The sequence below is a fragment of the Plecotus auritus genome (assembly GCF_963455305.1).
Source record: "Plecotus auritus genome assembly, chromosome: X".
Classification (NCBI taxonomy): Eukaryota; Metazoa; Chordata; class Mammalia; order Chiroptera; family Vespertilionidae; genus Plecotus; species Plecotus auritus.
In genome coordinates, this window is record NC_137784.1 from 123,142,786 (window position 1) to 123,286,964 (window position 144,179).

A 144,179-nucleotide genomic window follows, 5' to 3' on the forward strand; every position below is an offset into this window, starting at 1 on the left:
TCAAGGTTCAAAATTTAATGAAATTGCTAAATTTTACTGCTTCGTTAAAGATGTTATTAGGTAAGACTTTTAGTTTTTCTTGTATTTTTTTTATCTCCCTGTAAGCATGTGACCATGAAGAATACAATGTCTTCTAGTACATTTAGTATCACTGTCTTCATTAATGCTAATATGTCACCATTGATTTTACAGTGAAAGGACAAATACTATCTTAGTAATTTTACAAGAATAACATTGTCCTTGCTGACCATCTACAAAAAATCTCAGGGAACTTCCCCTCCCCACAGCAGTGTCTGGATCACACTTTGAGAAACACGGTTCTAAGTTTGTATCTTAGAGTAAAATTGCTGGTTCAAAGAGCATGCACATATTCAACTTTACTACATATTGTGAAATTGCTACAAATGGGGTTACATCAATTTATGTTCTCACTGGCAGTGTGTTAAATTTCCCATTTCTAGCCCTTGGTATTGTCTGATGTTTTAATTTTTGTACAATTCTGTTCTTAAGGTGCAAACAATTTTTTTCTTTTCTGTTGAATCTTTATTAAAGTAGCCTATGGATGTATAAAATGGGCTACCCTAATAAAGATTCCATATCTATTCAATTACATTAATGTGTATACATATTCAAATACATATGTATATCCAAAGGTAGCATACTATACACTGTGTCCTGAGACTTGCTTATTTCTGCTATTAATATTTCTTAGATATATTCCCTTATGAGAACATATGGAACATGTTTATTATTTAGCAGCTGCAGAGGCTTTCATTTTATGGATGTACCATAATCCAAACATTACTTTTCCTTTTTTTATTGGTAGCTCTTTACAAATTCTATATACTAATTCTTTCTCAGCAATAAATATTGCAAGTAAAATTTCCCAAGCTGTAGTTTATCTTTTCTCTTTGTTTATGAGACCTATAACAAAGATTTTTATTATAATATAAGCCAGATTTAGAATTGCTTCTTATATATTTTTCTGTCCTTTATAATGTATGCTTTCCTATCCTGTAATCATTGGGCCAGTTTTCTTTATTGTATTCTAAAGCTTTGAAGTTTTTTAGTTTCCCATTCAGTTTTTAAATCCACCTGAATTTATTTTTGTGCCTGGTGTGATGCATAATCTAATTTTATTTTGTCTATATGGATGACCAATTTTCCAGCACAATTTATTCTAACCCCCACATTTTTCAATTGCCATCTCTTTCATATATTACATTTCCATTTGTAAGTGGGTATGTTTCTAGACTCTCTCTTCTGTTCCACTTGTCTACCTATAATATTTCCAACAATACCATTATCTTAATTATCATGTTTTTAAAATAATTGTTGATAGGTGATAGGACATACTACCATACATTACTGTCCTTTGAAAGTGTCTTAATGATTTTTGTAGATCAATGGCAGAAAAATGACATTTTAGGTGTTGATCAGTAACTTTTTTTCTTTAAACATACTAATTTCACAGTCCTTTATTGCTTCATAAAATTGATTTCATGTATAAAAAATACATGTTCTGAATATTGATTTTTGTCTGCATACTTAAGCATATTTCTTACTGTGTTTCAGAATTTTGGTTTACAGACTTATTTTTTTATTATTATTGATTGGTTGATTTTGGAGAAAGAGGAAGGGAGAGAGAGAAAGAGAAACATGGACTTGTTGTTCCACTTATTTATGGATTCATTGGTTGATTCCTGTATGTGCCCTGACTGGGGATCGAACACACAACCTTGCCTTATTCGGATGATGCTCTAACCGAGTTACCCAGCCATGGCCTTTAGGCTTATTTTCAATGGAAGGGTTTTCCTTTCTCATCCTCTCTCTCCCCTCAACCTTTTCTTCTCCCCTATGTTTCTGTTATCTCCCACTTGCCCCTCCTCTCTCTCGCTGTGACACAAATACACGGGCACACACAATTTCTCTTTGATAACCTCCCAGTCTCATATGTGTATTGTTGCATCCACGCTCTAATCCCCCCAGGTTCCACCCAGATCATAGTTTTACTTATGATGCTAATCATTAGCCATAAACTCAGAGAGAGTCAGGTTCTGTTCATAGGATTCTATCTTGATAGTTTTGATTAGATAAGTACTGAGCTCCCTTTAAATTTCAAAATCCCAAACAGTTTCCGAATTTAAAAAATTGGGGAGCCCTGTCTGGTGTGGCTCAGCTGGTTGAGCATCGTCCCATGCACCAAAAAGCAAAAAGTCGTTCAGTGCCTGGTCTGGGCACATACCTGAATTGGTGGGTTCAATCTCTGGTTGGGGCATACAATGGGAGGCTACCAATCAGTATCTTTCTTGGGTCGATGTTCCCCTCTCTCTCTCTCTCTCTCTCTTTCTCTCTTCCCATTTCCCTTCCTCTCCCTCTAAAAGTCAATAAAACCATTACAAATTAAAAACGAAAACAATTTTTTTAAATGGGGAGTGCCAACTCTGCCTCTAGTTTCTAGCAATGAACTTTTCTCTGGTACCCTATCTTTAAAGAAGGACTTTCAGTTCCTAATACCACACAGGAGCACTCCTGGTTACATTTTCTGCTTACAAACAGAAAACCTAGCAGAGCTGCAGCTTCAGCCAATCTTTTTTTTTTAATTGAAAATATATTTTAATGTTCTTTATAAATATTTTTGGTTAAAGATGATAATTATAAATGTGCTCTCATTTTATTTTATTTTTATTTTTTTAATCTGTATTAAGTTTTTTTTTATTTTTTTATTTTTTATTGATTAAGGTGTTACATATGTGTCCTTATTCCCCCATTACCCCCCCATCCCCCCCACTCATGCCCTCACCCCCCTGTTGTCTGTGTCCATTGGTTAGGCTTATATGCATGCATACAAGTCCTTTGGTTGATCTCTCCCCTTTACCCTCACCCTCCCCTACCTTCCCTCTGAGGTTTGATGGTCTGATTGATGTTTCTCTGTCTCTGGATCTGTTTTTGTTCATCAGTTTATGTTGTTCATTATATTCCACAAATGAATGAGATCATGTGATATTTATCTTTCTCTGCCTGGCTTATTTCACTTAGCATAATGCTCTCCAGTTCCATCCATGCTGTTGCAACTGGTAAGAACTCCTTTTTTAACTGCAGTGTAGTATTCCATTGTGTAGATGTACCACAGTTTTTTAATCCACTCATCTGCTGATCTTAACACGCTGTTTTTCTGCTGTTCTTTTGGTTCAAACAGATATTATATTGCTTTTGAATTTGCTTTTTGTTGATTTAGATTTCCTTTCTTGTATTTTATCTGTCATTGCAATATGCTTGGAGTATAGAAGGTGGGTTAAAGTGGATACTTGTGCCATCTTGACTAGATTTGGTATGCCTTTGTAATGGTTTTAGATAATACCTTTCATACTGACTTGAGCCGATTTTCTTTGTTTTGTTATATTTTCTTTGTTGAAATGTGAAAATGGTTATGATTTTAAAGAATATATAGAAGTAAATGGATTTTTCAATACTCTAAGTCATTTTGTTTATCTTTTTGGATTTGGTAATATTTACATTTAAAATTTCTGAACCCTCAGTTAAATGACTAACTCAAACAGCACCATCAAGAAAAAAGCTTTTCCTTTATGAACACCCACCCCCTTTCTCTCAGCACAGAAGTCCAGAAAATCCTTGGCTGTCTCCATCTCCATGGAGAGATGGACTTTCACATTAAATCACTGATCTGGTCAGTCTCAGGGTCACTCAACATAGATGACTATCTTGGACTTCAGAGAAATGTGTGGGTAATTCACAATGCAAGCTAACAATTTCATGTAGAGCACAGCATTTGCTTTCAACCCCAGGTCTCCAGTAGTTTTAAAGAACTCTCTACGACCAGGTAGTGCTAGAGACAGTATGGGATCCTGATATTATTCACACTGACACTTTAAGTTAAATGAAAGGCTATCAGACATGAAGACACTTCAGAGCAGCTCACTACTTTAAATGTTAATACTGGGGATTTTCATTTCAAATTATTTCTAAAAAAAAAAAAAGCTGAAAATCTTTGAGAATACAGTGAAAAGTAATATCTGGGTGCCATGTCATTTTTACATTTTTTGCAATTCACATTGAAAAAATCTTTCTTAGCTCTTAGTGGAGTTATAAATTAAGCTAACTTGCATCATTAATAGCAGTAAATTGGAGCCATTCAAGATTTCAAGATTTTTTAATAAAGGAGACAGAATTTTCAATCAGTCACACAGGCTCCATTTTTGCCCACACACTCACCACTAATTGACATAACATTAAATAGTTTACATGGCTTCATTGGAAATCATTCTAAATACATTCATCTTTGAATACAAGATTGAAAAATTAAACTAGATGTAAAATTGTTTCAGTTTAGAAAGGTCCTGAAACATGTATTCATCTTCATCTAAACACATGTATACTCGTGTGCACACACACTTTGAAAAGCTTAAATGTTCATGTGCAATATTAAGGCATTTAAAGACTTGGAGCATTCATTTTGGGTAGGGTTGAAGATGCATTTTAAAAATAGAGATGATATATTAAATAAGTGGCAGGTCGAAACCGGTTTGGCTCAGTGGATAGAGCGTCAGCCTGTGGACTGAAGGGTCCCAGTTTCGATTCCGGTCAGGGGCATGTACCTTGGTTGGGGGCACATCTCCAGTGGGGGGTGTGCAGGAGGCAGCTGATCTATGTTTCTCTCTCATAGATGTTTCTAACTCTCTATCCTTCTCCCTTCCTCTCTGTAAAAAATCAATAAAATATAAAAAAAATATTAAATAAGTGGAAGAATGTATAATTGTTAAAAGAACATGATTTTCTTGTCTCTTAGAGACATATATAGCATATATAACTCATTGACTATGTAAGAATACTTCTTTCTAACTATAAAAATAAGACATGCTTTTTATTGTTAGAAACAGTTTTATAAGAAACAATTAAAATAACCACTAATCTCACTATCCAAGACAGCTCTTTAATAGTTTGTTATGCCTTCCCAGTCCTTTTCCTGTGTATGTATTTTATAACAAAATAGAAATCATAGTTCTTATGCTTTCTATGTTGCACTGCACTTTATGTTTTTAAGATTAATTTTTCACCAACTTCACTTTTATCATTAATGTTACTGTTAAACATTATTTTAAAATACTTCATAATAATATACCCAAATCCTATTATGCAAACTTCCCACTATTTATTTTGGGACATTTTGGGATATTTAGGCTCATTTCTTTTTGAGCTATTACAATTAAAGCCAAATTTAATATCTATATTCATAAATCTAAATTTTTCCAATGAAAATCTTTAACTAATTGCCACATCATTTAATAATATTTTATATGCACACTATGTATATCATATTTAGTCTCATTCTAATGTACTCAAGATTGGCATCTTAAAATAATTATATCCTGGGATTCTACTTCTCCATTCAGTCATTGTTTTACTGACCTTCAAAGCCAATTTTTTTCATTGTTGACTCTCTCCAATTCTTTGCTATCTGATTTTGTTCTCACCACTATAGTGAAACTCATCCAACTAAGGCTGATAATAAACTCTGTATCAGTAATTTAACTTTCAGAAATTGAATTTCTAACCTCTCAGTGATGATCAATCTACCTGACATATACCTACTTGAAACACTCTTTTCCTTTAGCTTTCATAACACCATCTCTTTGTCCTTTCTTTCACCTTTCCTTTGCCAATTTTCTCAATCTACCTTATCCTTAAATGTTGGAATTATTCCAAGATCTGGTCCCAAACTACCTTCTCTTCTCAGTCTATACATTCTCTCCATTTCATTTTGCTTGTATCCACTAGCAATTCTTTCAGATTCAACTAACACATTGACTCCTTGCCAGCTGAGGTTATAATACTCAGCACCTACTTCTAGTTTGGCACTCACTACATTGTATTTTAATTATATTTTGTTTATTTTCTCCACTATTTATCTTTCTCCTAGTTGGACTCACATTTTGCTTATGTTTGTATTTTCTACAGTATGTAGTGTGTGTGTGTGTGTGTGTGTGTGTGTGTGTGTGTGTGTTAATTCTCAGCAAACACACATGTTTGGTCAGGAATACTCTGGAAGTAAAGCCTCCACCCATGAATCTATGTGATTCTTAAACTTGATAACCACTAATGATTGACTCAGTCACTGAATCTCAGTTCCAGCTTCCAATAGGGAGAACTCAAGTGGCCTGATGAGAATCTGATGGTCAGGTGTCCAGCCCTATTCCATTAATCTGTGGCCCAGGCTTGAAATCCTTATGTAGCACATGTGTAAACACAGCCTGTGAACTGGGAATAGTTTCTAAGATTGTAGTATCAGTTAAATGGTCACATGGTCATCACTAAGACAAACAATGACAAAAAAATATTTACACATTTCTCCCATTCCCAAACCCCATCTCTGGCAACCACAAATCTGTACTCTGGCATATTACTCAGTATAAGAAAGAATGCATAATAATCTGGCCACTCAATATATATATATTAGAGGCCCAGTGCATGAATTCGTGCATGGGTGGGGTCCAGCCATCCTGGCCAGGGGGAGGGGACATGGGCGGTTGGCCGGCCTGCCTGCTGATCGAACTCTTGGTTGAGGGGACAACTTGCATATTAGCCTTTTATTATACAGGCTATACACTGAGTTGCCAGATTATTATGCATTCAGAGGTCATAATAATCTGGCCACTCAGTGTATATTTGTATGCCATAAGCAACTGTAGACACAAGCTGCGGACCTTCCCCACAAGCCACATGCATCTATAAAAAAAAGTTTTCCCTAAGTAGTAGCCCTGACCAACTTTAAAATAACTTTTCGTGAGAATTTTCAGCTGAAAATATTCAAGAATACCAGAATTGTGAGTAATATATTTATTTTTATAATATTCATTGCTAATTGATTTTTTAAATTAGATTCAAAATATCGTGGCATGTGGGGATGGTTTCCGTTTCGGACGCGTGGCAGTTAACTGGTTAAATCCACATAAAAGCAAGATCATACTGTATTTCTCTTCCTCTGTATGACTTATCTCACTTAGCATAATGCACTTGAGATACATCCATTTTGTAGCAAAGGGCAAGATTTAATTCTTTCTTATACTGAGTAATATGCCATTGCGTATTATATACCACAGTTTCTTTCTCCATTCATACATTGATGGACACTTAGGATATTTCCATTTCTAGGCTATTATAATATTACTAAAGGCCCGGGGCATAAATTTGTGTATGGGTGGGGTCCCTCTGGGTAGCTTGCAGGGATCAGGCCAAAACCCTCTCTCCAAAGCCACCTGCAGCTCCTACCTGCCGCTCCTGCTCATCCCAGCCCCACTGTACAGATCAGGAGAGGCTGGCACTGCTGCAGTAGCACTTGCCAGCCATGAGCCCTGCATCTGGTGCCCTCTCAAGGGGAGTGGCCTGTGGGATGGAGTTAAAACCCGCTCTCTGATATCCCCTGAGGGGTCCTGGATTGCAAGAGGGTGCAGGCCAGGGTGAGGGACCCCACTGGGGCAGGATTGGGTCAGGGAGGGACTGAAGGAGGGCTCCAGGGCATATCTGGCCCATCTCACTCAGTTTTTATTGGCCAGACCCCAGCAGCAAGCTAACCTACTTGTCGGAGCATAAGCCCCCTGATGATCAGTCCAAGTCATAGCAACTGGTCCACCAGTTGATTGTCTGCCCCCTGGTGGTCAGTGCATGTTATAGCAAGCGCTTGAGCAGCCTTAACATATCATTAGCATATTACGCTTTGATTGGTTGGTTGATTGTTCGGCCGTTCAGTCTATTTGCATATCACCCTTTTATTATATAGATTATTATATAGAATAATAAACATGGGGGTACATATATTTTTGAATTAGTGTTTTCCTTTTCTTTGAATAAATAACCAGAGATAGAATTGCCATATCATATGATAGCTCTATGTATTTTTAAATTTTTGAGGAACATCCATACTATTTTCCATAGTGGCTGTGCTAATCTGCATTCCCACCAATGGTGCACGAAGGTTCACTCTCCTCCACATTCTTTTTATTTTTTCTTTTTTTTAAATATATATTTTATTGATTTTTTACAAAGAGGAAGGGAGAGAGATAGAGAGTTAGAAACATCGATGAGAGAGAAACATCGATCAGCTGCCTCCTGCACACCTACTGCTGGGGATGTGCCCCCAACCAAGGTACATGCCCTTGACCAGAATCGAACCTGGGACTTTTCAGTCCGCAGGCCAACGCTCTATCCACTGAGTCAAACAGCTTAGGGAACCTCCACATTTTTGCCAACACTTGTTCTTGTTGCATTATTCATGATAGCCATTCTGACAGTTGTGAGGTGATATCTAATTGTGATTTTAATTTGCATTTCTCTGATGACTGGTGACATTGAGCATCTTTTCATATATCTATTGACCATCAGTATGTCCTCTATGGAGAACTGTTTATTCAGGTCCTTTGCCCATTTTTTAATTGGGTTTTTTGTCTTCTTGGTGTTGAGTTCTTGATATATTTTGGAAATTAAACGCTTATCAAATGTATTCCTGGTGAATATGTTATCCCACTATGTGAAATGTCTTTTCATTTTGTTGTATAAAAGTTTTAGTTTGATGTGCACTTGTAGTTTTCTTTGCTGTGAAAAAAAAATTTGTGTTGTAGTCCCGTTTATCTTTCTTTTGTTTCTTTTGCCCAAGGAGATGTATCAGAAAAAAAATAATTGTATAAGAAATGTTGGTAATTCTACTACCTATGCTTTCTTCTAGGATTTTTATGGTTTTGAGTCTAATGTTTAAGTTTTTAATCTATTTTGACTATACTCTAGGAAATGATGTAAGAAGGTAGTCTAATTTAATTTTTTGGCATGTATAGGTTCAATTTTCCCAACACCGTTTATTGTATTTTTTGCCTTCATTTTCAAATATCAATTTACCATTACAGCATGGTTTTATCTCTGGGTTCTCTATTCTGTTCCATTGATCTATATTTCAGTATTTATGCCAGAACAATGTTGTTTTGATTACTATGGCCTTGCAGTATAGTTTGATATCTGATAACGTGATTCCTCCAAATTTGTTCTTCTTTCTCAAGATTGCTGTGGCTTATTGGGGCCTTTTGTGGTTCCATATAATTTTTGGAATATTTCTTATAGTTCTGTGAAATACACAATTGGCATGCTTTTAAAAAATTATGTCATGTGGACATTTTAATGATGTTTATTCTTCCTGCCCATGAACACGGTATATGCTTTCACTTATTTGTATCTTCTTCAATTTCTTTCTTCAGTCTCATAGTTTCCTGAGTACATGTCTTTTACATACTTGGTTACATTTATTCTCCCTTTGTCTCTCTGAAAAATGAAAAAGACTTATTGCTGGGCCGTGGTTGTTCAGTGGTTGAGCATTGACCTGTGAACCAGGAGGTCACGGTTCAAATCCCAGTCAGGGTACATGCCCCAGTTGTGGGCTTGATCCCCAGTGGGATCCGTGCAGGAGGCAGCTGATCAATGATTCCACGAAGTATAATTTTCAACTGCATAGTGCCATGAGAAACTATCAAAATATGCTATATCCGTTCCTACTTTGTGTGGCCATTTCACTTTAAAAAAGAAAAACTGGTATTCTTAGAAAATCAAACTGAAAACTTTATCTAATCTTACACTTGGGATATGTGTGCTAACTTCTCTGGCATTAAGTACATTTTGAATAAAATGTAAGCTTCTAAGTATCAGGTTTGTAACAGGCAGATGTTAAGATGTGAAAATAGCTTAATATTTATAGTGAATCTTTTACAAATATATATCAATATGATAAATTGCATAGTCTTTGGTTTAATAATTTCAAGCCTAGAAATGTATCATAATGAAATAATATGACAATTTGGTAATGGTATACACACACATACTCACACAAATAATTTAGTTGAACAATTGTTTAAATAATGAGAGATTGGAAACAGCTGGATAATAAACTATTAGAGTAAGTCCATTAAATATTGTACTGTGAAGTCATTGATGATAATAAAGAATATTTATATAAATTGATACAAAAAGGCACCACAACATATTGTCATTGTGGAGTAAGAAAGGAAGAATGCATAGAGTATATAGAGCAAGAAACACACATGTACACACATACTTAGTCGTAGTGAATGTATGACTAAGTATACATGTAAAAATGCAATTTCAACATAATCTAAGTTTTTAATTATATTATTTTGGGGTCTTTTTACTTTCTTCATTATGCTTTCTTATATTGTTTAAATTTCAAAATGATTATGTATTAATTTTCAAAATCTGATGAAAGCCATTAAATTTTTCTATTGATTTTAGAGAGAGGGAGAGAGAAACATTGATTTTTGTTCCACTTATTTTTCTTAATTGTCACCCAAGAATATGTTTATTGATTTTGAGAGATAGGAAGGGAGGGAGGGAGAGAGAGAGAGAGGAAGAGAGAGAGAGAGAGAGAGAGAGAGAGAAGTATCAATGTGAGAAACATCAATCGGTTGCGTCCCGTAGGCACTCCCACTGGGGATCAAACCCACAAGATTTTGGTGTACAGATGAAGCTCCAATCAACTAAGACACCCAACCAGGGCTGTAGTTTCACTTATTTATGCATTCATCGGTTGACTCTTGTTTGTATGTGCCCTGACCGGGGATCTCATCCCTAACCTTGGCCTATCAAGATGACTCTCTAACCCACTGAGCTACCCAGCCAGAGCCAAAGCTATTAAACTTTTAATTTAAATATTAAACTACTAGAGTATGAGAACATATTAGTTAATGTTTTTATAATCTTTGTAAGGATGTAAAAAGTCCTTGGAAGCCTAATACCTAAGCCAAATTGAATAATGAAAAAGATACATCATTTTGACTACTTAATAATTAATCATTTTAGCAAGGAAAATCATAAACAAATGAACCTAGGTGTCCATTGATAGAGAATGCATAAAGAAGATGTGGTGTGTACATATACAATGGGATATCACTCAGCCACAAAAAAGGAATGAAATGTTTGCATTTGCAACAACATGGATGGACCAAGTGAGTATTATGCTAAATGAAATAAGTCAGAAGTGAAAGACAAATACCATATGGTTTCACTTATATATGGAATCTGAAAAAGCAAACAAACAAAACCATGCAGAAACAAACTCAGATAGAGAACAAAATGATGATTACCAGAGGGAATGGGGTGGGAGCATGGGTAAAAAAGGGAAAAGGGATTAAGTACAATATTTTAATTATAAAATAAGTGACAGGGATGTAATGTACAACATAGGGAATATCTATAATAATAAAAGCATAATATGCTAAGTAGATCGGACAGCCGAACGACTTTCTAGGCGATGTTCTGGACGAAGCTGGGGCTGCGAGGGCCAAGCCCCTTACATGAATTTTGTGCATCAGGCCTCTAGTAGTCAATATCATAATAACTATGTACAGTGACAGGGGTACTAGACTTATCGTGGTGATTACTTCATAAGGTATATAAATGTTGAATCACTATACTGAATACCAAAAAACAATATAATAAGGTATGGCAACTATAATTAAAACTAAAACAAAACAAATGAACAAACATTAACAATTATAAGCAGAAATTATAGCTACATGTTTAAAAGACAGTGGATGTATATTCCTAAAATATAAGGAGCACGTACAAATAAATACTAGTAAGAATACATTTGAGCCGAAACCGGTTTGGCTCAATGGATAGAGCGTCGGCCTGCGGACTGAGGGGTCCCGGGTTCGATTCCGGTCAAGGGCATGTACCTTGGTTGTGGGCACATCCCCAGTGGGAGGTGTGCAGGAGGCAGCTGCTCGATGTTTCTCTCTCATCGATGTTTCTAGCTCTCTATCCCTCTCCCTTCCTCTCTGTAAAAAAAATCAATAAAAAAAATATATTAAAAAAAAAAAAAGAATACATTTGACCCTTGAACAAAGTTTGAACTGTATTAGTCAACTTACATGTTATTTTTTTTCCAATAAATACCTGTACTGTTTTCTAACCACATTTTGGAAGTTTGTGGAGGGCCAACAGTATGTACTAAACTACATTATTTTATACTAGAGGCCCAGTGTGTGAAATCGCGCCAGACCCCAGACCCGCTGCACCATGGGACCCCAGACCCCACTGTGCTGCTGCAGGAGTGGCACCCCAGACTCCACCGCACCTCGTTTGGTTGTTACGGCATTACAGCATTATTTATAACTAGAGGCCTGGTGTACGAAATTTGTGCACCGGGTGGGGTGTCCTTCAGACCAGCCTGCACCCTCTCCAATATGGGACCCCTCCAGGGATGTCCGACTGCCCATTTAGTAGGATTGGGCCTAAACAGGCAGTCGGACATCCCTCTCACAATCCAGGACTGCTGGTTCCCAACTGCTTGCCTGCCTGCCTTCCTGATTGTCCCTAACTGCTTCTGCCTGCCAGCCTGATCACCCCCTAACCACTCCCCTGCCAGCCTGATGGATGTCTAACTGCTCCCCTGCAAGCCTGTTTGCCCAGAACTTCCCTTTTCTGCCATCCTGGTCACCCTTAACTGCCCTCCCCTGCAGGCTTAATAGCCCCCAACTGCCCTCCCGTGCAGGCCTGGTCCCTCCCAACTGCCCTTCCCTGCTGGCCATCTTGTGGTGACCATCTTGTGTCCACATGGGGGCAGGATCTTTGACCACATGGGGGCAGCAATCTTCTGTGTTGGAGTGATGGTCAAGCTGCATATTACTGTTTTATTAGATAGGATAGAGGCCTGGTGCATGGGAGAGGGCCAGCTGGTTTGCCCTGAAGGGTGTCCCGGATCAGGGTGGGAGTTCCCTTGGGGCATGGGGTGGCCTGGGCGAGGGGCTGTGGTGGTTTGCAGGCTGGCCACACCCCCTGGCAACCCAAGCAGAGGCCCTGGAATCTGGGATTTATTTATCTTCTACAATTGAAACTTTGTAGCCTGGAGCGGAGCCAAGCCTTCTGCTTGCTCCGTGGCGGCAGCCATTTCTGTTGGGATTTATGTATCTTCTATAATTGAAACTTTGTAGCCTTAAGCGGAGGACAGGGTGTGCAGAAAGCTTGGCTTCCTCCATCGCCGGGGAAATCTAAGCCTCCCTCCTGCTCTCTCTGTGGCTGCAGCCATCTTAGTTGGGTTCATTTGCATACTCGCTCCTGATTGGCTGGTGGGCGTGGCTGGTGGGCATGGCTTGTGGGTGTAGCAGAGTGATGGTTAATTGGTTAATTTGCATATTATTCTTTTATTAGATAGGATATAGATAGGGGACTTGAGTGTCTTCAGCTTTTAGTATCCATGAAGGGTTCTAAAACCAATTCCCCATAGATACCAAGGGGCAACTAAAGTTTTGAGGAGTCAAACACTATACATTTGATATTTGACTGCGTGTATGTGTGTGTGTGTGTGTGTGTGTGTGTGTGTGTAGTCGTTGCCCCTAATCTTCGTGTTTTTCAAGGTCAATTGTATATGACTCAACTAGTTAGTTCACATTAAATGACATTACTCACTTATTTAAAATTTTAATATAATGTGAACTTAATAATCATTTATCTATAGCTAATAAAAAATGTCACAATATTACATGATCCATTAGGATAGACAAGCCTTTCCTGAAAAGTCGTACGCAAAATCAGTGAACATATTCAGGGCCTAACTATATGTGTTCTTATGGGAGTGAACTTCTTAAACAATAGGCAATTCTCCATTTTTTTTCCAGAGACAAAATCGTTGTTTTTTCTTTTAGAAATCTCATACTTTAAACTAGATCTCCCGACACTAAAAAGAGTACAAAACAAGCAAAGAATATCTGCATCTGTTTACTAATTCCCACTGATAGGATTGAGTATAAAAATGTAAGCATACTTCTGAACTTTTGTATGTGTCTTTTCCTTTAACCTATGAAGCTGGGTGTAACAAGTACATCTCCTAGCACTTTATCTCTTTATCTCAATGGAACAGCTACAATCTGGTGACAATCACATGGACTTTAAGAGTCAGAAGGATGTATTTTGACTATCACTGCTGACATTTAGTAGGTGGTTAATTATTTCTGAATGACAAATGCTGTAATTTTCAGAATTTAGAATTACTGAGACAACAAATATGAGGTTAATGATATCTCCTCACATGGCCCCTGGTAGAATATAAATAAAATGCCTAGCATAATGCCTGGTACATAGCATGGATTCAATTAAAATAACCTAAATAATAGTAGGGTGTTAGGGGGTGGGAGTTATATTTTCTTTCCCTAAGGAGGAATTATAAATACCTTATCATTTTGTCTCTTTTGATGGGATTCAGTTTCAATACAATCACATAGTTTTGTTTCTCAGTACACAGTGTAAGGAGCTTTGAACCTTGAAACCTTGCCCTTCTGAAATGGCACTTACATATTTCTCTGTGAACAGGTCATTCAGATCATGCATGAAGGACTAATTTTGTGAATCCTGCTCTGAGCTAATTATATTTTTAATTGCCCTCATTTTAAATTCATAAATGTCAATAAAATTATTTAAACACAATGAAAAACAAAATGAAACACCGAAGTTATGAGATATATATCTGTTAGACTACTGGACTAGGAATTGCTAACCACTATTTTAATTATAGTTCTTTCTTACTATGGAGACATGGGTAAGATTTGTGGGTGTTTTTGAAGAATTTAGTTTGTGCATTGGTAAGTTTGAATTATATCTTTTTCAAAAGGATATAAGAAACATGAATTTCTCTGTGCCTGACATTAACTTAAAAAAATGGATATACTAAGCAAAACACTACATTTCAGCTTTACATAGTGATCAAAATACAAAAGCAGAAAAGAGAGGGCAACAGGACAGGTCATTGAGGAACTCAGTGTTGTGGTCAATTGGGGGCATTGGAGTCTGACCTGAGTATGAATCTATACTCTGCAGCCTAGCATAGGTTGCTGAAACTCTCTGCTTTCTTTGATAAATAAGGATATTGATGCTTAATTTTTAGGACAATTTTAAGAATTAAATAAATATAATTAAGACAGTCCCTGATCTATATAAGGTGTTACCAATGAATAGCACTCCTTTAGTGCCTTACTTATGACACTATTTTGATGAAACTTATAAGGGTTTAGACCAAATTTATATACTTAAACCTAGATATGTTATCAGGTGACTACAAGAGAGTAGGTCAGTTATTGAAAGTATTACACAGTAATATGACTTAAGGCAGACACTATAGTTAATGGCAATACTGGACTTCTTAGCTACCAAGACATGTATTACTGGCATTTAATAGCTTTTTATGAGGAATATGTCCTTGAAAAAAAACACAGCTAACTTAAAATGAATGTCAAAAGTAATTTTTCTCATAATAAAGAAATGATAAAGGAAACATCAAAATAATTTCTGGGTAGCCAGCTGCAACAGCCAATTTTCCAGGGCTGACAGAAAGAAAAGCTGAAATTCCTAAATGCCTGTACCATACTCTGAAACATGGATAAGAGGGATGAGCCCACAAGGTGAGGAAGAGACCCAAATTTGCAAATGAGAACATCCATGGAAAGAAATTGATTTCAAGTCCATCTGACCCCATTTCTAAATGCCCAGTTCAAAAGAACCTTCAGGGGAAACCTTTCTGGACTTTTTTTTTTTTTACTGATATTGATGAATCTGATTGAACTAAATTATATTTTACTGAAATGATATAAGGCCAAAACGTAAGTATTTAACAGAAAAGGAAAAGAAAATTTGACAGCACATATAAATGGCAAATATATCACAGCACCAGCCTTGAATTCTTAGAGATTGTGTGCTGAAGTTGGGTCAGAGCTGGCATTCAGGAATGAGCTCTCTATCTGTATTGCCTATAAATATCCTGATTGATTGCTGAGGACAAAGTTATTCTGAACAGAAACTCAGGTGTAACAGTAAAAGTCTAAATAGAGAGTTTTCTCTCTTCTATTTCAAACATCTATAGTTTAATTTTGTAAGCCACGAAGAGTCTAGAACAATCCTATGTGTTGAGTAACTAATCCATGCCATACTCTGCAAGGTGGATGCTTTGAAAGAATCATCTATCTCAGCCATGATCATAGCAACCTTCTTCTAGAGAGAATATCAAGGATCACACTAGAGATGCTGGCTCATGTAGGCAATTTTGAGAATCTAAGTGGCTAATAACACTTTCCCCCTTACCTTATAACCTATATTCTTCATAAAATACTTTTAATAGATTTCACTCTACCTTTAAAAGAAGCAAGTAAGGAAACTATGGATTTAGTAAATTCCCCAAATTGGCATAACTACCAAGTGGCAGATTAATTCTAACCCAAGATGTTCTGACTCCAAAATCTGTTTTTAACAATGTACCACACAGTGAGCATTTGTTCCCTGAAAAATGGCTTGAGAATACTGCATTAAAAAACACACACACATATTTCAAGATATATAACTATTATAGTATAAAATATGATAGGAGTTTTCTCCACAAGCATTTCTTTTATATTTTTATACTCTGGCTTTCAAATGATTTTTAAATGAAGGGTTCAAAAATTATACATGCATTCAATTGTACTGGAAATGCTGCTATGAATGAAGTCTCAATGCCTTTGATTGCTCTAAAAGAGTTATCAGGGTCCCTAATTTCTTGTTCTCCTCATAAATGCTCTGAATTTTCATAGAAATTTTAACTTTAAGAAAACACAATTTTTCTCATTCCTCTCACCTCCCCCCTCCACCAACCCCAAAACCAGCCACCCATGAATAACTTTCTTAAGCTTTTAGACAAAAGAATTAACAGTAAGACTGTGAACAATAGGACTGTAACTGAATCTTGTAAGAAGGAAACAGAATAGCTTTGTCATGTTTAACTGTGATGACACATTATTTCAATGAGTGCAACTCTCCACGTTTTTTACCGAAGTTTTAGGTTTCCTTCTCTACCAGTAGGAAGCAGAGGACTTGCAATCATATGTTGTCAAAATTTATTTTAAGTCTCAACAACTTTCTACATCTTTAGTTTGAAATCTAAAACTCTAGCAAAATCTTATTATAATTCTTGGGACAAAGTTTGAATTAATAGGCATATCATACAAGAACAGAATAGAGATAAAAAGATATTTGGGGGGAAGGAAAGAGAAAGAAAAGTATAGGCATATGCTCTCTGTTCATTCTATTCCTGATTCCCAAAGATGTACTAGTATCAGTCCCAATTCCACATAACCCCTCACACATGTAACCTGCTATTTTATTTGTATTTCCACCTCCACCTTTCACACTCACTGACTCTTACATGTGAAGGGCCCTTTAAGACCATCTATTACTAGGACCAGTCTGGAGAAAACATATTTGCTAGGTCACAGACTTGGTTCATGGCAAAGTTAGTATTACAAGCAGAGTCTTGCAATTACCAGGCCCTAAATATTCAAGCATTTCAAAATTAATAAAAATAATACAATCCATTGTAGATGAGAGCTTAAACAAGAAGCAACTATCACAGAAGGATTTGAACCAGAACTAAAAATGGAAAAATATTTCTCCAATGCATGAAATAGTTGCCTACAACTGCAAGATTAAGGTTTTTCACAAATTATGAGCTTGAATGTGATCTTATTAAATACTTTACCTTAATATCTGTATTATACTTATCAGGTAGGTATATTTAGTCATAAGAGCAACTTTCTGCTAATTAACTTTATAATATCTTAGTAACTATACATATCAATGTACTATTTCCTTGGTTGCAAAGGAATTGGAGCAGGAAGCTAATAGTCTACTTATATTGGCTTGACTCTCAAGTGGTTCCTGTCTCATTTTGCCATAACTAGGAACATGGGATCACAATAAGAGTACCAAGGGAATATCCAAAGATGCCTCCAGACTTTCCCTTCTTGTATCTTGCACTGACTTCCCAGCAGTTCCTGATTCTTTGGACTTTAATTTACATCTAGATTCTCCTTGTCATTTTGTTCCATTTTTATGTGGCAGCCTGGCTCATGTAAGTTTATACTAATAACAACCTGGCAATGTAACACTGTGCAATGTTGGCTCTGGTAAAAGGCCCACATCATGTCCATGAGAACATAAACCTGAGTTTAGTATGGATGGGCAGAATACCACCTGAAATGGCCCTGGCTTACAGAAAGTACCACTAATTCTAATAGTTCTTTTTGCCACATGGTATAGAAAGAAAAAAAAATTAAGTATCAGGACAACATTTTTCAATTTCCTGCTTTGTGACCTCAATCTTCAGCTCTCCAACACAGGTTTCTTGTCAGTAGAAAGAGAGATTTAAGTGGTTCAAGATTTATCAGTCATAACTGGTTGTTAATATTCCAGGGATAGTTCTAAACATACAGACTCTTAGCATCCATACTTCATATATTAAATCATAATACCCACATTCTGGGCTCAGAAAGTTGTAATTTTTAAGGCTACCCTAGGGGCTTGAATGATCATTCAGTGTAGGGCTTTATTGCACTAGGCATCCTCTATGGTCCTTTCCAAATTTATAATTTTCTCACATATTTTAGGTGAATTAACAGAAACTGATGAATAGCAATAGAATATAATGAAACTTTATTATGTTAATCACTTCAAAATCAAATGACAGCTTTTTTAACATTTTGAGATTCCACATTTTAAGTTCCCATGTACAAATGATATCATTCAGGCTTTTACTTTTTGCATCTTGCTTATTTCACTTAGCAAAATAAACCAGTCAGAGGAAGACAAGCATTACATGATCTCACTCTTATGTGAAATCCAATGAACAAAATAAACTAACTATTGAATCTCAGAAGGAAGGCTGTGTGGGTCGGTGGGAGGAAAGAGGTCAACCATAGAATTTGTATGCATATATGCATAGCCCATGGACATAGCCAATAAGTTGATGAAGACCTGGGGTAGGAGGCGGGGCTGGGCTAGAAGGGATCAATGGGGGGAAAAAGGGGGACATATGTAATACTTTCAACAATAAAGATTTAAAAGTTCAAATAAAGAAATTTTTTTAAGGATTGGGTACCCTATTATCAGATTCTAGAAAGTTATAGCCCTGCAGGACCTTTCAAATTCACCTTATCTAGTGTATTCACAGAGATAGAGAAACTGAAGCACAAGGAAGAAGCTTCACTGTTTGGATCATACAGATAACTGCTAATAGAGATGGGGCCAGAATGCAGGTTTTCTGAATCACTTCAAAGTTCTTTCTTTCTTCCTTTTCCCCCTGCAATACGAGGTGTTGTAATAGCAATTTTTAAAGAGAATAGTCAATGGAATAATTCCAAATCACTCTGCAGACAAAAGACATTTATCAAAAGAGAAAGAGAGGTTTTAAAGTAGGTTTCCTCCCCAAGAGAGTTCCTTTAAGAGAAAAATCCATCCAAAATGTTCTCCAAAACCCTTTCTAAGTTCAAAAAAGATAAACAACATTATTGCTCATCACATATATAATTCATATCTATTAGACAGCACATTTTATGGTCTTGGTACCTTTGCTCTTATGAGATGCTGTTGATCATATATATATATATATATATATATATATATATATATATATATATAATGTATTCAATGTCAAATTATTGGTTAAGAGTACAACCTCCAATAATAGCATTGTTCCTTTGGGAAAATATAATTCACTTTACAATGATTTCCTTTGCCTTGCAGTTTGCAGAAATGCATTGTGGCACAAAGTAAAGATTACATGTTTGTTCAGTACGTGCCTGATTCACCATGACAATATAGAAGTTAGATGGCCATTTGAAGTTGTGTATTTGGGGACAAGGTACTTAGATTGTTTGATCTTCAATTTCATAACTTTCAAAAATTGTAGTGTAAATTATGTGACATTATATATGCAATATTTCTATTGTAGTACCTAGAATATAATAGATATTTGGTAATTATTAGATATAACTATTATTGCAATGTTTATGTTATGTCAACATATGGCCATTCCCAAGTTGCTGTATCATTATATGCAACACAAATACAATAGATACTAAATATTGTATATCTTTTAATTTTTCCTTTAGAAAATTATTTTTCTTTTATTTGTTTTCTTATTTTCACAGACTTAACCTCCTTCTGCTGAAGTTGTCTAACACAAAGGATATTACAAGTTCTATGTTGCGACTTTGCTACATTATTACTGTTATATTCCCAATTTACCGGTAAGAGCAGCCAACCATGGTCCACCTCAGACTTAATCAAATAAACAGATATATCAGAAATAGATTACATGTAAAAGGAGGCACACACATTATCTCAAATTATCCCAACTATATTCCTATGAGCTAGGTGTATTATCAATATCCCCATTTTGTAGAAGAAGAAACTGAGAGTCAGAGAGATTAAGTAATTTATCCAAGGTCACAAAAAAAATAAGCGATGCGTCTTGAATTTCAGAGCTTGAAATATGAGCCATTGCACTGCTTGTTCATTCTGGCATCTCTGTTTAGTAACTGAGTAAGTATGTGTTATTGATACCTGTGAGCAATGGAGATAGTTTCCACCAGCTGTGCCAGCACAGATTTCACACTGGGACCTGGGATAGACCAACTATTTCTTGTTATCCTTTCCCTTTTCTTCACTATTTGGGTTAATTGTTGGTGGCAACCTTCCCAATTTAGTTAATTGAGATATATTTTGATAGAATTACAGGAGGAATGGAAATCACCTGGAGATCCCAGTGCAAACATAAGAATTGATGAGTATTTGGATTAGCCTCTTGGAGAGACAATGAATCAGGCTTTGCTTTTCCATTTGCTTGCTTATCCAGGGCTAGTTTTATTATGTTAGTATCTATCACTTGTGTTGTTGCTATTTGAAGATTTAAATATATAAAAAAGTAATATGCTGGTATTGGAGTACCTCAGAGGTGTACTGTTCTAAAAGTTTGTTAATATTTTTGGTTGCCCAGAACTTTTGATATACTTCCTCTATTTGATGAATATTTACCATCAACGGGTCTCATTGGAAAGCAGATCCAAACATGTCAGAGGCCCAGTGCTAAGAAAATTGGTGAGCAATGTGCATTACCTGAGATTATCAGGTGCAATGGTAATGTTTCCACCAGACCAAATATGTGCTGTAATTTTAGGTACTTTCCTGTCTGTACCACAGATTGGTTCTCCAACGTTTTGGGGAAATCTTAAAGCTAATACAGTTTAATAAATTTTTTTTTAATGTTTGAACAAGCTAGTTTGTTTTTGTTTTTGTTTCAAGTAAGAACGGTGACTGGTGAAGGGTTGTTATGTGACTTAAACAAGTCAATCCATATAAAGCATTTAGTACAGTTCCTAGTATATAATAACTGCACAATAAGGGAGTATGAGTTGTGAATGAGATATGGAGTGATCAGAATATACACAAGAAAACAATGGTTACCTCTGCATAGTGGCATTACTTAGGGTTATTATTGTTCTTTATATATATTTATGGGGATTCCTAAGATAATTTATGAAAATAATATTGCAAAGGTAAATATAGTAAAGAATATCACAAACATTAATGAAATTTGAATGTTTCATACCATTTCAAAATTAAGAGTGCCTATTATTACTGCCAATGTGAAAAGAAATGCATTTTGAAGAGCCATGTGAAAAGCAGAAAAACAAAAGTAATAAGAAATTTGGTCCAAAAATAATTCAGAGTAAATATTTAACATTATAATAAAGGATTTATGATTTGAGGCTTTGTAAGGTTAATAGAAAGCTAATGGCCCTAGCCAGTTTGGCTCAGTGAATAGAATGTCAGCCTGCGGACTAAAGGTCCCAGGTTTGATTCAGGTCAAGGGCACATACCTCGGTTGCAGGCTCCTGGCCCTGGTTAGGGGCATTTGGGAGACAACCAACTGATGTGTCTCTCTATCATTGATGTTTCTCTCTGTCTCTCCCTCTCCCTTCCACTCTCTCTAAAAGTCAATGAAAAAAATAACCTCTGGTGAGGATTAGAAAAACAAACAAACAAAGAATGCAATGTTCAATATCACAGGACTTGAATCAAGGATAATAGAGACTACACTTACAACATTTTAGACATCTGAACCTTAATATGAGTACTGCCAATTTCTAATTTGCATCCTCACCTTACCCCAACATGCCAGAAAATTGGTCCTCTTAAAATCTTACATATCTCAGTAAATGACAACTACATTTTCCATTTCCTTAGGGCAAAAACATCTGAGTAATATTTGATACAATTTTTATTACCTCTGCGGTTATCATACTGGTCCAAGTCCCCATCATCTATTGCTAGGGCCTCTAGTCTCCCTGCATCAATCCTTGCCTCCCTTTAGTCTGTCCTGAGTGAAGCACCCAAAATTATCACATTAAAAAGTCAGATCCTGTCAGATCCTATTATTATTCCTTTGTTCCAAATCTGATGGCTTCTTGTTTCGTTCAGGAAAAGACAAAGTCCTTATAATAACCTATAGTTTTGGTTCCCAGCTACCTCCCCAACTTTACCTCCTATCTTTTCCTCCTTGCCCATTGAGCTTCAGCCTTGCAGCCTTAATTCTTGCTGTTCTCTCCACCTAGAACATTCTTACCTCAGACACTTCCATATGTCAAATATAATACCAAAGAAGCCAATGACCACCCTATTTGAAATAGAATCACCCCGATGACACTGCCTGCCTATATCCCTTACTTTGTTTATTTTAATTGTTTATTTGTTTGGTCTATCTCTTTCTACTAGTAAATAACTTCCATGAGTACAGGGATTTTTCTTTTTCTATTTTATTCCTATCCTATATGCTTAACAACAGATATTTAGTAGTTAAAAATGTGTTGACTGAATGAAAGGGTCTCACTAAAATTTCCCTCCTTCAATTCAAACTAAAGATAGCAAATGATTCAGTGCCAATTAAGTAAATTTTCAGCAGGACTATATAAGAATTAAATTGATTAAATAAACAAGAAAAGAAGGCAGAAAGCTATACATAATTTATAAACAGAAAAGGCTGTCTTGATTATGGGTTATAAATTATTAACCCACTCTCTTCTTGGCAGGTTTTAGTAATCAGCAGAGACTGTCTTTTAGGTATGAAGTTCTCTGAATTGACACTAATATCACCTAGGGCTGGCAATGATCTCTGTTTCAACCTCTAATGCCAGCCCTAGGTTTTTGGGTACAGTGGTTTCCTTAAGTTGAAACTGACCTTATTTTCTGTTAAAACTATTCATACATGTGTAAATATAAAAATCAAATTCCCAAGACACCCAGGAAAAGTTCATGTGTGAATGTTCTATGCATAGGAAAAGAATGAAGCACATTTCCTAATAGGCCACAGAAGGACCTTTTAATATTTTTATAATTATTTTGCACATACCACTTTTATTTAAATACTTTTGACAGCTAAGCGACCTATTAATGTCTCAAAAATATTTTCCAAACAAACAGATTACATGGCATGCTTTCAAATTAAATTTGACTCTAAGCCAAATAATTTGATATAGATTCTGGAACATGACATGTTTTCAGATTAAGTTTGACTCAGACAAATAATTTGATATCGATTCTATCTCTTTCTTGGAAATGAAGAAGCCTCAGATCAGTGTTTTGCTTCCATTTTTTCTCTCACTATATAACTCTGGAATTCTGATTTTGTCATAACCTTTTAGTCTTTCTCATCTGTAAAATGGGGCTAATCACTAGGAGTGGATTTATATTTTGTAGGACCTAAAACTTACACATTTGAAGAATCCTTCTTAAAAAAATGTACTATATAGGGCTTTGGCAGGGACCTGTGAGACTGAATGGCTCTTAATTAGCTTCACAGTACATCCACTTTTGCAAATAGCAATAGCAGCTAATGGTAAGGTAAAGTGCCAGCTATGCAAAAGTTGCATTCACAAACCACATATCTTTACTAGTACTCTTTTACTCTCCTCTTACTTGTGGGATAATTGATAGTTATAGCATGTCCCCTGCAGTGCAATCCTATATTTCTATTTATCCTGCAACTTAGCAGGATCTTTATAAAAAAAAAAGGTTGGTCTCCTACCATGAGTTTAAGAGTAAGAAAATACTTTCTCAGTCCCCCTATTTGCATCTTTCACCTCAAAAAGTAGAGAAACATAATACTGATTATAATAGATGCTGCATTGAATTAGCTATGGGAATGCCATTCATTGAGAGTTCAAAAATGTGCAAAGGCACATAGGTACATAAGTGAATAAGATATAATATCTAAACAAAGGTTGCGGTACCAAAGACAGATGGGTATCTACAAGTTAGAAAGTATTACATTCTATAGGAAATGGGAAAACTACAACCTGAGAATTCTTAGGAAGTGCACAAGTGGAAACAATTCAGAGCTTTAAATGAAATAAAAAGCAACCTAATATCTTCAAAATGGGAAGTATAGGAAACTTAGTTTGGAAACATGGACAAGGAAAAAGGGGAATGATCTAGTTTGAGATTTGAGCTGAGAAGCAGGTATGTTGGCATGTAGGATATAGATCTGTGTGTCTTTGTAAACCTGGCCTAATTATATCATGTTCCATCAGGTAAAAATGTTTTAAATATATTTTTATTGATTTCAGAGTGGGAGAGAGATCAGTGATGAGATGAAATAATTGATTGGCTGCCTCCTGCATGCCCCACACTGGGGATCAAGCCCACAACCCAGGCATGTGCCCTGATCAGGAATAGAACTGTGACCTCCTGGTTCATAGGTAGATGTTCAACCACTGAGCCATGCCGGCTGGGCATCATCAGATAACATTTTAATACCCAAGGGGCACTGACGAAATCCCAACAAATCTTTAACCTGAAGTTGCTTTCAACTCATAAATTCAAAATGTTCAGAGGCCAATGAGAATTCATTCAGAGTCATAATTTTCTTTATAAAACACAAATATTAAAACACTGAAATAAAGCATTTAACATAAATCCACATAGCTTTTGCATTTCAACACACTAATTCAACTTGCTGCTGTCAAGCACTCTTGTTAGAGCTAAAATTAAAGAGCATTCTTCAGAATGATTCATTAGGTTACTTCCTCATCAATGGTAAATAATCCTGACAAAATTGCATTGACTTCAAAAGTTCAATAACAAACAATTTCATTGTTTGCAAAGAAATTGTGCACTGTCTTGATTTAATTTACTTGGGGTCACAACATTTTCTTACTAATAACAAGAAATATTAAGTGTTAACAAAGATTAAATTGATCCATCCATTTTTGACACCGGAAAGCAAATAAATATTCACCACAGTAAATCTCCCACTGAGTAAATTCCCTCTATTATTTTGATTTCTGCCAATGGACGCAAATTGAGAAAACTTACTTTTACTAAAACTCTTCATTAGTTGAAAGTAAACATAGGCTCTGATAAGAAAGAAAACAAGTACACATTTGACTTCAACTTATCTACAAGTCAGACTTGTCCGTTTGGAGACGGATCACATGCATCTCCCTTCAATCAGTGCCGCTGACATTGGTACTCCAAAATCTCAGTATAGCGACTACCCAAGGTTCCAAATCTGATTGGAACTTAGGCAGGATAATGTGAAAACTTCTACTGAAGTGGTGTTGACTTTTTCTTCTTAGTATATTTGTTGGAGTGGGGAACACAGCCTCACCATGTCACCCCTTGGCAATGTCACTGTCTCTCAGTTTTCCACTCCTGAACTGTCTCCTCTCCTGCCAAAAGCTGAGCATAAAATTTTCACGATTGAAAAATGCTGTCTGCAAATGTTAGCCATCATTTCTCTTCACTGTCCAAGACACATGTGGGCTTCATCGGCTTAGCTTCCTACAGCATATCAGGGCTACTCTTTCATCCATTATCCATTGTTCAATGAGCCAGTCATAAAATGTGCCACTTTGGATTTTTTCAGAAATACTTCTAAGAAAATCATCCATTTTGTTTCCCAGCTGCCCTTATACTAGTATAATAATAATCACTAACACATGACAGGTATTCTAAAAGGACTTTCCCTGAACAATGTTTTAATCCTTACAACAACACGTCTTTGTTTATCCTTATGCTACACATGATTAAACTGTGGTTTAGAGAGGCTAACATAAATAACATCACAGAAATGAGTAAAGGTGGCAATAAGAATATTAGGGACCCATCAAACCATCCTTACGTTTCCTTCTTGGAGGTGAAATACATTTCCCAACCTCTCCTGTAGTTAGATGGGGCCATGTGACTATGTTCTGGCTAGGAGAATATGGTTAGAAGTGATGTGTTCCACTTCCTATGGCCTTTAAAGCCTCCCATACAGCTCCCCAAGCTTTCTTTTGGCCTTTAGCTCCTGGCCAAGAGTAGCAGTGTCTTTGTGGAATCATCTGTGTCTTTAAATGTCTACCTAAATAAATCTTCACCCCCTACTCATGCTGCTAACGTTCCTGGACTCGAAAATGAATGAGAAAGAAAGCTATATTAAAAAAGCTATTCCACTCTGTAAAGTATATGATTGTCTAACAACTATGTTGTGCACCTGAAACTAATACAGAATAATATTGAATGTGAACTATAATGGAAAAAAAGATGGAAAATTCTATGTTACATGTTTTTTATCATCTTCATGATGAAATAAAAAAAGAAAGCTATTGGGAGTTGGGGGCTCTATGTTAAAGCAGGTAGTTGACCCCTCCTAATACAGTAAAACTGGCCCTATCATCCTTTCCCACCTTATCCACCACATTCACTCTCTTGCTATTTACATTTTAACAACTTACTGGAACATCATTCTCTGGTTCATCTATCACCAAACTCTCATGAATCCTCCAAGTCTATTTTAAATGCTATCTCTAGGGGAATGCTATCTTTTCCTCCGCTTTCACTACATTGTGTTTATACCTCAAATCTAGTAAGTTGCTTGAGTGCTTCCAAGCACGTGAACATGAGAAAGCCACTTTCCCTCTCTGGGCATCCACTTATAATAATGCCTGTTTAGTACTTAGCATGTGTCAAGCCATGTGCTAAGCATTGCCTGTGCTCCATCAATTTAATCCGCATAACAAACACTTGAAACAGGTATTATTAGTATCCTCAGTTTATGATGGAGAAATGGAGGACTAGAAACATACCCAAGATCACACAGCTATTAAGTAGCAGAAGCTCAACTTTTACACTTAAATAACTACATTACAAGTTTTTGTGCATATGGCTGTCTACTCCAAGGAGACACATATAAATAATTTCAATATCTCTGTACCTAGTTTATTTCTGATCCAGAGTAGGCTACAACAATCATTTTTAGAATGACTAAGTGGAGGGATAAATGAATCAGAACCAGAATCAAATTCCTCTGTTCCCAAACCTTTCCTCTACTATGTTATATTGTCTTGTATTACAGGTGCAAATTTATCCCAGAAACAAGTGCTTACTTGAAACTTGCTACATAGTAAGCATTAAATAAATATTTAAATAAATAAAAGGGTTCACAACAAATAGTTGATGCAAGTGTAACTACAGAAGAAAAACAATTCTTTATAACTACAAATTCCCCTCCCACGAAGAAATAGTCTGTCAAGTAGAAATATATTTTACACTTCTGAGTATTTCTGTGTTTTTGGATCTGAAGGCTTGAAAATCAATGCTGAAGAGAGCCAAATCAATCTACATAACAGAAGGTGAAGGATTTGCAGTTCTCAGTGCAGTTCTGGATGGAGGGATGGAGGGTATGAGAAATAGGAGGAGGGAGAGGAAAAGCAGCCAGCATGTCTTGGGATAAAAGTCTATAGGAATGCTCCAGAGATGGGTGGCTGGTGCACATTTTAGAGTAGGATATCTAATGTTGAAATTGAAATCTCAGCCATGTTGAAAATGCATATTCCTCCTCCATATTTTTGTGAATCCCAAGTCTGAATAAACTTTCCTATGTCTTCATAGGGTGTGTGGCATGTTTAATGGAAACCAAGAAAGAAGCTGTGCATTGACAGTGTCAGGGAACAGAGACAGTATTCATAGAAACAGAATTCCAATGTCAATAATGACCATGAGAAAGTAAGTTTTCCATGAACTAGCAAAAATCTTGGAAATGGTGTTAGTCATATGATTAGAGTTCAAGTCAATTTATCATGGCCCCAATATCTTGGTAAGTCCCACTGACTTCTGGGTTATTTGAGGTACTACAAAATGCGAATTTTTATTACATAAATGCATCAGAGGTCTAAAAGCAGCTTTGCCCTCAATGAAATGCAAGAAAAATTTTCTCATAGTCTGCATGGGCAATGAATTTTAAAGAGCTAAATATACATTTACAGATGGATGCCGAGGGAAAGGAGTTAGATATTTTAAAACACTTTCTAAGAGGAGATGAAATTTTTAAAAGGCTTGTGTATCTCACATTTAAGTGAGCAAGGAACAGTGAAATGGCAATTTCTCCCTTCACCTGGTATGAGGAGTCATGCTGTCTAGGATGCAAACAACCAAAGAGTAATGAATTTTGGAGTAGTGGACAGAGAGACTTTAAGGCCACTATCAGAATAGAATTTGTCCTTCCAGGGAATTATATAAAACTGCCTCTACCACAGCTGCATTGAGCTTTAATTTGAATGTATAGGCAGCTGCAAAGACATATGCAGAACTGAGAGTCACATCTCTAGCATTTACACAGATTGTATAATTAGCAATTAAGAGCAGAAACAATTAGGGCACTAGTAATATCTGTACTTTAAAGGCTGAGTTTTCAGCATTTGCCAACACAGAAACTGAAAACTCTTTGAGATGCCTACGTTGCCTCTGATCAAAGCAGCCAACACTCTGAAGTGGACACAGCTACATTTGCACACAGAGTCTTGAGACCCAGAGCAACTCAGCAACACTCATGTGACAAGACCTGATCAGGCCCCATTCTTGACTGTCAGGACCTTCGGGATAGCTGTGTTTTATACACTGAGTGGCCAGATTATTATGATCTCTGAACGCATAATAATCTGGCCACTCAGTGCATATATATATATATATATATATATATATATATATATATACACACACACACACACATATATGGGCCCGGTGCATGAATTTGTGCATGGGTGCATGGGTAGGATGAATTTGTGCATGGGTGCATGGGTAGGGTCCGGCCAGCCTGGCCAGGGGGAGGGGACATGGGCGGTTGGCTGGCCTGCCTGCTGGTCGAACTCCTGGTTGAGGGGACAAGGGGACAATTTGCATATTAGCCTTTTATTATATAGGCCATACACTGAGTGGCCAGATTATTATGCGTTCAGAGATCATAATAATCTGGCCACTCAGTGTACATTCCACTGCACCATTATACTCGGCTTGTTCCTGTGTTGTTGTTTTTTGTTTGTTAGTTTGTTTGTTTTGGTTTGTGTTTTTTTTTGTTTTTTTCTCTATTTAAAACAAAACAAACAACAGGAGCAAACAACCTCATCTTTACCTTCTGTTAGTAGTCTGGGAAGTCATGGTGTGGAGCAGACCTTGAAGGGCTGAGCAAGCCAGAGACTGAGAATCATCTCTTAGATGAGACAGTTCAGATCTCTTCTGCTTTGTAATCAGAAAAAACAGTGAGGTCTCCTGTTTCAGACAGACTCTGTGTAACTTTAAAATGGGTCTAAACACTCAGGGAGGTGCTCCCTCTATCCTTCTGCTATTCTAGTTAAGAATCAAGGCATTTAAAGGAGGCGATAGAAAATGAGACTAAAATAGATGTTCAGCGATTCTACACCCATAAGCAAAAACAGTTCTGATGATTTAGTCATGGAATAGTCCTACTCAAAAACCAGACTGATGAGGGGTAACCACTAAATGTTTGTGGGGGGAGTGCAGCCACCTTATAGTGTGAGGGCAAAAGTCCAGTCTCTACCATGAGAGCCAACACAATATTACCTCTGAATTTCAGTTGAAAATTGACCCTAAAGGCCCCTGGGCTAATCACAGATGTAGAGAAGTGAAGTGTTTTGAAATTTTTGTCAAAGTTCAATTCATCATTTAATAGTACCAGTTCTCTGAAGCCTTCACAGTTACTGCAGGGCACAGTAATCCGCTCTTCCCTAGAAATGAGAGACCTTTTTCTATGCAGGGACTATGTTGGCAGGCGTGTGCTCAATGGATTATATGCATCCTCATTTAAGTTTTATCACACTTCTACCCAATATTTGTAGGGTAAAAATTTCCCTATTTCTTCTTGAACACCTGACAGCCTGCTGTAAGTAGAAATAATTGCTCATCCTCTACCTCTAGCAAGTTTCTCCTCATGTGAGGAGGAGTGATGCATCTGCTTAGTTAGACTGTAAAAATCTGACACCCATTGATGCAAGCTTCCCTAGGGAGAAGGAAGAATGACTGAAAGGTTAATGTTCACTTGTGCTCTCCACCTGCAGCTCTCACGATGCTGTGAGGAAGTAGCTGGGTGGCAGTCCCAACTATCCGCACATAGGGGCCAAAGTTTTGACTGGTCAGCAAAGAAGAGGAAGTCTGTTTTATCTCAACCAGCTAGTTCAGCAATTAGAGCTGATACTTTATTCCCTGACCCCCAGGCCTTTTTCTCAGTTCAGACCATTAAAAAGAAAAAAATATAGTAAACTATTTCCCCACATCTGGCAACAGGCAGCTTTAACCCATATTATAAGAAGTTGAAATCTAAGTCGCTTATGTGACTTGCCTACTTGTTTTCTACTTCATATGTATTAGTTTCTTCCATCTAATTTATTAAATGTAAGGTATATGAAGACAGGAACCATATTTTTCTTTAATCAAGGCAAGGTATCGTTCTGAGATTTTGGTAATATATGCAGGTGATTTAAGTGCTATAAAATAATTGAAAGAAGCTTCCTATGAGGCAGGTACTACAAACAGCATGTTTCATAACACATTTCACTTTCAACACTGTTAGATAGGTATTACCATTCCAATTATAAAGGCAAGAAAATAGAGAGACCAAACAAATTGCTGAACTTCACAAAACTAGAATGGGGCCAAGCTGGAATCTAAACACAGCTTTAGTCTCATTCTAAGTCACTTCTTTGCATTCACCCACATTTGCTTACAACAGGTTGGACAATTCCCAACAATATATCTAATCAGGAGGAAGGTAAAATGTTCCCATTGTTACACTGTAACACCAATTAATTAAGAATGGTAATGGTAATGGATCTAATCCTGAAGGCCCTATGATGCCTAAATTTGGCCGAGAGTGGGTATTTAATAAATTCTTATAGGTTGAACAATAATGACAAATTCTACCAACAAAAAGCATTCTACCATATAACTTGTAAAATACTAAGTTACAATTTAGTGGATAGGATCTACTGTCCTTAAGATTAAAAAAAAGTATTTTTAAAGATCAAAAGAATTATACCTAAAATTATCTAATTTCTGGTTTTCCTTCCACTTTGCTTGCTACTATAACTGCTATGGCCTATAGAGTTTTCATCTATACAATGAGAATATTAATAAAGCCTGCCTCATCTTACAGGGCTGTAGGGAGAAAGAGATAAAATTGTTCTAGGGCATATATCTATCACACCAATTATGTTGGTATATTGTCATTATTTGGTTTTGTGACTGCCTCCCACACTACACTAAAATCCTTAAAGAAAAAGACAATTTATTCTGCATTGTGATCATGTTCTCAATATCTTTCAATCTAAAAATCATTAAAGGAATGAATGATTTTATTCATAAAATAATGAATAAATGAAACTTCTTATAGAGGAGCATCATGACATTTAATGTATGCATATATGTGTAACTATATATAAAATTACATAAGTACATAACTATATGCATTCAAATGTATATGCATACATAACTATATATAATGACATATATAGATAAAATGAAGGGATTGAAACTTTCCAATACTGAGTTACTTTTAATTTAAAGTTTTACCTTTAATCAATTTATAATTGTCATCTTCTCTGCCACAATGCCCCCTTCTTCATCAATGAAATTAGTTATGGTTGCACAGCCCTATAAACTTACTAAAAATAATTGAATTGTATACTTAAAATGAATAAATTTGGTGGTATGTAAATCAGATCTCAATGAACCTTTCTTTCTTAACATATCTCTGTTGTATTCAAGTTGCAAGTTTTTGCTTTGTTTTGGTTTGTGTTTGTCTAGTAGTTGGTTTCAATAGACCTGACACTTTGCACTTAACCCAACATCGAATTCCCTATCAGGATGCTTTTCCCTAATCTCAGCAGGCTTACTATATTCTCTTTATTTCAAAGTTAGCATCCTACTTTACATATACTAGTCTCCAGTTCAGTGTGGCATCCCTGATCCAATCCTGTGATGGTGCATGATGAAATGTGCATACACCTTCCTGCAATATTTGTCCTCTGCACAGTTACCTGAAGTGTATGTCCCTGCCATAGCCTATGACCACAAAATCTTGTATGCAATGGCTTTTTAAAAATTGATTTAAGAGAGGAAATGAGAAGGGAGAGAGGCAGGAACATCAATGATGAGAGAGAATCACTGATCGGCTGCCTCCTGCATGCCCCACACTGGGGATGGAGCCCACAACCTGGGCATGTGCCCTGACAGGGAATCCAACCATGACCTCCTGGTTCATAGGTTGACACTCAACCACTGAGCCATGCTAGCCGGGCATTGTTGACTTTTTTTTTCCACCAATCCCAAACTAACTTTGGTTCACCCCTTAGCTCAACCATTAAGAGCCTGACAGATCTTGGCTACTTTGTGTATATCATGCCGGAAGGCATGAGGCTAAATGTGCCCTTAAATCCAGATACATCTTCAATAGGCACATTTAGCCCTACACCTAGGGGCACTTTGTTACTCTACTCTCATGCTAATTTGGGGGCATTTTTAAATATTCGTTAATTCCCTAGGCTATTCTCTGACCTACCTTGTGCTGGGAGTTCAGCCAAACTCTTTCTCTCTTCTGTAATTCTGTCCATACCAAGGAAGAAACTAAGAGATCCACATATGACCAATGTGCCCTATTTTGGGAATCAAAATCTGAAAACTGACTCTCTTTGCCTTCTTGCTATAATAATTTTAAGCCACCACCACCTCTTCTTCCTCTTGTCAGGCAATGGGTGACTCTAGAGCAGTCTCAGGCTGAATGCAAAGAAGGACAAAAAAAAAAAAAAAAAGTAGATAGAAACAATTGAAAGATATTGCCTGCACTACATGAGATTATTATTTTTAATATCTATGTTCTCTTCTGAATCATAAATTACATTAAATGTTGAGGAAATATTCAATTACAATAGAATGCAAATGACACTGTGGTATGAACCAATTTGAATATCAGATTCAAATAACTGATTTAGAAGAAAAACATTTTTTAAAGGGTATTAGAGTCAACACATCAGAGTTAATAAACCACATAGTATACATATCACCTGAAGGCAACAAGTGAAAGGGACACTTTCCCCATGCCAAAGGAGATATTGCTATAAGCCCATATCATTTATGTATGATTGCCAGGTTTAAGATAATGGATCTAATTAGCTAATTTCAATTTACACTCTCACATATATCTAAATAATGGGATTGTTAGCACTAGACAAGAATATATGTTAATAAAAAATCTGCGGGTGTCTCAAAGACAAACCCATTGTTCGAAAAAGAATGCTTTGCCATATCTTTATCAGATTAATTGACTCTGAAGATCTCCTTTTATCTAATCCATGGATTGAGCAAAAAAGTCTTTTTGGGGATGCTGTGAACTTTGTTCTAGCTATTCAAGACAGCTTGACAGCTAATAAAACTCAAAGCAAGTAGAGAATAAAGAAAACCTTACTAGATGTCAGATCCAGCCCCTGTCATTGTTGTCCCTATCTTTTGATAGACTGCAAAAACTTTGATCCAAGCTTCCCAAACAGGTACTGAGTTATTTCATCCCATGTGCTTTCTGGGTGGCCTCCAACTTGTGCACGCATTATCTCTAGCCATCAGAGGTCTTTTCTATTAATGGCCTGGTGCTGTACATACTAGGTGTACCAGTTAATAATGCAGATTTTTTTCAATAGATGGAGTTACACATATGTTGATATATATGCAATTTGATATGTATGCTATTTTGTTGTATTGACAGCAAGCTTCAAAACTTCATATGTCAAATTTGCTAAAGGTGTTAACATAATAGATATTTTTATGCTTAAAAATGTCAAATTTTGTGCCAAAAAAAGAGCACTTGTGGGAAGTTTTAATTCATTACTTTATTTTGAAGAAAAGCGCTGCTAAATACTTTGGGAAGCTTATGGTGAACATGCTCCATCTCAAGATATTTGTGAATGCTGTTTTAAACGCTTTAAAAGTGATGATTTCAATGTGAAAGACAAAGAACGTCCAGGTCAACTGAAAGTTTGAAGAACAACAATTACAAGCATTATTGAATGAAGATGCATGTCAAACTCAAAAACAACCTGCAGAAAGATTAAATGTTGCTCATCAAACAATTTCCAATTGTTTACAAGCAATGGGAAAGATTATAAAGGGAGGAAAATGGGTGCCATATCAACTGAACGAAAGACAAATGGAAAACCAAAAAGTCATTAGTAAAATGTTGCTTCAACAGCATGAAAGAAAGTCTTTTTTGCATCGAATTATGACTGGCGATGAAAAGTGGATTTATTTTGAGAATCACAAATGCACAAAATCATGGGTTGATCCAGGTCAACCATCAACATCGACTGCTTTGGAGAGAAGACAATGCTCTGCATTTGGTGGGATCAGGAAGGTGTGGTGTATTATGAGCTTCTAAAACCAGGTAAAACCGTTAATACTGATCATTACCAAGAACAAATAATCAATTTGAACCACGCTTTGATCATCAAATGACCAGAATGTGCCAGGAGACAAGGCAAAGTAATTTTGCTTCATGATGACGCACCATCACACACTTCAAAACCAGTTAAAGACACATTAAAAGATCTTGCCTAGGAAGTGTTAACCTACCTGCTGTAGTCACCAGACCTTGCTCCTCAGATTACCACTTTTTCCTATCGATAGCATATGCACTTTCTGAGCAGCACTTAAAAACATACAAAGAAGTGGAAAATTGGGTCTCTGAATGGTTTGCCTCAAAACAAGAAAAGTTCGGAGAAACCAAGATGGCGGCATAGGTAAACACCTAAACTGCTGCCTTGCACAACAATTTCAAAACTACAACTAAAAGACAGAACGGACACCATCCAGAACCACAGGAAAGCTGGCTGAGTGAAAATTCTACAACTAGAAGGAAAGAGAAAACCTCACAGAGAATTGGAGGTACGGCAAAGGGGCTTTGTGCGTGCAGAGAGGAAGGGTGGCTGAGAGCCTGGCTGACTTTCTCTGGCGGAAGGGGGAAGGAAGCCTCCGACCGCACTGAACCCCAGTTCTGACTACACTGAACCCCAGTTCCAGGCGAACCCCTGGGGACCCACGCTCTTACGGGGGGAGTCTGGACTCTCAGGCGGAGACTCGAGCTGGGAAAGGCAGAAGTCTGAAGGCACACGCGGGCCAGTGCGCACAAAGGCTGCAGAGGTTGCCACAGGCTTTCCCTAGTGGAAGGGAGTCAGAGGATCCTGACTGCACTGAGCCCCAGTTCTGACTGCAGTGAACCCCAGTTCCAGGCGAGCCCCTGGGGACCCACGCTCTTGTGGGGGGAGTCTGGACTCTCAGGTGGAGACTCGAGCTGGGGAAGGCGGAGGACTGAAAGCTCACATGCGCGCAAGGGCAAGGCTGACTGGAAGCCAAGACTGAGACTCCACCCCATCCAAGCTGAGCACAGAGGCTATTGCAATTTGGCAAGTCTAATCCTATAAGGCTGTCTCCAGCACCGAACTTCTCCCAGCATAGACACAGCTGATCCTTACAGCCAACTGGCCCGGAGGTCAATTCTTCCCAGTGATACCAACAACAATAAAGACTTAATTACAACAAGGCTGTACACACAGTCCACAAAGGGGTGCACCAAGAGTGTCCACCTCAGGTTAACTGGGGAAGCAGACCCACTGGGCCATATTGGAAACCTAGCACAAATATCTACCTTACCAACTCAGGGAATCAGTGAAAATGCGGGGTCAAAGAATCAGATCACAAACGAAAGAAATGGAGGAAAACAAACGACTGGATATAGAATTCAAAACCACGGTTATAAGACTTTTTAAGAATATCCTAGAAAAGGCCGATAAATATAACGAGACCCTCGAAGATATGAAAAAGGACCAACTAGAAATTAAACATACACTGACTGAAATAAAAAATATTATACAGAGACCCAGAAACAGAATAGAGGAACACAAGAATCAAGTCAAAGAATTGAAACACAAAGAAGCAAAAAATACTCAACCGAAAAAGCAAAAAGCAAAAAAAAAAAAAAAAATCCAAAAAGTTGAAGATAATGTAAGAAGACTCTGGGACAACTTCAAGAGTCCCAACATCATAATTATGGGGGTGCCAGAAGAAGAGAGAGAGCAAGATACTGAAAACCTATTTGAAGAAATAATGACCGAAAACTTCCCCCACCTGGTGAAAGAAATAGACTTACAAGTCCAGGAAGCCCACAGAACCCCAAACAAAAGGAATCCAAAGAGGACCACACCAAGACACATCATAATTAAAATGCCAAGAGCAAAAGACAAAGAGAGAATATTAAAAGCAGCAAGAGAAAAACAGTTAATTACCTACAAGGGAGCACCCATACGACTGTCAGCTGACTTCTCAACAGAAACTATGCAGGCCAGACGGGAGTGGCAAGAAATTTTCAATGTGATGAATAGCAAGAACCTACAACCAAGATTACTCTACCCAGCAAAGTTATCATTCAGAATTGAAGGGCAGATAAAGAGCTTCACAGATAAGAAAAAGCTGAAGGAGTTCATCACCACCAAACCAGTATTATATGAAATGCTGAAAGGTATTCTTAAAGAAGAGGAAGAAGAAAAAAGTAAAGAGAAAAATTATGAACAACAAATACATATCTATCAACAAGCGAACCTAAAAATCAAGTGAATTAAAAACCTGAGGAACAGAATAATCTGGTGAATATAATAGAATCAGGGGCATAGAAAGGGAATGGACTGATAATTCTCAGGGGGAAAGGGGTATGGGGGGTTCATGAAGAGAATGGACAAAAATCATACACCTATGGATGAGGACAGTGGTGGGGAGGTAAGGGCAGAAGGTGGGGTGGGAAATGGGTGGAGGGGAGCTATGGGAGGAAAAAGGAGAAATAATTGTAATAATCTGAATAAAGATTTATTAAAAAAAAAAGAAAATAAAGGTAGACATTTCTCCTCAAAAAAAAAACAAAAAAAAAAACAACAACAAAAAAAACACAAGAAAAGTTCTATTGGGATGGAAGATGGGGGAAATTACCTTAAAGATGGGGGAAATGTGTAGCTAGCAATGGACATTACTTTGACTAAAGCACTTTTGATGTTTCTCTTGAAATTATCGTGTTTTCTTTGATTACAAAAGCTGCATTATTAACCGATACACCTAGTATGTTTCATTAGCTATGTGTGCTATAAAAAGAAACAGGTGCCCTAGCTGGTTTGGCTCAGTGGATAGAGCATTGGCCTGCAGACTGAAGGATCTCAGGTTCGATTCCAGCCAAGGGCACATGCCCCGGTTGTGGGCTCGATCCCCAGTGGGGGGCGTGTAGGAGGCAGCCGATCAATGATTCTCTCATCATTGATGTTTCTATCTCTCTCTCCCTCTCCCTTCCTCTCTGAAATCAATAAGGAAATATATTTTAAAAAAAAAGAGAGAGAGAGAGAAAGAGGTTAGGAAGTACTAATATAGATCCATAATAGAAAAGTGGTTTCAGTTCATGAAGTAAGCTGCAGGCATTGGCAGTAGCTGCCTTACGCACTATAAAAAGAGAGATTCTGGTACAATGGTCAGTTTCAGTGAGAGTGAATACTATGCTTAATTATTAATACATACCATGTGTCTGGGAGGGATGAGAAGCTACAGCAAACTATATTTCTTAATTGTGGCACATGTATTATAATTCTTAGTGTGCAAAAATAAACTCGTTGTCTTTGCTAAGGAGGCAAGGTATTGTATATAAGAGAAAGTGGGGGCATGGAGAGGAGTAAGAAACTCTTAATCAAATTTAGTGTGAAAAGGCACTTAATTACAAATTTTTCCCATGGGCCTGCAATGTGTTTGTAATACATGTTACAAAGCAACTCTTGAGGAAAAGCATTGTCCCCATAGAGACCTGTTAAAAGTAAATGATTATGATTATGCTTGTTCGCAGCTCCGTTTAGGCAAATGTAGCCAGGGCTTATTATTCTCGCTACCTGGCAATGTGTTCAGGGCCTTTTGTTTTACTCTAGCTATCCAAAGCATGCCAGGTCAGCACCTCCTCTTGTCATATTTGGCATCCAGAAAGAATCTGCTAAATTATACCATTCTAGCTAGAAAAAAGGGAAAATTATTCTTCAAAGATTCAAAGTTTGAGTAGAATTATTCCTTAATAGATTCTAAACTTTAGTGATCTCTCTTTTGAAACTAATATTGTTAATTTAGGGGAGGTCTCCTGTCTTCCCATAATCAGATATCTTATAATTGGATGTTCATTTCTGTTGCTAGTCATGTCTCAAAACTGATACTAGGTAATAATAATTCTCAAAGATATTCTCCTCTAATATTGTCTACTTAGATATTTGTACAAATAAGAGTTAGAAAAGGAAACACTGCTTAAAGGACTATAAATCATCTAAGATTCAGTTTCAAAGATAGGGAATATTTTTATCATGTTATAGCTTTAAATATCATCTAATTGCTGTACTTATTTCAGTGTAAAGGAATAAATGAAAAATAAAAATATTTCAAATGATAAAAGTAATTATTTCCACTTCAATATTCAAACCATGCTTTACAAAGGTGCAGTATTAAGTATGATGTTTTGATAAGAGTAATTTTCAAAATTACACCTCAACTTAATATCCCCATTTTAATTAGAATCTTCCACAAGATTTCTACAGTCAATTGGAAATGTGTTACCAACTTCTTTATCAATATAACCAACCTTTAGAACAACTCACAGTCTTCAAAAAGTCCCAGAATACTTGAAAGTTTTAAGTCACTTTCTCTCTTAATTGAGAATTATTGCTACTACCTCAAGAAGAACCATAATAGAATTAAATTAATATCAGTATGTATATTTGCATTCAATTCTAAGATTGTCAATTCTTCACAATTCCCACTTAGTGATATGATAGGACCATTTCTCTTAGTTAATGATGACAGATTAAAGCAGATTACTGCAAAAGAATGTAAAGCCACCAGTAAAGAAATGAATTTTATAAAGATCCTATTATTCAAAAGGATCCCCTTCACATTCTCTTAATATAGCCTATGTAATCTATTGTATTTTGTTTTGTTTTTTGTCTTCACAATTCATTTCTACCTTGACTAGCCTCAAGAGGAGCACCCAGTGATTCAGGGGTCTGGATTTAGTCAATTTCATTATTAATTATTAATTCCCTTTGTGGCTTTCTAAGGAGATTGCTTTAACCTCCAACACAGCATATTTTAATCCCCATACATTTAAATTTTCTGTAGAAAATGGCAATTCCTCTTCAAGGAGCATTAGAGTTCCACTGTCTTAGTACTTCAGCCAGGCTATGTGTATATTCACAAAACACTTTCAGTTTCCAAAATTGTCATTTCAAAAATTACATTTTAAGACAGAAGCAAATAGTTCTTTTCTTGCTCACTGATGACTGGGACCAATAACTTGAACAGAAAACTGCTGCAAAGTACTCAATAGTTTAAACATTCCATATGGCTATTAAAGGACAAAATTATACTGCCAGCCTCAATAAAGGAGCCATGTCTCCATGCAGTTAACAAAAGGTGGAATGTGCTTTTGGGTTTCTCTACCTTCAAGTTGCCTAGCACCTATCAGATTGTCCTGGAATTATACAATGTCCCTTCTCCTTCTCCTTCTCCTTCTCCTTCTCCTTCTCCTTCTCCTTCTCCTTCTCCTTCTCCTTCTCCTTCTCCTTCTCCTTCTCCTTCTCCTTCTCCTTCTCCTTCTCCTTCTCCTTCTCCTTCTCCTTCTCCTTCTCCTTCTCCTTCTCCTTCTCCTTCTCCTTCTCCTTCTCCTTCTCCTTCTCCTTCTCCTTCTCCTTCTCCTTCTCCTTCTCCTTCTCCTTCTCCTTCTCCTTCTCCTTCTCCTTCTCCTTCTCCTTCTCCTTCTCCTTCTCCTTCTCCTTCTCCTTCTCCTTCTCCTTCTCCTTCTCCTTCTCCTTCTCCTTCTCCTTCTCCTTCTCCTTCTCCTTCTCCTTCTCCTTCTCCTTCTCCTTCTCCTCCTCCTCCTCCTCCTCCTCCTCCTCCTCCTCCTCCTCCTCCTCCTCCTCCTTCTTCTTCTTCTTCTTCTTCTTCTTCTTCTTCTTCTTCTTCTTCTTCTTCTTCTTCTTCTTCTTCTTCTTTGTGTGTGTGTGTGTGTGTGTGTGTGTGTTTGTCAGGCATCATTTTATTTTTTTATTTTTTATTTATTTATTTTTTAATTTCCTTATTGATTATGGTATTACACATGTGTCCCTATTCTCAAAACACCCCCATACATGCTCTTACCCCTCTGTTGTCTGTGTCCATTGATTAGGCTTATATGCATGCATATAAGTCCTTTGGTTGATCTCTCCACCTTACCCCCACCCTCCCCTACCTTCCCTGAGGTTTGATGTTCTGATTGATGTTTCTCTGTCTCTGGATCTGTTTTTCTTCATCAGTTTATGTTGTTCATTATTTTCCATAAATGAGTGAGATCATGTGATATTTATCTTTCTCTGCCTGGCTTATTTAACTTAGCATAATGCTCTCCAGTTCCATCCATGTTGTTGAAAATGGTAAAAATTCCTTCTTTTTTACCGCAGCATAGTATTCCATTGTGTAGATGTACCCCAGTTTTTGAATCCACTCATCTGCTGATGGGCACTTAAGCTGTTTCCAAATCTTAGCTATGGTGAATTGTGCTGCTATGAACATAGGGGTGCATATATCCTTTCTGATTCGTGTTTCTAGTTTCTTGGGATATATTCCTAGAAGTGGGATCACTGGGTCAAATGGGAGTTCCATTTTTAGTTTTTTGAGGAAACTCCATACTGTTCTCCACAGTGGCCGCAACAGTCTGCATTCCCACCAGCAGTACACAAGGGTTCCTTTTTCTCCGCATCCTCGCCAGCACTTGTCATTTGTTGATTTGTTGATGATAGCCATTCTGACAGGTGTGAGATGGTACCACATTGTTGTTTTGATTTGTATCTCTCAGATGATTAGTGACTTTGAGCAGGTTTTCATATGTCTCTTGGCCTTCCTTCTGTCTCCTTTTGAAAAGTATCTATTTAGGTCAGTTGCCCATTTTTGATTGGGTTGTTTAACTTACTTTTATTAAGTTGTATGAGTTCCCTGTAAATGTTGGAGATTAAAGCCTTATGGTAGATATCATTGGCAAATATGTTCTCCCACGCAGTGGGCTTTCTTGTTGTTTTGTTGATGGTTTCCTTTGCTGTGCAAAAGCTTTTTATTTTGATGTAGTCCCATTTGTTTATTTTGTCTTTAGTTTCCATTGCCATAGGAGCAGTATCAGTGAAGAAATTGCCTCTGCATATGTCTGAGATTTCGCTGCCTGCAGATTCCTCTAGTATTTTTATGGTTTCCTGTTGTATGTTTAAGTCCTTGATCCATTTTGAGTTTATTTTTGTGTATGGTGTAAGTTGGTGGTCTAGTTTCATTTTTTTGCATGTATTTGTCCAATTTTCCCAACACCATTTATTGAAGAGACTGTCTTGACTCCATTGTATGTTCATACCTCCTTTGTCAAATATTAATTGAGCATAGTGGTTGTGGTCGATTTCTGGGTTCTCTATTCTATTCCATTGATCTATATGTCTGTTCTTGTGCCAGTACCAGGCAGTTTTGAGAACAGTGGCTTTGTAATACAGCTTGATGTCTGGTATTGAGATCCCACCTACTTTGTTCTTCTTTCTCAGAATTGCTGTGGCTATTCGTGGTCTTTTTATATTCCAGATGAATTTTTGGAAAGTTCCTTTTAGATCTGTGAAATATGCCGTTGGTATTTTAATTGGAAGTGCATTCAATTTATAGATTGCTTTGGGTAGTATGGACATTTTGATATGTTGATTCTACCAATCCATGAACACGGTATATTCTTCCATCTGTTTATGTCTTCCTCTATCTCTTTTTTCAGTGTCCTGTAGTTTTCCACGTATAGGTCTTTTACCTCATTAGTTAAGTTTATTCCTAGGTATCTTAATTTTTTTGGTGCGATGGTAAATGAGATTGCTTTTTTTAGTCTCTCTTTCTGTAAGTTCATTATTGGTGTATAGAAATGCCATAGATTTCTTGGCGTTAATTTTGTATCCTGCTACATTGCCGAATTCATTTATTAAGTCTAATAATTTTTGATGGAGTCTTTAGGGTTTCCTATATACAGTATCATGTCATCTGTAAATAAGGACAGTTTTACTTCTTTTCCAATTTGCATGCCTTTTATTTCTTCTTGTTATCAAAATAGCTAGTACTTCCAGTACTATGTCACATAGGAGTGGTGAGAGTGGGCATCCCTGTCTTGTTCCTGTTCTTAGGGGAAATGGATTTATTTTTTGTCCATTGAGTATGATGTTGGCTGTGGGTTTGTCATATATGGCTTTTATTATGTTGAGGTATGATCCTTCTATTTCCACTTTTCTGAGAGTTTTTATCATGAAAGGGTGTTGGATTTTGTCAAATGCTTTTTCTGCATCAATTGATATGACTATGTGATTTTTATCTCTCAATTTGTTTATGTGATCTATCACGTTTATTGATTTTCAAATATTGTACCATTCTTGCATCCCTGGGATAAGTTCTACTTTGTCATGGTGTATGATCTTTCTGATGTACTGCTGGATCCTAATTGCTAGGATTTTGTTGAGGATTTTGGCATCTTTGTTCATGAGAGATATTGGCCTGTAATTCTCTTTCATTGTGTTATCTTTATCTGGTTTTGGTATTAGGGTGATGGTGGCTTCATAGAAGGAACTTGGAAGTGTTCCTTCCTCTTGAATTTTCTGGAATAGTCTGAGGAGGATAGGTTTTAGTTCTTTCTTGAATGTTTGGTAAAACTCCTCTTTGAAGCTGTCTGGCACCGAGCTTTTGTTTGTAGGAAGATTTTTGATGACTGCTTCAATTTCTTCCATAGTTATCAGCCTATTGAGATTTTTAGAATCTTCCTGAGTGAGTTTTGGAATGTTGTATTTTTCTAGGAATGTGTCCATTTCCTCCAGGTTGTCTAGTTTGTTAGAATGGAGTTGTTCATAGTATTTCTTAACAATCCTTTGTATTTCTGTGGGGTCTGTTGTTATTTTGCCTCTTTCATTTCTGATTTTGTTTATTTGGGTCCTCTCTCTTTGCTTTTTGGTGAGCCTGACTAGAGGTTCATCAATTTTGTTTATCCTTTCAAAGAACCAGTTCTTGGTTTCATTGATCTTTTGTATTGTGTTTTTGGTCTCTATGTTATTCATTTCTGCTCTGATCTTTATGATTTCCTTCCTTCTGCTCACTGTGGGCTTTTCTTGTTGCTCTCTTTCTAATTCTTTGAGTTGTAGAGTTAGATGATTTATTACCATTTTTTATTTTTTTATTTTTTTGAGGTAGGTCTGTAGAGCTATAAACTTCCCTCTCAAAACTGCTTTCATTGTGTCACATAGGTTTTAGATAGTTGTGTTTTTATTGTCATTAGTCTCCAGGATGTTTTTAATTTCTTCTTTTATCTCATTGGTAACCCAATCATTGCTTAATAGCATGTTATTCAGCTTCCAAGTGTTTGAATTTTTTGGAATGTTTTTACTGTAGTTTATTTCTAATATTATGCCATTGTTGTCTGAGATAATTCTTGATATGATTTAAATCTTCTTGAATTTGGGGAGATTTTGCTTGTGACCCAATATGTGGTCTATTTTTGAAAATGTCCCATGTGCACTTGAGCAGAATGTATATTCCGTGGCTTTGGGGTGAAATGCTCTGAAGATGTCAATTAGGTCCATCTGATCTAGTGAGTCATTTAGAATTGCTCTTTCTTTGCTGATATTTTGTCTAGAGGATTTATCCAGTGATGTCAGTGGTGTATTAAAGTCCCCTACTATGATTTTATTGTTGACAATCTCTCCCTTGATATCTTCCAGGAGGTTTTTTTTGTTTTTTTTTTTTGTTTGTTTGTTTGTTTTTAATGTATTTGGATGTTCCTGCATTGGGTGCATATATGTTTACCAGGGTTATATCCTCTTGTTGTATTGATCCCTTCATTATTATGAAGTGGCCTTCCTTATCTCTTCTTATGGCCTTTACTTTGAGGTCTATTTTGTCAGATATAAATACAGCTACCCTAGCTTTCTTTTTTTTTTTTCCATTTCCATTTTACTGAAAGATGTTTTTCCATCCCTTCATTTTCAGTCTGTGTGAGTCCCTTTTTCTGAGGTGGGTTTCTTTGAGACAGCATATTTATGGGTCATGTTTTTTATCCATTCAGCCACTCGATGTCTTTTGATTGGAGCATTTAGTCTGTTTACGTTTAAAGTTATTATTGGTAGGTACTTGTTTGTAGTCCTTTTTATTTTTTGTGCCTGTGTTCCTTCTTACCTTTTTATTTATTCTTTTTACACCAGTCCCTTTAGCATTTCTTGCATTGCTGGCTTGGTAGTGATAAACTCCATTATCCTTTTTTTGTCTGTGAAGCTCCTTATTTCCTGTTCAATTTTGAATGATAGTCTTGCTGGATAAAGTATTCTTGGATTCAGTCCCTTACAATGCCCCTTCTTGCCTGCTACATGTTTCATTCAGATCTCCTGATTAAGCCTATACATGTTTTCCCCCTTCATTCAGTGTCAATGTTTTTGCAGCCAAGTTTTTTTAAAATAAAGCAATAAGATTGCATTAAATCTCATTGCAAAATAAATACTTGACATCTTTCTGTTAGCCCTTATACATTCATCCAACAAATGTTATCATTCAATGCCTCCTACATACCAGGCATTGGGCTTGGCCATGGAAATACAGCAGTGAACAAAAATAGACATAGCTCCCAACACTATGGCTTAAAATCTATTAGGGAGAGATAGATATTAATAAAATAAGTACAAGAAAAGGACCTGATGTCATGAGTATATTTTATCTAGTCTTGAAACTAAGGGAAAGGAAACTTTTAAGAATGTTATAATTAACTTGATACTTAAAGAATGAATATGAAGGAGGAGGAGAAGAGTGTTTCAGAAAAACAACAGCAAGAAAAGATCAGTATAGCTAGAGTACTAATCATGGAGGAACCGATTTGAGAATGAAGCTAGAGTAATGTATGTGGAAACGACAGGATTTAGGTACTTGTAGGTCATGAGAAAGGGTTATTTTTTTTTTTTCTGTTAGCCAAAGAATGATGTGAATTTATTTAATTGTAGAAGGTTGTGAATGATGATGGGATATGATTAGATTTGCAATTTAAAAAGATCAGTCCTACTGCTGTATGGAAAGAAATTTGAGTGTGCAGTAGTTAGGAGGCTGCTGCAGTACTACATGTGAAAAATGATGATGGCATGGACTAGAATGTTAACTATGAGGAGTTTTGGACACATCCTCATAGATATTTTGATTAAGCCAATAAACATGGCCTCTGCATTAGAGAAGACATCTGGGCTGAAAATATGAGTCATTACACTGGGACAGTAACATTTTTTAAAAGGATGTTTGTTAATTTAAACTAGCAATGAAAGAAATATATTTGTGCAAAAATTTCTTACCCAGTGAAACCTACCACTGAATATCTACTCAAATTTCACCCTCATTTCAGTAGCAGGAATAACTTTTTGAAAATACTTTTGATTATAACAAATCATCAAATAGAAGAACAATAACATAGTGAACTTACAGGTTCTCTTTCTTCTACAGCTTTCCCAGGAATTATGAATTAAGAATGCAAATTCTAGGATTAAAATTTAAATAAAAATCATGCAATCTATCAAAGTACAGAGCTGCTATTTAATAGGCTAAGACAAGGACAAAAGAGTTCAGAAAAGTTTCCAAAGAATTCTGTAAATCATTTATTTATGACTATGTCCCATTTTCTCAAAAAATGATTTGTGACCTGGCCAGTGCTGCTAAGTGGTTAGAGCATCAGCCAGAGCACCAGAGGATCACAGGTTTGATTCCTGGTCAAGGGTATGTATGTCCCTGCATTGCCAGTTCACTCCCCACCCCAGTCAGGGTGAGTGTGGGAGGCAACCAGTCGATGTGTCTCCCTCACATAGATGTTTCTCTCTCTCTTCCACCTCTCCTTCCTTCCCATCTCTTCTCTCTGAAAAACAATGGGAAAAATATCCCCAGGTGAGAATTAGCCAAAATAAAATAAAATAAAATAAAATAAAATAAAATAAAATAAAATAAAATAAAATAAAATGATTTGTGGCTTTTAAAGGTACACATAATGCAAAACAGAAGGCTAAAAAATAAAGGTAGAACAAAATCAATTAAATGGAAGCAATGACCTTGATATTATTAGTCATTATGATTAAATACCATGATTGTGTTCTGATTTGAGCATTGCATTTCCTATAAGTTAAAAGGTGGAAAAGGAGAAATGCTGAGTTATTCAGTTACATATGCTGAATAAAAATTGGGACATATCATCTGATAATGGGATAAATTACAAAGTTGAGACATTTCTGGAATATCTGAAATATAAGGTTCTTTTTGTCATATAATTTTCATTGCTGGATAAAAGACAATGTGCATATATTTTTCAGAGATACATTTCATTGTATTAAATTCAAGAAGTTATTAATAGTGTCTCTAGAATTTGAAATAAAGTTTGGCATACAAAAAACATAACTGACTGGTAAAATGTCTGATCCTCTGTCCTCTGTTCAGCATTGCCAATGGCTGTTCAGAGCTCCATTTTCTCCTCTTGTGTAGATATTCAGTCATAATCTCATTTCATAATAAAGCAATTTTAATAGGCTTTGGATCATAAATGCAAAAACAGAGTATAGCACTGGTGTAAAGACCAGATTCTCCCAGCTCTTTTCCTTCCCCATATGGGCTACTCTTTTCTCCACATCAATCAGTGATTGATCTGCTTTTTTTGGCTCAGTTCACAAATGGGTAACTTTTCCAAGTTATAAGGAAGTATCCTGAAAGACATTTCCAATAATAAGCTACTTTAAATCTATTTCTTTTCATAGGGATAAATATGTTGTGTTTTGGAAATATACAGAAGCAATAGTGGAAGAGTATGAATTTCGTTTGTAAATATACCTCCCCTAAATCTTTAAATGGCTTTCATCTCATATTTTAAACTGCAATATTAAAAAAGCACTACGTTTGTTTTATTTCAGTTGACTTTTTAAAGAGAGGAAGGGAGAGAAAGAGAGAAAGAAACATCAGTTGGTTGGTTGCTTTCCATATGTGCTGCAACTGGAATTGAACATGTCAATTATTGCTGTACAGGACTATGCTCTAACCCAGGGGTGGGCAAACTTTTTGACTCGAGGGCCAAAATGGGTTCTTAAACTGGACCAGAGAACTGGAACAAAAGCACGGATGGAGTATTTGTGTGAACTAATATAAATTCAAAGTAAAGGAGCGAGGGGAGAGCAAGAGAATCCTCCACTCTTTCGGCTCCTCGGGCCGGATAGAACAGCCGAACGGGCCGGATCCGGCCCGCGGGCCATAGTTTGCCCACGGCTGCAACCAACTGAGCCACATGGGCCAAGGTGCACTGCTTTTTTTTCTTGTTTCTAAAAGATATTTGTTTTCTGTTATGGTACTAATTATATATCAGTTCAATTATATCTCACAACTTTGATGACATTTCTTTGAAACAGGGTATCTCTCTTTAAGTAGTGAGAAATACTAATAAATATTGTACCGAAAACTTAGTTATGTGAACACAAAATTCCTAAATTACCAAGCCTGTTGTTAAGTCTGGCATCACTTCAAAGCAGTATTTCTGCAGTCTGTCTCCTGATGAGACTGTCAATTACTTCTTTAGGACCATGTATTCATAAAACAGCATATACTTTAAGGGACAGAATACGCCAAAGTAAATTATATCTCTTGGGACATAGTTGAGATGTCAGAAAGATACTAACAAAGCCAGTTTAGGCTTAGGTAACATAATAATGATAAGCTTCATTTGTATGAAACTTTAGGATTTGCAAAGCATTTTCACATATAATATTCTTCAATATGAATAATATTCTAGTGTGGAATACATAAGATACAAATTTAAGAAAATAATTCAAAGAAATATAAAATCTAGGTGTTGTAAATCTTTGTGCCTATGTTCTGTTTGTCTGCTTATTATTGTTAGCCTTAAGTGTCCAAAAAATTTTCTTGTCATTCCTATGAGTTGCTTGGCTGTGGCTATATTTATCAGATTGTAAGGAACACTCTTGGTCTCCTCCATTTCTCTTCCCTGAGTCATTTTAAGGAAGCAAAATGTCCTCAGTCAAGATGTACTAATTGTAAATCCCTTGCTCATAGATGACATGAATTCATTTTTTTAAGATTCAATTCAATAGGATATTTAGGGAGTCTCCACCTCATGAGTCTTACAGAAGAGTCCTGGATGTGGCTAATGCATAATCTCTCCTTTCAAGGACCCTGCAATCTCACAAATTTGAGGGAAATGTGCAACCCTGAAAACAAATAAAGTAAAAGGAAATAACTGCTCTATTAAAAGTTCAAGTAAAGTGTTGTCAGGGTACAGAGAAAAGAGCAGAAGTTATAGAAAGTTTCACAAATAACACATTGTTTGATCTTGCTCTCAAAAAATGATTAGACTATGTAGAAGTATGTATAGGCAGAAGAAATAAGACTTTTTGTGCAGAGTGTTTGGGAAATCCCAAAGAGATGATCAAGGCTAGTCAAAATATCCTTTGGAAGATATCAAAAATAATACCAATACAGCAATCTCTTCAGAAATAATGTGTGTGTCAGGACAATATTTCCAAAAGTGGCATTTTCAAAGCTATATTTAACACTTTCATATAGTCCATAATCTTTGAACCTTTAAAGAAACATCTAATATAAATTTCCCTTTATTAACCTTTATTCCTTTTATTTTATTAATTTAAATTATTTATTGTTTAAAGTATTACATGAGTCTCCCTTTTCCCCCATTGACCTCTCCTTCCCTGCTGCTCCCATCCCCCAGCACATGCCCTCACCCGCTACTGTCTGTGTCAATTGATTATGCTCATATGCATGCTTACAAGTCCTTTGGTTGACCTCTTACCACCTCCCCCCACCCCGGCCCCACCTTCCCTCTTAGGTTGGACGATCTGTTGGATGCTTCTGGCTCTATTTTTGTTCATCAGTTTATATTGTTCATTATATTCCACAAATGAGTGAGATCATGTGATATTTATCTTTCTCTGACTGGCTTATTTTGCTTAGCATAATGCTCTCCAGTTCCATCCATGCTGTTGCAAATGGTGAGAATTCCTTCTTTTTTACAGCAGTGTAGTATTCTATTGTGTAGATGTACCACAGCTTTCTAATCCACTCAGCTGCTGATGGGCACTTAGGCTATTTCCAAATTTTAGCTATTGTACATTGTGCTGCTATGAACATAGGGGTGCATATATCCTTTCTGATTCCTTGGGATATATTCCTAGAAGTGGGATTACTGGGTCAAATGGAGTATATTTGCCAATGTTATCTCTGATAAGGGTTTAATCTCCAAAATTTATAGGGAACTCATACAACTTAACAAAAGGAAAATAAATAATCCAATCAAAAAATGGGCAAAGGGCCTAAATAGATACTTTTCAAAAAAGGACATAAAGAAGGCCGAGAGACATATAAAAACATGCTCAAAGTCACTAATCATCTGAGAGATGCAAATCAAAACAATGAGGTACCATCTCACATCTGTCAGAATGGCTATCATCAACAAATCAACAAACAAGTGCTGGCAAGGATGCATAGAAAAAGGAACCCTCGTGCACTGCTGGTGGGAATGCAGACTGGTGCAGCCACTGTGGGGAACAGTATGGAGCTTCCTCAAAAATTTAAAAATGGAACCTTGATTCCTTTTACATGAAATCAATAATCAGTTGCTTTTCTGTGAGGGCCTCTAAGATCTCTATATATGTGATTATAGACTAGTGTTGCAAGCATCCCCATCATGTGGCATTTTTGGGTTTACCAAATTTGAGAGATAGTATACACTTGGAGTTTGCTAGGAAGCCCATCTTTAAAAAATGCAAAAATCTTACTATGACATTTCCCCATGCCTTTCTATTACTGGAAAGAAAATAACTTCAAGTATAAACTTTGTTCTTCTCAAACAAAGCTGAATTGCATGCTGTCTGAGTAGTAAACAGATGGATTTTACTTAGGGCAGAATCAGCCTAAGCATTAGCCGTCTGTTCCATTATATATCCAGGGCTACATAATCAAGCTTACTCATACTTTAAAACACGCATTACCATTCATGGTGCAGATCTGCAATTGTGCAGAATATAAAAAAGTGGTTCTACAACTTTTCCATTTAGAGTTTTGGGAGACTAAGAAGACTCACACATTTGTTTATGAAATATAATTTCCAACTTTAAGTTACACAATGGCATTTTTTTTCAATAGATTTGTTATCTGAGGTTGATTTTTCAGTGGACTATTATGTTTTACATTAATTTCTAAAAAACAGAAGCCATAACATAACTGCTAAGTTTCACTAACAAAGTCATTCAGTAAGAAAAAAAAAATATTGAATAGATTGTTTAGCACCACAGAGTTAAAGCAATAAGTTAGTTGACTAATTGTTTCACTGTTCAACTACTTGTACAGTAAGAGGGGTACATGGATACAACCCATTCCTCATTCTTGAATAAATGTTGTTTAATTATTCAAACACCAAATAAAGGAGAGTGATTTTGTTCACTAGAGTCCACACTCATTCCTGTTCATCTATGTATCCACACAGCACAAAGTATAGTGTCTAGAATGTAATAGGTATTTATAAATGTTGATTGAACTTAGTCGCATTATTCAAAAATTAAAACATAGTTCTACATGCTGCTGCCAGAATTTTCTCCAAATTTAATGTTTAGTGCATTTGATAGCATTTAACCTTTGGTTGAATCAACACTGTGAAGACAATATCACAATATTCTAGGTGACTAAAAAAGTATTCACCACCCATACATCTAAGAAATCCATTTTAAAATGTAATATTAGCTGTATTCTGATATTCAAAGATAAAATATGTTGACAAAATTAAAATAGTAAACATGATACCAAATTTATTTTAGGAACTTAAGACATACATTTTTCAGGAACTGATAACGGATGTTGTTTTGGTTTCATATTTTTACAAAACAAACTACCACAAACTTATAAACTTAAAACAACTTGTGTTTATTATCTCAAATTTCTGTAGGCGAGAAGTCTGAGCTGTGGTGGTTTGGGGTTAGCAGTATTCTTTGATTAGGGTCTCATGAGACTGAAATCAAGGTTTCAGCCAGACTGATCTCTTATCTGAAAGTGTTGGGGGATAAATCACTTTCAAGCTCATGGAGGCTGGTAGCAAAAATCAGTTTCTTGTTATTGTAGGTCTGATGCCCCCTTTTTTGCTCGTTGTTAGCCAGGGACTGGTCCTTAGAGGCTGTCCACATTCCTTGGCAAGTGATCCCCTCCACCTTCAAGCCAGCGACTTAAATCCTGTTTATACTTATCTCTCATTTCCCCATCTACAATCAGCTGAAGAAAATTCTCTGATTTTTAAGGATTCTTGGGATAAGGTCTAGCCCACCCAGATAATCTTCCTATGTTGAATAGGAAGCTCATGCTAGTAATCCCAAATTATGATTCCCACCATGGAGGACAGCATAGATAATCACAGTGCCCATTATGAATAGGAAGAAATTGCAGACCTCAGCCCACTGCACCTTATGGTTCAGAGTTGCCAAGGAGGACTCAACACACAAGGCACTGGTTGGAACTAGGTTTTCCTTATACATAAGAAAAGCGATGGTGCAAGGTTAGCATTGGTAGTGTGTGTTGGTTTCCTATGGCTATGGTCTCTCCTAATAGCCAATGCAGGGTGATGGACTACACACCCTCTTCATGTTACAGAAGACCATGTTTTCTTCCCATGAAGGTTGGATATACTGGTGGAGCCAGCCAGGGGCCTTATGAAGCAAACACTTAAGAGATCCAAGGAAGTTCACTGTGTGCCCAGAACGGGGGAAATATTTCCCCTAATAAGAAAGAAGAATTGGGGCCAAATGACAGCTCACCCCTCAAATTCCTCATAGGAAAATGTTCCTCTCTAGAAATGGAGAGGAGCAGCAGGTTGGGTGATGGCTCCTTCCACAACAACTATCTTAAGATCAACTGATTTAGGCCTTTAATTAGATCTGAAAAATCCCTTTACAGCAGTACCTAGATTAATAGTTAATTGAATAACTTGAACAAGAGACCAGGAATCTTGTGAGGCATTGAAGAATTTTGGCAACCACAAATGCGCTCCACAGAAGGAGGAAGCAATCTAAAAATAGAGAAGAGTAGACACTCAAAAAAAATTGGGGCTCAGTACAGCAGAGAAGAGAAGGGAAGGGAAGTCATTATGAAAGCTCTAATGCCATCTTAGAAAGCTACACGTCCAGCCTGGGTCAGGACTACAAAGGATTGTATAAAGAAACCTTTGTGAGAAAAATATTTTTAAATGATAAATTAGTTTATAGGTTTCAAATGTTTGGAAAAATAGTATTAAAAGGCTTTTTATAGATCTGGCATACTTAATATTAAAATTAAATTGATTTAAGTCAATAAGAACATGACAATTTAATGCTGAGACATTAAAAATTGTACAAAAATATGTAATTATAGCTCTTATGTGGCCCAATTCTGGACAATACTTACATAATCTAACAAACACAACCACTGAATATTAATTTAACCAAAATTGAATTAAATCATATGGATAAAATTAAAAGAAAAAGGAAGCAGAGTAAGAAAATTAAATTGTTATCTACCGTTGAAAAGAAAGTCAATAGATAATATATACAAGTGAGAAATATAAACAAATAATTAAAAATATTAGAGGCCTGGTCAGTGTTTCTCAGTGGTGAGAGTGACACCCCACACACTGAAGGGTCATAGGTTTGATTCCTGTTCAGGCCTGGGTTGCAGGTTCAGTCCCTGGCCCTGGTTATTAGGGTATGTGCTAGAGGCAACCAATCAATGGGTCTCTCTCATCAATTCATCCATGTTTCTCTCTCTCAATCTCTCTCTCCCCCTCTTTCCCTTCCAATCTCTCTAAAATTCAATGGAAAAAATATTCTCCAATGAGGACTGGCAAAAAAATATCAGAAATATGAAATAGAAAAATCAAGTGATAAAAGAAGAGAAAGTGGTTTATGTGAAGGGATGGTTCCTGGAACTTCCCTTTTCTATTACAGGCACTGTACTGCTTCTTGACTTTTTATATTATGCCCATAATTTACAATGATAAATATTAAACTAATTGCAAACATATTTTATGCATATGCACTTTGGTCAATGAGGATTCATGAAACTGTATTCCAAGCTTCAGGAAATTAAACAGTCTCAAATTCTACCTTCAAAAGTGCCACTACTAAATATTAGTAAATTATTCAAAGGCATTTTTCTCAGCTGAAGATTCTAGCATCATTTGCATTAGTTAAGATAATACATTACCAACTGACTAATATCTAACTTTACAAGTTTTCCTGAAAGCAGCATTAACTAATAAATGCATATAACTAATATAACACTGACTTCACACCAAACCTATTGAAACTATCTAATACTCAATATTTTGCTAGCTTCACCATCATGATAATCTACTGTCAAGCTTGAAAACATCATTTCATTAATATGTCCTAATGATGATACCACTGAAAGTCAATTAACAAGTGTTTATGTGGGAGAAAAACGCTCAACAAGGGCACCATCCACTAGTATGCTTATGGTTAGCAGACAGTTGCCAGGAAACCATTACTCCTAGCACATATTTCCTAAAACTTCCCTTACTCAGCAAGGAGGGAGTATTTTAGAATTTCACTTTAATACTTCACTTGTCTCCCTTTTGACTCAACTGTGAAAAGTCATGGATGCTCTCAGGAGATACCTTAAAGGGGTCAATAAGTTCAAGTAACCTGAAGAATGCAGAAATGATTGTCAGTGTTGTAATATGAATATAGCTAAGGTGACTGTAGGCTGAGACTGCTTTACTTGGGCAGCATATTGGGAAACCATTTAACATTATGAGGATGGCGGCATAGGTAAGCACCTAAACTGCTGCCTCGGACAACAATTTCAAAACTACAACTAAAAGACAGAACGGACATCATTCAGAACCACAGGAAGGCTGGCTGAGTGGAAATTCTACAACTAGAAGGAAAGAGGAAAGCTCACGGAGAATCAGAGGAGCAGCAAAGGAGGGCTGAGGTACGGAGACGCACGCAGAGAGGAAGGACAGCTGAGTGCCTGGCTGACTTTCTCTGGCAGGAGAGGGAAGGAAGGCCCTGACTGCACTGAACCCCAGTTCCAACTGCACTGAACCCCAGTTCCGGGCGAAACCCCGTAGACCCAGGCTCATACAGGGGGAGTCTGGACTGTCAGGTAGAGGAGAGACACACGGAGACTCAGAGACTCAGAGACCCAGGGGAGCCACGGCGGGTGTGCACATGCATGTGAGTGCTCGCAAAGAAAGCTGAATGCGGAGGTTGCCGCAGGCATTCCTTAGTGGAAGGGAGTCGGAAGCTCCTGACTGCACTTAACCCTAGTTCTGACTGCACTGAACCCCAGTTCCGGGCGAGCCCCTGGGGACCCACACTCTTACAGGGGGAATCTGGACTGTTAGGCGGAAACTCAAGGGAGTCGCAGAAGGCAGACATCTGGAGGCACACACAAGGGCAGGGCTGACAGGAAGCCAAAGCTGTCTGCTCCGCCCTAAGACTCTGCCCTATCCAAACTGAGCACAGAGGCTTTTGCAATTTTGCAAGTCTAATCCTATAAGGCTGTCCCCAGCACCGAACTTCTCCCAGTGTAGACACAGCTGATCCTCACAGCCAAATGGCCTGGAGGTCTATTCCTCCCAGTGATACTAACAACAATCAAGACTTAACTACAACAAGGCTGTACATACAGTCCACAAAGGGGTGCACCAAGAGTGTCCACCTCAGGTAAACTGGGGAGGCCGACCCACTGGGCCATATAGGAAACCTAGCACACAAAGCTAACCTACCAACTCAGGGAAGCAACAAAAATGCGGAGGCAAAGAAACAGACCACAACTGGATATAGAATTCAAAACCACAGTTATAAGGCTTTTCAAGAATATCCTAGAAAAGGCCGATAAATTTAGCAAGACCATCGAGGATATGAAAAAGGACCAACTAGAAATTAAACATACACTGACTGAAATAAAAAATATTATACAGAGACCCAACAGCAGACTAGAGGAATGCAAGAATCAAGTCAAAGATTTGAAAAACAACGAAGCAAAAAACACTCAACCAGAAAAGCATAAAGAAAAAAGAATCCAAAAAGTTGAAGATAGTGTAAGGAGCCTCTGGGACAACTTCAAGCGTACCAACATCAGAATTATGGGGTTGCCAGAAGAAGACAGAGAGCAAGATACTGAAAACCTATTTGAAGAAATAATGACTGAAAACTTCCCTGACCTGGTGAAAGAAATAGACTTACAAGTCCAGGAAGCACACAGAACCCCAAACAAGAGGAATCCAAAGAGGACCACACCAAGACACATCATAATTAAAATGCCAAGGGCAAAAGACAAAGAGAGAATATTAAAAGCAGCAAGAGAAAAACAGTTAATTACCTACAAGGGAGCACCCATACAACTTTCAGCTGACTTCTCAACAGAAACTATGCAGGCCAGACGGGAGTGGCAAGAAATATTCAAAGTGATGAAAAGCAAGAACCTACAACCAAGATTACTCTACCCAGCAAAGTTATCATTCAGAATGGAAGGTCAGATAAAGAGCTTCACAGATAAGAAAAAGCTAAAGGAGTTCATCACCACCAAACCAGTATTATATGAAATGCTGAAAGGTATTCCTTAAGAAGAGGAAGAAGAAAAAAGTAAAGAGAAAAATTATGAACACAAATACATATCTATCAACAAGTGAACCTAAAAATCAAGTGAATTAAAAATCTGAGGAACAAAGTAAACTGGTGAATATAATAGAATTAGGGGCATAGAAAGGGAGTGGACTGATAATTCTCAGGGGGAAAGGGTACGGGGGTTGCAGGAAGATACTGGACAAAAATCGTACACCTATGGATGAGAACAGTGTGGGGGAGGTAAGGGCAGAGGGTGGGGTGGGAACCGGGTGGAGAGGAGCTATGGGGGGGAAAGGAGAAACAATTGTAATATTCTGAACAATAAAGATTTATTAAATTAAAAAAAAAAAAACATTACGAGACGCACTGACAACTTATTTTATTTTTAATCACTATTTTTTTCTTTTCCAGACTTATTCGAGTTTAGAGCATTATTATTGTCTTGCACAACATGTATAATTGTAAACTCAATTCGAGGGTATATATTATTATAAAGGAAGATATTAAAATTCAACTTACCTCTCCTTACTGTCTAGAAACTCAGATACTGTATGATATGTACAACATCGCCACTAATTCTTTACCAAAAAGTAATAATTTTGCATTTATAAATGCAACTTTCAAACATCTCCTGCACTCTGTAGGATGACTTTAATATATCCAGAAGTCAATAAGAATTTGTTTTATAACCAGCAGAATTAATTTTTAATTTCCTATTGGAAGTCCATTGGAATGGAAGATGCACTTAACATAAATTCATTTTACCAAAAACTTGGCTAGAACACATCCCTTCCATTTAAGAAAGAATATCTAACACCAAAAGAGAAATCACTATATTCTGTGTTTATTTTTATCTCTAACTTTCATCTCTAATACTTGGCTTAGCTATTATGTTCTATAAAAAATGTGCAAGCTATTGACTTTACATTTTGTTTGAGATTGTTCTAGCTCCTTAAAAATTTAAATGGATCAATTCTTATTGTCAGCAAATATGACTATCCAGCAGGCAGATGTACCATCTTTTATAATTCTTTTTGAAATGTCCTGAGAAATACAGTAGAAAGGTGCTTTTAAGTATATTGTGTTAAAAGTATAGGTAAAACAGATTATTAACAATGTGTGGCATCTTTGAATACCAAGAATCCTATCTAATAAAAGAGTAATATGCAAATTGACTGTCACTCCAACACACAAGATGGCTGCCCCCATGTGGTCAAAGATGGCCACCCCCATGTGGACACAAGATGGTTGCCACAAGGTGGCCAGCAGGGGAGGGCAGTTGTGGGCTATCAGACCAGCGGGGTAGGGAAGTTGAGAGCGACCAGGCCAGCAGGGGAGGGCAGTTGAGGGACCAGGCCTGCAGGGGAGGGCAGTTGGAAGGACCCAGGCCTGCAGGGGAGGGCAGTTAGGGGCAACCAGGCCTGCAGTGGAGGGCAGTTGGGGGACCAGGCCAGCAGGTTAGGGCAGTTAGGGGTAATCGGACTGGCAGGGGAGCAGTTAGGCATCTATCAGGCTGGCAGAGGAATGGTTAAGGGGTGATCAGGCTGGCAGGCAGAAGTGGTTAGGGGGAATCAGGCAGGCTAGCTGTTGGGAGCTAGCAGTCCTGGATTGTGAGAGGGATCCCAGATTGGAGAGGGTGCAGCCTGGGCTGAGGGATACACCCCCCCATGCATGAATTCCGTGCACCAGCCATCTAGTCCTATACAATAAAAGCCTAATATGCAAATCAACCAAACGGCAGAATGACTGGTTGCTATGAGATGCACTGACAATGAGGGGGCAGATGCTTAACACAGGAGCTGCCCCCTGGTGGTCAGTGTGCTCCCACAGGGGGAGCGCCACTCAGCCAGAAGCTTAGCTCATAGCTGGTGAGCACAGTGGCAGCAGCAGGAGACTCTCCCACCTCCACGGCAGCACTAAGGAGCAGCGAGCAGGCAGGCAGTAAGGAGCAAGGGCTCCCAGACTATGAGAGGGATGTCCAATTGCTGGCTTAGACCCACTCCCCACGGGGTCTTGGACTGCGAGTGGGCACAGGCCAGGCTGAAGGACCGCCCCCACCCAGTGCATGAATTTCGTGCACCGAGCCTCTAGTTTTTTATATTACTAATTTTCTGGATTGGTGTGGCCCCTAAATGTCATTGACCAAAAGAGCAGATGGGTATTTGGGGAGAGGCTGTAAATCCTACCACACTTAGAATGTAAGCAAAACATGTAAACAAAAATTGCCAAAAGATAAGATATCTAAAACTCTGAACATATTTTTCATAAACATTGATCTGTTATTAAGCAAAGTTCAATAAAATATACATCAAAGTCATGAGAGTTACTGAGAATTTGGATTACAGTTCAGACTTGAATTTGTAAAGATAACACATCATCAGCTTTTAAAATACTTTTTAAGCAAAAATGAATTTTCCATTCCCAACTGATTTTTTGTTTCTTTTAACATTTCTCTATGGCATCCCATGTTTTTAATGTACAAGTAATGTTTTTTTCTGCAATATTTTCCTTCTGAAAAACTGCTTCACTACTAATAGGTTGCCCTAATTCCATTTATATTCACATACATTAAGTATATATTCCAAATGACACTGAATAACATTGACTAATCATGTAAAAAATCACTTAATTGTTTTAAATAGCAGCAGCATCAAATCCTTGAATCTCAGGTTTGAAGAAACTTGCTTATGTACATGTATATTGACCCTGTAGATCTGATATGGGATCAGAAATCTATTTTTAAAATTTAATTCAGCCTGGCTGACATGGCCCAGTGGTTGAGCATCGACCCATGAACCAGGAGGTCACGGTTCAATTCTGGTCAGGGCACATGCCCGGGTTGCAGGCTCGCTCCCCAGTGTGGGCTGTGCAGGAAGCAGCCAATCAAGAATTCTCTCTCATCATTGATGTTTCTATCTCTTTTTCTTTCCCTTCCTCTGTGAGATCAATAAATATATATGTATATATTTTAAAAGTAAATTCAAGTATTTTTGTTACAGCTGGCCTTCTAGACCAAGTACCTGTAAAAAAAAAATCCTGCATTTTTTATAACAGCAATAGACTATAGTCAAAATTATACCACATCTACAAGTTATACTAGTTAAAATCCATATTCTCCTATACCAGTTCAAGAGTTGATTTCAATATTCCAAACATTGTTTCATTTTAAATGCCAGGGCTTGACCAGATGGTGTCCAGAAGTACTTACTCCTCTGAGAATAAAATTTGTGACTTCGATTATTTCCCAAAATGCTTTTTTTCAATCTCCAAAAGTCCATATCTAAAATAATGTAATAGAATTTTGCTAAATTGTTCAATGCTGACTTTTATTTGTTTAGATTTAACCAATTTGGTAAGCGGTTATTATATATACATTATTTCACATACAGTATGCATAGTAAATAGGCATTATTACTCAGTGTTTCATGATGTAAGAATGGAGGTCATACTGTACTAAATTTATATTTTAATTAATCTTATCTAATAAACAAAATCTATTTTCAGCTCTTGAGTCTGTACAGCAAGTTTATCTAAATCTATATAACTGTCATGGTTTTACTAGATGAATTCTTAATAAGGACTTCCAAACAGGTTAAATTAATGGTAATTAAAAAAAGACTGCTTTCTAATGAGAATAATTTATTTGGTGCCTAATTGTAATGACTATACAATGTAAAAACCATTTAGTACCTAACAGAATTATTGCCTTATAACTCAGGAATATTGCACCATTGAAAAATGGAAATACACTCCACTAGATATCTTATCTTTGTGAATATAACTCAGAAATGTTACACCATTGAAAAATAGAAAGATACTACACTAGGTATCTTATCTTTGTGAAAATAAAATATAAGCATTTTTTTCTTGCCAGTTCACTAAGGTTCTGATTTCACCAAGAAATTACACTAAAATAAACCAAGAGAAAACTTAGAAAACACAAAAATGTTTTCTCTTCAGCATAGATGGACCTAGAGGTAAGTGAAATAAGTGAGTCAGAGAAAGACAAAAATGGTATGATCTCACTTATATGTGGAATCTAAAAAATAATATAAATGAACAAACAAAACAGAAACAAACTCATAGATACAAAGAACAGACTAATGGTTGCCAGAAGAGAGGGGAGTTGGGGGATTGGATGAAAAAGATGAAGGGATTAAGACGTACAGATTGGTAGTTACAAAATAGTCACAGGAATGTAAAGTATAACATAGGAAATACAGTCGATAACATTGCAATATCTATGCATGGTACCAGGTGGGTACTAGAAAAATCATAGGGTTATTTGTAAAGAACATGATTGTCTAACCACTATGCAATACACCTGAAACCAACACAAAGTATTCCTATACAATAAAGAGGTAATATGCAAATTGACCATCACACCCTCACAAGATGGCTGCCTGTGACAAGGCCGGCAGGGGGGTTAGTGAGGGACAACCGAACGACTGAAAAAGCAGGCTTTATGGGGTGACCAGGCCGGCAGGGGTGTTAGTGAGAGACAACCAAACGACTAAACAAGCAGGCTGTGTGGGGAGACCAGACCGGCAGGGGGCTTAGTAAGGGACGACCAAACGACTGAACAGCAGGCTGTGTGGGGCAACCAGGACAGCAGGGGGGGCAGTTGGAGGTGACCAGGCCAATGGGGGCAGTGCAGTTTTGGGTGACCAGGTGGGCAGGGGGGCAGTTGGGGGCAACCAGGCCAGAAGGGGTGGCAGTAAGGGGTGACCAGGCTGGCATGGGGGGCAGTTAGGAGCAAACAAGCTGGCAGGGAGGGGGCAGTTAGGGGCAATCAGGCCAGCATGCTGAGGAAGTGAGGGGTGATCAGGACGACAGGGAAGGGGCAGTGGGTGGTGAACAGGCCAGCAGGGGGCTCAGTTAGGGGTGACCAGGTAGGCAGGCAGGTGAGCATTTAGAGCCAGCGGTCCAGGATTGTGAGAGGGTTGTCCGACTGCTGGATCAGGCCTAAACCGGCAGTCGGACAACTCCCAAGGGGTCCCGGATTGGAGAGGGTGCAGGCTGGGCTGAGGGGACACCTCCCCCCCGCCCATGCATGAATTCTGTGCACCGGGTCTCTAGTATTGAATGTAAACTGTCATTGAAAAAAAATGTAATTACTAGTAATGACTTTTTAAAAATGATTTCTCCTTCCTACATTTCCTATCAATGTAATTCAAATTGGTACTAGGGAGAGTAACTATTTCCAGCCAACCCTTTGAAGTTCTCAAATGAAGAATTTTCAGTGGTCTAAAAAAAAGCTTAACAAAGCATAGAGCCTTGGCCCTCTAATTGGGAAACTGAAATATCTTTTAAAGATTCCAAGTTTTTTCAAAAAAATGTAGTTTCTTGGTTGACACTTAAAGAATGTATATATCACCAGGTAGTTATAATTTTCCTCATTTTAATACCTTAAGTTTGTTTTATGTAATTTGTCTAAGGCCTGCAGTATAGCTGAATTTTTCTGAGCATAGACTCGAAGTCAATCTTCAGACATACCTAAATCTGATCACTTAGTAGCTCTGTGACCTTTAGGAACATGCTTAACCTCACTGTGTAGTAGTTTCCTCATATGAAAAGTGCCCAAAATTATATCTGTATCCTCTGGTGATTGAGTACATCAAATGTATTATTCCAATATGTGCTACTGATGGCTCATATAAGCTCATGAGAGGCAACTGTGTGCATTTCATCCCAACTCCATGTCCTTGGTAGATGTTTATTCATCATGGATTTCAGCAAATGCTACATTCAGGGCATCCTCCCCCACAGAAAACTAGGTGTTAAACATTTAGTATACCACTGGATAATGCACTTAAAATCATGCAGAATAGATTGATTCCATTAACAAGATCATGTACAATAATAATATTAGCTCTCAGAATAGTACAACTGGAGAAGACTAGAGATATTTATTCGTTCAACAGAAATTGAAGTGTCTACTAAATGTCAGTCACTTATCTAAGTGCCAAAGTATGGAGCCTGCATACACATAAAGCTTACATTGTATTAGGGCAGATAGAACATAAATATAATATGGAGTGTATTAGATGAAAAAATGCTCTAAAAATAATAAACTTGGAAAGATTGATGAGTAAGGGAGAGGTAATTTAAAGTAGAGTGGCCAGCAGGGAAAGCCTCAATGAAAAGGTGGCATCTAAGTAAAGATGATAACTTGGTAAGAAAACAAATCCTGAGGAAATCAAACAGAAAGTATTCCAGGCCAGTGCAAAAGCTCTAAGGTAGAAACATGCTTAGAATGTTAAAAAATAATAATAAAAAAAAGATGGTCAAAGCTGGAAAAAAGAACTAGGGAAGTGGGAAAATACTGAAATTTTTCAACAGAAGAAGCCATTTTCTGACCTGTATTTTAACAGGATTATTTGAGCTGCAGTTTGAAAATAAACTGTGAAATATGACAAGAGAAGAAATAGGGATAGCATTTAGGAGTTTTAGTGATCTAGGTCTGAGATGATGGTTCTTTGGACAAGAGTTAGATATGTGGTGGGAGAAAGTAAATCCATGTAGATAATTATATTGCTAAACCACCATCAAAAATGTTTGGCCCATATTTTATTTTGATGTTATTAATTTTGTCTCATGAATTCCTATTAAGTCTTTGGAACACATGATAAGCAACTATTCTGCTTCCTTAGTTTCAGTGTACTTGAAAGGAGATTCATATTTGCCAATGAATGACATTTAAAACCATGCAATTACCTGCAAATAAACCAATGTAGTTGGCCCAGGAATGAATTTCAACTCCCTTTAATATTTTTGCTAATGCCAAATGTTGTTTCCCATTAATAATTATTTTTCCCATGTAAAATGCCTCCAAGTCATCTGCACCATCATAACGTTGTAAAGCACAGTCTTTAATACATTTTATCACATCTCAGAATATTTCCAGTAATATTTCATATCAAGCTATCAGCAGAATTCAGGTTTTTTTCTTCAATGTACCCCACACTCAAAGGAATTTTCCCAAAGACCCTCAATCAGTAAATTTCTATTTTTCTCATAATATAAGAAAGAAGGAAAATCTGATAGCAATTAATTAGAAGAAAAAATAAAGTATGAGTGGGGAAATTGGAATGGTGGAAATGAACAATGCTACCTCCTATTATTTTCCAAATATACTATAATTATAGTTACTTTTTTGGCAGTAAGTGTGAAGCAGATAGTGCTTAAAATGAGCTCTTTGAGGGCAGGGGTTGCTTATTCATTATTTTATCTTCTGCTCCTAGCACTCTGCAACTGAAATCTATTATTTGTTGGAGGGTCGGATATATGTTATTTTTCAACACCACCAAGCAATTCTGTGACACCAACTGGTCATCCTACTAAGACGAGATGAGATGAGATCAGATGAGATGAGGGAAATGAGAGTAGTGCAGGGTAGGGTAGGATAGCATAAGAATAGATTTTCAGAGAGACCTAAAACAATGAGATATTTGGCTATTCTGATAGTGGGGAAAGAGTGTTCCAGAGATGTGGGATAGTAAGAGCAAAGGTCTTAAAATGGGAACATGTGTGCTGTGTCTAAGGAATAGCAAATGGGCCTTTGCAACTAGAGAAAAGTGAAGAAAAAAAGGGTAAAAGATGAAGTCATAGAAATAGTGGAAGCACATATTTTATGGCATTTTATGCCAAGGTATGACATTTTGTGGCTTTTACATTTATTTATTTATTTATTTATTTATTTATTTATTTATTTATTTATTTAATATTTATTTTTGAAAGTATTACATAGGTCCACCTTTCTCCCCCATTAACCTCTTCCAGCCCTCTCCTGTCCCCCGCCCAGGCCCTCACCACCACATTGTCTATGTCCACGAGTTATTCATATATGCATACAAGTTCATTGGTTGATCTCTTCCTACCCACCCTCCCCTGCCTTCCCTCTGAGGTTCAACAGTCTATTCATGCTTCTATGTCTCTGGGTCTTTTTTTGTTTATCAGTTTATGTTGTTCATTAGATTCCACATATGAGTGAGATCATGTGATACTTATCTTTCTCTGACTGGCTTATTATGCTCAGCATAATACTCTCCAGGTCCATCCATGCTGTTGCAAATGTTAAGAGTTCTTTATTTTTCATTGTATGGCTTTTACTTTTATTTAAATTTGAAGATGATGGAGATTTTTAGCAGAGGCATCACATGATATGTCTTAATTTTTAAGGATAATTATGTTTTTTCAGAATGTAAGAGGGAAAAGAAAGAGGCACTAAGAAGTGAGGAGACTACTACAACAATCCAGGTGAGAAATTATGAATAAATAAGAGCTGATAGATCAGGGTTGGAGTGTCAACTGTAGTGAGAAGTGAGGATTTTGACCATCACTCAAATATTTCTATAAATTGAACCTCCTATATTTCTCCAATATCAGTTCCTATTATATCTTGCTCAATGATAATAACATCAATAATGATAAAACCAATTGAGTGCACATTATGTTCCAGACTCTTCTTTAAGCAGTCATAAAGTAGTTGAAGAGAATTGAAGAGATATAACATTTTTAATATTAAGCCTATGTTAGGACTGTTGTGTATAAAACCATCCCTCTCCCATGAGAATTTTGAGCTCTAAGGAGATAAAAACCATGTCTTATTGATTCGTACATTTCCCATAGCATGTAGAATAGTGCTCTGAAAATAGTGTTTACTCAGTAAATATTTGTTTGCTTGTTCATAAAAATAGCAAGAGGATTAATGAAATAAATTCCCCACCCCTGGCATGATAAAAAAGATGATTATTATAGAAAATGATATGAACCTAAGAAAATTGGTAATTATTATCACAATCATATTTCACAAAATTCAATAAATTAGCTCAGAATACTATTTCACCACTTTTTCCTCATAATAGATACCCCTGGTACCATGTACTAGTAACTGTCCTTCACAGCACTTAACACAGTTACAATTTTGCATTATATGAATGACCCCAATATGTGATCAATATCTGGATCCTCCATAAAATTGTAAACTCCATAAGAACAGAAACCACTACTGCTTTTTTCAACATTTATCCCCAAGGCTAGCACAGCACCTGGTCTATAATAAGCATTTGATATTTATTAACTAAATGGGAATAAGTAACAGTAATGACTTTTTACTGTGTGCTAAAATCTCTTCCAAGTACTTTGCATGTATTAACTCATTTAATCTTCACCACAACCCTATTAAACAGATATTCTTTTATTTTAATTTTACTGCCTTTAATGAATTATTAACAAACTATTAATTAGATATTTTTATTTCACTGACTTAAATGAATAAATATAATAATGATTATCATTACTAAGGAGGTTATGCCACAGCATAGCCAAACACACACACACACACACACACACACACGCGCGCGCGCACACGATTTCTGCTGGGCATAAGAAAGTCCAATTTAGGCTGTCTCTTTATAAGAACTCATTATAGTCCGTTTCAACTGATATTTTGTTTCATTTATGTGATTCTGAAAGAAATTATCTGATAGGCTTAGTCAACCAATTGCCATGTCTGATTAAATTGATAAAATTAGTTTTTCACAACTTACCGATGTAGTCCTAAGAAGGTTTCAATCAAAAGAAATATATGCTTGTGACTAAATTTACAGGTGAAGGCTTCTTTTGATGGAATCATAATTACCTATGAATTCAGCTCTCCCTCTTTTTTTAGCAGTAGAATGCTTTACAATTGGATATTCATTTTTCCATATTAATTCACACAATATCATTGAATAATGTATTTAATTAGATGTCTATTAAATTTTTACAATGAGAATGAATGCATAATGTTCATTTTAAATAAGTAGAAGTTCATGCAATTAAAATACATAGCTGTTGCAGTAAGTCAATCTCATACCCATACTAGTGAACAACATTACAATTAAAGTATGATGTGGCACGTTTGGGTCAGACTGTGAAACTTCTCAGCACAAAACTATAGTATTACATTTAAATTATATAACTACTTGGAGAAAGAGAATAAAATGTCAGATTGTTTTTCCCTTTAAATTCTTATAGAAGGACAGTGATCATCATTATTTCATTTTTGTAAGAGTTAGATATGCAGGTTAATTTGATAAAAGGAAATAAACTAAAAATCTGCAGGCATTTTAAAGTCTGTTAACAGTTGAGTGTTACAATACTATTTTCATTTCATTGACTGCATGTTCACAGCTTATTTGCATTCTTGTGGTTTAAGGAAATAGTATTCCTGCTAACAGAGATCCTGGAGCAGCGGGGACTTCTCACAATTTCCTGCCAGTTCTTCTGTTATCACAGTTATATCCATTTCATATTAATGGATGGGAAGTTATAAGAAGGCAGCTTTTATGTTTAGCTCAGATGCAGTATGTACTTTGTTCCATACTTCTCACTCCCTTTTAGGTCCACCAAGTAGAGCTCTCAAACATTAAAACATGTTGCTTTGTATTCTTTAAGTCGACATGTTTAATCTGAATTTGTGAACATCAATCTGTCTGAGATGTTGTACGGCATAATTTTGTACTGGATACATGGATAATCCAGATCATCTATAAGATTGATGTGATTATATGAATTGTTATTTAAAAGTCCCCACTGAACCACAGATTTATAAATTATGGCTACTGAAAAACATTACTTTTTATGTTTCTTTCTAATTGCTAGATGATCTTTCAAAGTAACAACTGATGATTTGAGCAGGATAGGATATTATCCCTAGCATTATGGTTGAAGACTCAGCCTGAAAAGAATCTTAGAAACATATTCCACTAACCCATATCTTGCCCCAATGCTATCCAAATCTCCTTTGGGGCATCATGAAAATATGGTTAAAGTTATAAAATATGGAAATTCATAATATATGTTAATGAAAATAGACATACTAATGCTTTCCAGTAGTATGTCTATTCTTGACATTTTTTACTTATGCACATTTGCTCATTATGGGGCATCTTCACATATCCAACCCAAAATACCTTCCATCTGAACTTAAGGTAAAGAATTTAAAACAAATATATTTCTATATATTTACTGTATTCCTTTCTTTAGGATCTTTCTAACCAGATGAAACAATTCATTTTTTGTACCCATGAACACATTTTCAAATAATATAAAGTCATCTATTTCTAATCCCCACAGTAAACATAGGATTTGGCCAATATTGAATGAAACTATAGAGTTTGATCGATACTTTTTTGACATCACATTCCAAATTATTGCTTCACCCTTTGAAAAGTCAATTATTATGCTTCTCCGTGAAGGAAATATAAGAGCCTTTGAGACTAAAAGGAATTATTGAATTCTTAGGGTAAAATCAGCTTAACATCTAAGCACTGAATAACTTTATTCCACTTTCATGTCCTTTGTGCCATCTTTATATCTCCATTTGCACTATGATATGTGACAAAATATCCAAGAGATTTCATAGCTATAAATTACAATAAAGGAAAAGTATTCATTTAAAAAGCATCAGCCATGGCTGGTGTTGCCCAGTGGTTATAGTGTCGGCCTGTGGCTCTAAGAGTCATGGGTTCAATTCCTGATGAAGGGCATGTACCTGAGTTGCAAGTTGGATCTCTTGCCCCAGTCTGGGTGCATGTGGGAGGCAACCAATCCATGTGAACCTCTTACTTTGATATTTCTCTATCTCCCTCTCTACCTCTCCCGCTCCTTCCCTCCCTTCCACTTTCTCTAAAAATCAACAGAAAAAATATCCTCCAGTAAGGATTAATCAAAGATCAATAAATAATAAAAGTCATTATACTTTGGTTTTGAAATACAAAGATCCCAATTATATTTATACAAAAATAAGATTTTAAGTTCGTGCATAGTTTTTTAGTGGTGTGAATTATAAGACAATGCCTACTTCCATTCTTATAATTTGATAAGAACTTAATATTTTTAATTTATAATGTCAAACCTTTTAATTTGACTTTCATACATTTATTACATTTTAGGCATGGTGACCCCTCAGGACAAATTTGAGAAAAATCTAATTAAACTAGATTCACATTGGCAATATCATTGTACAAGTAGAAGAGCTGATAAAAATATATAGGTTGACTAAATTTCCTGTAGTGTACTCTTCAAAATGCACCAAGCTGAAAATTGATAATCTAAAGTATTGTCAACCTGAGGAGAAAAATAAATCTTGATTATATCATGTTGACTTGCAAAGAACTGAGTGTATTATTTGAGGGATGAAATCAGCATGGCTACTGAAAATCAGGTCTATAATTAGCAGTAGCCCATGAAATATTTGGTTTTTCTTTACTTGAGCTGAACTAGCTAGACATATCTTCTTAAAATTTTTTTCAAACCACTGGCTCAATCTGCTTCAAATAACATCTTTCAATTTTAGATAACAGAATGAGTTTTATAGCTCAAAATGTCATACTCTGTATCTCAGTATATTTAAAGGTTAAAACAATTCGTGATCCATGATTTACTTTTAAAATTCTCTCTATACCCTAAGTGTAAATGGTCTGAATTCACCAATAAAGAGGCACAGAGAAGGAAAGTAGATAACAAATAACATCCACAGAAAAGCAGGTGTAACCATACTTATATCTGACAAAATAGATTTCAAGATAACAAAGATAACAAGAGACAAAGATGGACACTTTATAATGATAAAGGGGACACTAAATCAAGAAAACAATGCTTCTTAATATACTAGTACTAGAGGCCCGTTGCAGGAAGATTCATGCAAGAATAGGGCTTCCTGAAATAATAGGGCTTCTTGCGGCTGGAGTGAAGCAGAGAAGGGAGCAAAGCCCGTCGAAGCGGGCTTCCCTCCCGTCTCCGCCGCCTCACTCCCTTCTCCACAGCTTTGCTCCCTTCTGCAGCACTTGGCTTCCTTCTACACTGTCTTCAGTCTTTGCTCTGTGCCTACATATGCAAATTAACCACCATCTTTGTTGGGTTAATTTGCATACTTGCTCTGATTGGCTGGTGGGTGTAGCAGAGGGATGGTCAATTTGCATGTTTCTCTTTTATTAGTGTAGATATGCACCCAACCAGGGAACACCAAAATATCTATATGTATAAAAGCCTAAGTGACCAGCCAACTGGCCGACTGGCAGCTATGATGCACACTTACCATCAGGGGGCAGACACTCAACGCAGGAGCTGCCAAGCTGCAGTGACTTGGCAGCTGTAGTTCTTGGGTGATGCACCCAGAACCAGAGAGGAGGGAGCCTGATTCTGGGGTGTGTCACCCAAGACCCACCCTCTCACAATCCAGGACCCCTTGGGAGATGTCAGAGAGCTGGTTTTGGCTCAATCCCCACAGGCCAGGCCAAGGGACCCATCGGTGCACGAATCCATGCACCAGCCCTCTAGCCCATTGGCTCCCCGTTCATCTGGCCTCTATCCCATTGGCTCTCCACTTTGGGTCTGGCTCCCCACCAGGCCTCTAGCCCATTGCAGAGGTCGTGGGTCTGGCCCTTACAGAAACTTTTCTACTCGATTAGCTAAATGATGAAAAGTACAGGACCTACTGGCTGCAGCCCTGATGTCTGGTGCAGGCCCAGCAGCTTAATATCTATTTCCAGTGGAGGCAGCGAATTTTCCTGCTACCACTCTCAGCTTGGAAACCGGCCAAGGCTTCCCTCCTTCCAGGCGGACAGTAGCACCAGTGGGCAACCTCCGGGGAGGAAAGGTGGCAAAGGAGCAGCTCAGGTGGGAAGAAGGAGGTTCCCGCAGCCACAGGACTCTGCCTGGGCAGAAGGGCCTGGGCGGGAGCCTGACATTGAGCAGGGTCCTGCCCTAGGTCAACTAGATTCCAGACTTAGTAAATCCTGTTTGCTAAATAATTACATTTTGCAGCTAAATGCCCACAAGTCATCAGTTACCTCCAAACTGAGATGAAAGAAACGAGACAGATACAGAGAGAAAGTGACATAATATTGGGAGAAGAGAGGAGGGAGCACGATTCCAGGGTACATAACCCAAGAACCGTCCTCTCATAAGCCGGGACCCCTCGGGGGATGTCAGAAAGCCAGTTTCGGCCTGATACCTGCAGGCCAGGCCAAGAAACCCCACCAGTGCACAAATCCATGAGTAGGCCTCTAGTATAAAATAACTACTTATATTAACTAAAGGGAGAAACTGTCAATACTCCATTGACAGTCTGAACAGATGAACTGAATGAAAAATCAATAAAGAAATATCAGCCTTAAATGAAACACTAGACCAAATGGACATAATTGACATTTACAGAACATCAGATTATACATTCTTCCCTAGTGCACATGGAACATTCTCAAGGATAGACCATATGTTGGGTCACAAATCTAGCATCAACAAATTCAAGAAGAATGAAATTATATCAAACATATTCTCCAACCATGATGCCTTAAAATTAGAAATCAACTGCAGAAAAGAAGTAAAGAAACCCACAAATACCTGGAGATTAAACAACATACTACTAAAAAATGACTGAGTCAAAGAAGTAATAAAGGATGAAATAAAAAGATATATAGAGACAAATTAGAATGACAATACAACACATCAAAACCTCTGAGATGCAGCAAAAGCAGTAATAATAGGGAAGTTTATATAATTACAGGTGTATCTCAAGAAACAAGAGAAATCCCAAGTAAACAACCTAACACATCTTAAAGAATTATAAAAGGAATAACAAAAGCATCCCAAAGTCAGCAGAAGAAAGGAAATAATAAAAATTAGAGCAGAATTGAATGAAATAGAAAACAAAAAGACAATATAAAAAAACTTAACAAAAGATTAATAAAATTGACAAACCCCTGGCTAGACTCACTAAGGAAAAAAGGGAAAAGACCCATATAAACAAGATCAGAAATGAGAGAGGAAAAATCACCACAGAAATCATAGATATAAAAAAGATCACACTAGAATATTATGAAAGACCATATGCCACCAAATTCAATAACCTAGAAGAAATGGATAAGTTCCTAGAAATATATAACCTTCTTAGACTAAATCATGAAGAATTGGAAAAACTCAATAGACCAATCAGCAGTGAGGAAATTGAAACAACCATCAAAAACCTCCAAAAAGCCCTAGCCGGTTTGGCTCAATGGATAGAACTTCAGCCTGTGGACTGAAGGGTCCTGGGTTTGATTCTGGTCAAGGGCACATGCCGAAGTTCTGGACTCAATCCCCTATAGGGGGTGTGCAGGAGGCAGTCAATGATTCTCTCTCATCATTGATGTTTCAATATCTCTCTCCCTCTCCCTTACTCTCTGAAATCAATAAAAATGTATTTTAAAAAACAACACAAAAGAAACAAAAACCTCCCCAAAAATAAAAGTACAGGACCAGATGGCTTCACCAGTGAATTCTACCAAATGTTCAAAGAAGATTTAAAACCTATCCTTCTCTGCCCAGCCGGCATGGCTCAGTGGTTGAGCATTGACCTATGAACCAGGACATCATGGTTTGATTCCTGGTCATTTACCCCCAAGGCATACAGTGGGCAGCTAATCAATGATTATCTCTCATCATTGATGTTTCTATCTCTCTCCCTTCCTCTCTGAAATCAATAAAAATATATTTTTTGGGAAAAACAAAAAACCTAAACTCAAACTCTTCCAAAAATTGAAGAAGAGGCAATACCTCCTAACAAATTCTGGCAAACACACAAAAAAAAAGAAAACTACAGACCAATATCTCTGATAAATACAGATGCTAAAATCCTAAACAAAAGACTAGTAAATTGAATACAACAGTAGATAAAAAATATTACATCATGATCAAGTGGGGTTTATTTCAGGGGCACAAGGATGGTTCAACATAGGCAAATCAATCAATGTAATACACCACATTAACAAAAGAAAGGATAAAAAATCATATGATCTTATCAATAGATGCAGAAAAAGCATTTGATAAGATACAACATAAATTTATGATAAAAACACTCAATAAAATAGGAATAGAAGGAAAGTACTTCAATATGATAAAGACCATCTATGATAAACCCTCAGCTAATATCATACTCAATGGTGAAAAACTGAAAGCTTTTCCTCTGAGATCAAGAACAAGACAAGGATGTCTACTCACACCACTCTTATTCAACACTAAAGTCCCAGTGCACGAAAAATCATGCACTCGGAGGGGTCCCTCAGCCTGGCCTGTGCCCTCTTGCAGTCCGGGACCCCTTGGGGGATGCCCACCTTTCAGCTTAGGCCTGATCGACCAGGATCAGTCTAAGTCGCAGTCAGACATCCTTAGTGCTGCCAAGGAGGTGGGAGAGGCTCCCGCCACCGCTGCTGCACTTGCAGCTCTTAGTCCAGCTTGTGGCTGAGCATAACTCACCCTGTGGGAGTGCACTGACCACCAGGGGGCAGCTCCTGTGTTGAGCATCTTCCCCCTGGTGGTCAGTGCACTTCATAGTGACTGGTGGTTCCTGGTCGTTCTGCCATTAGGGTCAATTTGCATATTACCCTTTAGTTATATAGGATAGTTCTGAAAATACTAGCCAGAGCAATAAGGCAAGAGAAATAAATAAAAGGCACCTAAATTGTTAATGAAGAAAGCAAACTTTCACTTTTTGCAGACAACAAGATTCTGTATATAGAAAATCCTGAAGATTCCACCCAAAAACTCTTTGAAACAATAAACAAATACAGTAAAGTTGCAGGATAAAGAATCAATGTACAAAAACCAATTGTCTTCCTGTATGCTAACAAAAAAACTTCAGAAAAATAAATGAAAGAAAAAATTCCTTTTGCAATTCCAACCAAAAGAATAAAATACCTAGGAATAAACATAACAAAGAACATGAAATACCTATATACTGAAAATGACAAAGCATTATTAAAAGAGATTGAAAAAGACAAAACAAAATAGAAAAATATCCCATGTTCATGGATTTAAAAAAGCAACATAGTTAAAATGGTCATATTACCCAAAGCAACATATAGAGATTAGCTAAAGCACATATATGCATAACCCAAAGACAAAAGTGTAGTGAGGGCCAGAGGGAAGGGGGGGGCAGGTGTTGGGTGAAGGTAGGCAAAGGGGGGGGCTAATGGGGACATCTGTAATAGTGCCAACAATAATAATAAATGTTTAAAAGGAAATTTAAAAAAATATATATTCTTTCATACTCCCCTCTGTCAGTGTCTCTATTACAGGTGAAAACTAAGTGCTCTTCTCACACACTAAAAAAGTATTAATCAATAGTATTATATTTATTTATAAAACAGATCCATCCAGAACTCAAATTCTAGGGTCAATAGGTTATATCACTTATTATGACAGTAGTATGTATAATTGATTTTTGTGTTTTTTTTTTAAAGAAACCATGTGATTCTAAAAGACAGAAAGGTATTTTCCTAGTTAAAGTTAATATCCTGACTTTATTTAAATACTAGAGGACCAGTGCATTAAATTCATGCACGGGGGGAGGGGACTCCCCTCAGCCCAGCCTGCACCCTCTAAATCCAGGACCCCTCGGTGGATGTCTGACTGCCGGTTTAGGCCTGACCCTGGGGATCAGGCCTAAACTGGCAGTCAGACATCCCTCTCACAATCCTGGACCGCTGACTCCTAATCACTCACCTGCCTGACTGCCTGGTGGCCCTTAACTGCCCCCCCTGCTGGTCTGATCTCCCCTTACTGCCTCTGTGTGCTGGCCAGGTCGCCCCCAACTGCTCCCTCCCTGCTGGCCTGGTCGCTCCTAACTCCTCCCCACACTGGCCTGGTCACCTCTTACTGCCCCCCCTGCCAGTCTGGTTGCCCCCAACTGCCCTCCCCTGCCAGCCTGGTCACCCCTAACTACCCCTCGCTGCTGGCCTGGTCACCCCCAACTGCCCCCCTCTGCCAGCCTGGTCGCCCCCAACTGCCCCCCCTGCCAGCCTGGTTGCCCCAACTGCCTCCCCGCCGACCTGGTCGCCCCTCATGCCCCCCCCCCCCCCCGCCACCAGCCTGGTTGCCCCACGCAGCCTGCTTGTTCAGTCGTTTGGTTGTTCCTCACTAACCCCCCTACTGGCCTGGTCATAGGCAGCCATCTTGTGAGGGTTAATTTGCATATTACCTCTTTATTATATAGGATTCTGATCTGAAGCCAGAAATCAACATTAATTTTCTAACTGAAAGCTACTCCTTAAACTAAGACTTATGTATGTGTTTTTTTTTGTTTTTTTTTCCTGCTGAGAAAGAGAGGGAGAGAAAAAAGAAACATCAATGATGAGAGAGAATCATTGATCGGCTGCATCTTGCACATCCTCTACTGGGAATCAAGCCCACAACCCAGATGTGTGCCCTGACTGGGAATTGAACCAATGGCCTCTTGGTTCCTGAGTCAATACTCAACCACTTAGCAACACCAGCTGGCTCAATGAGTTCTTAAATCAGTTCTCTTAATTTTTATGAGATTAAGTAAAAACATAAATTTAGAAAAATTGGCAAAATGTTGTCCACATTTGTACAGTAGTTTTCTCTTGTAATTTCTTTGTCAGGTTTTGGTATCAGGACAATGATGGCATCCTACTGTCAGAGGGGAAGCATTTGTAGGCTGGGTGAGAAAAGTGAAGGGATTAAGGAAAAAAACACAACTCATAGATACAGACAAAAATATGGGATTAGAAAAGGGTGGCAAATAGTGATGGAAGGATACTTGACTTGGTGTGAGGAACAAACCTCACAATCTATAGATGATTTTTTATAGAATTGTACACTTGAAACCTATATAATTTTATTAACTGTCATTCCAATAATTTCAATAAAAAATAAATAATTAAAAATCACAGCTATAGGGAATTTTAAATCAACCATTTTCTATTTTTTACTTATTTCTTATCTTTTTTTGGTAATTGTATTGCTTTTTAAATACACATTCATATATATTTTTCTCTTAGATTAGGTTTTTGTTATTCATTTTAATATTAATTTTTATTAGCACCTTAATATTTCAGTATGCATCCCTAAACTATTACAATATTGTCATTTCTTTCATATTTTTATTATTTCCATAAAATTGTAAGATTCTTATAAAAGTATATATAACTCTATTCACCCTCTTTCCATTCCTTGTGTAATCTTTGCTGTATATTTACATATAATTTGTTAAAAACCCCACAAGGCATTATTATATTACTAGAGGCTCAGTGCACAAAATTTGTGCACGATGGCGGGGGGGGGGGATCCCTCAGCCCGGCCTGCACCCTCTCCAATCCGGGACCCCTTGGGGGATGTCCAACTGCCTCTCGCAATCTGGGACCACTGGCTCCTAACCGCTTGCCTGCCTGCCTGCCTGATCACCCCTAACCACCTCTGCCTGCCTTCCTGATTGCCCCTAACTGCTCCCCTACCAGCCTGATTGCCCCTAACTGCTCCCATGATGGCCTGATCGCCCCTAACTGCCTCTGCCTCGCCCTGCACCCGGGATCCAGGATTCCCTTCTCTGGCTGGTTGCAGGCACCCAGGACCTGGGCTTCCTTCCCTCTGGCCAGCTGCAGGCACCCAGGACCTGGGCTGGATTCGCCTGGGCTGGCCATAGCCGCAGGGGATCAGGGGTGGGCAGCTTTGCCCAGGCCGCAGCTGCAGGCACCTGGGACCACAGGGTGGGTGGCTTATCCCTTTCCTGGGCCCTAGCCCCAGCTGCTGGCACCCAAGACTCTGGGGAGGGCATCTTGTCCCTCTCCTGAGCTGCAGGCGCAGGCACAGCCACTGGTGCCCAGGACCATGGGGTGGGCGGCTTTTCCCTCTCCTGGGCCGCAGCCCCAACCGCGGGCACCTGGGACCGCAGGACGGTTGGCTTTTCCCTCTCCCGAGCTGGGCCATAGGTGCAGGCACAGCCACTTGCACCCAGGACCACAGGGTGGGTGGCTTGCCCCTCTCTCACCCCGCAGCCTGGCTGGTCCCCATCCCTCTCTCATGAGCTCATTTGTGCCTGGCTGGTCCCCATTCCTCTCTCACAAGCTCATTTGTGCCTGGCTGGTCCTCATTCCTCTCTTTTCCCAGTGTTGAGTGTCTGATCAGTTATGGCATGATGGTGTGAGGGTGTGACAATGTGAGGACATGACGACCTTTTGCATATTAGCTCTTTATTATATAGGATATTAACAATATTTTTATAATTATCCACATGTTAACAGTACAGATGCTCTTTATTTTTTCCTGTAGTTCTCCTTTCCATCATTAATATCAGCTTGAAGAATTCACTTATTTCTATTTAAACAGTTCCAATGAATTCTCTCAGCATTTTTTGTTTGAAATTGATGTATTTAACTTGCAATTTTTATTTTCATTGTGGATTGCTATAGTCTGAATGTTTGTGTTCTCCCAAAATTTATATGTTGAAACCGAAACCTCTATGGTGATAGTAATAGGAGGTGAGTGAGGCCTTTGGAAGATGAATAAGTCAGGAGGGAGAACTCTCATGAATGAGATCAGTGCCCTTATAAATGAAGCCCCAGAGAACTTGCCTGTCTCTCCACCATGTGAGGATATAGAAATTAGATGTCATCTATGAACCACGAAATGGACTCTCATCAAACACTGAATTTGCTGGCATCATTATCGTTAACTTCCCAGCCTCCAGAAGTATGAGGAATAAATTTCTGGTGTTTAGAGGCTACCCAGTGTGTGGTATTTTATTATAGCAGCCCAAAGGGACTAAGGCAGGGATAATGTCAGAGGTTGGTAGGCTTTTCTATTTTTCCTTTTGGATTTTGTTTTCTTTACACATTTTAACAATGGCTTTCAATTGCCTTCTGGCTTCCTTTGCCTTTGGAGAAAATCCAACTGTTAGTATTACTGTTGTGCATTTGAAAGCAAATTTACACTTATATTTCCCTATTTTTTTAGATTTCTTTTTTTGGCTTTACCTTCCAGAAATGTGATTATGAAGCATATATGTGTGGTTTAATTTGTATTTATTCTGCTTGGGATTCACTAGGGTTCTTGAATTTGTGAGTTGAAGCCTTCTATCCAATTTTAGATGTCATACCTTCAGATATTGCATCTGTTTCATTTTATCTCCTCTTCCTGGACCTCCATATATATATTTCTTTTTACTGTACCGACATTTTTCTTACACATTATTAAAAAATTACTTTTGCTCTGTGCTTCATATTAACTATTTTAAATTGACATATTTTCTTCTTTACTTATTTGTTTCCTACCATGTCCTGTTTTCTGTTAAACATATCCAATATGGATTTCATTTGAGATACTGTATTTCTAGAATATAAATTTGGTTTCTCCTCATAGATTCCAATTACTTTTTTTAATTTCCCCAATAATTTCCACCATTTTTCCAATATGTTTGCTATTTTTTAACATAAAAACCATTTTAAAGTCTATATGTTAATGCTACTGTCTGAATGTACTGTAGATCTTTTTCTACTATTTATACTGTCTTCCTTACTGGATTCAGAGAGTTTTTTTTTTTTTTTTTCATTTTACCTTCCTAGTAGGGGTATAGATTGGAACAGATGTTTTAGAAAGTACTGTAACAATGAGAAACACAAAATTTATATTTTAATATGCTTTAATTTACTAACTGCATAAGGAATATAACACTGGAAATTCTAAGATGTAAAAACATATCTGAGTACATATATCTTCACTGCAGCACTGTTAATATAAGTGAAAAATAGAAAGCAATCTAAATGTTCAATAAATTAATACATACACAATAGTCTATTCCTATGATTTATTATTATGTAGTCATAAAAAGTCACATTTTCAATGATTACTAAAAGGCAAAGGAAAGCCTATGATAGCACATTATGTGAATCATCAGCATATAAACTATAACTGTACATGCTTTTATCTACAACCATATATCAACTGAGTCACTCAGTCTTCTTAGTGTAAAAATAAATTCATTATCAACCACTTTCAAATGTTTTCTGGAAATGCTAAGATCTCCAATATTACAGGAAATCAGTAGAGACTAGTGTTTTTGTGACATTTGTGATTCTAATATTTTTATCCTACTGACATCTCAATCTCATTTGCATGTCACTTCCTATAGCTATTTTCTTCCATCTGCTATGTGTTTGTGTATGCACACTCTCATGTACACACACACACACACCTGGAATAAACCATATTTATTAAAAATTTATTACTAATTTGTTTGAATTTTTAATTATTGAATATTTTTATTTTATTTATTTTTGGAAAATTTTATGTCAACATTAAAATTTTAATCAAATTTTTAAAATTAATAAGAACAAAGAAGTATTTATGGAAACTATGAAGAAAATAACAATTGAAAATATCCATTAGTTGATATTTTTAGTCATATTAACCTGAGAATCTAATTTATGACTCATATGACCAACATAGCCAATTGAAACAGAAATAACTAATGTACCAGCAAAATTAAAACAAACACTCCTTATTGGTTAGCCAGAGATCGGTTCTCAAAGTACCGATACACTTAACTTTTCATCATTTAGACAAACACAGAAAGTAAGGATAAACGCATACACATATTCAAATACTCTCACATACATGCCTTTCATCAATTCATCAGGATGAACAGTATAATATGTGCACATTTCATATGTTTGCCATGATCAATCCTGAAGCCTTACACACATCAACACATACATAAAGTCTGCTTAGTACATTTGAATACACGGTTGTTATTGCCTGAGCCAATTTAACTTAAGCATTTCACTATAGCACAATCAAGGTATAAAATTTGATTGCATTATGTAATTATTTTTTAAATTCTAAATTAAAGTAAGAGCTTACAAACTTTCCCACATAGATGCAAGGAACAGTATCTAGAATTAAGCAGGGCTGTGAAAAACAAAACTATAGATTCTTTTTTAGACAATTAAGAAAATATTCTCTGGGGATTATAGTACCAAAACCATTTTTCTTTAATAAAACAACTTGAAAACAACAATAAATTCATAATCATAAAGTGCTAATTTAGTTTACACGTCAAAATTTTACAAGTTGTAATTTTTTAAAAAATGACGTGTTATTTTAAAGGAAAATATTTCTATAGGCCTGCCCTATGCTTAAATTTTGCCAAGTGGAAGTCTTATATCTCAGGTTTTCTTTTCATGGAGAGAGGGACAGGATGGGCAAAGTTGGCTCTGAAGAAAATTTTAGATTCATCAAACCCTCTCAGGTCTTAAAGGCATTTGCATTTGATTGACATCAGATACTTAGAAATTTAAATTATGACATTAAAATTCTATCAGTTTGATGTAATAGGTTTTTATAAACAATGGAAAGCACACTGAGGTAATGTATGAAATGAGTATTTGCTATTACTGACTACTAGACAATTTGCACTGTGTTTTATGTACCTTCTCTCATTTAATTTCACAATAAATATCTAATTAAGGTAATTTTTCAAATTTCACAGTAAGAAAACAAAAACTTATGTAGGTTCACTTACTTTCATAACAATACAAAGCTAAAAGTGAAAAGGTCAGAATTTGAACCCAGACACATCTGATCCAAAAGTTGTTCCTCCAAAGGTCCCTCGATTCATAGCTACTCAGCATTGGAAGAAACACTTCCTGTGACTTCATGCAGCAGCCTGTTCCAATACTGTGCACTATTAGAAAGTTCTTCCTTATACTGAATAAAATTTTTCTTTTCTATAACTTTCACCTCTTAATGCTAGTTATGCCCTCTGGGCCTAAGGCAAAAGTCTAGTCCCTCTTCCACATGACAGCTCTTCAAATATTTCAAGAAAACTAGCATGTCTTCCCTTAGTTTTCTAATCACCAGGCTAAACACCCACGGAAAATTATACTGTAGCATTAATATCTCCACCTTGCATTTTTCTACACTCCTACATGTCTTCTCCTTTGTTTCTTCTCTCTCAAACAGTAGGAACAATGAGAAATTATGTCATCTATGAACCGAATTATATAATCTCACTCACCACCTACTTCACTCCCCACATAGCTTCTTTAGAGACTTTCCAGGTAGTGAAGTGCTGTAGGATCTAGAGGAAAGAAAGCATTCAGGAATAATTATTAAACCAGTAAGTTCTTTTTCCAACCATAAAAGTCATAGAGATATAAAAGGTAAACACATTCTAGGATTCATCATTTCCCATTGGAACTACCCACAGTAGCAAAGGCTAAAACAATGAAAAACACTTGAATTTTTAAAATTTTAATAATATCACAAAATTTACAGGAGCATGTACGGCCACAGGAATGAGAAATGTTGCTACAAGTACATTTTAGCAAAAGATTTGTGTTTCAATTCCAGCTCTGCCATTTACTACCTGTATGTTTTTATACAATTTACAAATACTGTGAGTCACAATTTCCTCAATAAAAAAAATTCTTAATTCACATAGTTATTTTAAAGATGAGAAGAAACCTATGCATAGCAGAGTAAAACAGGTCCACTTCAATTGAAAATACATAAACGATCAAGTTCACTCATGTACTAGAATAAGCAAATTAATGGTTTACTTCATCTTAGCATCTTAAAGGTATAGGTCAAATGTTTAACATAAAGGTTATTCAGCAAAAGAAGAGCCTTTATCATGTCAGAATAAGGAGTTCCAAGATCCCTGGAAGTTAGTCACAAGCATTTATTTCATTCAACATTGTGAATTTATTCCACATGCTAAACCCTGTTCTCAACCAGAACCCCACTAAAATGACAGTGAAATATTTAAAGTCATAAATCTGCAAGGTCAAAGAAAAGAGAATAAACAACAGAAGATAAGAAATTTAACATAATTTTAGAAGCTGGAAAGCAGATGGACAAGTGGAAATTGATTTAGCGGTCCAGAGAAATTTAAGTATTGAGAGAGGAAAAAGCCAACAAGAAAATAAATTTGTGTCATAGCACCCAAGAAAGATTCAGGAATTGCAGACGCCAGTTACTTCTAAAGTCAGAGATATGTATGGCAATAAAAAGAGAATTCGATGTCAGCCACTCCTTTCACAATTTGCATGAAAATCTATTCAGTTAAATATCAAGTTGATCATTTACATGTTCTACTTTCCACAAAACAGTAGAACATAAATCAGCCACTCTCTCATTTTATAAAATAGACCACTTTCTTCCAGTTTCCAATAGCATGTCCTCATTCCATCTGAGACATCAACAGAAGCGCCATTAATGTTCATATTTCTAGCAACATAATCTATATAATAAAAGACTAAGCGACCATTATGGCAGAATGACCAGAATGACCGGTCACTATGATGTGCACTGACCACCAGGGGGCAGACGTTCAATGCAGGAGCTGCGCCCTGGTGGTCAGTGCACTCCCACAGGGGGAGCCCGCTCAGGCAGAAGCCGGGCTCACTGCTGGTGAGCACAGCGGCAGTGGCAGGAGCCTCTCTCGCCTCCACAGTAGTGCTAAGGAGCAGCAAGCAGGCGGGCAATAAGGAGTGAGGGGTCCTGGACTACGAGAGTGCGAGAGGGCACAGGCCGGGCTGAGGGGACACCCCCCACCCCCCCACCCCCAGTGCATGAATTTCGTGCACTGGGCCTCTAGCATATATGTGTGTGTGTGTGTGTGTGTGTGTGTGTGTGTGTGTACTCTCTAGTATATATATATATATATATATATATATGTATATATATATATATATATATATATGTATATATATATATATATATACATGTATTCTCTAAGAAGACAGAAGCGTTCTCTACAGCTATCCTCATTGCTTTTTTTATTTTCTATGAACTTTATTAGAATTTCTAACAAAATTATGTTATTAGAAATATCCTCATTGCTTTTTGAAACCTCACCAGAATTTCCTTTAACATATTTGTGATGGGTAATTTTAATGTGTCAATTTGACTGGCCCCTAGGGAACCCAGACATTTGGCCAAACATTATTCTGGGTGTGTTTATAAGGGTGTTTCTGAATGAGATTAACATTTGAATTAGTAGACTGAGTAAAGCAGATTGGCTTCCCTAAGGTGGTTAGAACTCATACAATTAATTGAAGATATGAATAGAAGGAAAAGGCTGATAAAGAAAGAAGCTTACTGCATAACTGCTTGAGGAAGAAATTGATATTTTCTGACCTTCACACTCACACTAAAATATCAGCTCTTCTAGGTCTTGAACCTGATGGCAACTCCAAAATCTGCAGGATAACCTGGCACCTTGCAGACCCAGGAAATAGTTGTTGTTGCAGCTCAAGTCCACAGGCAGTCAGCTGGCACAATTACTTCTTTAGGGCAGGTCAATCTTTCTTAAGGCCTTTATTGCAGTCCACCCACAAATGTATAATAATCAGATTTACTAAAATTCTACTAATTTATATTAATCTCATCAAAAAGTACCTCCATAGCAACATCTAGACGTGTTGGCCAAATATCTGGGTAATATGGCCTAGCCAAGTTGACACATAAAATTAACTATCACAGTTGAAACCACGATTCAAACTTGAATGTTAATATTCATAGCCACACTATTTATAATAAACCAAAAAGTGGAAATATCCCAAATGTGCATCAATTAATGAACAAATAAAATGCAGTATGTCCATATGATGGGCTATTATTGAGACATAAAAAGAAGTGAAGTACTGCCCTGGCTGGGTGACTTGGTTGGTAGGAGCGTCATCTGGTACACCAAAAGGTTGTGGTGCAATTCCTGGATAAGGCATATATCTAGGTTGCAGGTTTGATCCCTGGTCTAGCATGTACAGAAGGGTGTTGATCAATGTTTCTCTCTCACATTTATGTTTCTCCCTCTCTTTCACTCTCTCTAGAGATGAGTAAAAACATAGCCTCGGGCTGTAGCCAGTTTGGCTCAGTGGAAAGAAGATCTGACTGCAGACTGAAGGGTCCTGGGTTCAATTCCAGTCAAGGACATGTACCTCGGTTGCAGACTCGATCCCCAGCCTTTGTCTGGGCATGTGCGAAGGCAACCAATTCATGTGTCTCTCTCACATGGATGTTTCTCTCTCTGTGTCTCTCCTTTCCACTCTCTCTAAAAATCAATGGAGAAATATCCTCAGGTGAGGATTGAAAAAAATATATACTTGGGTGGGGATTATAGAAAAAGGTATGAAGTACTGTTACATGAATTAACCTTACAAGCATTAAACTAAATGAAAGCATCTAGACACAAAAGTCTACTAGCACATACCATGTGATTCTAATAGGTAAATGCTTAGAAATAAAAAGCAGTTGGGTGGCTTCCTGGGCTAGGGAGAGAAAATGGAAAGTGACTGCTTAATGGTACAGGGCTACCTTTAGGGTAGTGACATTGTTCTGGGTTTACTGTGGTGGTGGTTGCGCAATATCTTGAGTAGATGAAAAGCCACTGAATTATACACTTTAAAATAGTTAAAATAGTAAGTTTTATGCTATATGAATTTTTCCTCAATAAAAAAACTACATACATGATGAAGAATTTGTATCTAGAATATAGAGAACTCTTACAACTCAACAGAAAAAAGCATCAACATTCAAATAAAGGGTAACATATTTAAGCAGCAGTTTCAGCAAAGATATTCAGAAGATAAATAAGCACTTTATATGATAACATTTTTAAGCCATCAGGTAAATGCAACTTAATACCATAATGCGTTACCACTATACATCAATGAAAACAGCTAAAATTAAAGAAATAAAAACTGATAACCCTAATTGTGGGTGATGCTATGGAACACATGAAACTGCTGGTGAAAGTGCAAATGTAGAGCCTTTGGAGATCTGTGTTCTTCATAAAATGTTAAATAGACATTACTGCCTGATCTAGCAATCCCATTCTTAACTATTTACTCAAGGGAAATGATCCACATGGAGATAGATCCACACAGAGACTTGTACTTGAATATTCACAGTAGCTCTCTGCATAGTAGAAACCAATTGGAAACAATATACTACCTATCAACTAGTGACTGAATGAACAAGTGTGCTTCATTCACAGAATGAACTTCTGATAAATTTACAACATGGATAAATCTTAAAAGTTTTATGCTAAGTGAAAGAACTCACATATAATATTTCTTAATAGATGAGACTACCTTTACAAAATGTGAGAAAAGTCAAAATAGAGTACAGAAAGCAGGTCAGTGGTTGCCAAGGGCTGAGGTGGGGTGAGAGGATTACTACAAGTTCAAAGACTTCCTACACAATTGATGAAAATATTTTGTATTATTGTGGTAGTGGCTACACAACTGTATACATTTGGCAAAAGTCAATTGCTTAGGTCCATGGTCGGCAAACTGCGGCTCGCGAGTCACATGTGGCTCTTCCACAAAATACCATGGCCTAGGCTAGTCTATTTTGAAGAAGTGGCGTTAGAAGAAATTTAAGTTTAAAAAATTTGGCTCTCAAAAGAAATTTCAATTGTTGTACTGTTGATATTTGGCTCTGTTGATTAATGAGTTTGCCGACCACTGGCCATAGGTAAATTTAATAAATTTTATTGTATGCAAATATTACAACAATAAAAATTAAGAATAAAGACAAATAACAATGAATTATCATCTCATAAATAGATAGAGCAGAGGAGATCAGACACTAAAACCATGGTGAAAGAGCTTCAGCTTTGGGCTGAGAGGAGCCCAAGATACAACTTTTTTTAGCAGTCCTGAATCCAGGTTCATCAGTCACCAGCCATTTCTACCGTGCTGCCAAAGTTTGATGCTCAAAAGATCAAAGTCGGATATCTGAGGTGCACCAGTGGGGAAATCAGTGCCACATCTTCCCTGGCCACCAAGATAAGTTTCCTGGTTCTATATCTAAAAATATTTGGTGACAACATCCCCAAAACATATGGTGAGTGGAAGAGTCTGAGGATTTCACTGAAACTGATGACCATTCAGAACAGAAAGATTGATGTAGTACCTTCTGCTTCTGCCCTCATCATCAAACCCCTCAAAAAACTGCCAAGAGACAGAAAGAAGGGGGGAAAATTAAGCACAGTGGAAATATCATAAAAATGTATCTTTATTGTTGAAAGTATTACAGATGTCCCTCTATTGCCCCCATTGAACCCATCTTCCCCACTTCTGCCTTCACCACACTATTGTCTATGTCCATGGTTATGCAGATATGCATATCTTCTTTGGTTAATCTCTTCCTGCCCACTCTTCCCTCTGAGAGTCATCAGTCTGTTGCATGCTTCCATGTCTCTGGATCTATTTTGTTTGTCAGTTTATTTTGTTCATTAGATTCCACATATAAGTAAGATCATGTGATACTTGTCTTTCTCTGACCGGCTTATTTCACTTAGCATAATACTCTCCAGGACCCTCCATGCTGTGGCAAAGGCTAAGAGATCCTTTTTTTTTTTTTTTTTTTTTTTATTGCTGCATAGCGTTCCATGATGCAAATGTACCACAGCTTCTTTACCTACTGATGGGCATTGGGCTTTTTCCAGATCTCAGCTATTGCAAATAATGCTGCTATGAACATAGGGGTGCATATATTCTTTCTGATAGGTATTTCAGGCTCTTAGGGCATATTCCTAGAAGTGGGATCACTAGGTCAAATGGCACGTCCATTTTTAATTTTTTGAGGGAACTCCATACTCTTTTCCATATTGGTTGTAGCAGTGTACATTCCTACCAGGCAAGAGAAAGAAAGGAAAAAAATAAACAAATGGGACTAAATCAAAATAAAAACCTTCTGCACAGCAAAAGAAACCACCAACAAAATGAAAAAAGAGCCCACTGTATTGGAGAACATATTTGGCAATGATACATATGATAAGGGGTTAATTTCCAAAATATATAAAGTGTTCATACAACTCAACAAAAGGAAGACAAGCAATCCAATAAAAAAAAAAAAATGGGCAGAGGACCTAAATAGACATTTCTCCAAAGAGGACATACAAATGGCCAAGAAACATATGAAAAAAAGTTCAATGTCACTAATCATCAGAGAGAGACAAATTAAAACAACAGTGAGGTATCACCTCACAACTGCCATAATGGCTACCATAAATAAATCAACAAACAAGTGCTGGTGAGGATGTGGAGAAAAAGGAATCCTAGTACACTGCTGGAAATATCACTTTTGCTGAGATTGTCAACAATGCATGACAGATGGGACACAGATCTTTAGCTAAAGAACTCTCTGTAATCATTAAAAGATTCTGGAGATTGTCCAGTCTGTGGACTGCAATGTTGATGGCCGCCATCCTCATAACATAATAGATGATATCAACAGTGATGCAGTGGAAAGTCATGCTAGTTAAGAACTACAAAGGAAAATATTTCAATAAAAGATCATTTGACAAAAAACACACACACACATGGTGAAAGCATGTATAAAATAACTCATCCACTTATTCATTAAACAGCTATTATTCATTGATCGCCTATTCTTTACCTGGCACTATTCTAGACAGTGGGAATACACTAGCCAAGAAGAAAGACAAGATACTTGATTTCATTTCATTACTATTCTGGTAACCCTTTGAAATGTAAATATTAGGAACCATGTTGTCAATTGATCTAGGTGTTTTCCCTATAATTTAATCTAGTATAATGATCACAATATGCACATATATTTCTCCTAGATTGTAAGCTCTTACAGAGCAAAAGCCATAGCACATCTTTACATTTCCTCATCATTGCAATGCTCAGCATACTACAGAGTTACTAAATGCTTAGCAAACTGCACTCAAAATCTAGGCATATGACTTTAATAGACATATATGCTGGCAGTTTATGGAAAATGAGAGGTTGTTTTTTGTTTCTACTTCACCTCCTCACTTGAATAATCCAATTCTCCATCTACCATCCTCTTCCCCCCACCAACACCCCAGTTTTCTTCCTCATAAAAAATGCAAGGAGGATGCTTGGATGAGCTTGAAGCTCATAATTCACTCCTACTTAGCCTGCTTCTCTAACTTGACTCTGCCTCTCTTGGCAGACCATCACGGACTGAGGATTTTAAATCTTATGAGGTGTTATCCTAATTTTTCTAAGGGCTCCATTTGGAGACAATCAAGAAAGCATCAAGGGGAGGGGCACAGTCCTAGAGGCTAAGTCTTTCTAATGAATACATTTGTTTTATTTTCTTCCAGAACTGCCTACCCCAACCCTCCCCAGTCACCCACACAATTATTCAAGTTGGCTCAATTAGAAAACATCAGCTCCACTTCACTAAGTATCTCAGTCAATCCTATATAGTTCAGATGTATGGAAACCATATGTTATAGCAGAGAGCACTTTAAGCCATTAGGTAATATGCTTGTTAGAGTCAGAAAAAATCAAGGTATATCTGAATATCTGGAGAGAATCTTGGGAATTCAAGTAACCAAATCCTGCCCTTGTAATAACCAGCTGGGAACAGATACCAACATGACACACTATGAAAGTATGTAGAATGATTAACTTGAGGACTATTTTGGAAAATTCTACATGATGCAGAAACTGATAAAACAAAAACATAGAAAACAAATAAAACATTATGCCTGTTTTTAAGGTATAATTTGTGAACTCAAGTACAGTATAGCATACAAAACCTGAAAAAACACTAAGATAAATTCTAACTACATGCTTCTTAAGCCTGAATATACACAGAAACATAGAATTATCCAGAAAATTTATCTATCTATCCATCTATCTGTCATCTGCTGATATCCAAGACAGTTCAAGTCCAATTAAATCAGAAATTTGGGGACTGGGGCTTGGTTATCAGTAGGTTTTTAAAAACTCCTTCCTGGAACCCAATGTGCAATCAGGATTGAGAATGACTGATCTATTCCAATCACTTATTTATACATAAAAAGTCTCAGAAGGTAAAGAGATTGTCCAAAGTTACATGATGGATAATTTCAAAGCTATAAGCAACTAATTCATTTGACTCCCTATGAGTATATTACTATATGCAATGTCACTCAAGGGAAACTTGGTGTTTCAATCAAGGAGAAAAAGTATTCTGTAAGTGCCATTTACAGTCCTTATAAGAAAATTACACTGATCACATTTAAATATTTTCACCATAAAAGTAATATATCTTCATTATAAAAATCTGGAGAAACATAAAAAGTAGAATATGGTCATATTAGTATATTAAAATATTTATACTGTTTTGACATATTTTTTCACATTAGAAGCTATACATTCTAATTTTAGAACATTTAGAAAAATCTGTAATATATAAAGAAGAGGATAAAAATCACCCAGGTTTAACTTTTTTACATGATATTGAGAATATCCTCATTCATTCAACAAGTAATTATTGAAATATTACTCTGTGTTTGTCCCTGTTCTGAAAATGTAGGATATATCAGGAAATAAAAGAAAGGTCTCTACAATCATGAAGCCTATGATGATAATTGTGTGGATTCTAAAACAGCAGTTATATTCTTATTCAGCTAAAAAATAACCTTAAAATATATTGGCTCAAATACCCATCTAGAAGCATCAAAAATTAATGTGTGCTAATTCAAATGAAAAAGCCTACACATCACTAAACCATCTGTTTCTGCGAAATTAAATTCATATTCAAGCACCAATGCATGAGTATGATCTACAAGACTTTTAATCATCTGGTTCATTCCTACCATTTTAGTCTAAATTGCTATTCCCAACATATCCCCATACTCATTTTACAAATCCAAACTCTGCAAATCATCTAGCCCTTCATTCTATTACATTAAACATGTTTCTTCTTCTGCCTGAAATGCCTCTCTTGCCCTCATCTTGTTTTTTCTACCGATGACATTCCTCTTCACCTTTTTTTTTTAAATATATTTTATTGATTTTTTACAGAGAGGAAGAGAGAGGGATAGAAAGTTAGAAACATCGATGAGAGAGAGACATCGATCAGCTGCCTCCTGCACGCCCCCTACTGGGGATGTGCCCGCAACCCAGGTACATGCCCTTGACCGGAATCGAACCTGGGACCCTTCAGTCCACAGGCCGACGCTCTATCCACTGAGCCAAACCGGTTAGGGCTCCTCTTCACCTTTTAATATTCAGGTGCAATATGCACCCATAAAGTCTCTCTTTCACCAAGCTACAGCTGAACAATTCTTAGATCTTGTGTGGTATTATTGCAAATATACCTTTATTTATTTATTTTTTTAATTGATCTTAGAGAGAGGAAGAGAGGGAGGGAGAGAGAGATAGAAACATCAACGTGAGAAACATTGACTGTGTGTGTGCCAAACCCACAATCTAGGTATGTGCCCTGACCAGGAATCAAAACTGCCACCTTTTGATTATAGAAGATGGCTGCCAATAGGAAGGCAGGCTGCAAGATAGTGTGTGAGAGAACAAAAGGAGAGTGAGTGGATGTGCGGGGAGTGTATGTATTTGTGAGTGAGGGATAGCTATATTCCAAGGAATTGTTGGGGACTGCGGGACCAGGCTCCCCTGGCCGGTTAGCCTCTACTGCTACTGAAATCTCTCCAGGAGAGGCCAGCTCTGCACAGAGACTGTGCCATCTTGAAGGGGAGAGTGGCGGTGATCTAAAGCCCAGCCTTAACTTCAACTGGGGAGACCCTCGGATACATACTGTGACCTTACAACCACAACCCTCAGGGACCAGTTACCTCAGCTGCGAACCCAGGAATACCAAGACTTCAGCCTCTCTGACCGCGGGTGCCTAGAAAGTCTGTCCAGGAGGAGACAAAGCGGAGTCAGTACCGGGACCACAAAGCAGAGAGAAGGAACAGCTGAATCAATTAATATCCACCTGGAATTGGTGAATTAAACACAGCTGGTGAGAAATCTGTTGACAGTGAGGAAATCCATGGATGGAAAGGTCAGCTATCGCCTAGGGCCGTGGTCGGCAAACTGCAGCTCGCGAGCCACATGCGGCTCTTTGGCCCCTTGAGTGTGGCTCTTCCACAAAACACCACGGCCTGGGCGAGTCTATTTTGAAGAAGTGGCATTAGAAGAAGTTTAAGTTTAAAAAATTTGGCTCTCAAAAGAAATTTCAATCATTGTACTGTTGATATTTGGCTCAGTTGACTAATGAGTTTGCCAACCACTGCTACCCCACCTCACTCCCATACATGCCCTTACATTGGACATGTGTTTGTATAAAAAAAAAAAAAAAAAAGCTGGGAATGGGACCCAAAGAGGGAGTTTGGGGCTGTTGAGTTAGTGGAAGAGCTGTGGTGAGTATCGGGCAACTGCTCATTGCTTTTCCCTAATTCTTTCTTTCTAAATTATGCCGGGGATATCTGCTAGAAAGAATGAGGTAAAAGCAATGAGCAGTTGCCCGATACTCACCACAGCTCTTCCACTAACTAAACAGCCCCAAACTCCCTCTTTGGGTCCCATTCCCAGCTTTTATATATATATATATATATATATATATATATATATATATATATATATATATATATACAAACACATGTCCAATGTAAGGGCATGTATGGGAGTGGGGTGGGGTAGGGCAGTGGTCGGCAAACTCATTAGTCAACAGAGCCAAATATCAACAGTACAACGATTGAAATTTCTTTTGAGAGCCAAATTTTTTAAACTTAAACTTCTTCTAATGCCACTTCTTCAAAATAGACTCGCCCAGGCCGTGGTGTTTTGTGGAAGAGCCACACTCAAGGGGCCAAAGAGCCGCATGTGGCTCACGAGCCACAGTTTGCCGACCACTGGCCTAGGGAGAGGTGAGATCTGAGTCCAGGCTGGAGGGAGAAATGCGCACAAAACGTGCCTAAAACATGCGCAGCAGTAACTAGAGTCTCAAATGAAGATTGAGCCCCACAAAATACGCTCTGTTGGGGTAAGTAGCCCTTGAATGTGGAAGGGGATCCACAGGGCTGCAGGCAGAAGGAGACTATAGAAATTAACCCACGGCAGGGCTGGGCACAGGAGGGCAGTCTGGAGTTCTGCCAGTGTGCCGGCTGTGGAGTGCCAGGGGAAGACACAAGTCTGCACGCATTCTGTGGCTAATTTTTTTTTTTTTTGCTTTTCTTTTTCTTTTTTAAATCCTTGCTTCTGATTATTAAGCCCAGTACATACGACCTTCCAATTAAAAAACACTTGCCAAGACCGCAGGGAAAAGCTGTTTTTGTGGAACCTGGAGAATAGAGTATGGAGAAATGAACAGAAAGCCAGCTCTAGGGCAGTCCATCCCTCCAACCCAGCATTAAGTGTAGCAGGGAAAGCCATCTAAATGATGGGTAGGGAAGGAGCCTTTTAGCTCCCAATATCAATACAGAAACACTGCCACCCAGGGGTTGTATCAGAAATTGATTCTTGTGTGAATGCAATTAAGGGCAGGCTAAGAAACAAAGAGCTCCCAAGTGCCTGATAAAAGGATTGTGGCTTGTGACGCAGAGGAGCTGTGGAGTGTAAGGAACTCCAATACTAGGCTGTCTACCTGACAGGAAACAGACCTGCTGAACAGAACAGTAGAGGAAGTGAACAACCTTCACTACACATTTTTATTTTTTATCTTTTACTTGAGAAACTAATTTTTTTCTTTCTCACCTGATTTTACCTTTTTAATTATATTTTTGTTTTTAATTACTATTATTACTACTATTATTTTACCTTTTTTAAAGTTTTATTTTATTTTTTCTTTATTTTATTTTATTTTATTTTATTTTGGGATTAGTGTTTTACATTCTATTTTCATTTTTCCTGTAGCATTATTTTACTCTATCTCAATTTTTCCTTTATACCAACACTCTCTTCCTCACATTCCCCTTTTGCCCTATTTCTCTTACCCTGTTCCTGCTTTAGTTTTTCTCTATCCTTTCTTTTTACTCCCTGTTAAAAATTTATCTTACTCATATTTCTAATTTCTGCTCCTCTGCTCCAAGCCCATACACACTTTCTCTTCCCTTTCTTTACTATCCAGATATTCTTTTACTTCCCTTTTGTTTTGTTTTTTGTTGTTTTGTTTTTTTCTTTTTTATTATTTGCATTTTTCTTTATTTCTGTCTTATTAATGTTTGATTATTGATTAGTTTGGTTTTTATTGCTTGTTTGTATTTGTTTTTTGGGTTTTTTCTTTTGTTGTTTGTTTTTGTTGTTGCTGATTTTTTGCTTCTGTTATTCCTTTCCTCACTTGTTCTCTTCTTCTACTAATAGCTTAACTAATTACAATCACAAACTCAGGTCTAGCTACTCTCTATTCTTCTTTTCCAATAGTAAATGAATATATAGATTAAGGAAAGGGAAAATTATATATATATAAATTTGATTTTATATATATTTTTTCTCTTTTTTTGTATTTAGTTTTTTTTATTTTTTTATTTTTTTATTTATTATTTTTTTTTTTTTACTTTTCTTCTTATACACTCCTCTGCTTCCTCTACCTGCTCTATACTGAATTGTGACTATTTCCCCATTCATTCAATTCCTTGACCTTACATTCTGGAAATAAGCTCTGCTTCCTTAGATTCATCTGGATGTTTGTTGTTTGAAGGTTTGTAGTTTACATATTTTGGATTAGATGTTATTTGTAGTTTGCATTCATCTCTGGGTGTTTGTTGTTTGCATTTTTTTTTATTATTTGTTGTTTTATTGGAGCTTTGTCCCCATATACATATATTTCCCCCCCTTCTTGTTTCTTCTCTTTCTTTTTGCTCTTAATTTTTTTCCTTTTCTCAATATCAGTTTTGCACTCTTTTCTATCCCTAACTCTCTTTTTTCTGGTGGTCAACTTTATTTAGGGTTATTAGTGTTGTGAATACATTTGTGTTTGGTGCCCTGTGTGTTGTGCCTTGTTGTGTTGTATTTTGTGCCTTTAAATCAACGCAGGAGAGAGAGAACTACATAACCAGATGACAGGAGAAGAGAGATCATGGTGAGACAAAGATACAGCCCGCATAAGAAAGAAAATGAAGCATCACCAGAAAAGAAAGTAAATGAAATAGAGGCAAGCAATATGTCAGAGAAAGAATTCAGAGAAATCGTCATAAGGTCGCTAAAAAGAATGGAAGGTAAATTCAACAATATGTGAAGAAAAAGAACCAAGAAGAAATGAAAAATGACATCGCTGCTATAAAGAACTCAATAGAAAGCATCAACAGTAGACAAGAAGAAGCAGAGGACTGCATCAGTGAGATAGAAGACAAGGTAGAAAAAAATTCCCAAGCAGAGCAGAATCTAAAAAAATAAATTTAAAAAAATTGAAAAACAGGAGGAGACCCTAAGGGAACTTTGGGAAATAGGAAATCTAACAGCATCTGCATAATAGGGGTACCAGAAAGAGAGGAAACTGAGCAAGGAATAGAAAACCTGTTTGAAGAAATACTGACAAAAAACTTCCCTGATATAGGGAAGAAAAAACACTCACAAGCCCAAGAAGCTCACAGAGTCCCAAACAAGATGAACCCCAAAAGACTGACGCCAACACACATTATAATTAAATTGGCAGACACCAACAACAAAGTGAGAATCTTAAAGGCTGCCACAGAGAGACACAAAGTTACCTACAGAAGATCCCCCATCAGATTAGTGACTGATTTCACAACAGAAACACGTCAGGCCAGAGGGAATGGATGAAATATACAAAGTCATGCAAAGGAAGGGTCTGAATCCAAAAATACTGTACCCAGAAATGATATCAATCAAAATAGAGGGTGAAATAAGGATCTTCACAGACAAAAAGGGACTAAGGGACTTTATTACCACCAAACCAGCAATGCAAGAAATGCAAAAGGGTCTGCTGTAAAAAGAAGAAATAGGAAGGGAAGAAGGAACACAGGTGTAAAGAATAAAAATGGTGACAAACAAGTACCTTTCAATAATAACTTTAAATATAAATGGATTAAATGCCCCAATCAAAAGACATAAGGTAGCTTAGTGGATAAGAAAACATGACCCATATATCTGCTATCTACAGGAAACTCACTTCACCTCAGAACAAAGGACTCACACAGACTGATGATGAAGGGATGGAAAAAGGTTTTTAAGGCGAATGGAAAGGAAAAAAAAGTAATACTTATATCTGACAAATTAGACCTCAAAGTGAAGGCCATAACAAGAGATAAGGAAGGCCACTTCACAAAACTAAAGGGAGCAATTCAACAAGAAGATATAACTCTGGTAAACATATTTGCACCCAATACAGGAGCACCCAAATACATAAAAAAAAACAACAAAAAAAAACTTCTGGAGTATATCAAGGGAGAGACTGACAGCAATACAGTCATAGTAGGGGACTTTAATACCCCATTAACACCACTGGACAAATCCTCTAAACAAAAAATCAGCAAAGAAACAGCAATGCTAAATGACTCACTAGATCAGATGGAATTAATTGACATCTTCAGAACATTTACCCCAAAGCCACAGAATATACATTCTTCTCAAGTGCACATGGGTCACTTTCAAAGATAGACCACATATTGGGACACAGGCAAACTCTCTTCAAATTCAATAAGATAGAAATTATATCAAGCATCTTCTCAGATCATAATGGCATAAAACTAGAAATCAACCACAATAAAAACAATAAAAAAATCAAACACCTGGAGGTTAAATAGCATGCTATTAAACAATGATTGGGTTACCAAAGAAATCAAAGAAGAAATAAAAAGCGTCATGGCAACAAATCACAATGAAAACACAGCAATCCAAAATCTATGGGACACAGTGAAAGCAATATTGAGAGGGGAGTTCATAGCTCTACAGGCCTATCTCAAAAAATAAGAAACAATGGTAATGAATTATCTAACCCTACCACTCAAAGAGTTAAAAAGAGAACAACAAGAAAAGTCTAGAGTAAGCAGAAGGAAGGAAATAATAAAGATCACAGCAGAGATAAATGACATAGAGAAAAAAAACAAAAACACAATACAAAAGGTCAACAAAACCTGGTTCTTTGAAAGGATAAACTAGATTGTTGAACCTGTAGCCAGACTCACCAAGAAACAAAGAGAGAGGACCAAATAAATAAAATCAGAAATGAAAGAGGTCAAGTAACAACCGATCCCACAGAAAGATAAACGATTGTGGAAAAATAATATGAACAACTCTATTCCAACAAAATGGACAACCTAGATGAAAATGGACATATTCTTAGGAAAATACAAGCTCCCAAAACTCAATCAAGAAGAATAAAAAAACTTGAATAAGCCAATAAGTACCAAAGAAATTGAAGCAGCGATTAAAAATCTTCCAGCAAACAAAAGTCTTGGTCCAGACGGTTTTACATGGGAGTTCTACCAAGCATTCAACCAATAACTAAAACCTATCCTCCTAAGACTATTCCAAAAAATTCAAGAGGAAGACATACTTCCAAGCTCTTTCTATGAAGCCAGCATTACCCTAATTCCAAAATGAGATAAAGACACCCCAAAAAAAGAGAATTACAGGCCAATATCCTTGATGAACATAGATGCTAAAATTCTCAACAAAATTCTAGCAAATCAGATCCAGCATTACATCAGAATGATCATACACTATGACCAAGTAGGATTTATCCCAGGGATGCAAGGATGATACAATATCCACAAATCAATAAACGTGGTACATCACATAAACAAACTGAGAGATAAAAATAACATAGTCATATCAATTGATGCAGAGATAGCATTTGACAAAATCCAACACCCTTTCTTGATAAAAGCACTCAGCAAAGTGGGAATAGAAGGATCATACCTCAACATAATAAAAGCCTTATATGACAAACCTACAGACAACATCATACTCACTGGCCAAAAACTAAACTCATTTCCCCTAAGAACAGGAACAAGACAAGGATGCCCACTTTCACCACTCCTGTTTGATATAGTACTGGGAGTGCTAGCCATAGCAATCAGACAAAAAGAAGATATAAAAGGCATTCAAATTGGAAAAAAAGAAGTAAAACTGTCCTTATTTGCAGATGACATGATACTATACATAGAAAATCCCAAAGACTCAATCAAAAAACTACTAGATGTAATAAATGAATTTGGCAATGTAGTAGGATACAAAATTAACACCCAGAAATTTATGGCCTTTTTATACTCCAATAATGAACACACAGAAATAGAAATGAGAAAAAAAAAAAAACATCCCCTGTACCATAGCACCAAGAAAATTAAGATACCTAGGAATAAACTTAACTAATGACGTAAAAGACCTGTACTAGGTAAACTTCAGGACATTGAAAAAAGAGATAGAGGAAGACATAAACAAATGGAAGAACATACCACGTTCACGGATTGGAAGAATCAACATCATTAAAATGTCCATACTACCCAAAGCAATCTACAGATTCAATGCAATCCCCATTAAAACACCAATGGCATATTTCAACGATCTAGAACAAACTCTCCAAAAATTCATCAGGAAATTAAAAGAAAGATCCCGAATAGCCACAGCAATCCTGAGAGAGAAGAACAAAGTTGGAGGGATCACATTACCAGATACAAGCTATATTACCAAGCCACGGTTCTCAAAACTGCCTTGTACTGGCACAAGAACAGATATATACGTAGACCAATGGAACAGAACAGAGAACCAAGAAATTGACCCAAGCCATTATGCTTAATTAATATTTGACAAAGGAGGTGAGAGCATACAATGGCATCAGAACAGTCTCTTTATTAAATGGTGCTGGGAAATTTGGACAGATACATGCAAAAAAATGAAGCTATAGTCTGCTAGACCATCAACTTGCACCATAAACACACACAAAAAGAACTCAAAATGGCTAAAGGACTTGAATGTAAGATGGGAAAACATAAAAATTATACAAGACTCCATAGGCAGCAAAATAGCAGACATATGTCATAGCAATATCTTTACAGACACAGTCCCTAGGGCAATGGAGACTAAGGAGAAAATAAACAAATGGGACTACATCAAAATAAAAAGCTTCTGCACAGCAAAAAAAAAAAAAAAAAAAAAAAAAAAAACATCAACAAAACAACAAGAAAGCCCACTGCATGGGAGAACATATTTGCCAATGATATTTCCGACAAAGGTTTAATCTTTAAAATTTACAGATAACTCATACAACTTAACAAAAGGAAGATAAATGATCCAATCATAAAATGGTCAAAGGATCTAAATAGACACTTTTCTAAAGAGGACATACAGAATGCCCAGAGACATATGAAAACATGCTCAAAGTCACTAATCATCGGAGAGATGCAAATCAAAACAACAATGAAATACCATCTCACATCTGTCAGAATGGTTATCATCAACAAATCAACAAATGACAAGTGCTGTCAAGGATACAGAGAAAAAGAAACCCTCATGCACTGCTGGTGGGAATGCAGACTGGTGCAGCCACTGTGGAAGACAGTATGGAGTTTCCTCAAAAAGTTAAAAATGGAACTCCCATTTGACCCAGTAATCCCACTTCTAGGACTATATTCCAAGAAGCCAGAAATACCAATCAGAAAGGATATATGCACCCCTATGTTCATAGTGGCACAATTTATAATAGCTAAGTTTTGGAAATAGCTTAAGTGCCCATCAGCAGATGAGTGGATTACAAAACCGTGTTACATCTATACAATGGAATACTATGCCACTATTAAAATGCAGGAGCTTTTACCATTTGCAACAGCATGGATGGAACTGGAGAACATTATGCTAAGCGAAATTAGCCAGTCAGAGAAAGATAAATATCACATGATCTCACTCATATTTGGGATATAATGATCAACATAATTTGATGAACAAGAATAGATTCATCTAGAGACAAATGGTAGATGAGGGGGGGTTAAAGAGCAACCAAAGGACTTGTATGCATGCATATTAGCATAACCAGAGGACACAGACACTGGGGCAGTGGGAGCTTGCCTGTGCTGGGAAGGGATGGGGGAGGGGGTCAATTGGGGAAAAGGAGACATATGTAAAACTTTAGACAATAAAAAAAAAACCTGCCACCTTTTGGTATACAGGAAATCACCCCAATCAACTGAGCCACACCAAACAGGGAAATATATATACTCTTACTAAAACAGATGCCAGAGTTCATGGCAATCATTTATTCTAGTGTCATATTTTCTGCTAGACAGTGAATTCCTTAAGGGTAGGACATTTTGTTAGTAATTTACAAATACACAGTGAATATGAGAATGTCTTAGTTATAATAGATATTGAATAATTCTTTATTAATTAAATTGGGGGGAAAGCATATTTTGTTGCACTTTTTAAAAATATAGTGCTTTAGACTTTATAGACTATTTCCTCATGCATCAAAGCTGCTATTTGTCCATCCCTGGTCCAATGAAGATTCTTGTCTACTAATCTTCAGCTTGTTTTTGCTATACCCAAATGAATTTTGGCTACCTAGTCAAACTTTAGAAATGGTATGGTTTTAATTCCCATAATACATGGACAGAATTAATGAGCATAATTTTTTTCTCTAATTGGTGCCTAAGTGATCTATTCTAGCAGACAGCATACATATCCAATGCCCTGCCTCTGGATAAGTACATTTAGTTTGGAGGTTGGATGGTTAATTGTTACTTCTATATTCTAAATTATAATAATAGTAGCAATAAGGACAGTAGTAAAATAATAATTTCTACAAGTATGTGACACTACCCTTGATTTGGAGAACTTCATCTTTATGAACCAATCCAAGATTTTTGTCATGTCCAGAAACTACATGTGGCCTCACTTCATTATTTTGGTGTCTAGTGCCCTGAAAGAGTGTTTCCAAATAGCTTAGGAAAGTCAGATAACAAGTAGGATAGTGTACAGTTGACCACATAGACACTGGCAATAAACCTCCTGGATTCTCAGCCCTGCTATTTACTATTTACATGACTTTGAGCATTTTAACAAATCTTTTCATGCCTCAGTGAGTGGGCTCTGTAGATATAGTCACTCTAGTAACTTATGTTATACTAGAGGCCCAATGCACAAAAAATCCTTCCCCCGGCTGCCCGTACTGGCTTCCCTCTAGCACCTGGGACCCGGCCTTCTCTCGCAGCCCTGACTTTTTCCGGAAGGTCGTCTGGAAGGACGTCTGGGAGGATGTCCAGTCTAATTAGCATATTATGCTTTTATTATTATAGATAAGACTGTCTTAGCAGATTAAAGATAGAGATTTGAATTTAGAGATCCTCCTGTTGTCTTTGGAGAAGCAAACAACCATGATATGAACTGACTATAGAGGGTGCCATGTAACAAGAAACTAAGAATGGTCTCTAGGAGCTGACAGCTGTCCCTAGTCAACTACTACCAAGGAAATGAAGACTTCAGTGCTACAAGCTCAAGGAAATGAATTCTGCCAACAACCTGAAGGAACTTAGAAGCATATCTTTCCTATTTAAGCCTCCAGATGAAAACACAGGTGGCGGTGAGACCCTGAGCAGAGAACCCTATTAAGCTGTGTCTGGACTCCTGACCTCTGGAATCTGTGTAATCCTAAATTTGAGTTATTTTAAGCCATTAAGTTTATGGTAATTTGTTATACTACAATAGAAAATTACCTATGTCATATTGTTATGACTAAATTACAGTAATACTTCAATCTACATAAGTGCTTATTAAATGAAAAGTGCAAATCTGCAAATCATTCAAGAGACTAAAAATGAAGTGTCTGTATCTGCAAACTCATATAGAGTAGAGAGCAATATTGGGAAAATATCCTCAAAACTCAATCTTTTACTTCCACACTTAGAATCTAGATTTGTAATTACACTCCCTACCTCTTTTGAATTAGAGTCTGTTGTGACTACCTCCACAGTGTTGGACTACAACTTATTCTCCTTTAACCTTACATACATAATAACCTCAGAAACTTCTTCAAATATATTTCTTCTTCAGCCAATACCAACTTAATAACAGTTCACTTGTCTTAAGGCCTCTCAGAGCATAACAGCTCTAAGAAACTGATGCGATTTTAAAAATTTAAAGCAATCAACTATGCAAGCAAAATAAATTACTTTTTCACGAATTAGTCTCAGTTTTTGTAGGGTGATGCAAATGGAGCTTCAGTTCTTTTAAAAATTCATTTAGATTTTTTTATCCTCTCATTATACTTAGAATAAAACATCTGTAGTGGTTTACAAAGCTTAGACTATTAAAATAATTGACATTTTAGCGCTGATCTCAAGCTGTTCCATGAACAATGAATCACCAAAGTTGCCAATTTTATACTATGAAATAAAAATGTTTCATGTAATAAAAGATTATGTTCCTGGTGGCATCCAATTTATTCTTTTATTTAGAAAGAGTCATTTAACATCTTGCTGTTGTATGTGAGGTATGTTTTGAAATAAGTTGTCACTTATATATTGATTTACATGCATTAAGAACATTAAAACAAGCCATAGTCGGTTTGGCTCAGTGGATAGAGCATTGGCCTGCAGACTGAAGAGTTCCAGGTTCTGATCAAGGGCACATGTCATGGTTGCAGGCTCAATCCCCAGGAGGGGACGTGCAGGAGGCAGCCTATGGATGATTCTCTCTATCTCTCTATCCCTCTCCCTCCCTTTCTGAAATCAGTAAAAAAATATAAAAAAAAAGAACATTAAAACGTCAACAATTTTCTTCTTTAAAATGATTGTTACAGAATTAGGATAAAGTCCTGCACTCATTTTTACTGCAGTCTTATATAAAATTAAAAATTTACCAATTGACAAAAGAATTAGTTCACTAAGACTCATTATATTTCTACACTTTAAATTATATTAGAGAATAATTTATGTATCCAATAAAAGAATGTTAACCCCACTCAATCTTATGTATTTGGAACATGTCTTACTTCATATCTTGTATTGTATAACATAACCTTTGTTGTCCAGTCTTCAACTGCCAGTAACTGTTTCATAGACCTGTGATGTGGGTATCCACAAGAAGTGCTTTTTATCATGTGGGGTGGCTATGTGCTAAGGAGGTCTCTCCAAGCAGAAATCCTCCCCCTTCCTGAATAATGACTTTAGATATATTTAATGACATATAATGTAGTACTTATGCATATATTCCATGGGAAGACAAGAAAATGTTACATGACTTTCCTTTCCATGATGTTGATAAATTCAATAATGTGAATAATGTGGTTGGGGGCTCAACTTCTCCAGAGTTTTCAAGAATAGTGAGAAGCACTTGGTGAATGAAACCCCAGGAAAGGGTCACTAATCACTAACATGTCACAAAAACTGCTGAGATGCATATTGTGAAAGTCTGTTGGGCATTCTGATCCCTCCATGCTAAGAGTAGATACAGAGTTCTTTTACCACGAATTCCACAGCCTCATTATTAGTTGTTGGTATTCAATACCTCCACCATACCTATAAATCAGAATTGCAGTTAATTCTTAGGATGCTATATTGTAGTGAGGTGCATGTCTCCAGCACTTATAGAACTCAACCTTTCTCTAGCCTAGTGAATCTCTTTTTGAACAAAGGCAGAAACACCACTAACCCTCATGCCAGCCTATGGCTCCATGCAGCCTTATATTCCCCTAACAAAAGCCTTTGCAGGACTTTTTCTTTGGGTAACTTACATGTGTTAATATTTTAAAATAACTTTATAGTTTTGAAGACATTATACATTTACAGAAAAGTTTTGAAAATAGATAATTTCTGTATACCTCTAACTCAGTTTCCCCTAAAATCTATACATATAAAGAAGTAATATGCTAATTTGTCTGTGACAGTGTCCCCATAACAACCAATTTGCCTATTGATGCGCATAGCAGGGGCTGGGCAGCAGGAGCCAAGTTCCCCGGGGGTCTGAGGAAACTGCCTGACAGGAACCCGGACTGCAAAGAAGGAAGAGGGGGCAGCCATGGGGAGCTCTTCCAATCCCTCTTCAAGGACACCCTACCCCAGCCCCCGCACCCCTGGGGGGGACAGGGAGGCTGCCCAGATGGGGAGAAGATGCAGCCTCAGGGGTAGCTGCAACCTGCACCTCTGACTCCTGATCTCTTCCCCCGCCACCCCCACCAGGGGCGCCCACAACAATAGCATGCTGGTGGCTACCCATCAGCACCCCAAGCGCCTACTGGGGCTGGGCACGCCTCTCCTCCCTTCAACTCCAGACCCCGCTGGAGGCAGGCCTGAGTGGCCCCCCAGGGTCAGACCCTTCCCCCTGACAGCAGCGCCTTCTCCGTAGAGGAAGTGCGCTGAACCTGGCTGGGGGCTCGGCTAAACCCGCCCTCCTAGCCTGGCCCCTACCCTGCTCCAGGATATTGGAGCCCCACCTTGAGCAGGTACAGCTGTGAAACATTCACATACAATTTTAAAAATGGCACCAAGTGGGAAGGTTTGACAGTTACTCCCCCTTCAGCCTCGCTGCCCCCCAAGCACCCCCCTAACTCCCTGCCCCCACCAGCGCCTCCAGGGAGGACCACCGCTACAGGGCTGCTGGCCAGAGCCCGCCCCTCCAAGGCCTGTGGAACCCTCTGTAAAGCTTCCATAACTACAGTCCCAGGAAACAATCATGCCCTCCTCCCCTAATCAGCACCTGCTATCTGTGAGGGTACCCGTGGGCTTAAAAATAACAATCCCTTCTGGTTTAGACATCACTTACTTGATGAAACATTTCTAGGTTTATTAGCTCAGAACCTCCTCATGACAACCCAGTGAGGTAGGCGGAGAAGAGATTACAATTCCCATGGTATATGCATATGTATTCAGAAATGAAGCTCAGAGAGGAAAAGTGTCAAGCCCAGTGGTTCCCAAGGTGCAGCGCATGCCCCACAGGGGTGGGGGGCAATTTGATTTTAAGTGGGGGAAATTCGAGAATGAGTTAACAGTGAATTTCATCTACAGTGTATCCTACATAATAAAAGGCTAATATGCAAACAATCGAATGGTGGAATGACTGGTCACTATGATGCTCACTACCACCAGGGGGAAGACACTCAATGCAGGAGCTGCCCCCTGGTGGTCAGTGCACTCCCACAGGGGGTGTGCCGCTCAGCCAGAAGTCCGGCTTACAACTGGTGAGCACAGCGGCAGTGGTGGGAGCCTCTCCCGCCTCCGTGGCAATGCTAAGGATGTCCCACGGATGGCTTAGGCCCACTAAGCTGTCAGTCGGACATCCCCCCAGGGCTCCCAGACTGCGAGAGGGCACAGGCCAGGCTGAGGGACCCCCCACAAGTGCATGAATTTCGTAAACCGGGCCTCTAGTATATTATATTACCTTAGTACATTTGTTAAAATTAAGAAACCAACATTTGTTTACTACTATTAGACTTTATTCAGATTTCATGAATTTTTCCACTAATATCCTTTTTCTGTTCCAGGACTCAAACCAGAATACCACATTGCATTTAGTACAATTTGGTTTGGGTTCAGCAAAGAAAAAAAGAAAGAAAAAGAAAAAGAAAATCAACATTCTTGAGGCATCAGAGCTCCAGATTCTTAAACCAAAAACTTTTAGAGATAGGCAAGATAACCCCTTTCCTCCCCAATTTTCCACAGTAGCAGGATGAAAATAAATATTTCAGTAAATTATCCTTCCATAATAATTTACAAAGCCCTTTCTCATATGGTAGCACATTTTAAACAGAAACATATTTTTAAAGAGGGAACTGACTATCAAAGCAGGAATGTAATTTTTTAAATATAGCTTTGACAATCAGACCCAATTTTATTGGCTTTAATATTGGGAGTCTTTCCACAATATCATGTTGTTTCCCACCCCTTCTCTGAGCCAGGAGCACCTCATATAACAGACAATTTTGCCATATAAACAACATTATTATAAGATGATGCACTGAAAAGATGAGGCAAGATATAAATAAATTAGCCATTTTTGCATATGTATTATATATTAGGTCATATATGATAGGGACAAAAATCATTTTTGGTATGGACATTTGCACACCAGTGACATGAGGATTTATGTTACAATGTACAAGTAGCACTATCTTTATGGGGACCTAATGTCTACTTTCCATTTTCTTGTTCCCAAAGGAATGCATGCTCTCTTTGTGGAATTATATCATTGATAAAGTTTAAATAATCTGTAGAAGTGTGGTCATAGCAGTATGTTTCAGCTAAACATAGCAATATAGATCCGTTTATCGGAAAATAAAAATTCAGTGATAAACTTCAAAAGTAGGAATATGATTATTTTTATCTCAGAATCAATCTACTTCCAAGTGACAATTACATTAGAAACCCAAAAATATTAAAGCTGTTGAAGAATTGAAATCCTATTAACTCATGGAATATACATACTGGACAAACATACATGGACAAAACTTAAACTCATTTCATTTCTTTCTAAGGAAAGGAAAGGTTCTATATATAGTGACTACTTTACATTCTGTTTCATGATTGGTAAATGGCCAAATTCTAGAAGAAACTAGAATTACAAGTACAAATATTTTTCTCTGTTTTTAGAATCCTCTTCTAACATATCAGTTTCCTTTATAAATTGATTTTCACTGTGGAAAAAAAGTATTCAAAGGAATATTCCCTGAAAACATAGCCTTTGTTTAATGATCCAAATTTTCCATGTATCTTTGCATTTTGCCTAACCTTGCTGAGAGGAAATATCACAGATAGTGCTTTATTATCTTCATTTAAAACAAAATAGTATTTCCTAACTAAATAGGAAAAAATATACTGTAACTCTCTTCTCTTACAGGTGCTGATTAGTCCCATATTAAATTGTGCAATAAGTTCCATCTTTATTATGTAGCCTTTGTGGATTAATCAACATACATTTTGCTTTCTCTGTCTGATTTCCCACAGACTTCCCGCCAACTATATTCTCTCTGGCCTCACTTCCCAAAACTACTTGGTCTTGACAAATAAACTATTAGTTTACCATTCATGTATAATTCAGTGTTTTTATGTGTGTGCTTTTTCTACGCCTACAGAATACGAGAAAAAGTATCAAAAATTGTCTCCAGGAAAAGAAAGTGAGGTGACACAGCCATGTACCAAATTAAAGACAGAATTACTTATTACTTTTTTATACTCTAGTCCAGGGGTGGGCAAACTTTTTGACTCGAGGGCCACAATGGGTTCTTAAACTGGACCGGAGGGCCGGAACAAAAGCATGGATAGAGTGTTTGTGTGAACTAATATAAATTCAAAGTAAAGGAGCGGAGGGGAGAGCAAGAGAACCATGTAGAACAGCCGGATCCAGCCCGTGGGCTGTAGTTTGCCCAAGGCTGCTCTAGTCCTTGTGGAGAGAAATCTCAATATATTTTTTAGCATAATTCTTTGAACATTTGTGCTTTAAAGAAGTGCTAAATTTGATTACCAGACAATGAGTGGGCTGTTTTTGTCATCTATACTTTATCCCTCTTCTAAACTGTATTCACTATACATCTATTCTGTCACATAGTCTTGCTGCTAAAATTATATTCTAACAAATTAAATTTTATTATACAATTGAATTGAGAATTACTAAGTGGTGAATGAATGAGGGAAAGGGATGAACAGTTTTACTACATTATGTGTCCTTCACTCCAACTGTGAGCAGTAGTTACTTGGTTAATGTAAAGTTGGTTGAGATAGGAGAAACCAAGGTGGCGGCATAAGGTATACACCTGTACATGCTGCCTCTCACAACCACACCAAAACTACAACTAAAAGGCAAAACAACTGTCACCCAGAACCATGGGAAAGCTGGCTGAGTGGAAGTACTACAGCTAGAAGGGTAGGACCTGCAGAGGCGTGGAAAAGCAGAGGTACGGAGGTGCGCGGATAGGGCTGGCGACTGGGTGCGCTGTTTTTTTCAATCGGGAAGGAGATACAAGATCCCTACTGCTCTGAACTCCAGGTTCCAGTGAGACTCTGGGGACCCAGACTCCTATGGGGAGAAACTGGACTGTCTGGCATCGGGTCGGAAAGTGAGGGTGGCTTTCTCGCAGAGGTGTGCACAGGATCATTGTTTACTGTGCTGTGGCACAGGACGCGGGGACGTGGAAACGTGGAGACTCAGAGATGGCTGACTGGCAGCCATTGCTGTTTGCCACGCCCTAGTGATTCCTTGAGACCCCGCCCCACTCAATTTACAAACCCACCCAAACTGTGCACAGTGACTTTTGCATATGAATAACCTACCCTTTCGCAGCTTAACCTAACAAACTGGGTCAGACAACTCCAAAACTTCCAAACTCCAAACAAAGAGGAGAAAAAGAGGAGAAATCTGCAGGTCTTGCTGTAGCTCCTGCCAGATGGCTTCATACAGTAGCTGATTTGCACCTCCTTGGAGATCCAGGAGGCAGTGTACCTAGTGGTCAATGGGAGACGATACCAGATTTCAACTCCTCACATCCATAAGTGACACAATCAAGAGGCAGACTCAGTGAGCACCAAAGCCTCACTGAAGCAAGTCCTGCCCCATAAGGGTGTCTCCAGCACAGCAGTTCTTCCATTATAGACACAGCAGATCCTCACAGCCAATTGGCCTGGACGTCAGTCCCTCCCAGTGTACCAACAGCAATCAAGGCTTAACTACAACAAGACTGTGCACCCAGCCCACAAAGGGGTACACCAAGAGTGTCCACCTCAGGTGATTGGGGAGGCTGAGCCACTGGACCCTATAGATCACCTACCACACAAAGCCACTCCATCAACACAAGGAAGCAGCCAAAATGTGGAGACAAAGAAACATCTCAGGAATGAAAGAAATGGAGGAAAACAAACTACTGGATATAGAGTTCAAAACCACAATTATAAGGTTACTCAAGAATCTTCTAGAAACCTCCAAGGAACTTAGTGAGATCTTCAAGGATCTTAATGAGAATGCCAAAAAATTGGAAAAGACCAGTCAGAAATTAAGCATGCCACTGTCTGAAATAAAGAATAATATATAGAAATTCAACAGTAGACTAGAGGACCCCAAGAATCAAACCAAAGATTTGAAATATGAGGAAGCAGAAAACACCCAACCAGAAAAACAAAAAGAAAAAAGAATCCAAAAATTATGAAGATAGTGTAAGGAGCCTCTGGGACAACTTCAAGCATACCAACATCCAAATTATGGGGGTTCCAGAAGAAGAGAGAGCACAAGATATTGAAAACCTATTAGAAGAAATAATGACAGAAAACTTTCCCTACCTGGTGAAAGAAATAGACTTACAAGCCCAGGAAGCGCAGAGAACCCCAAACAAGAGGAATCCAAAGAGGACCACACCAAGACACATCACAATTAAAATGCCAAGGGCAAAAGACAAAGAGAGAATCTTGAAAGCAGCAAGAGAAAAACGGTTAGTTACCTACAAGGGAGTACCCAAACTACTGTCAGCTGATTTCTCAACAGAAACTATGCAGGCCAGAAGGAGTGGCAAGAAATATTCAAAGTGATGAACAGCAAGAACCTACAACTAATATTACTCTACCCAGCAAAGCTATCATTTAGAATTGAAGGTCAGATAAAGAGCTTCAAAGACAAGAAAAAGCTAAAGGAGTTCATCACCACCAAACCAGGATTATATGAAATGCTAAAGGGTATTCTTTAAGAAGAGGAAGAAGAAGAAAAAGGTAAAGATAAAAATTATGAACAACAAAGTGACAACAAATACACATCTATCAACAAGTGAATCTAAAAATCAAGTTAATAAAAAATCTGATGAACAGAATAAACTGGTGAATATAATAGAATCAGGGGCATAGAAAGGGAGTGGACTGACAATTCTAGGAGGGAAGTGGGTGTGAGAGGTGCGGGAAGAGATTGGACAAAAATCTTACACCTATGGATGAGGACAGTGGCGGGGGGTAAGGGCATGGGGTGGGGGGGAATCGGATGGAGGGGAGCTATGGGGGGAAAAAAGAGGAACATCTGTAATAATCTGAACAATAAAGATTTATTTTAAAAAATAAAACTCGTTGAAACAGCATTGTGTTTTTAAAAAGGATATACATATAGGTTAAACATTTAAAAATAAAACATGTGAATGCACATTAATTTACGAAACATTTGATGTATACTATGGGCTCTTTTTGACATGTGATCAAGTCTCATATTGTACAAATCTCAGCTATAATGCAAAGACTACCATTTTCAGTTTCTGCTTCTTTAAAGGGAACCTAGAGACTTATATAGCAAGGGGGATAAAATAGATGGTTTTTGAATTTTCCCTTATATTGCATATTTTTCTCCTCCCAAATCAAAGTTTATACCAACTTGTTTTTAATAACTTACTTTCCTAGAGTCTTTGCAAGATATTCACCTTATTTTCATAATTTTTTTTCAAATTCATATTTTGTCAACATAGATAATACTTAATTAAATTAGGTAATTGCAAAACTAAGTAGAAGTAGTATAATCAGGTTCAGAAAGGTACAGATATCTCTTGGGAAGCATACAACTCAGCTGTTTCAGAGAGATGTACATATCCACCTGAGGGTACAGTGGTAGGTGTCAGTGTGTGCCTTGGGCACTATTCAGTGTTTTGGAGAGGAGAAAGGATAACTAGATTAAGCTGATGAGGAAGTTCAGTGAGCTCAACAGCAGTTAGGAGAGCCAAAAGTGAGAAAAAAAATGGGAGGTAACTGGAAAGAAGAACAGGATAGTTTTATATAAATATATGCATAAACTTTGTTACTAATATTTCTAAGAGTATCCAATTAAGAGCAATCCAAAAATACCTGCTCTTAAACATGCTGTACTCTAAAGGAATTCTTTCCTGAGAACTAATGTCCCTGATGGGTTCATTTTCTAATTTGAACTTGAATTAATTACCTTAAGCAATTTCCCAAATGTACCTGAAATATCTTTTTGCAAAGATGTTATTGAACTTATAATAAAAATCTAGAGCTAAAAATAGAAAATTGGCAGCTTAACTTTCTCCCCTGCTTTTTATTTAATGCGTTCCAAACTCCAGATATAGAAATAATGAAACCAATAACACTTTGTTCAACAAAAGGTTAAGACATATTGAATGAAATCTTTCAGAAGCTTCTTTTTGAGGTGAGAGTTATACTTTCATTTTGCCCACCTGATAGCACATAATGCTTTGGGGATTCTTATCAGAATTAAAGAGTCTTGAAATTTTCCTGTCATTAAAATATACCTTTAAAGTTCCCTATTAGTCAACGTATCAAACAGCATACTAAAAATACATCAATAGAAATTATATTCAATGAGACACTCTTTTGCTAGGAGTCCCTATTTTTAGCAAGCAGATGACTGTTTTGAAATTAAAGATTGTTCCTATTATATAAAACTAGAGGCTTGGTGCATGAAATTCATGCATGAAGGCGAGGTCCCTCAGCCTGGCCTGCACCATCTCACAATCTTGGACCCCTCAAGGGATGTCCAACTGCCAGTTTAGGCCTGATGCAGGATTGGGCCTAAACCAGCAGTTGGACATCCCTCTCACAATCTGGGACTGCTGGCTCCTAAACAGTTGCCTGCCTGCCTGCCTGATCTCCCCTAACTGCTCCCCACTGCCGGCCTAATTACCCCTAACTGCTTTTCCCTGCTGGCCTAATTGCCCCTAACTGCTCTCCCCTGCCAGCCTGATTGCCCCTAACCACTTCTGCCTTGGCCCCAGCCACTGTGGCTTTGTCTGGAAGGATGTCCAGAAGACATCTGGTCTAATTAGAAAATTACCATTTTATAGTATAGACTATAGACAGGATGCACAAAATTTGTGCATGGGTAGGGTCCTTAGGCCTGGCCAGTGATCAGGGTCGATCTGATGGGTGACTGGCGGAGTGATCGGGGGGGGGGCTCTTTAGGTGGCACCTGCCTTGGCTAGCCTGGGGCCCACGGCATAAGGGCAGCTCCTGCATTGAAAATCTGCCCCCTGGTGGTCAGTGTGCATCATAGCGACCAGTCGTTCCACTGTTCGGTCAATTTGCATATTAGGCTTTTATTATATAGGACTAGAGGCCCAGTGCATGAAATTCGTGCATGGGGGGGGTGTCCCTCAGCCCAGCCTGCACCCTCTCCAATCTGGGATCCCTCTCAGAATCCAGGACTGCTGGCTCCCAACTGATCGCCTGCCTGCCTTCCTGATTGCCCCTAACCGCTTCTGCCTGCCAGCCTGATCACCCCCTAACCACTCCCCTGCCAGCCTGATTGATGCCTAACTTCTCTCCTGCCAGCCTGTTTTCCCCTAACTGCCCTCCCCTGCAGGCCTGGTCACCCCTAACTGCTCTCTCTTGAAGGCCTGGTCACCCCTAACTGCCCTCCCCTGCAGGCCTGGTCCCCCCCAACTGCTCTCCCCTGCAGGCCTGGGTTCCCCCAAACTGCCCTCCCTGCAGGCCTGGTCACTCCTAACTGCCCTCTCCTGAAGGCCTGGTCCCCCCCAACTGCTCTCTCCTGCAGGACTGGGTCCTTCCCAACTGCATTTCCCTGCAGGCCTGGTCGCCCCCAACTTCCCTTCTCTGCTGGCTTGGTCACCCCTAACTGCCCTCCCCTGCTGGCCTGATCGCCCACAACTGCCCTCTCTTGCAGGCCTGGTCCCTCCCAACTGCCCTCCCTTGCTGGCCATCTTGTGGCAGCCATCTTGTGTCCACATGGGGGCAGGATCTTTGACCACATGGGGGCAGCCATCCTGTGTGTTGGAGTGATGGTCAATCTGCATATTACTCTTTTATTAGATAGGATAGAGGCCTGGTGCACAGGTGGGGGCCAGCTGGTTTGCCCTGTAGGGTGTCCTGGATCAGGGTGGGGGTTCCCTTGGGGAGTGGGACTGCCTGGGTGAGGGGCCTGTGATGGTTTGCAGGCCGGCCACGCCCCCCGGCGACCCTAGCAGAAGCCCTGGTATCTGGGGTTTATTTATCTTCTACAATTGAAACTTTGTAGCCTGGAGTAGAGCCAAGCCTTCTGCTTGCTCCGTGTCCACAGCCATTTCTATTGGGACGTATGTATCTTCTATAATTGAAACTTTGTAGCCTTAAGAGAGGCCTGGGCCGGCCAGGGTGTGTGGAAAGCTTGGCTTCCTCCATCACCGCGGGCAACCCTACCCTCCTGCTCTTTCCAGCTCCGTGGCTGCCGCCATTTCTGTTTGGTTTTATGTATCTTCTATCATTGAAACTTTGTAGCCTTGAGTGGAGGCCTAGGCCGGCAAGGGCAGGCGGAAAGCTTGGCTTCCTCCATCGCCAGGGAAACCCAAGCCTCCCTCCTGCTCTCTGTGGCCGTAGCAATCTTGGTTGGGTTTATTTGCATATTCACTCCTGATTGGTTTGTGGGCGTGGCTTGTGGGCGTGGCTTGTGGGTGTAGAGGAGTGAGGCTTAATTTGCATATTACTCTTTTATTAGATAGGATGTTCATGCTTTAAAATATTCAGTTCTTCTCAAATATCATCAATCTTTTCAAAGTGTGTGATCCCACAGGCATTTTCCCTATTACTAGGAATTATAAAAGGTCAACTTTCTCTTGAGGGACCATGATGCAAGATCACACACATCAAGAACTAAAACTCATTTTTACCTGGGTTATATACCAGCATGCTGCTCATTCTAAATAGCCAAATTATAAATGTCTAGTTATGCTTTTTGTTAAAACTAGTTTTCTATCTTTTAGCTGTAGGCTAATGTCACTCTTTCTGTGGTCTCTTTACCTTGGTCATGAGGAATTTTTCAAAAGAATATTATTTTATTTTTTTTTCTGGAGGTATATTTTGCCTTTGGAATGTCTTTGGAAGTTTTATAGTAATATACTGTTGCATTTGTGAATTAGGAAGACACGGTTCAGCAATACATTTCATACGCTTTTATTCTCACTTACCTTTAATTCACTCTGAACCAGAAAAGAGGTTTGGCAGATGTTGATACCAGCCCATTCCTAAATAACTGATTCATAAGCCTGTATACTGAACAGGGCATTCATTCTCATTAAAACACCTTTGTGTAAAATTTTTAAATTGAATGCAACTTTTTCCTGAGAAAGTACAATTTCTGGTCTATTGTCAGTGTTATCACCACAGCTGCATAAGTCTTGGAATAGTCAGATGGCTTAAATCCCTGGTAGTGTGCCAATAAGAGTATTAAGGTTGCTTTTCCATGGGCCAAGAAAATCTGATGGCTATTTTCAAGTGTGTGTGTGTGTGTGTGTGTGTGTGTGTGTATGTGTGTGTGTGTTTATACCAGCCGTGGGCAAACTACGGCCCACGGGCCGGATCCGGCCAGTTCAGCTATTCTATCCGGCCCGCGGAGCCGAAAGAGCGGAGGATTCTCTTGCTCTCCCCTCCGCTCCTTTACTTTGAATTTATATTAGTTCACACAAACACTCCATCCATGCTTTTGTTCGGGCCCTCTGGTCCAGTTTAAGAACCCATTGTGGCCCTCGAGTCAAAAAGTTTGCCCACCCCTGGTTTATACACATATTTTCTCTTTGTGGTAGATATATAAGGTTTCACTTTCAAATCATATTCAAAACCCCAAATACATTTACTGAAACTATTTTTTGAAAGCAAGGCTTCCTTCACACACACACACACACACACACACACACACACAAACACACACATACATACGCACACATGCATTGTTAAGAAAATGAAGTTTCGCCGAAACCGGTTTGGCTCAGTGGATAGAGCGTCGGCCTGTGGACTGAAGGGTCCCGGGTTCGATTCCGGTCGGGGGCATGTACCTTGGTTGCGGGCACATCCCCAGTGGGGGGTGTGCAGGAGGCAGCTGATCGATGTTTCTCTCTCATCGATGTTTCTAGCTCTCTATCCCTCTCCCTTCCTCTCTGTAAAATATCAATAAAATATATTTAAAAAAAAAAGAAAAAAAAAAAGAAAATGAAGTTTCTATTACCTGCACCCTGTGCAGTCTTACTGGTAATTGCAGCTATTGATCTTATTTTTGGTTACCTTAGATTTCAAACAATCTGGACTTCATTTACCATAGGAAATAATCAATAGATGTGATTATTGTAGCAGTCACGAGCAACTGAGAAAAACAAACTGTACTTGTTTTAGAAATCTGTTAACCTAACATTCATTTGACCTTAATATTGGATCTACTTCTCTGTGAGCAAATACTTACGGAGAACTTGAGAAAAAAGATGGGAGATTAATATCTCAAAACATTCTGTGATTTTAAAGAAGTCTAATTGGTAAATACTAAAAAAAAATTATCATGAAAACGACGATATAAAGTACATAAATATATACAATATAATAATTATAAAGGCCACATATATGTTAGTGCTATCTGAGTCAAGAGATAAAATACTGACAGGACCCAGAAACTCCAAGTCCTTTACTTATCTCAAAATGTGTGCATCCCTAATATATATATGTAGTTTATATTAGTTTGTTTTGAACTTTATATAAATGAAATTATTGGAATTATATTATAAAAACTTAAAGGTCTTGTAGTTTTGTTTTGTTTTTTATTTAACAGGATGCTTATAAGATCCATCATGCTATTCTATGTAACTACAGAGTATGATGGCTGAATCTTTGGTAAGACTTATGTTTCATTTTGTAAGAAACCTCCAAAATGTCTTACAAAGTTGCTGTACTGCCCTAGGTGGTTTGGCTCAGTAGATAGAGCATGTTTGATTATAGTCAAGGGCACATGCCTAGGTTGCTGGCTCTGTCCCCAGTAGGGGGCATGCAGGAAGCAGCCAATCAATGATTCATTCTCATTATTGATGTTTCTATGTCTCTATCCCTCTCCCTTCCTCTCTGAAATCAATAAAAGTATATATATTTTTAAAGTTGCTGTACCATTTTGTATTCCCATCCTCACTAGCATTTGGTGTTATCAGTGATCTAGACTTTGGCCATTGTTACAGGTGTGTAGTGGTATCTCATTTCGTTTTAATTTGCATTTCTCTGATGACATATGATGTAGAGCATCTTTTCATATGCCATTTTACCATCTGTATATCTCCTCTGATGTAGATGTTGGGTTCAGAATGATTTAGGTTTTAAAACTGGTTTTGCCATTTTATTGTTATGTAATTTGGGGCAATTTACAGAATCCCAATTGCTTTATCTGAAAATGAGAATAATTTCTTAGAATTCTTTTGGCAATTCTAAAATATATCAATACTAGAGGCCTGGTGCATGAAAATTCATGCACTGGAGCGGGGGGGTGCCTCAGCCCAGCCTGCCCCCTCTCACAGTCTGGGAGCCCTCAGGGGCTAGAGGCAACCCGGAGATCAGGGGAAGGCGATGCCCCCATCACACCTCTGCTGCTGCCACTGCCAGCATCCGAGGCTTGCCTGTGCCTCAGGCGTCAGCTGGACAGCCGACATCCAAGGCTTGCCTGCACCTTGGGCCAGCCCTGAGCAGCTGGGAAGGCAACATCTGAGGCTTGCCTATGCGTCGGGCTGGCCCTGGGCAGCTAGGGGTGTTAAGGGGCCTGGGAGATTCTGAAGGCAGGTGTGTAGAGCGGCCGGACCTGCCTGGGGGTGGGCCTGCCCATGCCGCACACCTGCCGCCCCAGTGAGGCTGAGGGGACTGGGCTCTGCCATCTTGTGGCTGTGGGTGCTGCCATCTTTGAGGGTGCAGCAGTCAATTAGCATATTCCCTCCTTATTGGCTTTGGGCGCTGCCATCTTTGAGAGGGCATGATGGTCAATTAGCATATTCCCTCTTTATTAGATAGGATACCTAGGACAGTGCCTGACATAGAACAGTGTTTAATAATTGGTAGCACTAATAAAAATATTAGCAGTAGCCACATTAGTATTCATAATACAGCCAAATAATTTTAACAAGGTTCTTAATCAAAACCTCTAGAAATATAAAATCTAATGTTTTCTCTTGATATAGAAATTATATTTAATAGCTTTACAATTCCTACCTCTCAATCTCTTAGAGTACATAAATTATTAATAATTTCCTTAACCAAATTGCATTCATAGGAAGACACAGGTGAGGCTTGAATTTGGCCATGTTTGTGGTTTAATTTTTAAATATCTTTGATATTTAGGCTTATTTCATACATTAGATTCATCCAGAAAATATCAGATAAAATATGAGGAGCAAAAATTGAATGCTTTTATCTATTATTCACAATATTCAATATGAAACCATTCATAGAAACCAATTAATGATACTGGTAAAGTTTTTTTAAAGAACTGCTAATGGTAAATTAATACTATGACATGTGCTTAAAAATAATTAAGGTGGATGATTGTTTGGTAGCTATAGCCTTCTACAAACACCAGCTCTTTTAAATCCAAATATGTTTGGCTGTGACCTTAACCTTTATATGGTACCTGATCTTAAAAGGACAATTGGACTTTATTAAAGTACTATATAAATCTTTTCTAGAATTTTCTCATTGAAATGATAGAAATAATAGGTGTAATTATCAATCTAAATTTTCTTATAACTCTCACATATTCCTTATGGTGTATAATTTGCAAGGTAGTTGCTGGACAGATAACTTTAGTTCACCATTGCCATATTTAATATAATAACCTATGAGGTATAATCTAAAATTGTTTCGCTCTTTTAATTAGGATATATTTATCATGAAAATCTAAATCTGTCAGCCCATTACTTTGAATAATTTCATGGTCACTCTTTTTACAATTCCATACTCATTACCTGAAATATCCTTCATATACCACACTATGAATTTCATGCGACACCCTTTGAAATCCCTAATAAATTTTCATGAAGGAGACAAAGCCAGACAGCAAGAGAAACAGTATGTCTACATAAATCTTGAATAGAGTCGGGAGATGAGGGGCAGTGAAACAATGACCTGAAGTGGAATTTTATAAATTACTTCTCCTTTATAACACTGACTTATAGTTGTGTATTATATTAATGTGAAGCCTAAATTTATTACTGTAGTATTGATTTCTATTCAATTGAATGGCTTAGAAAAACTTCTATCTTTAAAAAAAGCATGGATAAAAATCTCTTGGTTAATTGTGGGCATTTATTTTAAGATACAATAAATACTAGCATATATCTTTTAAGTTTGTATCAATGATTTAAAGATATTTTGTTGTTTCTTCCATGATTGTTTTTAGTTTTGAGGAGTTTGTAAGAGTAATATCATAATGGATATTTTTGTTATTCTCAAAATTGCTACAACTCACAATTACATGTTAAGAAGATATTTTTCAAAGCAGAGAATGTGTGAAACTCAAAATGTTAATCTCTTGGTGCCTAATACAGTATATTATATTTTATAAGCACAGAGTAACTATTCCCTGAATTAAATTGAGACTAAGGCAGACTCCACCGTGAACAGCCGTTGTCTGTGAAAAATTCTTTTTTTTTTTTTAAATATTTTATTGCTTTTTTACAGAGAGGAAGGGAGAGGGATAGAGAGTTAGAAACATCGATGAGAGAGAAACATCGATCAGCTGCCTCCTGCACACCTCCTACTGGGGATGTGCCCGCAACCAAGGTACATGCCCTTGACCGGAATCGAACCTGGGACCTTTCAGTCCGCAGGCCGACGCTCTATCCACCGAGCCAAACCGGTCAGGGCGAAAATTAAATTCTTAATCCAGAACTTGACTCTGACAACTGTGCTCTATTTTCACATTATACACAGTCAGAAACACACTATCCCTCTGTGTCAATGGGCATTATTATGTAGTGAATTCTGACTACAGACTTATAGCTGGTGTTCTCATGGACAAACTAAGTACTAGAGCTAGCACTAAATTACTTAGTTGTAGAAAACTCATATATACTAAGAAGGCATCTTCAAGTCCACATGAAGTTTTGTCCATTGTATATACCTTGGTACCTTTGTACAAACTACCAGTATTAGATTCCCATTCACCATGGTAATCTAATACTGAAAAATATAAGAGGTGTCTTATTAAACCCTAACAATAATTGAGTACTAAACAAGGCATTTTATTAGCTAATATAATGAATTTCAAGGGCCATATTAAAATTACTAACATAATAATTTAAACATTTATACCTCATATTCCATATAATTCATAAAATTAAAATTACAAAGGCTAAAAATCAATGAAACCTAAAATAAAAATATAAATAAATAAAGTCATTCATTATTCTAGACTGAAATCAGACCATGGCCTCTCTTTTGCTATTTCTGTGATAAAGTAAGTGTTGATTAGAGAATATTTAGGATTATTTTAATCAGAAAAGAATACCTCATCATCACCTATCAATCAGATGTCTTCCCTAGGGTGTCTGAATGTATAAGAAAATGAGACATATATATGTGCTGCCTATAAGAGACCCATTTCAGATTGAACGACACACATAGACAAAAAAAGAAGGGATGGAAAAAGCTATTTCCATTCTTTTATATCCAAATAGAAACAAACCAAAAAAAATCTGGGCTGGGGTACCTTAACTTACATCAAACATAATAGACTTTAAAACAAAGGTTATAATAAGAGATAAAGAAGGACCCAGTAATCCTACTTCTGGTTATTCATTCAAAAATGTATATGCACCCCTAGGTTCACTGCAGCATTATTTACAATACCCAAGATAAAAAAAGCAACCTAAGTGTCTATCCATAGATAAAGAAGAGATGGCACATATGTACAATAGAATATGACTCAGCCATAAGAAATAAACCTTATCATCTGCAACAATATGGATGGACCCAGAAAGTATTGTGCTGAGTAAAATAAGTCAGACAAAGACAAATACCATATTTTTTCACTTACATGTGGAATCTAAAACACAAAATAAAGGAACGAACAAAACAAGCAAACTCATAGATAGAGAAAATTTTGATGGTTTCCAGATGAGAGGAGGGTTAGTGGATGGATGAAAAAGATGAAGGGATGAAGAAGCACAAATAGGCAGTTATAAAAACAGTCATGAGCATGTAAAGTATATCATAGGGAATAGTCAATAATATGATAATAACTGTGTATGGTGTCAGATGGGTACTAGACTTATCAGGTGATCAATTCATAAGTAATATAAATGGCTAATCACTATGTTGTACACCTGAAACTAACATAATTAAATATCTCCCACAAAATACTGTATTTCAAATATAATCAATTCATAAGTAATATAAATGGCTAATCACTATGTTGTACACCTGAAACTAACATAATTTAAATATCTCCCACAAAATACTGTATTTCAAATGTAACTGAGAAATAATTACTTTTTTAAAAAATCAGATGTTTTCCTAACTGTTCCTTTTAAAATATCTACCACAGTTTTAAAAAAAATAATAATAATATTTACACATTTAGACATATACAGGTATGCATTTCTTATCTTTAATTTAAATAAACATAATAGAAATAATAGAATATTTGAGGTATTTCATTATCATTGAGCTATCTCATTTTTGTCAAAAGTAATAATTTTCTACTTAGATTAGATTAGATTAAAATCTACTATATCCACTACTTACTTACTTGTTTATTACCAATACTAAGTTTAAAATAAGAATTTGAGAAGTTTTTTTGTTTTAATTAATCATTAATAATTCACAAAGAAGATATAAATTTTATGAATTAACAGTTCATTAACCACAAAAATGTATCTGTTAAATCAACAAAATTAGATGTAAATATAAGAGCCAAAACTTGCGGATAAGTGAATTTCCAAAGCCTATAGTACTGGCACTTAGGCATGTAGTACACAAAGATTCTGACTGCTCAAGAAAGTAAAATGCAAATATTAATTCTTCAGGGTACCAAATAAGTTTGATAAATGTGAGATAGCCTATTCTAAAAACTTAGGCCCAAAGAGATAAACTAGTGAGGTGGTGAGAAATCATTTCCTTTCTCATTCCAGAGTTGTGAGAATAAATAAATACCCTAAAAATATAGTTTGAGAATTTCAAGATGAGAAAACTTTTTTAAAAAACAAATAAAATTTACATTTCAAAAAGATTCTTGGTATAATCACACCATGGTGATTTTTTTTTTCCAGTCATAGGGAAGGATAGTCCATTCTTCCTGGAAAGAGACAGTCTGCTATAATAAAACATGTATAAAATTTGAAATTGAATATATGTACATTCTGCCTACAGGTCTACAACTTACTGGCTGTGAAATATCAGACATCTTAACATCTATGAACTTCAGATTCTATATCTGTAAAATGAGGATATCTTATTAATATGAAGATTATATAAGATAAAGCATGAAAATAACCGAACAGTGCTTACCACATAGTTGGAATATTAACTAGATGGTAATTCTTTTATCTGTTTCACCATTTCTATGCATGGTGTTAAATGATTTATGCAATAGATCTTAAGATGATCTCTTAAACCCTGCCAGAATTTAAATATCTCCCACAAAATACATGGCCTTCCTGGAAAATATAATAGACTTTGTTGTTATATGTTTTCATGGTCTTTAGTGATTAGTGGTTTTGTAGGCATCCTATCTAATAAAGAGGGAATATGCAAATTGACCGTCATATTGTCACAAAGCTGGTGGCGCCCATAGCCACAAGATGCCGGCACCCAGTCCCCTCAGCCCTGCCAGAGTCCCCCAGTCCTTTCAGCCCCATCGGAGGGGGCAGGCACACGGTGCAGCCGGACCCGCCCTCAGCCCCCCAGCCACCCAGGGCCACCCAAGGCTCAGGTAACCAGGGCTGGCCGAGGCTTGTGCTGCTGGCAGTGGCAGCAGCAGAGGTGTGATGAGGGTGTCACCTTTCCCTGATCACCGGGTCACCTCCCACCCCTGAGGACTCCCAGACTGTGAGAGGGGGTAGGCCGGGCTTAGGAACCCCCCCCCCCCCACCTCCAATGCATGAATTTTCATGCACTGGGCCTCTAGTCTTTATATATGTAGTCTTCTCAATTTTCTCCTGGGAGGCATTACTGCAGCCATATTTTTCATGCTAGACTAACTATTCCTGATTCCAGTATGTCATATAATTGAATTGTAAAAAAAAGAACATAGAGCCCTGGCCGGTTTGGCTCAGTGGATAGAGAATCAGCCTGTGGACCAAAGGGTCATCTGGTCAAGGGCACTTACAGTGGTTGCAGGATCCTCTCTGGCCTGGGCCCTAGTCAGGGTGCATGCAGGAGGCAACCAATCAATGTGTTTCTCTCACATTGATGCTTCTCTGTCTTCCCCTCTCTCTTCTGCTCTTTCTGAAAATCAATGGAAAAATATCCCGGGTGAGGATTAAAAAAAAGAACATAGCAAACTTTTTGAAAAACTCAAATACATCACAAGCATTAAGGAACAACAAGCCATCTAACTTTAGAAGATACTATTCTTCAAATGTGAATTTGATTTAAAAATAAAAACAGCAAATCATTAATTTATTCATGTCAGGAATGTGTAGAACAAGTTATTACATAATTTCTAAAATGAATGGAGTTATCATAAACACAGATTTTTGGCTGATTAAACTAATATGAAATAATTTGTGTTTTCTAGTAATTAGAAGTGCTTTGAGACCAAACAATGGCTTTGTGTTTTTCATTTTGAGCACATCACTTTTATACATCATCTTTCTTGTATGCTTTCAAAATAAGCTCACTCAAACTAAAAGTTTATTACCCTTGTTCTTTCTCCACCAAAATGTAACAGATAATAATGAAAGTACAGTTAGATGTATAAGAGATTCCTTAAATATACTTCAATAAGAACTCATGGGTAACCAAATGTTTTATCTATTCCTAAGAGCCACAGTAAACAAAACCTTATTAAGTTGTATTATTATTGCTACTAATAAAAATAAGTGATAATAACAATAGCGCCTTACATTTAAATATTTTTATTGATTTCAGAGAGGAAGGGAGAGGGAGAGAGAGATATAAACATTAATGATAAGACAGATTCATTGATTGGCTGCCTCCTGCACACCCTTTATTGGGGTTCAAGCCCGAAACCTGGTCATGCACCCTTGACCATGTGCCCTCGAACCCAGGACCCTTCAGTCCACAAGCTAAAGCTCTATCCATTGAGCCAAACCAACTAGGGCAGTGGTCAGCAAACTGCAGCTCTCGAGCCACATGCAGCTCTTGAGCCGCGGTTTGCCGCTCTGTTGACTAATGTGTTTGCTGACCACTGACCTAGACTCTCGATTTCAATAATTACAGGCTGTTATTGTTCCTTGTGATTAAGCCCCTATCCCAGTGGTCGGCAAACTCATTAGTCAACAGAGCGGCAAACCGCGGCGGCTCGCGAGCCACAGTTTGCCGACCACTGAACTAGGGCATTAGCACCTTACTTTTAAATAACACTAAATGGTATATAAGACTTTTAACCTATCAGATGGCAGCTAACACCATTAATTTAGGTAAGTAAATGTGAAACATTAAATAAAATACATATTAAATTAGATGACACACAATCTTAAGATGACTCACTACTGTTTTCAAAATAAATTCCAAATGCCTTGCCTTTGCATGTAAGACCTTTTACTATCTGTTGGTAATCTCCCTTTGCAGGCTTCTCTTCTATTACAACTCTCCATTTAACATTGTTCCTGCCTCAGTAGACAGTTCATTAGCCTGCAAAAGAACCATATATTTTCTGGCCTTTGTACCATTACATAGGATCATTCTTCTACTTTATAGTCAAATAAGTTATCATTTAACATCTTTATTGCGTTCTGTAATGTTAAGTGAAATGATGTATAAGGAAAGCAATTTTACCATAAGCTAATTGATATAAACAAGAGTTATGTTCCTAGGGAATCTCATCAACATTATAAAGACTTTATTAGAGGACATTTGTTGTACTTTGTTGTAGCAGTTCTTATCGCACCTAGCTTGAGAGAACATATCTCTCTGGCCAGTATTGTTACAATGTATTTTTTTAAATATGTTTTTATTGATTTCAGAGAGAGAAAGGGAGAGGAGGGGATAAAAACATCGATGAGAGAGAATAATTGATCAGCTGCCTCCTGAACGTCCCCTACTGGGGATCGAGCTCGAAACCCAGGTATGTGCCCTGATGGGGAATCAAACTATGACCTCCTCGTTCATGGATTGACACTCAACCACTGAGCCACATCAGCTGGGCGCAATGTCTTTTTAAGTGGTCTCTCTGATTCCCAGTTTATAAACCCTTATCCTGCTGTAACCAAAAAAGTCTTTAAAAACTCCAGATACGATCATATCGAGAAGGCTAAAAAGGGCTAATTCCAATGTAACCCTGATATTCGGGGCTAGTGATCTGAATCCAAGCCAGCAAGCTCAGTGTACATTCCTGATAACCTATAATTAAGTACCTCTCTCCTTCCCAGATACTGGTCTTGCAGAACCTGTTACTCTGAACAGTGCACTGCCCCGGAGGGAGGGTTATTAACGCTAGCGCCAGGCCAGACCATCAGATATGGCCTGGAGACCCCCAACACCTGGGGGCCTTCTTGCAAGGCCCGCGAAAAGGACCGGAAACATAATCCATGTTTGTGGGACAAAGACCACAGGGAGGGAGATATTAAGGAAAGCCCCATGCGTGTTCCTTCACTCAGATTTGGAAGGCTGTTCCCTGAGTCCGCTGGCGTATTAAACTGTGTCCCTCCTTTTTTTCTCAGAAGTGTCCTTGGTTTTCTTTGGTCTTCTGCAACAATATCACTGTCTTTTTAAAAACTTCCAATATTCTCAAATCTTTTAACTCTCTTCCTCACTCTCTGTATTTCAGCCACACCTGCCCTTTTTCCATTTCTTGTAATAACTAAATTCTTCCCACCTCAAAGCCTTCATATATATGGAGCCCACACACAAAAAATATATAACACTTGAATAAATAAGTCTCTAATGACTTTAGAACCATTATATTAAAATTGGGCTTCTAATTTAAGCCATATATTTTTGTTGTCTCTTACATGCACCTGATAAAAACTGACACAGGCTTCTTCCAGGATAGAGTCCATTAACTGAACTTCAATGAAACCTATTTTCAATGAACATCTTTTTCAATCAAACCCAATCTCTGACCCCTGCACAAAATGAGAGGGGCAAGGCTCAAATGGGTGGGAAGCACATAGGAAAAGTAAACAAGAAAAACATAAAGTTTAGATATACCCAAATGTTTAGCAGGTTATCCTTGCAGGAATTCAGGATCTCAGAGACAAATGAACAGGTAGTAATCTAGGGTTCTGAACTGACAATCAAGGTGAAGACAGGCTATCTGGAAGAGTTGGCAAATATGTGGTATAATGTTGCTTCTACTCCTCCCTTCAGAGTCCAAAGAAGTTATTACTAATTAATCTTGTTTTAAACTAAGCTCAGGCATGATCTCAGAGTTCTTCTCAACCTACTGCCCTAGATGACCATATTACAAATTAATCATCATTATCTTCAAAATGAAAACTATTGACATTCTTGTTCTCACATACAGGATCAACTGATGAGGATCAAATTACCAAATTTAAGGAAAAGAACAATTAATCTTAATCACAGAAGACAAAAGATTAAACTTCTTCCCATTTCCTCTCTTTTGTCCTAAGGCTATTGACTTTAATGTCCCCAATACCTTCCCTAATTGTGGCATTTGCAACTTCCTCTTTCTGTATTAGATCACTCACTTGTGGTTTCTTTCATGGACACTGTATTATTAGGGCAAAGCTTCAAACCTATCCCACAATCCAGGCATCGGTCATGTTTACCATTAAAAACTATCTGCTATCTCATTTAAACATAATATTTTCAGAAAATAGTTCTTTCACTTTGAATTGGAGTCTTTAGAATCAGACACAGGCACAATATGTTGGGCTTGATGCTTTAGACTGGAATAAAATAAGTCAAATACATCTAGGAATATATGGAAATAGCTAGTGGTTGGAATTTAACATCATTTCACATTAAATCAGGATAATATCTTGGTAAAATAAAAAGTATATATACCCGTGGTAGGGAAAATTTGATGATCTACACCTCAGTGTTACCACCAAGATTAGGTTATAGTATGTAGCAAGGGTGAAGGGTTTCAGAGATAATTAAGGACCCAAATCACTTGACTTTTAAGTTAATCAAAAAGGAGATAATCCTTGATGGGCCTGACTTAACAGTTGGAAGCCCTTTAGAAAAGGGTCGAGACCTTCCCTTGAGGTCCAGCCGTGGGCATACTACGGCCCGCGGGCCGGATCCGGCCCGTTCTGCTGTTCTATCCGGCCCGTGGAACCGAAAGAGCGGAGGGTTCTCTTGCTCTCCCCTCCGCTCCTTTACTTTGAATTTATATTAGTTCACACAAACACTCCATCCATGCTTTTGTTCCGGCCCTCCGGTCCAGTTTAAGAACCCATTGTGGCCCTCCAGTCAAAAAGTTTGCCCACCCCTGTAAGAAGCTCCCCTGCTGGCCATATAGAACCTAATCACCATGAGTTCTACAGCTGTAGTAAGGAAGTAAATTGTGCCAGCAAACATGTGAGCTTGGAAGAGAATCCTGAGCCTCTAATGAAACCCCAGCCTCTAGCTAACACCTTGATTGAAAACCCTGAGCAGAATATCTAGCTAAGTTGTGCCCATACTCCTGATTCACAGAAACTGTGAAATAATAAATGGGTGTTGTTTTAACCCATATAGTTTGGGATAATTTGTTAAGCTGAGAACAATATTCCTGAAGAAAAATGTGCAGTGCTCTTTTTTCCCAAAATTAAATGTGTGTGCATATCAATAAACATATATTGATATATTGAGTGCTTGCTATGTGTAGTGAGTTGAACAGTGACCCCCGCTACCCCAAAATATATATGTCTATGTCCTAACCCCTGGAACCTGTGAATGTGTTCTTATTTGGAAAATAGATCTTTATAGATATAATTTAATTAAGGCTCTTGAATGAGATCATTCTGGATTTAGGATGAACTCTAAATCCAATAACCGGTATCTTTTTTTATTTTTTTTAATTTTTATTTTTTATTTTTTTAAATAAATCTTTATTCAGATTATTACAATTATTTCTCCTTTTTCCCCCCATAGCTCCCCTCCACCCCTTTCCCACCCCACCTTCTGCCCTTACCTCCCCCCCACTGTCCTCATCCATAGGTGTATGATTTTTGTCCATTCTCTTCATGAGCCCCCCATACCCCTTTCCCCCTGAGAATTATCAGTCCACTCCCTTTCTATGCCCCTGATTCTATTATATTCACCAGATTATTCTGCTCCTCAGGTTTTTAATTCACTTGATTTTTAGGTTCGCTTGTTGATAGATATGTATTTGTTGTTCATAATTTTTCTCTTTACTTTTTTCTTCTTCCTCTTCTTTAAGAATACCTTTCAGCATTTCATATAATACTGGTTTGGTGGTGATGAACTCCTTCAGTTTTTTCTTATCTGTGAAGCTCTTTATCTGCCCTTCAATTCTGAATGATAGCTTTGCTGGGTAGAGTAATCTTGGTTGTAGGTTCTTGCTATTCATCACATTGAAAATTTCTTGCCACTCCCCTCTGGCCTGCATAGTTTCTGTTGAGAAGTCAGCTGACAGTCGTATGGGTGCTCCCTTGTAGGTAATTAACTGTTTTTCTCTTGCTGCTTTTAATATTCTCTCTTTGTCTTTTGCTCTTGGCATTTTAATTATGATGTGTCTTGGTGTGGTCCTCTTTGGATTCCTTTTGTTTGGGGTTCTGTGGGCTTCCTGGACTTGTAAGTCTATTTCTTTCACCAGGTGGGGGAAGTTTTCGGTCATTATTTCTTCAAATAGGTTTTCAGTATCTTGCTCTCTCTCTTCTTCTGGCACCCCCATAATTCTGATGTTGGTACGCTTGAAGTTGTCCCAGAGTCTTCTTACATTATCTTCAACTTTTTGGATTTTTTTTTTTTGCTTTTTGCTTTTTCGGTTGAGTGTTTTTTGCTTCTTTGTATTTCAATTCGTTGACTTGATTCTTGTGTTCCTCTATTCTGTTTCTGGGTCTCTGTATAATACTTTTTATTTCAGTCAGTGTATGTTTAATTTCTAGTTGGTCCTTTTTCATATCTTCGAGGGTCTCGTTATATTTATCGGCCTTTTCTAGGATATTCTTAAAAAGCCTTATAACCGTGGTTTTGAATTCTATATCCAGTCGTTTGTTTTCCTCCATTTCTTTCGTTTGTGATCTGATTCTTTGACCCCGCATTTTCACTGATTCCCTGAGTTGGTAAGGTAGATATTTGTGCTAGGTTTCCAATATGGCCCAGTGGGTCTTCTTCCCCAGTTAACCTGAGGTGGACACTCTTGGTGCACCCCTTTGTGGACTGTGTGTACAGCCTTGTTGTAATTAAGTCTTTATTGTTGTTGGTATCACTGGGAAGAATTGACCTCCGGGTCAGTTGGCTGTAAGGATCAGCTGTGTCTATGCTGGGAGAAGCCCGGTGCTGGAGACAGCCCTATAGGATTAGACTTGCCAAATTGCAATAGCCTCTGTGCTCAGCTTGGATGGGGTGGAGCCTCAGTCTTGGCTTCCTGTCAGCCCCGCCCCTGCGCTCACATACGCTTTCAGTCCTCCGCCTTCCCCAGCTCGAGTCTCCGCCCGAGAGTCCAGACTCCCCCCACAAGAGCGTGGGTCCCCAGGGGCTCGCCTGGAACTGGGGTTCACTGCAGTCAGAACTGGGGCTCAGTGCAGTCAGAATCCTCTGACTCCCCTCCACTAGGGAAAGCCTGTGGCAATCCCCGCAGCCTTTGTGCGCACCAGCGCTCGCGCGCGTGTGCACTTTCAGTCCTCCGCCTTCCCAGGCTCCCGAGTCTCCGCCCGAGAGTCCAGACTCCCCCCACAAGAGCGTGGGTCCCCAGGGGTTCGCCCGGAACTGGGGTTCAGTGCAGTCAGAACTGGGGTTCAGTGCGGTCGGAGGCTTCCTTCCCTCTTCCGCCAGAGGAAGTCAGCCAGGCTCTCAGCCGCCCTTCCTCTCTGCGCGCACAAAGCCCCTTTGCCGTACCTCCAATTCTCTGTGAGCTTTTCTCCTTCCTTCTAGTTGTAGAATTTTCACTCAGCCTGCTTTCCTGTGGTTCTGGATGGTATCCGTTCTGTCTTTTAGTTGTAGTTTTGAAATTGTTGTGCGAGGCAGCAGTTTAGGTGTTTACCTATGCCGCCATCTTGGTTTCTCCTACAATAACCGGTATCTTTATAAGATACAGGAGAGGGATATTTGAGACAAAGAGAGACAGAGGGAGGGCAAAGCCATGTGGAGATAGAGGCAAAGATTGGAGTTCGAGCCCACTAGGCAAGGAACACCTGAGGCCACCAGAAGCTTAAAGAGGCAGATTTTCTCCTAGAGCCTCCAGAGGGTGTGTGGTACTACTGACAACTTGATTTTGGACTTCTAACATCCGAAACTGGGAGAATAAATTTCTGTTGCTTTAAAGCCACCAAGTTTGTGGTAATTTTTTTTTAATGTATTTTATTAATTTTTTACAGAGAGGAAGGGAGAGAGATAGAGAGTTAGAAACATCGATGAGAGAGAACATCGATCAGCTGCCTCCTGCACACCTCCCACCGGGGATGTGCCCGCAACCAAGGTACATGCCCTTGACTGGAATCGAACCCGGGACCTTCCAGTCTGCAGGCCGACGCTCTATCCACTGAGCCAAACCGGTTTCGGCTGTGGTAATTTTTTTTTATGGCAGCTCTAGAAACCTAATATGCTATGTGTGCAGCAATGAGGGGAGGCAAAAAGATAAACTGCAGATTCTACCATCCAGGAATTCATAGTCTAGTATAAAATCTATGATAGACAAAAATAAAATAAATAAAATAAAATATACAGTGTCCCATGACAAAAAGAGAAGTAGAAAGAGAAATCTGGTGTGAAAAGAGGGAAAATCTGCATCTGGACCTGGCAATTAGGTAGAGTTTCCTAGAAGAAAAAAAATTTTAATGGAAGTAAAGAATGGGCATGAAGATAGGTGAGAAGTATATTTCACATAGAAGAGCAAGAGGCAGATAGAAGAGAAGTAGACACTTGTGAAAACCTGCCTTTTTTTTTTTTTTTTTTTTTTTTTTTGGTTAGAGCAGCCTGCCACCTGTCATCCACTGTACATTAGTTCTATCTAGTGTGTCTGCTATAAAGTTCCAACATTTAATATGTTTTCATTCAAGAGTTCAAAGGTTTTATGTAAATTCAAAAAGCTATATCAAGTTCTAATTATATGATTTTGTATAAATCAGAGAAAGTAAATTCTTCTCTTTCAAGTATTAGGCACTAGTGTGTACCATTAGGCAAAATGGTACAAAAATAGAAACTTCAAACCCTATAGCTGTGTCAACATAGTACATAAGATGAATGTGCATGTCTGATGTTGCCCACATATAGGTAATAATACCAGTCCAATGCTCACTGACCTTTGTACCTTCAATCCTAGTTTTTACATCATTCAAAATTTTGCATTTGAAATGGTGTCATGACAAGTTTTATCAGTTAGACCAGTGGTCGGCAAACTGTGGCTCGCGAGCCACATGCGGCTCGTGAGCAGCTGTTTGCCGCTCTGTTGACTAATGAGTTTGCCGACCACTGAGTTAGACTCAACAGGCAATTTGAGGATTCATTTTTATTACTGCAGCTACCCAGTATTTAAAATTAGTAAACTAATCTGCCCATGAAAATTGAATTCTAAAAATTATTATCCCTGTGGTAACCAATAGGAAATAGAAAGCATATTGCCTGGAGTTTTGCAAAACACACAGGTGTCAGAATTAAAATAGAACTAGTCAGGAAAAATTCTAATATAATTATTAGTTGCATCAGTGTAAAACCCATTTTATGATTGTATATGGTTTGAAGGTGAAAATTTGATTAGAAAATGTACATGTCCTAAACCTGTAATCAGCTCAATTGGTAGAGAAAAACATGAAGTGTTTATAACAAGTATCACACACACAGATGATTCTAAGTACACTTTTACAGTCAAGCCACTAAATTCTTACCTTCACTATTGTCATCTGTAAAATGATAATTAAGCACACAGAAATATTGTGAAAAGGAAATGAGATAATGGGTATACAAGTGCTTTGTAAACTCAAAGTCATGACTACATCTAATGATGAGAGATGAAGACGTCTTTAATAAGGAAATCCATGAAAAACTCAACAATGTTGACACACTAAATAAAATAAAATTACCGGAATAGTAAACAGGTAACAAATCTAACAGATTCATATCTCACATCAAAATTTTCCACTTTTAATGTTAATTGAGGTCCTCATAATCTATAATAACAGAGCTTTTGGCAGAAAGTTGAGGAAATCTCTAAAAAGAGCCAAGGGCCATGGGCATGATCCAGATAAAACTGGGCATTCTTACCCCCAGTTTAAAGCCCATTTCAGCATAGTGACACATGGAAATGAAACTCAAATTGAACTCCAAAACTCCCTGAAGAGCAATATGCAGCTTTATAGATGATTTCATGAGGATACAATAAAGGGAACTGGCAGTGATCACATAGCCAAACTTCCTAAATTTTATTTCACTGATTTCTTTACTCTAAATTCTAAATTTTATTGTCAACTAAGATTACTTTGATCTCTTTCTCTCCCCACAAAACTTTCTACTAATATGGTCTTTCTGGATTTATTCCTCTCTTTGGTGTTTCTCACTTCATCTTGCTTCCTGAATCTTTTATATTTCTGAATCTTTGTCTCCACGTACATTTTACTTTAAACATTCCCATAACCTTCTCTAAGATTTTTCAACGTTTCACCTCAAAATATTATGCTGCTTAACAAAAAAAGGTGATAATTAAGAAGCACAAAGTTTTCTCCTTCTTAAAAGTAGAGTAAGTGTACAGCTCAGTGGTTGAGTGTCAACCTGTGAACCAGGAGGTCCCTGGTTCAATTCCGGTCAAGGGCACATGCTCAGGTTGCATGTTCGATCCCCAGTAGGGGGCATGCAGAAGGCAGCCAATCAATGATTCTCTCTCATCATTAATGTTTCTATCTCTCTCCCTTCCTCTCCATTCCTCTCTGAAATCAATAAAAATATATTTTTAAATAATAAAATTAGAGTAAGTCCTAAAATGTGTCAACTTGAAATTCCTAATATCCAATAGATTAGAGGGCAGCAAAATAAGGCCTTGCAGCTGTATATGACAAAGCTCATGCATTAAAGGACATACATTCCCCTCCCATTCCACAGGAAGAGATACCTGGTTCTTCTCCACAGGCTTAATTTTAACATTTAAACAAGGTTAAAATGCTGAAGAATGTATGTATATATGTGTGAAATGATTTCTATATATTAATGTAATTACATATGCTTTATATTGTGTAGAGGGCCCCCTGGGAAGGCACTTGGGCATTTCTTTAATTATTGTCATCTGAACTCAGGGCGATAGGCCGAGCCACCTCCTGGGAAGATGCTTCCCCAAAAAGTCTGGACATGTTATCAGCTTGGCCTTCATATCAGCCCAGGTGTTGGCCTATCAAACTTTGATATGTAAATCCAGGCAAGCACCAGGAATGCTAGGACCTACTCAAGAATGCAAATAAGCTTCTTTGATTCTAAGTTTTGGTGATACTTCCTGGTATTTGGAGGTATAAAATAAATGTGCTGCATGGGCTCCGGGGTCCCTGCCTCTCCTTCAGAGAGGATGGTGTCCCACCTGGCTCCCAGATTTGTTTCTATCTTTCTATCTGGTCTCTTTCTTTTATTTCTTAATCCCTAGCTCCTCCACTCAGAATCGGACCTGTTCCTTTTCCGTGCTGACGTGGAAAAGAGAGAACACCTCTACAATATTGTACAATGTGTTATATAACATATGTATGTATATACTAGAGGCCTGTAGGGATCGGGCCGAAACCAGCCTGGTGCATGGATTCATGCACTGGTGGGGTCCCTTAGGCTGGCCTGTGGGGAACAGGCCAAAACCAGCTCTCTGACATCCCCTGAAGGGTCCTGGATTGTGAGAGGGTGCAGGCCAGGCTGAGGGACCCCACTGGTGCATGATTGGGGCTGGGGAGGGACTGTGGGAGGGCTCCAGGGCATGTCTGGTCCATCTCACTCAGGCCTGATCAGCCGGACCCCAGCAGGAAGCTAAACTGCTGGTCAGAGAGTCTCTGCCCTGGTGGCCAGTGAGCATCATACTGACTGGTCAAACAGTCAAATGATCGGACACTTAGCATATTGGGCTTTTATTATATAGAATTATTAATTAAAATGGCACATGGAGCAAACAATGGCAACTAGATCAGAAATGAAATAAGCATTCAGAAATAGATTCAAATCTATCTATAAAGTGAATATGTCATAATGGTAGCATTTCATTGGGGAAGATAAATTTTAAATGACCTTAAAACATTTTTTAAATAAAATGAAACTGCTATGTTTATTCATATAAATATAAATTTATTCCAAAGACTTATTGATATTTTAAATAATTGGGAGGGTTATTTCCCAAAAGTTCACATAAATAAATTTGGAATGGAAGGCACTGAACCAAAAGAAATAAATGAAGTTTTCAAGCATATACTAGTAAAATAGAAAAACCAGTAAATATTGTGAAAGTCATTATAAGAAAAGTTCAAGTGCCAGGTGTCAACCTGGAGAAAATGCAACATAATTAGTAAAGGACTGATCCATCCCATAAAAAACAAACAAACAAAATAAAACAAAAAAAACAGCTTCTATAATCCTATGAAAAGATAATAGAAAAATATAAATGTAAAAAAAAAAAAATGGAATGTATGTGCTGGATATCTCCTGTTTGCCCTCCCATTTCCAATCCCTGCTCTTTTTATGGCTCTATATCCAGGATGTTGACCCAAAGGGATTACATGAACTCTATTGCCCCTTAGCTTCTGGTAGGGTTTGGCCAATGGGAGGCCCTGTAGAGGATGAGGGTAGAAGAAGAATGAGGGAGGTTTATTTTTCCCCAGATATCATTTTGCCAGGTTACTATGGGCTGGCTGTGTCTCTACTAAAGAGTGACTTTTCATAGATTATGTATATACTAGGAGCCCAGTGCATGAACTCATGTACCTTGAAAGGAACTGTGGGCCGCGAGGCTGCCATGGGCACAGGGGCAGGTCTTGGCCCATCCTCTGAACCCATGCCTGGCCCCTCCCACCATGGCCCTGTCCCCTGTCTAATGGTGCAGTGATCGGGACTGGCGCCAGCAGCAGTTGTGAGCGGAGCTGTTGCCGACAGTTAGTGTGAGAGGCAGCTGCTAGTCTCAATCGTCCCTCAGGGCTTCTCCACTTCCCCCTGCTCTTGAGGGGTGACCAGGTGCTGGCAGCAGGTGCAAGTGCTGGGCGGGACTGCAGCACGTGAGAGCAAAGAATTTTCAGTAACCACCAGAGGCAACTGATGCCCTGCCTTGGTCTGGCACACCCATTCACCTGCTCTACCATCTCACCACAGCCAACACCCACCATGTTCTGCGCTCTGCTGCCTGCTGAAAACATCCACCATGTTCCACGCTGGTGCTCAGCACATGTCATAGTGACCGGTTGTTCAGTTGTTTTGGTCTATTTGCATATTAGCCTTTTATTATAAAGGATATTAACATATAATGAGTTTATTAATTTCTTAATGAAATAGCCATTATTAAAATACTTAATTTTAAAGTCCAATATGTTACGTTTACATAGATAAGAGCTCACTGAGGTCCTTAAAATTTTTAAGAGTATAAAGTAGTGTGGAGCCCAAAAAGTTTGATAACCACCACCTGAAACACTACACTCATATGTATAAATGAACCCTTTTAGTTAATCCTCCTAAATTTGCCTCAGTTGAGTATGTCATGTGTCATTGACCAGGACCCTGAATGGTACACTGGATATTCAAGAAGAGATATAAACTATCAGTAAACCTCACTAGTAATTAATACAATGGAAAGATAAATTTACATCAGACAAATTTTTCCGGAAAGAATTGTAACATCAAATTGTGTCTGAAAGTATAAAGAAAGCAAGCATGTTCATATTGATTTGGAGTATAAATTAGCACAAAATTTTGGAGGGCAATTTGGCAGTAGCTCTTAAAAATGGAAATGTAAATGTTTTATGACCCAATATTTTAAATTCTAGGAAACTATCACTCAGAAATAAAATTTTGAGTAGTTAAAAACATTGGTACAATAATATTATAGCACTTTTCCAATATAAAAACAAAAACAAAAAAATATATGAATGTTCATCAATATCAAATTAGATAAAATATTGCATAATAATTAGATGCCATGGAAGTGTTTATAAACAAGTACAAGTTAGATCTTTATATACTTAGCCTATAACTATAACTATACTATATTAAGGGAAAATGGTAAGTTGCAAAATTATATATACACATACCCTATATAATAAAGAGCTAATATGCTAATTAGACTGAACAGCAGAATGAATGTCTGGAGGAAGCCGGGGCTGCGAGGGCGGGCCAAAGCAGCTGGGGCTGCTAGGGCTGAGCCCCTTGCACGAATTTCATGCATCGGGCCCCTAGTATATTTATATATTAGAACATTTAGAATAATAATAATAATAATATATATATATATATATATATATATATATATATATATATTAGAACATTTCATGTACATATGCATACATGTATATCACTCTGTGTAAGGATGAGAATACCTGAAACAAATTATTTCATAAATTAGATTGGAGGAGTGGATGTAGAGATTTTCACAAAAAGTAAACTTTTAAAGACAAAACAGAAGAATAGGGGGGAAAATTGTAGTCTGAAGCTATTTAACATGTGAAAAAATTAGCCAGCAAAACTCACTCTGAGAACATTATTATACTGTTGATATTCAATGATATTCATAATAATGATTATGGCTTCATAAAATAATTTTATGCTCAGTTTTATTTTTGTACAGATTTATAGTATGCTAGTCTATAGCTCACATGCACATTTTATTATCATCATAAAATAAGCAACAATTGCTGTAGCTTTTTCACTCTTCCATGACAGTTTGCTCCTAGTGCCCTTGTGCCCTTCTGGTATTTAACTCTCTCTCACCCTAGCAGTAATCAGTTCTGGTATCACATGTTTTGAAACTCATTCAGACCAATGTATTAACTCTCTCGGTTTTTGCTTTGTTTAACTTATGTCCAATCCATTAAAACCTAACCCAATAAAACAAAAAACAAGTGAACCTAGTATAGCATTGTAAGATATGAATTTAAGTTCTGTCTATATCAGTTATGATACATAAATTAGGCAATCTATGATATCACTGAGTTCTAGTTTCTCATCTGTAAGATAGAAATACTACCTTGTTTCTAGAGATACTCTGTGTTCCAAATCAAGTTAGGTATATAAGAGTGCCTAATATTTCAGTAAGTTAGTTGAATTTGAATAAAAAAGGTTTTATCTCATTATAAAAATTGTTAAGCAATGAAGAGAGGTTGGGCATAATATTTGGGGTGTCTGGGATATTTTTTCTCCTAAAAGCTGTCCATAATTATTAAGGATCCTTTAGTCATTAGGTGTAGTTGGTCGATTACAAGCTGAATAAGACATTTTTAAGATGAATCACATTGCCAAATTTCTATTCAACTCCTCTCAGGCAAGGAAGGTTTAGGAAGAGGGAATTCCTGATCAAAATACAGAAATGAGAGGGCATTTCATTTAATAGATATTTACTGAATGACTTATGACTTCTGGGTATCAAGCACTGTTTTAATTCATATATATATATATATATATATATATATATATATATATATATATATGAACAAACCAGGAAAGTTATGTCCTTTTTGGGCTTACATTCTAGTGTGAGAGGAAAAAAATAAAAAAATAAATAAAATATTTTAAAAATACAATTTCATACACAGGGTTGGGCAAAAGTACATTTACAGCTGTGAGTATGTCAGTTTATTCCTGTATTATTTTTTAATAGCTATTGTATTATTTTTCATACAAACAACTGTAAACCTACTTTTTTTTTAATCCTCACCCAAGGATATTTTTACATTGATTTTTAGAGAGGGAAAGACAGAAATATTGATGTGAGAGAAACACATCGATTGGTTGCTTCCACACGTGTCCCAACCAGAGAGCGGGTCAGGGAGGAGCCTGAAAGCAAGGTATGTGTCTTTGACAGGATTCAAACCTGGGGACCTTTGGTGCACAGGCTGATGCTCTATCCACTGAGCCAGACTGGCAAGGGCTGTAAACCTATGTTGTGCCACTCTCTATAGGTAAGTGTTAGGGAACAAAAGAACTGGGTAAGGAAATTGTGACCATAATGGGCTAGGAGTGCTCCTTTCTTGGATGTGCAGGGAGGAGTACTCTCTGAGAAGGTGATTTGACCAGACATGAAGGAGGTAAGGGAATGAGTTTTAAAGATATTAGGAGGAAGAGCATGAACAGCATCCCCAATAGAGGAAAGAGTAAGTGGGAAGGCTCTGAAGTTTGTTTGAGAAATAGCAAGTTGCTCAATGTAACTGGAGCTGAGGGAATGATGTTCAGACAGGCAAAAGGAGGCAAACATATAAAGAATTATAGGGCCTTATTTGTAGTTTGGCATTTACTCAGATCCACCTTAACCCTTTTTTTTTTTATTGATTTCAGAAAAGAAGGGAGAGGGAGAGAGAGATAGAAACATCAATGATGAGAGAGACTCATTGATTGGCTGCCTCCTGCACACTGGGAGCCACACTGGGTACCAAGCTGGAAACCTGGGCATGTGCCTTGGCCAGGATTCAAACCTTGACCTCCTGGCTCATAGGTCGACACTCAATCATTGAGCCACGCCAGCCGGGCAGATCTACCTTAACTTTTAACAAGATCACTTGGACTGTTATGTTGGAGACATTACAGTGTGCCAAACTCAGCACAAATATTAAAGGCAGAACCAGCAGAATTTCCAGAATATGAAGTGAGAGAGACAGATTGGCATGAAATCCCTGTAGAATGGTAAAATGACAAAGATAGATAAGATTAGAGCGAAGAGTAGGACTGGCTGATAGATCTAATTCTCTTTTGGACATGTTAAAAGCAAGGTGTGTCTTAGATTCCCAAGTGGAGATATTGTATGTGAGTCTGGATCCAAGGTATCACTGGAATATCAATTGTATGTGAAACTATGTTATAGGATGAGATTATTGAGAAAAAGTATACATCGAGGGAAGAGGGCAGAGGATGGCTTACTCAATACATTCCAATATATAGAGACCAAAGGAAGAAAGATACCAAGAGAGAATGAGGTGAAAGAAAATGTAAGTTGAGTGGTAAACAAGGCGATCCTGCTGCCTCAAAGTGTAGGAACACTTTTCAGAATGAAGGAGTGGCTAAGTGTGTCAACTGCTGCTGGAAAAATGAGTAATGTGAGGGGAGGCAATTGGGAAAGATAGAGGTTGCTGGTGACATTGATAGGTGTGCTTTCAGTGGAGTGGTGAAGAAGAGTATCTCAATATCACTGGTGATAAGACAAAATTCAGGCATCTGCTGGTGAAGTGAGGCAAACAGAAATTGGGGGAATAATGGGATTAGTCCAGATGGTCTCTTATAGGATGTCATTTCTCAGCTATTAATGAAAAGTTAAATTATGTCTAATGTATGCTCTTAAAGAAGGTTAAGAAACATGTCCATAAAGGTTACCCAGAAGGATATTAGCTCTAGGAGAGGCAGTGCAGTGCAGAAAAGAGCAGAACTCCAGACTCATCTCTGCCACCTAGTAGCTGGAAAAGATACATTGGACAGGAGATCTAAACACTCTGTGTTTCAGTTTCCTCATTTGTAAAATGGGGATAGAGATATTAACTATCTCACAGGTTTGTTATAAGGGTTAAATAATTTAATGTATGGAAGGTATTTAACCACAGTAACCTCAAACAGAGTAAAAAAACAAAATGCTAAAATATTACTATTATTAAATAAATAATTTTACTTTTATGCAAAATGAATGTATAGGCTAATTCCTATATCCCAAATTCTGCACTAATGAGGTGCTCTCCCTCCTGCATGTACATAAAATCACTTGAAACAGGTCTAATTCCCAAAACAAGCCATGTTTATCTCTCTGTACAATTTTACTTTTTCTCCTTTTACTCTGCATTTGTGGATCGTTTAATTATAATAAAGGGAATTTTATTTCAACTTCTATTAGTAATTAAATGCATGCTCTTTCATTGCAGCAACATTCCTGAAAGTAGATATTAATATTATAGTATAATTGATCTGCTGGTCTTATATTATCAGGGACTTCTCCCAGTTTGGGTTGAGAAATTATTCAGATGAAACAGTGGAAATGAACTCTGATGCTCACCATAAGGATTCACATATAGTTTGCCCAGAAAGCTAGTTGTTGAAAATGGTTAGTGTAATAAAGGGTACTGGGATACTAAACCCAGTACTTAAAAAAGCTAAGAGGACAAAGTGTGCAATAGCATGAAAGTTTGAAAAGTATATTTTGGTCAATAAAAAAAAATAGTTTCTTTAACCTTTAGTAGCTCAAGTCAAATAAGTTATCCTAGAGTAGAAGGATTTTGTGCCTTTAGAATGTACCCTAAAACACCCTATCTAATAAAGAGGGAATATGCTAATTGACCCTTACACCATTGCAAATATGGCATCACCCACAGCCAATAAGGAGGGAATATGCTAATTGACTGTCATGCCTTCAAAGGTGGTGGCACCCACAGTCAAAAGATGGTGGTACCCAGTCCCCTCAGCTCTGCCGGGGCAGCAGGCATGCAGCAAGGCCGGGCCTGCCCCCAGTTGGGCCCAGCCTCTCCATGTGCGTGCCTCTGGAGTCTCCCTGTCCCCTCAAACCCCCAGCCGCCCAGGGTTGGCCCGAGGTGCAGGCAAGTCTCAGATGGTGGCTGCCCAGCTGCCCAGGGCTGCCCGAGGCTCAGGTAATCAGGGCTGGCGAAGGCTTCCGCTGCCAGCAGTGGCAGCAGCAGAGGTGTGATGGGGCATTGCCTTCCCCAGATCGCCAGGTCACCTCCCGCCCCTGAGGGCTCCCGGATTGTGAGAGGGGGCAGGCCAGGCTGAGGGGACCCCCCCACCTCTAGTGCATGAATTTTCAGGCAGTGGGCCTCTAGTTTTTAATAAAATGCAGTGTTTTGTTAACAGTTTATAGGTATTTTACTCATTTAACAAACTTAAGCTCTTTGGTTCTACATATTTAATTATACTACATCTATAACCCTGCACAATGTGTAGTAGATCCACACTCCCAAATCCAAGCCCCTATTCTGGTAGTGTCTCCAACAGGTAACAATTATTAACTGTCAATAAAATAGAAAGTTTGATGCTATAGAAGACAATGGAGGCCAGGAGATGAACAAAACACAACCATTCCCAGATTTTAATGCATGTTTTAAATCATTTCCATGGGAACCAACATTTGGCACAAGGGCCACTATTATGAAAAACAGTTAGAAGGCAGCTTCTACCAAGCCAGATGGTTAATTTGTAACAAGGGAATATAACTAAAAGGAATTGTATTATATAACTCCTAAAAACCATTGATAATGAATTCAAATGGACTAAATGACTGGGCCCTCTTCCAACTCTCTGTCATTGGGCCAATCTGTGGCAACAACATTATCAACCACAAGATGAAGCACTACTAATTGCAAGGTGTCTAAAAAGGTAAATATAACAGCTAAAGAAATATGAGTAAACATATCTAGACTTATCAGGAAAGACAGGGTCAAGAACCCTGAGGTTCTCTAAATAAAGCTACATGAGGGGAAGCAACAAGGCAGCGGGGAAAAGTGTGTTGGCTTAAATTCTCAGAGCAATTAGAATAAAACTAATTACCTAGATTAACTGTCAGTAACTTTCAAACCAGCATTGTGTAATGTCACTTTGCACTGCATAGAATCTGAGCATTCACTGATTTTAGTGCTAAAAGGAACACTAGAGATTCAGTGAGTTACTCAAAGTAACACAGCAAGTTATTGACACAGCTGGGATATAGCCCTGAGGCTAAGACTTAAGATAAGCAGTCCAGTGAAATTTATCTACACACACTGCTCCCTTGAGGAAGTGCTGGACCTTGTTCTTAAGGAAATTCTTGGAACAACTATTTTCCAGGGTCCCCTATGGGACAACTTATTCATTACCATACTTGCAGCCACACGCTGAGACCCAGAATTTAAATTGAAGTGGGACATAATCTTTCTCTTCCCTGGAGAGTAACTTTAGTTATAAGGCTTATATAAGAAAATAATACCCCTAGACATATTTGCACGTGCACACACACACACACAATAACGTATTGCTATATGGAAACAATATATCAATACCTTAAGGTTAAATTTTTGAAGCTGCAACTTTAAATTTGTCATGACTTTGAGAAAAATTAGTTTCTTCATATCTCAATTCTCCTAGATTTAAAATAGGTTTAATGATGACCATCTCAAAATGATATTATGAATCTAATTAATCCTTTAATTATGAGAAAACACATTACAACAAAACCAATTTCATAAGAAGGAACACATTACCTGTAAGGTTTCATTAACTGGTGTATAATTTTTACCTTTCTCTTTCTTTCCTTATTCATCATAATTTATTGATTGTACTAACCATATTTTAGTAAAAAACTACAAAATGAAGATGATGTTTAGTATATAAATGAAACATACTTGTTGAACAGTAAAACTACTTCTCTGAAAATTCCACATCATAAATGTTTTTAGAAATCTAAAAAATATGAGCACTCTAACATTTGTGACTCAAATTTGTTTACTTCTACTATGTTTTAAAGAACAGATATTTTGTTTTATTTTTTTTTCTCACTGCTGAAGGAATGATCTTTAAATGTCATCAGCAGCCACATTATCTTATTTTGGATGACCACTCCATAATATAAAGGAAAAGACCCACTTTGCATTAGTTTGGCTGGTAGAGAAGATATTTAAATTGATAATGAGTTTTTGTGAATATTAATTTTAAGAAAATACTCTCAATCACTCCCTATACTCATTCAAAATGCTAACAAGACAACTTTATCCCTGTGATTGCAGAATACATCAGAACTGGCCCAAATATGATTGCTTGTTCATCCGTAGTGCTCTCAGTGGGCTCTCCTAGAACATGCTTGCACAGTAGACATTGTTCTGTGCTTTCAGTCATAATTTAATGGAGAAATCATGGTAGACTCTACTTAGGAAAAAGCATCAATTCAGCATCCAAAGGTGGCTCCTGAGTCCTGTGAAAAGATATCTTGGACACCAGATTCATTGTCTTTGCTCTATGGACTCATTAAGACATCAAGGACCAAATTTGGCCTCAGAATTTTCACACTCTCAAATTTGGCCACAGAGAGTGCTACATTAGTAATTCTGTATAGAGATAGTCTAAATAAAGAAAATAAATTACTCTCAAATGCATTTAACCCTCTTCCCTTGATCTTTGTATCCTCTTAAAGATATTGTTAGGATTTCATGCCCTAGCCCATTTGGCTCAGAGCATTGACCTGCAGACTAAAGGGTCCTGGGTTCTATTCCAGTCAAGTGCACATGCTCGGGTTGCAGGCTCGATTCCCAGTAGGGGGCATGCTGGAGGCAGCCAATCAATGATTCTCTTTCATCATTGATGTTTTTCTCTTTCCCTCTCCCTTCCTTCTGAAATCAATAAATATTTTTAAAAATTTTAATAAAAGAAAAGATGTTAGGATTTCAGATGAATTTCATAAGAGTGTGATCGTGGCACCCAGCTGTAAAGATGGATGCAGCCACAAAGGGAGCCCTCCCTCCACATTTGGCTCTACCTGACCTAGCTCTTGTCTCATCACCGCACTCCTGTCACTACCCCAATTACACAGAGAATATTATTTACTCCTGCCTTACCTACTTCATGAGTCACACTACGTACCCATTTCTGTACAGGAACTTCTCAAGCATACATACTCCCTACCCCCAAATAGGGTTCTACTCTCTCAGGCCTAATTCATGTCATTTATCATGGGGTCTCACTCATCTTCCTCAAGCCATATCTATTACTAAGCAGTTGGAATTTTCTTCCTGAATCCATCAAGGACTAGATGTTTCTATCTTTGTTATTGGTGTGTACAAGTAGCAGCCTTTATTTAGTACTAGTGGCCCGGTGCATGAAATTCGTGCATGGGGCGAAGTGTCCCTCAGCCTGGCCTGCACCCTCTCCAATCTGGGACCCCTCGAAGGATGTCCTACTGCTGGTTTACAGGGATAGGGCCTAAACCAGCAGTCAGACATCCCTCTCACAATCTGGGACTGCTAGCTCCTAACCGCTCACCTGCCTGCCTGCCTGATTGCCCCTAACCACTCTGCCTACCAGCCTGCTTGCCTCCAACTGTCCCCCCTGCTAGCCTGCTTGCCCCCAACTGCCCCCCCCTGCTGGCCTGCTGACACCCACCTTCCCTCCCTGCTGGCCTACTCTCCCCCAACTGCCCCCTGCTGGCCTGCTCACTCCAAACTGACCCCCCTGCTGTCCTGATCACCCCCAACTGACCCCCACTGATGGCCTGCTTGACCCCAACTGCTCCCCCTGCTGGTCTGCTCACCCCCAACTGCCCCTGCTGGCCTGATCACCCACAACGCCCCCCCCTCCCACCGGTCTGATCACCCACAACTGCTGTCCCATTCTGGACTGATCACCCACAACTGCCCTCCCCTCTTGGCCTCTAACTGCCTCTACCTTGGCCCTGCCACCATGGCTTTGTCCAGAAGAACATCCAGAAGGTCTTCTGGAAGGTCTCCCAGTATAATTAGCATATTACCCTTTTACTAGTATAGATGGAGGCCTGTTGCATGGGTGGGGGCCAGTTGGTTTGCCCTGAAGGGTGTCCCGGATCAGGGTGGGGGTTCCCTTGGGGCATGGGGTGAGGGGCCTGTGGTGGTTTGCAGGCCGGCCATGCCCCCATGGGGTGAGGGTCCCCGCTGAGGGGCGTGACCAGCCTGGGTGTGGGGCTGAGGGCTGTTTTCAAGCTGGCCACACCCCCTTCAGGGTGGGGATTCCCACTGGGGTGCCTGGCCAGCCTGGTTGAGGGGCTGATGGCTGTTTGCAAGCTGGCCATGCCCCCCAGTGGGGACTCTTACTCCATGGGGATGTGGCCAGCCTGGGTGAGGGGCTGAGGGCCGTTTTCAAGCTGGTGATGTCCCCCCGGTGATCCAGGCCCCCAGCCACTCCTTGAGCAGAGGCCAGGGCTGGCTGGAAGCCTGGGTTGTGCCCAGCGACCCAGGCCCCCAGACCTTTCTTCTCCCCAGCCACTCTTTGAGTGGAGGCCCGGGCCAGCTGGAAGCCTGGGTTGCCCCTGGCAACCCAGGCCCCCAGCCACTCCTTCAGTGGCGGCCAGGGTGGTTGAGAAGCTTGGCTTCCTCCATCGCCGGAGGCAACCCCAGCTTCCTGCTAGCTCCAGCTCTGTGGCTGCTGCCATCTTTGTTGGGTTAATTTGCATATTCACTCCTGATTGGCTGGTGGGCATAATGGAGGGACGGTCAATTTTCATGTTTCTCTTCTATTAGTGAAGATCCCCTACCCAAGTGCTCAATTGGAAACTGCAACCCAGTATTCTCTAAATATGATTTTTTTCTCTAATGAAATCCCATATATCAAGACTGACTTACCCTACAACTAGATCCTGGGCTTGAGGTCAGAAAAGGAGCATCACTCCATGGACACAGACAATAGGGTGGTGAAGACCTGGGGTGGGGTGGAGGGCGTCATGGTAGAAGAAGGGGGGACATATGTAATACTTTCAATGATGAAGAATTATTTTAAAAAGAAAAAAAAAGAAGAAGTACACCCCTCACCAACTGTGGGGTCCTATCTAAGAATACACCAAATGTACTAATGGATTGGAATCGGGGCATGATAGGAAGTAAAGAATCAAGAATGACTGCTGTGTATGTGTACTGAACCATTGGAAGAATGGATTTGACATCTGTTGATGGAGTAGGAGGTTTGGGCATAGAAACCAAGCTTTTGCTACCAAAGTGTCAAGTTCAAGCTGCCTATGAGATATCCGATTTATCTATGAGACTGAACGACATGACCAAGCAGGTAAATGAGAATCAAAGACCAAGAACTGAGCCCTGAGACAATGTTACATTAAAAAGCTGAAGAATTGGAGAGCATTATGGTAAGCTAAATAAGCCAGTCAGTGAAAGAGAAATACCACATGATTTTACTCATTTATGGAAAATAAAGAACATTATAACCTGATGAACAAAAAGATAGATACAGAGGCAGAGAAGCATCAAACATACTGTCAAATTACAGCGGGAAGGCTGGGGAGCAGGGACGGAAGTAAGAGATCAACCGAAGGACTTGTATGCATGCATATAAGCATAAACAATGGATGCAAGACATTGGGGGGGGGGTGAGGGCATTTATGGGAGTGGTGTGGGGGGAGAAATGGGGGATATGGACACATGTAATACCTTCATCAATAAAAAAAAAGAAAAAAAAAAACTGAAGAAAAGGGGAAGCTGCAACATAAGAGGCCGAAAAGAGCATACAATAATGTAAGAGGAAAATGAAGAGTATGTGCTATTCTGGGATACAAATGAAGAGAGTGCATCAAAAAAGGAGGGAGTGATAAACTGAGTGAAATGCTACTGATGGATAGATTAAGGTGAAATTGAGAAATTATTAGTAATTTTAGAAATGTTGGAGCCATTGATGATTTTGGTGAGAGTAGTTTTGGTAGAGTGATGGAGGCAAGGGCCTGATTTCCCAGAGATTTTGAAAGAATATAAGCTGAAGAATTAGAGAGAGTGAATATAGATACTCCTTACAAGAAGTTTTGCAGCAGAGGATTAAAAAAATGAGACAGTAACTGCAAGGAGATTTTTTAAAAAAGAAAAAATATATTGTATCTGTTCTTTGGTGGATTACAATGGAAGAAATTTTTAAAGTAAAAAATAAAGTTATAACTTTGTATAGTGACAAATGTTTACTAGACTTATGGTAATCACTTTATAAGGTTTATAAATGCAGGATCACTATGTACACCTGAAACTAATGTAGTATTGAATGCCAGCTATACTCTAATCAAAAATTAAAAGCATAGATATAGACCATGGCTGGTGTAGCTCAGTTGCTTAAGAGTCATCCCATGCACCAAGAGGCACATGTCTGGGTTACTGCCTGGATCTCCAGAAGAGGGCATGCAGGACGCAGCTAATCAGTGTTTCTCCCATCAATGTTTCTCTCTTGCTCCTTCTCCATTCCTCTCTCTCTAAAATCAATAAAAATATATTTTTAAAAAATGGTTTAGAAATAAACAGTCAATAATAAAAAATGCCAGGAGCATAATTTTGCTAAGCTTGAGTAATGACTGTAAAATCCAGAAAATGTAAAACACATTAATAAGAAATGAAAAATATTTCCAATTAAATACTTTTATTCCATAAAACTCAGGATAGGTAAAATTTAGATATCCATGAAAGATGAGTGGATAAAAATATGTGGTACATTTATGCCATGGAATACTATGCAGCTATAAAAAGGAAGGCTCTCTTACCCTTTGAGACAGCATGAAGGGACCTGGAGAGTATTATACAAAGTGAAATAAGCCAGTCAGAGAAAGACAAGTATCACATGATCTCTCATATGTGGAATCTAATGAACAAAAAAGAAACTAATGGACAAAATAGATCCAGAGACATTGAAGCATGCAGCAGGCTGATGGATTTCACAGGGAAAGGGGTAGGGGAAGAGATTAACCAAATAATTTATATGCATATATGCATAACCCATGGACAGACAATAGTGTAGTGAAGGCATGGGCAGAGGATAAGAGTAGGGTAAAGGGAGTCAATGAGAGGGGGGAGAGGGAGACATATTCTCTTGTTCTGTCATCAACATTGTATATAAAG